We start from the raw sequence: 118,852 nt of genomic DNA, 5'->3' as shown, positions 1-118,852 counted from the left end.
GCTGTTTGTTTTTAGCAGTTACACAGCTTCAACTTACTGTAACATTCTTCCTGTGAGTTTAAAATGGTTGACACACCCTAAAATAGGATAAAAACAATTTGGCATATTGACAGTAGTCAAAATACTTGCTTTTACTACAGTTTTTAGAAGAAACAAAGGGTACATATTACCTGATAAGAGACTGGAAGACCTACCACTGGCATACTCTAGTTTATTCCAGTCTGATGACTTTATTTAAAACTGATGGCACCTCTGAGTGTCAGTAAATCTAACAACTCTTGCAAGCCTCTGAAGAGCAGCTACCTGTATGGTATGGCCAATATTAGAGCAGAGTGACAGCAGCTCAACTGCTGAACCTGAGAGCATGCCTCTTTGGCTCTCAAATTTACAGACTGAATGATAACAGTGTGGCAACTGGATCCTGGACTCAATAGTAAAAACAAAACAAAAACAGAATTTTGGCCTGCATAGCCAGACAGAAAGTACCTTTTCTTACTACGCAGTTCCTTCCACTTTCAAATGAATGTTCCTTTGTATCACCCAGAACAATGACTAATTCATTTGTAAAACAAAGGTCAGGAGGGAAAATTTAATATGCAATGTAGTGTTTCTATACAGCTCCACATAACTATTCTGGCTACAAGTATCCAAGTTATGCACAGATTAAGATAAAGCAGCAATTTTCAAGGTGCGGTCAATAGATTCCTGGTGTTACAGTGAACACTTAAAACCTATGTATAAGGAATGGCTGCACACCAGGTACCTGGTTATGTCCACAAAGTTTAGATCATGTTTTTAAAAACCCATACAGTCTTTTCCTAGTTATTAACATACAAGCAATTGTTGTGGTAACATTACAAATGATACATAATAATGAAAAGGTCCCTGCAAGGCCTTCAGACATTTAAGAACCCTCCCACTAAGATAAACATTACATCTTACAGCTGGATTACTGCCAGAGGCAGAAAGCTGAGCAGTTACAGAAAAGACTATGGTTAAACAGGGTTGCTAAGGAATACTTCTACATCGTGAAATAAGATAAAACATGGAGAGTAAGAGTTAGATTTAATGATTAAGTTATTAAGGAACCCATCTCTTATACTTCTTTCTCCACCCAGCTCTTCTATTCTTTCTCATAATTAAGGGAGTCATCATACTTCAGTAATAGGTAATATATTTAAACAAAAATATATGCATAGCACAAGGGTAAAAGCAACACTGAAAATACAAATAATTTCATGTAGGAAATAAAAATTATGCATTAGTGGATAAGTGTAAATGGGAATATCTTAGTAGTCGAAATAAATATTTAATAAAAACCACACACCCATAACAAAGTATCAAAACAACAGAACTTAGTATTTGGAAGCACACTATCCACATTTCCTTGTGTTAAACGTTTCTAAAATTCAGTGGCTTAATTATTATCACATTGTTCTAAGCAATCACTGCTTAAATCAATGTTGTGAAAAGTCATGAGACTTAAAATAGTGTTCCAACAATGAAGCCGATTTACTATAAACAAAGAAGAATTTCCCAGACAAAAGAGTCAATCCACAGTCATCCATACAAAGTTGACAAGGACTACTGCATAGCATATTGGTTGCTGTACCAAAAGTGCATTTGTCAGCATTCAATGAACTGGGGAAAGAGTGAAAAAACATGTTTTTTGTTTCTTTCCCCCATATATATACTTTAAAAAACAACCAGATGTTTGATAGCTGAAGAAAAAACACGTTTTCTTTAAAAGTAAAGCATAGACTAAAGGTCTTACAAGCACCATAAGATTTCTATTCGGTAAAACAGTACAAACCATTAGCATTGTAAGTAAAGAACAATTAAAAGGTTATCGTATCATTCCTTATTTAGAACACAATTGAAAATTTTAGTGTGCTGCTGCATCATCCTATGGTCTAACACATACATACAACAACCAGTGGCATTTTACTGACTTTGATAAGCTCTCTAAACAAATAGCACAAAGAAAAATGCTTTTCCACGTAGAGCAAACAAAGGTCTAGAAAGATTTAAACTGTTGATGTGTAAAATGGAAATGTAGAAAACATTAACCCAAACAGATTTTTATGTGGAAAAGCAGCAGTGTCTGGCTTATCCTATCAGTTCACCACTCATTTTTTTCAAGGATTCCTTGAAAGTAACCTTCCTGAATATCCCTGACTTACAATGATTTTTGAGTACTATTTTCTCAATTAAGATTCTGCATTTAAGATTATTCTCAACCCGTTACCCTTTAATCCCCATCCATACCCCACATCATATTTAATTTGTAGTTCTCACATAAAGCATTGTAATGACTTTCACTGCTTGCCAAATGATATGAAGTCAACATTTTTTATATGTCCAAAGCACTGAAACCATCTTCCAGTTGGGCCACATTAAACACCTAAAAATAGTACTCCTCCCGTACTCTTCTGTGACATGATAAAGACTATTCACCATTTAATATACGTTCAATCTCTTCTAGTCTTTTCAAAGCAGCAACTCTCTTTTTCTCAATATCTTTGATTTCTTTTGTAGATTTTTTGGGAGTCTCTTCTTCCATATGGTTTTTCTCTGTTCGTTTCTTATTTTTTGATTGCCCTTTTTTGTTATCAGCTGTCGTTTGGGAGGTTTTCTGCTCATTTTTTACTTCTTTCAAATTTTGAAATGATTTTTTTTTTTCTTCTGCAGCAGTAGTTGCAGTCCCATCTGCCAGAAGCGATGACTGTTCTGTAACACTAAGTGATGCAATTTTACTTCTAACTATGTTCAGATGACGTTGAATATACTCCTCATGAGGTGCCAGAGCTAGAGTTTCAACCAAACATTTTTCTGCTTTTATTAAGTCTCGTTCTTCAAAGTAAACTACACAAAGATTATGTTTTCCTTGTACATTGTTGGGATCCAGTTCCAAAATTTTTTCAAAGCACTGTTTTGCTCCAACTATATCTTTCTTCTGGTTCATAAGGATATCTCCTTTCAAAATGAGACCTTTGGTATGATCAGGATAGTATTTCAGTAGGTCTTCCAGGACAGGCAAAGCCATCAATTCTTTTGATGTCTGAGAATAAAGCAATGCCAAATTGAACAAAGCACTTCGGAAGTTTGGCTGTAACCTTATGGCTTTCTTCATCCATGCCTCTGCCTCCGCATCTTTTTTGTCATCCATTGCCAGCATACCCAAATTGAAGTAGCCATTTGCGTCCTGTGGTTCTTCTTTCACATAATTTAACAGTCTTTGTTTAGCTTCAGGTCTAAGCCGAGCATCACCTAAATGAGAAAAAATGCATTTAGATTTATACTGAAGTATTTTTAGGCCAGGCCAGTAAAATGCTAATTCTTACACAAATTAAAATGTAACTTCTGTGAAAGTTAAAAGGGTTTAAAATATTACTTTTTATTTGTGCAGCGTAACAGCAAAAGTAAATGACATTTACATCCTTTACAGGACAAAACTACTTACAGCTGACTTGTCGCCAAAGTTAGCATCATTATCCTATTATCTGTTAAATTATATTTAGATTCGGTACAACAGATACAAAAGGTGTCTCTACAAGTTTAACAGGGGTTATTTTCATGTATGAGTGAGCAACTGGAATGCAGAGAAGTTGTCAGTTCTGACAAATCACCTCTCATAGAAGCAACCAGAAGACTTCATTTTGTTAAAGACATATTGAAAAGAATACTGATAAGAGATTACATAGGGTGATGTCTGATTTAGCCAGGCTATAATACCTTATCATGTCAAAACAAAATCTGCAACTCATTTTGTTTTGCATCAGATTGTTTAAAAAGTATAAAAATAATCTTGTCTGATAATAGCAGGAATCCTAGCTTGTAGTCTGTGCTACTTTAGTTAATATTTCAGTGAATATATTTTAATAAAGAATTCCAGGCATAGACTTACTGAAGGATGGGGGATTAAGGAGCTGATTTTAACCTCCTCCTTCCACCTTCCTGCCTGTACCTTCTTCTAGTATGGGTTACTCAAAACTAGACAACTAACACTTCTGCTCATTTGAAGCCCCTTGTGCTACTTCAGACAAGAAACGAGGTGTTTCTTGTACTACCTAATTTGGAAAGAGATGAAGAACAAGAACAATCCATTTGGATCAGCTCCAATCAACTCTATTATCTCTTGTTGGGATGGTAAATTACCCCTAAGAAAAAGGGAAACAAACCTTACTTGTCACTTCCTAATTACGTTTTGCGACAGCTTTTGTATGGTGACAGCCATATTTACCCATACAGACAGAAGCTAAACATATAAAATCAAACTCATGAAAATTCAGCTTGAATCATACTAATCAGAAATATTTCAGAGGAAACTGAAAACATTTACATTTCCCAAGACTAGACTTAAAACCCACAGAAGTCGATGATTTTTAATCAATGAGGAAAGGACGAAATCAATATACATGCAAAACATTAGTATTATACATACTTCACTATTTCATTTTATAGGTACAATTTTGAAGAAGAGTTTTGTGTAACACTATTTTTTATATATATAAGATGTTCTATTGTAAAATAGTTTTAAAGGTGCTAATCAGCTATGGTATATGTACACTTTGCATAAATTCCAAACACTACCAATAAATGACAAAGACAACTATTACAAAAAACAGTTTCTTTGATGCTACAAATTTTCACTTTTCAAAAATAAACCAGTTCATTAAAAAAAGAGGTGATATGCATCCTGTAAATACATAATATTTATTTAAGGAGTAACTAACATACCAGATTCCTGCATTAGCAGGGCTGAGTTGAACAATGCTAATTTATGTGTTGGGTTGAGTTCTAGTGCTCGGTTAAAATTCTTCAGGGCTTCTGTTGGATCTTTCAGTTCAATGTAAACAATTGCCAAGTTGTACCACAGGTCTGCATTGGTTCTGTCTAGTTCTAGAGCTCTAAGGTAAGCTTCCTTAGCTTTCAGAGGCTTGTTCATTTTTAAAAGTAATTCTCCCCTGTTAAAGAATAAATTTAATCTTCAGCAATTTTTATTCATGTAAGTACAAAAATAATTAACATTTTTTCTGCCTTTTTTTTTTTTTAAAGAAATTAATCTTCCTATAGAAAGTAGATGTGAAATACTAGTAATGGTAGGTTTGTTTTTTTTTTAAAAAACACAAGAAAGCACAAGATTTTGATTGTATACCATTCCCCAAAGCTTTCAGCTCTGAGAAGTTTACATACAGATGATGTATAAGCAGAACAAAAGAACCCACATACAGGACTGTTATCAAGGACTCCTGATATTGGCTGTGTGACACTGCAAAAGCTGGAGTCTATACACCTCTGCACATCCCTAAGTCCCAGGAAGAATCACAATTAACAAAACGGTGGACAGAAGCCTCAAAACCCACAGTCATTTAGCCTCCCGTTTATGTGCTTCCCATTTCTTGCTTTTTCTGAACCATTTTCAACAAAAGAATAAAGAAAAACTCCATGATTCGGAGTAATCAGTAGTTTTTTAGTTCAAAACTAAACAAGGAGATTAGAAATCTGAGTTTGTTATTCATAAAGATGTCTAATGGAGGCATCTTCCTATACAATGTTCAAATACACAGCATATGTGGAAACACTGTTTGAAGTAGGAATGTATAAAAACAAGACTTGTCATAAATAATTTATTATTGCCCCAAATTTTCATCATCTTATTTGAAAGTAAATCAATTCCAGAAGCTAATGCAATTGTATGAACTAAACAGTGTTCACAGCACTGCAAATACCCAAATGTACATTCAAGAATATGTATCTCTAAAATTAGAAAATACCTGCTGATGTAAGCCTGCTTGAAATCTGGCCTCATACTAATTGCTTGTCGATATAATTGATCTGCTTCTTCAAGGCGAGATTCATTTGCTCGAATTAAGTTTGCAAGATTAATATAAACATTCAGGTGGTTAGGAGCAACTCTTGCTGCATACTTTTTACCTGGAATAATCTGCCAGAAAGAATGTATGTACCAAAAAAAAAAAAGAGTAAAAATATGAAAGACAATCAGTACAGAACTACTCTTCAGCCTGCTGCATTTGTTTTAGGGTACTACTGGACAGTCTACAGTCACTTAACAATTATAAACAGCAGCTCTTTCTCCAAGAAAAAAAAACATAACATAATATTTTGTCTTCTTTATTCTATGAACACGTGGAACATTACCTTAAATGGGGTACAAAAGTTACCAATTAAGCTCTGTTAGTACTTAACTTGGCTCATGCAAATGGCCATTAACAACCATCCAGATCTTGTAAAACTTTCCACATTCATACAAAGAGTATTTCTTAAAGCCTAAAATGACATTCTATCAGACAATCCTTTTTTTTTTTTAAACCTTTCAGCTCAGTGTAAGTACAATTTTACCATCCACTTACACAGCAGATGAAAAATTTACATGAAAGATGAAAATATATGGCATTAAAACCAACGTACTGTCTACTAGAATCTTCATGCTGTTTCATGGTGCAAGCTTTTTAATGTTATACTCAAGGGACTACTGATTTTTCTTGTCAGTCTCATTTTGCCCTTAACATTTGTTACCTTGCCCCAAAAATATTCCTCTTCTTTTAAACAGCTGAAGTAATACTTACTATGTATAAATATAATTTTACAAATGGTAAAGGTAACAGAGGACAGTTTTTTAGAAATATTTTCAAAGATTTTTTTTTGTTGCGGCTGCCAACTGCCTTCTCCGACCTCCAACACTGCATTTCAGACCTCCTGTGGCCTCAGAAACTAATCATTATCAATTAGCTGGACATTAAAGTAAACCCACTGTGATTAGAAACTGTAAGTGCACATTTGCAACTTGCTTATTTTGTATCCTCAATATGAGCCATAAAAAAATCTAAAACAATATAAAAAGTAACTTAAAATATTTTTTAACAAAGAAGGTCCAAGTTAGCATTTTTTAAAGTGCTATGATTGTATATCACCTTGTCTTTTAAGACATAGTTTGGGGGTGGGGGAGCATATAGCAACATGCAGCTTCAACAAAAAAATAAGAAAGTTGTATCAAGGATGTAAGGTCTGAAAATGTTCCCTCCTATGGTGGTAGTTTCTAATTACCTGTGGCATCAATGATTTAGCAATCATATATGATTCTTCGGCTTCTTTAGTTTTGTTTAAGTTTTTGTAAGTTCTTCCTACATTCATGTGGGCACCAATATCATCTTAACAAAGAAAAGAGTGAAACTTCAAATACTTCATGCACTGAGTATCACAAAAAATATCTATGTTTGAGAGCAGCATTAAATACAGGTACTGCATAAAGACTAGCAAAAAAAACCCACAAAACAATTTAAATTATTTTTCACCCGAATTATGAAGCTAATAATTTAATCGTAAACCAAAAGATGTGTTATAAAGTTACTTGGGATAAGGTCAAAAATTATAGGTAAATTTTCTATGTATATGTCTTTAAGCTCTTGCTATAGTAGAGGCACATGAATTGAAAGTTGTTTACTAGGTTTCTAAAAAGAAAAAGGAAAGGTTGTCCAGTACTACCAAGAAACTCTTTTGCAACAGTATGCAAAAGAGAATTAATGTGCTCTTGGATACATCCTATATATCTTTTTCGTACTCTTCCGTAGTATTAAATAAGAAAATTAAATAATAATAATAATTATACTTCAAAAGGAATTAGAGGTTGGATGATGTTATTTTTGAATGAACTGAAATAATGGCTTTAAATGAAAAGTATATTCATCTTTCTATAGATACATATAGATATATATAGAATTTCTATACATTTTCTAAATTTCCACTGAGGACTTTTTGGGCGAGGAGCTTATTAACTTGTAATACTAATTCATCAATATCACACTGAAAAACTATGTATCACTTAATTGGCCTTGTTTGCTGTTCAGTTGGTAAAAAACAGGTAATTTTTGTTAAGTAAGCTAAGCATCCTGACGTATTAGGAGCAGTGAGAAGCCATTCAGTGGCAGCTAGTCAAAGGTTTTACCTGGTTGCACTTGGGTGGCTTGTATGAAGAATTGCAAAGCTCTTTCAAAATTCTTTTCATTTTCTAAGGCATGCCCCACATTGTTCCATAGTTTTGCGTTGTTCTTATTCACCTAAAAACAACAACAAAAATATATCAATATATAACATATTCAGCTGCATTTGATTTTCTTGCAACTAAATCTTGAAGTTGGAAAAACACAAAACATATGAAAGATCAAGCTGCTGTGTATAAAGAACAACAAAACAGCACATACAGAATAATTACATAGAACTTCCTGCTCAACATCCATTTATTTTAGTCATTAGTACCTAAAAATTCTAGGGATTTTAAAATGTAATTATTGGAAAATGGATAGATGGTTGTTCAAACTATTATATCATGCCATATGTACATTTAAAGAAACTATTTTATGCAAACCTTTTGTAGATTTTGTATTCAAACATATTGTGTTTACCTCCAGTTAAGAGAATACATTCAACTGTTTTAACACATTAAGAAAAAATTCTTGTTTCTTGTGCATGAATTCCCATGTGTGCATCACACTGCTTTTAAAGCATTCCCAAAAGCTACTAATTAGATACTGTCAACATAGAAATAAAAGTGGCAAAACAAGCATAATTTCTCTTCACTCTTATCATGCTCTAATGCAGTCAACTTTTTTTAGAACAGCAACACAATTTCCATTATCCCTTTCAAATAAGATACAGTACCTTTAAAGCTGACATAAACAATGTGTATTCTGATTCCCAGTCCCAGTTTCTGTGCAGTGTTTTTAAGGCGTGCGTGAATAGTACCACAGCCAAACAAACCCAAGAAATTTTTCTTAGTACACTATTAAATTAAAAAAAAAATAAATAAAAAATAAAGATTTGTTAAAAGCATGCAAACAATTCTTATTTATACTAAATAAAATATCTCCTATCCTAGGAGGTAAAAAAACTGCAAAACATATTTGTGAATGGTATATTCTAATTTGCCTGAACATTAATTGTAGCAGTACAAAATTTAAAAGGAATCTAATGTCTGACTTCAAGTTATTTACCCGCTATTTTTTTTATCACTCTGCAATCTGCTTAATAAAAACAAATGCAATCCACATAATATAATGTGAAACAAAAATGTAGGAAAACTGTACTTTTGGTTTTCAGACCTTATCTGTAATCTTAGACAAAGAACATGATCACTACGTCCAACAGTGAGGTTCTTCAAAACACTGTATAACATGTAATAGCTTACAAAAATGAAACAAGAAAAACTAACATGTCATCCTATCCTTTTATTTAGTATCAGGTGATTCTGCACACGTTCTTTACTAAACACATAACCAACCTTTCCCACACTGTAGCATACCTCTTATCAGAGAGGTCTGCTGTGGAGATCACCCAATGCTCCTAAGTAAACACAATGCAATGGTAGTACCTTAGTAGGAGAAAGGTTCAGTGCCTTATATTTTATATATTTTATTTTATATTTGATATTTTATTTAGCTTATATTTTATTTTAAAAGCTACAAATCAGGAGCACAAATCATGCTCTATGGCCAGCTTGTCAGCAACAACCTTCTAGATTTTTTGCATTTTATTTTCTGGAGTTTGAACATCGCTTGGTTTAACTACACCAGATATAAAACAAACTTTAACAGACTGACCATTTGGTCTCTGAATTCAGATCTATATGTGAAAAAACACACTAAAGACCTAGTAGTCTTCCTGCAATTATGAACATGACTTTGTTAAAAAGCTTTAAAAATATCATTCTGAAGCAGACATAGCTATCCACCTTTGCCAGCTATTTCTTGGTTTAGCTGTTCACACCCTGTGTACTCCAGAGGGGTTTAACAGAAAAAACAGAAACTTTTCCCCTCATATACAAAATGCTGCACATGCAGGACTGTGCTTGTTTTTGTTGGTGGTGGTTCTTGTGTTTTGCTTTAAAATAAATTAAAAAGTAGAGCAGCAGAACTGAGAGGAATTCCAACACCATAAAGCAGCTGGTGAGAACTGAGACATGCAATAATCCATATCCCCACCAGGCTCATGAAAAAGCCCCCCCCCCTTTCAATTTTACTAAAGCAAGCAAGGAGCCTATTCCACATAGTGAGACTTTTTAGAGCACTGACTTGCAATATTTTTGTAGTAAGCCACACTGCTGCCTAATTTTCCTCCCTATCTGTCCTCTCCTAGATCCTTGCTTTCTGTCACACTTCTATTTTTGCCACTTCGTAGTGGGATTTGTGATAATACTTTCTCCTCACTCCCACAGGGTATCACCGATTTCTCCTTTTCCAGTGCTGTCAGCTTTGGCAGCACCAGTTAGCACAAGTTATTCTGCAAGGCCTCACTTCTAATGACAGCAGACAACACAGACTGGGATCAGCTGCCTTTCAGTTTGTCCAGATGAGCAGAAGGATGGCACTAGGGTAAAAAGGGTAGAGCATCCAGCTCAGGGAGAAGCATTTACAACGTACAAGACCCTAGAAAACCTAAGGTCCATGCAAAATATGCATTTAGAGCAGAAATCTCAAAGGAGAAATTCTTATCTACATCATTCTTTACTTAAACAAATACTGAACAGTTCTGATGTACATTCTTAGCACTTAAACTCTGAAAATTTTATCAGTAATGAAGATATTTTCACATGCTGCAGACTGATATACATGCATTACAAAAACCTTAGTCAGTCACCTTTGAATGAAGTTCAAATCATATCTAGACAAGATTCTTTTTTTTGCCGAATACTAAAAAATGATTTAAAACAGAAAATACCATGTTTATTTACATAAGAGAGACTAGGCAGTCCATTTTGTAGTGATGTGTAACAAAAGCTATGTTGCATTCTGAAGTGTTTGGTGTCAAAGGTATTGAAAAATATGTTTTGCAGTGTTTGCATTTAAATGAATCTCCGAATACCCTCAGACTAACAACAACAATTGGAGATGTAGGGGAAGAATCTCAGTATTTAGTATCTTAAGGAGTATTTTTCTTAAGAGGCAAAGGATCAAAGCACTAAGGTATCTCCCCTCTCCATCAGATTTAAAACTCCTCCTGTACTCCTATTCATTCAGTTGCTGTAATAGAAGTCAAAATGCAAAAATATGTAATTTGTGAAACAAAGGTTCTGTAATGTTTACCGTTTTCTTACAATTTGGTTCTCTCTCCAAATACAAGCTCAACCAAATTTTAAACTGATTGCTCCAAAATAATTACAAAAAAAAAAATTCTATTTGGTAAAATGGTTTGACCTAAGATGGCAAACTGCTATCAACTAAAAAATCTTAAGGGCCACGAACTCATGATAAAATTTGATTAATGATGTCACAAAAATTTCAAAGAAATCAGTGATCTTCAGCAAAATATTTTAACCTAAAATACTAGCTTGTATAAATTAAATATATTATCCTTTCACCTCACATCACTGACGCTTCAAAAGACTGTGGCACAGACTGAAAAGATTGAAGTTATCTGTTACAATACTATGGAACTCACTTCACACACAGCACAGCTAAAAGTAACTTCTAGTCTACCTTGTTTGTAGCATTAAGCTAAATCACAACTAATTTTTAAATAATTAAGAGTACTTAATCAGAAGACTAACTCACAATGCTGACCTTCTGACTGCACCCAACATACATATGGGTAAATTTAATTCAAAGTATTTGCTGACATGAAAATGTTTTTTCCTAATAATCTACTTAGTAAATGTCTATCCCCTAAACCAGCACTAAATTCCTGTACAAGAAGAGCAGCCATTGTACTACATTTTCAAAGCAATGCTGCTGATGGTGCATGTCTGTTTATAAATTAAAAAATATCCACTGGTCTCCTAAGTTCCTTGCTGTCATTTGCTCACACCATGGAACTGCCAAACAGTTACTCTTCGTCACCACTCCGCATTCAGTAAGAACTTGATGCAGAACAGGACCTGCAACGTCATACGTTCACACTGGTTAAAGCTCTATTAGGGAAAGCCCGCAGTTATAAATATCCTTGTCTTCTATTAAATTAGGAGAAATGAGTTACAGATAAACTTACTGTACCTTTTATTTGATAATTTCTTCCATCCATGTGCTACTAAAATGCAGAATCCCATGCTAGGAACATATAACACACGTTCTGCTACTACAAATCCAACAGGAAAAAAGAGGTTTGATGCAGGAATGAAGGGTAGCACTATTAAGCAGAGTGCCTAGAAAAGAAACGCAAATTATTTAGTAAGCAAGATTAGGCAGTGACAGACTGTACTCAACAAATTATGAAGCAATTACAAAAGCAAAAAACAAAGTCTGACATACATGGTAGATCTATGTCTTTTTTTTTTTTTTTTTTTATGTATTAAGATCTGTTTTACATTGAGACCACTATGAGTATGGCAAGTTAGACCCTACAAATGACACTTTCTTATGCAGCCTAGTGTAACTGGTTTTCCATACTACAGAAAAGAGCAGCTGTATGACAGAATGCTAGGATCAAAGGTCAAATTCAAACCAGTGTTTTAATAAGAGCTCCACATACAAAAACACGGCAGACCTAAAACCTTGGAGACTGTCTTTCATAATAATTAACAATTATATGATGTAAACAAATTCATTTTACAATTGATTCTATTTTTAATCTCCGTTACAAATCTGAGTAATAAAAATCAGAAGCAACCACTGAATTAACATCCACGTTTAGATACTATACTACAGGCACCCCAAAATACCGAAAATGACAATGAACTTATCAACTGCCTTATTTGGAGCTCTAAGGTTTCTGACAGACATCTTAACAAAAAGGTGCATGCCTGGGGGAGACATTAAAAGACAGAAAGTCATCTGCTACAAACGAATTGGACGTGACCAATAATTACAAATAAACTATTTCTATTATTAAATAATTAAATAATATTAAATAATTAATTCTAAATATATGGTCTCCAAGTTACAAAATAAAAACAAAACAACCCCCCTACAAAAATATAATATTTATTTGAATATAGTAAAAAGGATTTTTTTTTAAATTTGATATACAACAGGTTGTCATCATCTGTCTAGGTAAGGAGAACTGTTTTTCATATGTTAAAACAGTCAACACATCCAGTATGAAAGAATCTAGGATTTCACATATAAAAATGCCACACTGATTAAAGGTTATCTCGTTTTTCATGGAGCCAAGAGTATGCACTTGGCGTATGGATCATTAACATGGATCAAGTGGTCCACAGCAATTCATTAAGCTACAGGAAAAATAAATAATTGAGTCTTAAAGAAATTACAAGCATAATACGTAGAGAATATATTGATTACTTGAGGAGAAAATTGTATTTAATGTCATTTCACATTCCTCTACCTTTATCCTTTACATTTTTATAGTATATGCTCCTTACAGAGCACCTCCCAACCTATCTCATCGAGAAGTAAAAATTCCACCATGAAACTTTAATATAGATTTTTGTAATTCACTCTGAAATGAAGGAATCCATCATGCTATCCCCAAGCCAGTCTTCTGTAACACTCTTTCACCCAGTTACAGGAAATGTCTTCATATTTTTTTGGGGGAAGTGAGGGTTACTGTCATTCTATATTTCACTGTTTCCAGTAGCTAAACACAAGCAATACTACAAAAGTGAATCTACAAAGCAAGTTCCAAGTGTGCTTTACCAAAAAAAGTGCTGTTTTGCAGATCTTTTACTTAAAAGTTATTCACACTAAAGTAAACTTTCAAATGTGTAAGGTTTGTACATATGCTTAAGTGACACCTAATAAAAAGGACTGTCCATGAATCCAAGGTTTTTGGCATGGTTTATTTAGCTCTCTGCACTTTTTTTGATGGCAAAATGTTACACAAGATTTTGCTCAACTTCTTTCGGTCTCTTTGCCTCTCCTGTCTATTGTCCTTCAAATACAATTTCTCAAGTGACAGACTCAAAGTGCCAGTGCAGATAAAAATTTGTTCTCTTCTGTTCATTTGCTCTCTTTATCATGAACTTTCAGCGGGTGCAAAGCTCAGTTGAAAAATAGCCCCGTCAAGGCAACTGAAAAACATAAAAGAGACAGAAACATTCACAGTATGCAGGCAGGAAAAAGCATGTGACAGAACTCTAAAATATGACCGTAAACTATAAAAAGTAAGTGAACTGCTAGATGACCATTCAAAAAGTTCACAAGGAAACACTTGAAAACCTGAGATGCAAGTACAGGACGTACGGAAATAAATACTGAAAAGTTCAGAAGTACTGATGTCTGGGTACTTAAAAATCACTTTAACACTGGTCACTTAAAAATGCAAAAATGCAAAAACTTTCTCTAAGAAGCTTAAGGATACCTGTCTGCTCCTGACATTTGCACAGTAAAAAAACACCAAGTTTAGTGGCTGAGTAGCATGGAGTGCTGTCTCATCATAAACGAGGGCTGAGAAAGGATGGTAAAGCACTCGTTTGGGACACTTAAGTATCAACAGAGATAAAAGGTTTGTATTAAAATTTTGCCAGCCAACAAAGAACTGTCTGACCCAAAAGATTTAATTTAGAAAACAAAAGCCATGATCACAGCCTGATTCGGAAACTTAGGGAAAAGCCAAAGTAATTCTAAATCTGTACTATTCATTGTACTAAACATTTTCAATATTTATATCGTAAATTATTTAAAAAGGTCACTTAGCCTGATAGTCAAGTTTTCTGACTGCTCAAAGGGATAAAGTAAACACAAAATACAAGAGAATTTAATTCTTCATACATTGTTTCTAGGGCACATCCTTCATTAACGTCAAAATAATTGATTATTTCAAGCAGCATAATGACATCAACCTGCCAAAGCATGCATTCTGATTTATAATACACAATCCCATTTTCTGTTAGTTTAATATTGTCAGTTGGTAAAATAAATTGGCTACTTTGAAGAAGCAATTAATCTGTTTTATCCTCTCCCAATTCTGTTATTTCAAAAAGGCAATTTATGAACCTATAGCAAAACTAAAATATGACAAAGTAGAACACAATGTATCCACTTACCTGAGTTATACTTTGTGGAGATGATTTGTATCAAACAGATGCTGGCTGAAAATGGGTCCTTCAACTTTTCCCTCTCTCATTAATGAGTTCACCCTGTGGGATGTCTTGTGGAGAACCGTGGAATGTCCACTGTCACTTGTGGAAGTGGGAGAAGGAATCTATTTTTCTGTCTTGTCCCCCAGCACACACATTCAAATCCACGTCAGCAAATACAGAAAGACATGTTAAGACAAACTTGCAGCCTCCCTTCTCTTTTGCATTTTGGATCCATCTCCTTCGCATTTGATTTGCAAAGTACAAATAAAAATCTTTATTTCTGCAGCAGGTTTGAAGTTGTACTGTTCATGATATCATGAACAAAAATAACTTGAGAGTTTTCCTTTAGTTCAGTCTTCAGCATGAGACCTGAGGGTTTCATGGGGCTAATGTAAGAGCCAAAACATGCTAGAGATTTCTAAAGGCAGAAGCGCTTTACAAAGCCCTTTAAGACTCCTTCAGAGTGATGCTCATTAAGAGTTCAAAATCAGTGTGAACAGTCATGCTCTCAATAATGCTGTGCTGAAAACACAGGTGGCATCTAGGTTTACTAGGCATCTAGGCATACTAGGTGGCATCCATGCAGACAACTAAAATTTGTACCTGGCAGAGAACTAATTTATTTTGACTAGCACAAATTCAGGCTTTTATTGGAAGAACTGAGAACCAAGTGTGGAAAAAAAAAAAAAAAAGTTAAAAAAAAAAAACCAGTATTTCAACATAGTTATCTGGAAAATTGCCATAAACTGTGTAAGTGGGTTTCACTAAACAAAGATTCAATTTCTTCATTTTAAAGATTATACTATGATCTCTCTAACAAGAGAAACTAAGAAGCCCCAGTGAAGAAACTGTTCTCTCCCTCTCTCTCCCATGACACAATATCCTGTCTACATCAAGACATTAATGGTTTACTGGTAGGCAGAAACGGCTTTTGGCCTACAGTGCTGTTGCAAGTTATAACAATTCATTTTCAATATTTTATATTGCATTCTCATCTAACAGATTAGCTTTCAGGCATTTAGATACGTCTGCAAAAAATCCACATCCTACAGAAGGTTATATACACAATAAAGGTATATATGAAACAAAAATAACTTTTGTTCAACAGTGATTACACTGTGTTTAAGCTACACTATAGATCACAGGTTCAGCTGAATGAACTCAAAAGACCCTTGCTATAAAAACCACTTGGAATAATAAGAAAAAAATGCCCTTGAACAAAAACTAATGTTGAAAACATTAACCCTTTTCTCTTCTGAACTTTATGAGTTAGGAAGTAAAGGAAAGGGTTGGGAAATAAAGTTCAAGAGCAGTCATGAAAAAGGGTGTACTGCTCCCCATACACATTTCCACTACTTTCAGTACGCTGGATAAAAAACGTTTCAGCTTCTATAAAAAGGAAGATTAAACTACTTATTTATATTTAAGTACTATAGAACTATTTTTTTTTAAACACAACGTTTAGTTTTGAAATACATATTGTCCAATAGCATTAAACTGCTTTTCTGGGTATGTCATCTTCCACATTTATTATACAAATAAGCTAAGTTTCTTTTGTTCGTATGCTGTTTCCAAATTAAGGACTAGAAGCTTCACCAGATATAATACAGATCATTTATTTTCATGAATTTTCTAGTGAAACAATCTGCCTTACTCCATGACAAGACAAAAAAAATAAAATGTATTAGTCAGAACTGTAATATTAGGTCTCTTTGAAATGTATCCAAGTTGGTCTGCTGATTAGCAAAGAAATTCATAGCTTTAAATTGTGCATAAATATTCCCACCCATCTGAAACTTCCGTTGGCTAGAGTTATATATTTAAAAAAAACGCATGGTATTTCTGAGGCAAGCTCAGATTTATACTTGTAGATTTGTTGCAGGCATAACTGCACCACTGACTTAATGAGAAACATAGTATCAGTTAATCATTCACCTTGTGATTTTTTTTTCAATAGCCACAATCAAAAAGGTCTTTTTGGATGAAAAACACTAGCTCCTTTCCATTTCCTCCAAAATATCCATTTCAATTTTAAAGTTGTATACTAGTAAAAACCAGGAAGTGATTTCATAGCTGACAAAACGTAGTTTTGCCTTAGCATACAGAAGAGACTACAGACAAGTGCCTTCATAAAGGGGAAAAAGGGGGGGAAACTTACATACCTAAATGCCAAAATATGTCCTTTTATATCAGAAAAAAATCAATTTCCTTGCTAAACATGTAAAATAATTACTGACGTTTAAGTAGAGTTTGAAGGATGGAAATGCATTCTTATCCTCAAACTTAAGTTCTACTGAAAACCCCAGTTTGCTGTCCAAGTTCTGAAAACTTGAGATTGGCTACAATGCAGTTGGAAAATAAATAACAATAGCCATACTTATTCTCATCTCATCTCTTTATCTACATCTCATCCCTGACAGAGTAAACATACTTAACTGCAGTTTAACAGGTTTATGGCTACAATGATTTTTCTCTTTTCTTACGTATTCATTTTAGCCCAAGAGAAGATGCATGACTGGGTTACCACGGACTAGGCATGTGATCAAACATCCTGAGACAGTTATATTCTTGGGGAGAGCGGAACAAAAATGAATATGAAACATGCATCATTCATACCATCAGTACAGTCTTGGAGGAATCCCCGGGATATCGGAGACTGAAGACAACCAAAGATCCCAGAAAGCAAAAGAATATAAGGGTGGCAACATTTCTAACATCTAACAAAGACTCCACGAGTGGAATAGTTCCCATTGTCCAGTCACAGCATAACTCTGAGGGGTTGAGAAGAAGCCAAGCATTTACAGGGAGGAGGTAGTTGAAAGTCAGCTGCCTTGCTGGAGATGGACTTACAGCAGCTGGGTTATCAAACCTAAAGCAAAATAAAGGAGAAAAAGGAGCTTTTAATGAAAACAAGTTATGGTCTTCATTGACTGTATGACCAGATGCAAGTAGTTTTTAGATTCATAGCTAGAACTGCCAATTACAGCCATGTACAATATCCTAATTTTCCTGCATTTGTCAGGAACCACACAATTTGGGAACCACACATAATGATGCATTTTAGCCCAGGACAGAATCTCCTCCAAGATTCTTTAAAGAACTTGTTTGAGATATAATCATCATGTTTCAACAGTGATTTACACTACTCTTCCTGGTGTTGGGTTCAATGGTCCTTGTTATGTTTTTAAAAATTTGCCTGATCTTTCAGGGAAAAACATTTGATTGTTGTATTTTTATATTACTTTACTTTTTAGAACATTAAATTGCAGTTTTTCAGTTCTACCAGTACTCATGTACATTTATCCTCAGGCACTGTATCTGAAGTTAAGCATGCTTTCTGCATAATGCATGTCTAAAACCAAAGAAATTATTCATATGTAGACAAGGAAAAACTTGTTAATGTTCTGAAGTACTCAGCCAAGGTTCAAACATACAGCCAATAAAAAAATACTTCCGTAGTAAAACTTAATTTTGGATTATTAGAGTCAATTAACAACCAAAAGTGTTTTTTTTTTTTTAAATGAATGCATACTCAGATACCTTAGTACATTGGATATTTGTGTCAACACGTACTCAAATATACCAGTTAACAATTTGACAAAAATTGTAGAATTGTACAGCAATTCTACAATAGGGAAATAACTTAGACTCTTCAGGTAATGTATCTTTGGCCATTTTATTCAGACATTGTTAAGCCATATCTTATGTATCAGTATCTGTAAATAAGAGACGTTTTCCTATTACCTTGTAAACACTGGAAGTTGAGACTGGATAACCTGGACTCTGACAACAACAAGCAGCAGTGTACTGAACATTAGTACTATGAGCTTCAACAGCGTTTGGAGCATGGAAAAAGGAATACTGCCCTTCCCTTGAAGAATCTGAACAGCTGTGTCCAACAGCACTGGCAAGGTATACTGCAAAGAAAAAGGTGTTTTTAACAAGTGTATTCATTAACTGAGGTAAATATAAGGTATTTTTTTTTAATCTTGTTTTTCTGTAAATGCATGCTCCAAATAGTTTCTTAATTAGGTTTCATATGCCTGTCCCTAAAGTCCACCATTCTAATAAAAATAATTCTATCTAAGTATTATTGCTAACGCATAGTATAGTGCCAAATTTTCAGACAGATGAAAAAACGTGTACCATCTTCAGACAGAGTTCAAATAATTTATTTTTTATTTTTTTAGAATTATCAGTTGCTTTGAAAACCTGTCTCATGAACAAAATATCAAGATACAGTAGAAATACAATTTATTTCTTTATTAGCCCAGGGTTTCTATTTTATGTCTCTACTGCAGTAACCCATCTGTCCTTGCCGCATGAACATTATGATCTTGCACGTTATGTACCCTAATTTATTTCCTGTGTGCTGACTTCTTTTCTTATGTCTTCATGTCTTGTGTTACAGATGACTTACTGCTTCACATATACCGTCTGACTAAAATACAGGGATTGATAGGCTTTTGAAAAACAGTCAAACTCAATTCAAGTCCAAATCTGGATTTTTTCTTTTCAACTCAACTGACTTACATGAACTTTTAAAGGCTTTAATTGAGGATCATATTAAAAGTTACTGGAAGAGAAGTAGTGGTTTGAAGTTCTTCCTTAGAAATCTAGTTTGAAAATTACATTTATTGACTAGGCATATAAGGCCAATAATTACAAACATATTCCTTCAAGCACAGAAATGTGATTTTGACTTTTTAGCCTTTAAGTCTGCCTTGGCATATACTTCAGCTTTTACTGTTGTAGCTTTTACAAAATATTCCCTCAAATAATTAAGGAGTGGTAAATTAGAAAGATGATCTTAGTACATGCAACTATACCCCTTTAAATTGCATATGGTTTGACTATTAAAAAGCTAAAAAATATTTCACTGCAGGAAAATTGTCAAACAAAAGCTAATAGGAACTTCTGAATGCTCGAGATGAACCCTATCAGATTAGAAATTAAAAGTATTCTTAGAGAAACAAGTTTCATCAAAGTATTACTTAAATATGGCTACTCCAGAACATCTGGTTATTCATAAGCAAATAATGAAATGTGATTGTAGATCGTATGTTCTCTATTTTTCCTGAAGGATTTAAAAACAACCAACACCCCCTCTTTCTGCACCTCAGACTTCAGTCAAGACTGTTACATGCTAGTCTTTGCAAACCTAAACCAACTAAAACGTTTGGTTTTCATTAAGAGATGTTGACTCTTCATCAAGTAGATTTGGCAGTATCTCTGCACGGTGTGTAAAAGACAACTTAGAAGACATTTGCTTCCCTCCCCATGATCCATGTATTTTAAACACCAACTGAGTCAAAAGAACACCTCAAAACATTAACAGAACTATAGAATTAGCCTAAATTGACGAAGTCAGTGTTGAAATATCATGCTTTCAAGTATTTGATAGCTCTTTAGAGAAATTCAAGAAGAAATCAAATTTAAATTTCAATGACATCTTACCCCTTGCGCAATAAATACTTCATACACACAGCATATCCCCACCACCGTTATTCCTTGCTCTTTACACAATGTTGCAACAGCTACTAGAAACACAGTCACTGCAATTGGAGTCCACACTGCAAATCAAGAAGACACTATTGAAAATGTTTCATCTTATAACACAAAAGCTTAATAAAGGAATTTTACCTAAGAGGTGAAAATTGACTCTATGTCTGAACACGATCTAGAAATGTGCCATTTGGACACACCCTATAAGCCTACTTAATGTGCCATTTGTTATTACAAATTCTCAGTCTTACTCTACAGACATTAATTCACAAGTTAGGAGTTTTAAAACTGCCTCCTCCTCTTAGGAAAGCAAAACCCAATCTTTCCCAACTCACCAGAATACCTTTTCAAATGTGTCTTTTAAAGGCAGTCAAAAGTCAAACTGCCTTTGAAAAACAGGTCACTTCCTACATCTGTACTGAAATTCTACAGCTTACTGAGGCATCTCAGCATGTTTCCACTTACTTGCATCAATGAGAGTTACTGCAAGAATCCCCTTGTCATTAGCAAACTCTAGGTTTAACAGAACTGAAAACCTGCTTAAGCATTAAAGAAAATAAAAGGCAATTTATGATTGAGAAGTGCAACTATAGGGGCAATCTTGGGGATGAATTTTTTTTTGTACACACTTGTTGAATAATGTGTATCCACATTACCATTTTAGAGCTCTATTATCCCTGATACAGAAATTAAGTTACGTATATTTGTCAGTCATTTACCTATGGTATTATCTGGCCCTTTAGATTTAGTATATGATAAAAAGGCAGCTAGAAAAAAGATGGATGATAGAAGCTCTGCTCTGCCCACAACTCCAGTTACCTGAAAGAAAAAGAAAAAAACACACAATATTATTCCTTTAGTGATTATTCTAACACAAAACGAGCACATGACCAATATACTAACAGGATATGCATAAACAGTCTGTAAACTAGCAAAAAAGTATAATGAGTAAGACTGCTTTCAGTTCAATCAGTGCTGAAAACAAGACTATGATATCCATAGCACCACCATTAATGAGACAACTCAGAAAAGCTGTATTGTCTTATCTCCAGTAACAGCTGAAATTAGTACTTAAGAATTGGGCAGAAAAATAACTTTCTTAATAATACTTCAAAGAAACTAGTTTTCTTCAATAAAAGCTGTAAGTGAATGCGACAAGGTCCGTCTTACATACAGATCCTGAAGACAGTGGCATACAGAAACTATAGTGGTTATTTTTGTTCACACCTAAATGCAGAAGGTTTTTTTCAGAATCCCCAGTGAAACACAGATTAATTTCTGTGTTTCCATTGTAGAACTTGCATGTTTTCCTCATTCTCCCCTGCTTCCTTTTAAATCTATGCTGCAACCAACAGCCATGGATGAAAGACAGGTCACCGTGTTAATACCTACTGCAGTAGTCACTATTCCTACCTGACCATAGCACCATTTAGGACTGTCTTTCCTCCTAATTTGCCCTCTTCTGTAACGTCTCTAATTGCATCCAGTTTTCTTTTTTTTTTTTTTTTTTTTGAGTAAACTGGTTGAAAGCGGCATACTAAACCAAGGTAGACAACCATATTTGGCTAAGAAAACCTTACAGCTCACCATGTAATTGTGCTGATGCTGACGTCTGACTCTCAGCCATCCCGACTGTGCTTAAAATTTTTAGTGCTAGGTACATTCTTAGACAAGCATGATTGATCAAGCACAGCATAAAGGGAAAGTAACTCAATATCCAAGGTCACAGTGTTAAAAAAACTATTTAATTCTGATTTTTAAATCATTCTCTGGTGCCTCTGTTGGGATTAACTTAAGTTTAACAAAGGACTCACTGAAAGAGGCACAGATACAAATCATATTCCACAACTGATATGGCATCAGTGACTGTGTTTGCATTTTGGGTAGTACAGAGGCATTTATTTCAAAAATATCTTAAGATTTCTCAGCGGATTCAAATATTCCTGTATCACAAAATTATCCTGCATTAAAGCAGATATTAAGGAGAACTTAGATCGCAGGTAAAGCAAATGTGCTGGTATGCTTCCACAGTCCTCAGCCCACAAAAGAGAGGCAATTTCTGGATACAAAGATGACTTAAAAAAAAAGAAAATTCCAGCATTTACAAGGTTAGTTGACATCCCATGAGCTGTCTATGTGGTCAGCATGCCTCTGGACAGAACAGTAGCAAACTAGCATAGACTGAGTGGAACTAGAATGACTGAACTGGAATTCCAGAGACAAGGACAAATGAGACTATGATGCTGTTATTCAACCAGTTTCTTCAAATTTTTTCCCCTCATAAAATGATATATTACCTTCTCAGGAGTCTAGTTTCTCTCTGAAGTCGAGCAGAAAATTTGTCCTCTATTTATCCTGCTCTGTTAGTTTTTTCAGCAGAAATCCATTTATCACCAGGCAGGTAAAAGTTTGAAATTTGTATGTATTGTATCTACTATCTCAAACTCTTTTACAGGGGAGTAATAATAAGTAGGACACTAAACTGAAGGTATTCAATTCAGATACATTTCAAATATCAAAAGAAACAAGTGGTATCATCAAATTCTATGAAAACAAAGAATGAGACCTGTTCTGAAGTTCTTATTAAACTCTGAATAAGTTTGTTGGCACCCAAGTCCAAGCTTCTAAAATACAGCTTTTTATTACCTTGTTTCTTTATGAACATGCCAACTTTCAACTATAAGAAACCTTTCTTGGTTGCTTGTTACATGGAATTCTCCATGCAAACACTTGAAAGGATAGTATGTCTCAAAATCAGAAGGCTTACTTTGAAATATATGGGGAGAAGGAAGAAACATATTTTTACATATCTAACTAAAACAGCAGGGGAATTCAGTTACAACTAACTGCATTTAAACCTCAGAGTTTTAAGTACAGAATCAAGTTCTAGTAATTGCGTAGGCTTAAAGTGCCCTCATGCGGCTGATATCAAGGATTGCATACACTACCAAATGCTTTTGCTTCATAACTGTACTTCATAACTTTCTAATACAATGCCTTACATAATAAACTTTCATTGAACAATGTTTCACAGGATTTGTACAAATTCTTGATAACTATTGTACAGTACTAGAAGCAGCCACGTTACTGTTATATGGAAACTGACAGTTTAAGCAAGATAAAGAATACTGAAATTCATAGATCACAGAATGAAAGAAGTTATAAATTTATCACTAAGCCACAAACCAGTAATGTAAGGCATTCCTGCAAAGATGCTGTCACATTTGCTACAAACAGACAAAGCCAAACTTTGAAACTTAAAGCACATGTTTTTAAAGAAACAGAAAAATTAGTGAAATTAACAAATAAAACTCACCCTTCCCCCAATATTTTTTTTTTCTGTTTTTGAGCACAAAAGCAAGCAAAAATTCTTAGGCAATTTTTTAGGCAAAATTGCAAATCTCTTGCAATTTTAAACATTATACTACCTTCTTACATAAAAGAAAGTAGCTCAGACAGCAGCCAATTATAAGCCTTATGAACTTACTACCCATAAAGATTTGCTCAAAATACATAAATTCAGGCTTCTAAATTGCTACTGAGAGGAATTTCTGTCTTAAGAGAACATGAAACAGTGATTAGAACTCTGGGAGTGTTTCATAGCTGAGAAACACCCCTTAAGAATCAATGGAAAGCTGAGAGACATATGTATTTCTTTTTTCTTATATCATATACTTTCAATTACAGGTTCAAACAAAGACACTAAGTCGCTAGATTGAATGTAGTATAGTAATAACAATCCTAGAAAGAGTCCTGCTGGGATAGATAAAATGACAAAAAGGAGGACAGAACAGACTGTGATTAACTAGAAGAAAGTGTTTAGGAAATAAACTGAATTCATGAAAATAAATTAAGAGATGTTCACAGTACTTATGCAATGCTAGATGGAGCATCCATGCAAGATAAGATAGTCATCATAAAAGTGAAATGTCAGTGACAGAGATTAAAGTTATCAAACAACTAAATGAACATTTCCTTACTTTTCATTAGCTGTACGGAACAACAAACAACTCAGCATTAAAGTCAGACACCTTAACCACTCCTTGCAAACGGCAAAGTAAACGGTACACATAAGAAAAAAAATCACACACATTTGGAGTTCCAATACAGAAAGATAAACACAAAATATGACATCTAGGGTTAAAAAACAAACAAACAAACAAAACTTGAACAAGTTTAGCACAACAACTTTACCTACCGCTTCAGTATGTATTGGGTGCACTGCAAAGAGCAAGGATGCAACAACACTACTCCTGTTGTCCAGAAAAAGCTTACAGACCTTGAGGAAGACTACACAAACCACCCCATGAAAGATGAGATTTAGGAAGTGGTAAGAAACTGCATTTAACTCGCTGAACAGGTAGTTTAAACGAAATGTGAGAACTGTGAGTGGCCGGTAAGATTTATGACTCCTCTCCTAAAAGGAAACAGATAAATCAGTCACTACTGTACTATAAAGGTACTTCTACTCCAAAATATCTTTCTAAAGATCTGTGCCTTCAAGATTTCCCTCCACTGTTCTCAGACATACATCTTCAAAATAAAAACCTGAAAATCAGTAATACTAACAAAGCCTAGTGAATTAAATGAAAACTCAATTTCAAGTAAGTTGCTGAAACAAAGAAGTGAGTTATGACTTTTTCCAGCTTACGTGTAGTATTGATGTATTATTCAAGTGTTTTGATCAATTTGACATTTCATGTTTTAGATTAATATTCTTAGAAAAACTTTGTGCACTATTATCTACACATTTGCAACATGTCTACCAGTCAACGTGTCTATGTTGCCAGTTACTCCCTTCATAAGCCTTTTTAAAACCTTAACACTTGGGGATTCTGATGGACAAAAAGGTTGGCGTGAGCCAGCAGTGAGTGCTTGCAGCCCAGAAGGCCAAGTGCAGCCTTGGCTGCATCAACAGAGGAGTGGCCAGCAGGTCAAGGGAGGTGATTGTCCCCCTCTGCTCTGCCCTTGTGAGGCTCCACTTGGAGTGCTGCATCCAGGTCTGGAGCCCCCAGCACAACAAAAATGAGAACTTGTTAGAGCAGATCCAGAGGAGGGCCATGAAGACGATCAGACAGCTGGAGCACCTCTCCTATGAAGAAAGGCTGAGAGAGGTGGGGTTGTTCAGCCTGGAGAAGACAAGGCTCTGGGGTGACCTTATTGCAGCCTTTCAATATCTATAAGAAAAATGGAGAGCAACTTTTTGCTCAGGCAGATAACAGCAGGCCAAGGGGGAAATGGTTTTAAACTGTAAGAGGGAGATTTAGATTAGATGTTATGAGGAAATTCTTCCCTTAGAGGGTGGTGAGGCACTGGTACAGGTTGCCCAGAGAAGCTGTGGATGCCCCATCCCTGTAGGTCTTTGAGGCCAGGTTGGATGGGGCTTTGGGCAACCTGTTCTAGTGGGTGGCATCCCTGCTTATGGAAGGGGGGTTGGAACTAGATGATCTTTGAGGTCCCTTCCAACCCGAGCTGTTCTATGATTTTATTAGTTTAGGAACTCATATACTCTGGATGAGTACTGAACTAGATGGCATCTGAAAGAATCTGTAAGCTTTTCTTATACATAATTTTCATATAACCATATCCAAGTCTATTTATTTGTAGAGCTAACAATTAGTATCCCACAACGAACTAACTCTGTGTATTACAGACATGAAAAAAAATGAAGATTACAAGGTGGTATGCTTTGATAAGCAAAAAACTCATGACATTTTTTTAATTTGTTCATCGATGGCACCATGTGTGACTTTATATAAATTCTGTAGCCACATTGCTGTTGTATGACATTTAATCAACTGCAGCTTTTCAGATAAAAATGTAGTGACTCAACATAAACCAAAAGCTCTGAATTCACATAAAAGATACTTATTGAAATAAATTCAACGGTTTCAATCCCTATCCTCCAACTCTTAGAGTTGTTGTTTAAGTGAATTATCTTTCCTTCCGGACTAAAATTAGAAATAAATACTATTGTATGTCAACGTCTAGTTTTTCAGGAGGAGAAGGGAAAATAGTAGATTTTTCCAATTTCTGTATTGGAACTAGATAACACACAGAGTCTTGAAGCGTGATATATGATTTTCTTACAAGTTCTTTTACTGAACAAAATAATACATCTGTTCCTGATCTGGCAGTATAAAATACTAACATTACCAAATTTCATCAGAAACAAAGTATTCTATTAAAACCACAGTATGGGAAAAAAAAAAAAAAAAAAAAAGCTGACTGTAATTTTTTCCCCATTCCTCCAAGTGTTCTACAGACAGTTTACCTCAGACATTGGAGTACCCCAGAAATCATTCTGAAACAGATTTTTTAATGGAGTAGAAGGATGTAAATCTTTGTTGTCCAAAATTGCTGAAACATCATCAAAAACAAAGCCGCAGAAGAGACTGTTCCAGTAGCAGGCTGCCACCACACCAACTATTAGTGCCACTTCCTTCAGGCTTACGTCAGCCATCTTCCCTATGAGCTTTCATGGGCAACAGCTGAAATAAATAGAAAGAAACTTGAATGGTTTTATTGATTAAAAACTGAACTTGATAAATAAAATCAAATTAAGACTTCTGATATAAGATAATGGCACTATGTATCAGTAACAGAGAAAGCTTTCCTCACATCTTATTCATTTTTTAGACAATTAAGTGGTTAAAAGAATTACTTTCATTAAAGAGTTTCACGCCATAAAAAGCCCTCAAAAAGTGGATACTGTCTATTGCATTTCACATTTTACTAATAAAGAAGTGAAACTGAAGATGACTTGTGATGTGATTTGTAGCAGATAGTCATGCAGTTCAAGTGAATGCTACAAATTGGAGAACTGTGAAAATTAAGAGCTCTAGAATCCTGAGTAAATTAACATGCTGACAACTCAGAGAATGAGGTTTTAAAAAGGACCAAAAATGTGTTAATTATTTTAGGTTGAAAGGTGTTTCTCACAAAACCTTTCAAAATTCATTAACAAAAACAATTTTCAAAACATTCCGAAGAACAAACAGGAAACTTGTAGAGCAAGAACAGGTAAAAAAGGATATTACTGATATTAAAAAGTTAAACTTACCATTGAAGCTCACACTTTGCTCTTTTGCATTCTTTGTAAAAGTTCACAAGAAGGTCATTTTTTCCTCAGCTCTGTCCATTGCACTGATGTCAACAAATGTTCATGAGAGTCCTGTCTCAAGAAAAATAGCATGTCAAGAAAACAGCACAAATAAACCTTATATTATTTTACCCTATCTTGTATGAACTTCCAAATCTCTATAAATTATTAAATAGCAATTTTATGACTATTTCATAAATAATACATAGGTGGCCAGGTCAAAAGTTCATGTTACTATGTATCAGGTTGTTTGGAAACAGTTTTGCCCTGGAAGAATAAGCAAGAAGTCAATTACAGTACAAAGGCATTCTTTCTGACCACTGGTTAACACAACATGGCTTAGTGCCAATTCTTTGGACTAAAGATATTGAAAAACTACAGACAGTTGAACAGTGACTTAGTTTTGAGAAAAAGGAGAGATGACTGAACAAATAATATAGCATTTCCCCCAAAACTAGGAAGGGGGGAAACACCTGTATGGGCACTGAATGGGTAGTATTAGTAAGATAATGTGGATCAATAATATGTAAAAACATCAGCCTTGTATCTAGCAAGGTTCACACATTATAGCTCTCAAATAACTAACCAACTTTAAAGTGTTTGCTTCTCCTAAGTCCTGAAATGCTCCTTTTTTGTTTTTGTTTAACATTATATACTTCTTAATAACAGCGTTCAAATTATACTATGATATCCTGCAAAAATAGGTGAGCAAAGCTATCTTATCCAGACAGGTAATCTCAGTCGTGGTCTGCAGCGTGGCCTGAGAGCATGACAATCACCTATCAGAAGTAGTGGTAAAGGTAAACGAGCAGTGGCACTGCAAGGAACACATGCAACGAGATGCAGGTGTAGTTATACTAACACCAAGACAAGGATCACTTAAAAGAAATCAGAACCAACCCAGTCACTGTTACTCACATAATAGCAAAGGTTTTCTTTTCTATAGTACTCGCAGCTCTGGCTATTGCTGTTATTTCAACCAAGAAAGAGCCTTTTTTTTAGTCGTCACCACCTTTGTAATAAAGAAGATAAAAAGCTATGTTAAATGTCAAAGCATGCATCTTTATACTAGCCTAGGTCAGAGTACTTTAGCCAAGATTAAGTCTGATCACATATTGGCAGAGAAGTCTTATTAAAAACAAACAAAACAAAACAAACAAAAAAAAGCATACTACAGGAATACATGGAAAGATATCCCCTTTTTGAATTTCAACCCATCAGAGGTTTATGTACTTTTTTTTTTTTTTTTATCCCCCTTCCCCAAGAATGCAGACAAGAAGAATCTGCTATTAGCCTGTGAGAAACAGTTTGAATTTCCTTGCTTGAATCAGCTTCTGAACAGTGTACTTCCTGCTTTTTTAAGTTCACTAGCTCTGCTGAAAAGCAGTGGTATTTGAAAAGGACCTACAAGTAGCATGTAATGATTTGTCAACATAGAAACCTACATTTCTGAAATACCATGTTCTAAAAAGTAAAGGATGAGGTAACATTGCCATACAGAACCAAGCTGAAGATTTAAATTCCCTCTTTAAGAAAACGCATCATTAGGTAAAAAGGTTTTTGGTGAGTTGAGACTTCTTTTGTAAGTTTACTGCTCACTTGGAGCAGCAAACCCTTGAAGATACTGCTTTGAGTTTCGGAGTCTAATTCTGAGGTAATTCTTAAACATTCCTATTTCAGAAACAGCTACTGCTGAACAGCTGGGAAAAAAACAAGATAGATCTCTAAGCAGAGACTTCTATCCAAAGGAATGAGTTTATCCAATCTCAATTGCTAGCTCAACTACTTTTTGTAGGTTTGTACTTTGCCCTACACAGAATATACGTTAACACAGCTACTTTACTTACCCTTTAATCCTAGGCAATTCTGATGCTCTTACAAGCCTTTATTTTTATTCCCATCTTCTAGCATTTCTTCAATCCAGAATTCTAATTTTACACAACTGCTAACCACACTGTTCCCTGACAATGCTATATTTACCTGCATGCCACCAGTAGGTAAAGTACTACTGTTTTCTTTTTAATCAAAGGGAACTGTAAAGCACATAAAGATTTTAGCCACATCCAAAGTCTGGTTTAAGTGGTTATTTCACCATCAGAAAAGTCTGTTTTAGATCTCTGAAAAAGCTTTATCATCAAAATTTTCTTATTTGCTCCTTGCCCTTCCCTACACCTGTACATTTCAAATGCCACCAATGCAAATACATGTCTGTAAGTTTTCCTCTTCAGACAAGTATTTGAGCCACAGACATTCCCAAACAATTCTTAACAACTTACTAAATTTAATGTAAGAAGCAAACACATGCAATAAAACGCATTGTTCTGGTTTTAGCAATAAGCCATGCAACACAGTACTTGAACTGCTGCAAGCTTGGTAATCTCAAATGCATCCCAGCAGAGCGCCCTCAAACTTCTGCAGTGTGCAAAAGCTCACTTGGCAACAGAAGGGCATAAAAAATCCAGAAGGGCCCCCATTTTCCAGCAACCTGCTTCTGCAAGCAAGAGAAAAATGGGAAATGCAAGGCCATGTAAAATCTGTAGACTGCACAAAACTGCAGCGTGGATAATTGACTACTACTCACTTGCACTCTGGCCTTCTGAGATCTTATTTTTCTGGAATCTATGCTAAAGTCAGGAAAATCACTTTTTCTATCTGGTCTGACTACAGGGTAGTTTAACATTCTTGCTGAATTAAAGCATACATATGGGAAAGGTGTCTTTGCTGCCCTTTATGACATATAGCATGACAAGGAAAGGAAGACTTATCATCAAAACCAGAACCTCTTATCTGCTGCTACAACTGAGTCCACCAAACTCCATATTCAGAACGGTCAACAATGAAGGAAGCTTATAAAAGCTAATCTGTACTCGCTACGTCAGGCAGCGGTATGTCTGCCATTAATCTCTGAGGAAAATAGCAATTGCCATCTGGCAGCCAACACTCTTCATTCACATCAACTAATTAGTTCTCATTTTGACACTGGAAAGCAAGAAGCCATCTAAGGAGTATGCAAGACAAAGGAAGTCATAGATCACAGATGTCCAAGAGGCTGCTGAAGCTTTGGCATGCGAGTCATGGTGAGTGGATTTCTCCCTTGCTCACTCAACAGGCACATGGAAATTTGGTAGCAACACAAGCATGGGCTTGCAAGTGCCAGTATTCCACCATTCCAAGCGATGGATGTATTGATAAGTATCTGTAAAACATGCTGCTCAACAACTTCTTTTGTTTTTATTTCTTTTTTAAACACAGGCTTGCTGTGATGGAGAACCACATAACTGACTGGTCCAACTCACGTAAACAGGTTGATTGTCCCTCAATATTTTTTTACTTTATTTAAAAAAACTAACTAACTAACAAAAAAAAACCTTTTACTTTCATAACTCCTAAAACTGTACCTCTGATACTTTAATCAGCCCTTGGGCTGTATGACTGTCAATTCATGATCTAAAAACAACCACTGAGACCTAATTTGACTGTATAAAATCAGGACTGACAAGTACTTCATTTCCAAGATTTCTGCCAAACATTTTAATTTACAACAATACTTGAACCTGTCAGGAAGAATATACAGTTCAATATACAAATATTACAGTTTGCCACAAACAATAAGTGGCAAGATACGCCTTGAGAGACATGCTACATGACTGTGAGAGCTGATTGTGGAAAAACAGCATGAGGAAGCCACGTATAACGCCTGCTTGTTAGGCTAGTTTCCTCAAGATGTTTGACATAGAAATCTGCATTCCACAATGCACCATTTCCATGCATGTTCATAGATACAAAGTGAAAAGGATGGAAAAGAATCAGAGCTCTCCAGCAGGTTTGTCTTGTAAGGCATGCAACCTTCCTCCCCCAGCACGCTGGGAATCCCTTACTGGTTCATGCAGTCTTTTTCAAGATTTACAGACAGTAGGAATATATAAGAAAAAAACAAAACACTTTTGGAGAAGTAGGAGAACAAGAAAATGTTTCTCCACAATCACAACCAAATCCAGGACAATACAAACTGATGAGAGCAGCACACCTCAAAATACAGAAGTCTGCACAAATAAATGAACGCAAATACGCACAAAAACCAGAGATGCTCTGCATCCTTGCTTGGGAAATTTGGAAGTATGGATGCCCCCTTTTGCCCATATGAATTTAGGCGAAATTAGGTTGCATTTAGGGAGTACAGTTGCAGTCCTTAAAAAAACAACAGCTATCTACCACTCTACCGTTAGCTATCAGCTAATAAACATGTTATCTGCCACCTTACATCAACATTTAAAGGAGACAATTTATATTCAGATAAACCTTATGACCTAATTTTAGGAACTTGAATAGATTTTAAATTTCTCTTCTTCTGGGTAATGGCACTTGCTTCTTTTACAACTCTGAAGGGTATGAATATTTGTTTTGATAAGGTCTACTTCAAAGAAAACGCTTTAAGTAATACATGTATATTTCTTTTTTAAAAAAATAATACTGGCAGTGATTGAATTATTGAAAAGCATAGCATTTCTGTATGGGAAAACACCTGTACAGTCCACCTACCCCTCCTCAGCATTTGCTCAGCGAAGCTGAGTGGAACAAAAATATTCATTAAAGTTCATCTCAAACAGTTGCCCCAACTGCAAAGTTTTCATCTCTTCCAATTTTTCTATGAGAGCTCCTATTATTTCTGAAAAAAACAGCAAAATTTACATATTAATATTTGCAGCTTTTAACAGTTTTTTAAAATTTAGTTCATGCTCTCAGAAAACTAAAAAAAATCAACTTACTGTCCATAAAACAGAATTGTTAATATATTCTAAAGACTCCTGTCTATTATTCTAAGAATATTTTCATTGATGCTTCATTAAAGACTAAATATTAAAAATACACCTGACATTTTAATCACACAAAGACGTCAGCAACTATTCTGTGGAATTGTCGATGCAAGTATCAATAAGGAATTAGTCTGTAACTCCACACAGTTACAGACTATTTTTTTTTTCATTTTGCATGCATAAAGCATTGTCTGTTAATGTGAAACATAATTATTATGTAAATCTCAAGGAACTTTATTTTGTGTGTATTAATTAGGCAGCTGAAAACAGAAACAAAGCAATTTACAAAGGGATCAGGAAGTTTCTTGAAAAGCTTTGCAAACAAACTAATGATCATTTACGCACATACCTAATCATAAAGCGTGGGTTCTCCGCTCTCTCATTTGGAATTCTAAAACCAGCAAAGAGATACCCATACATGGAAGAGCTGCCAAAAAACAGCTGGGCATCTTATTTGCCTTGGATAAACGGACTTTGATAATAACTGACACCCTAAACTATTTAAAACATATTTAAAGCACACACAATTGACTTAAATTATCAAGTGTAATAAACAACAGTTAAAAACACATTATTTTTTTTTTCACTGGAGCAACAAGTTAATCCAATACTGAAATGAGGAACACCAGCATTGATATATACAACAGACTGCCAAAGCCAGCAGCTTTGTCACTTTAAAATGCTGTTTTAATTCAGTACCTAAGACTCCACTACTGTCCCCACTGGTCTTGCCTACTTACCTCCATTTTATTTTTATTTTTTTTCTTGCTAAACCTAATACTCCTGCCAACTTGTTATCAATGTTTAATAATGGAAAGATATCACTATTTCCTTTCTGTTGTCTCTTTCCAACAAAGCCTTTAAAATTATCATCTCTTTAAAATGTCACTCCAAGGTACAACTCCAGTATGAATCAACTTAGATGCACAGCTGACATTTTAATGATTGGGCTTGCATCATACATGAGAGAAGGCAAGCTGTATTTGGGAAGACAGGAGGAAGAATGTAAAACATGCCTGGACTCCTTTTCTTCTTGCTGAGACCCAGAACAGAACAAATATAACAAGAGAAGTTTCAATGCAGCAACTTTCTTCTGCAAACATGAAGCAATTTTCATTCCCTAGGAAGGGAATAGATACTCATCTTCTGAAGAAGCACAGTTTTGAAGAATTGACTAGATGAAAAATGGCAGCTCTGACATAAGTAAGAACCTGTGCTGAATGCCAGAGGAAAGATTTCCCAGGGGGAAGACTGATAGGAGTTTGCTAGCAACCAAGTATTTTAACTAACACTCAGACATTTTAGGGTATCCTGGTACAGACAAGGATCAAAGCTTAAACATGGCTAAGAGGAAGATACTGGTTTAGCTGGCGGTTTAGCAGCTTCAGCTTGTTTCAACAGTCAGCTGAAATAGAAATACCTGAAATACACAAATACACATGTAGGGTAATATATACCTTAAAATCATTAAGAGGACCAAACACTTCAGTAACACTTTATTTTTTTTTCTTCCTAACAAGCCATATATTCAAAGAAAAACAAAATACATCGTATATTTACACTGAACAACATGATTTGTTTCCTTAACAGGACACTGATGTAGAAACTGTCCCTAAAATAATGCTCAAACAGATTGACACTCAGTGTTCCAGAAAACACAAACAGTAGAAACTGTGTGTTCGTTAACTCCAAAGAGCAGTTGAACTACATGGGTGGCATAAGCTGAAAAGACTCTGCTATTCATGTCCTTATTTAGCATGCTTGGTCTGTATATGATGACTTCTGTTTGTTTTCTTGTTTTGAAATGACATTCCATTTGATCTCTCATAATTCAGTTCTGAATTAGCTCTTTGAAATAGCATAGTGTTATCAAAACTGTGGCTTAACATGGATGCCTCACTCTTCCACCAGGGAGCTCTGCTATGGAACTAAAATGATTCCCGGCTCCAGAACTACAAGCATGTATTCTCACCAAACAACGATCAACTTACATAAGTGTTATATAGACAGAGATGTCAAGGCAGAAAAAAAAAATAAAAAAAAAATATTAACTCACTTGCTCTAAGCCACTCTGCATTTTAAACATTTTGCCACTTTATGTGGGATTTACGTTTCCATTTCACTCTTTTCGTTTTCATTTTTCACGCCTCCCTCAATATCTACTTTAGTTCTGCATCGATCTTCATTTGCTGCACTACAGAATTATAACCAAGATGCAGTTACACTGCCAGTATATGTAATCAGTATTTTATCTTGATTCTGTAACAGAAGACCACAAAAAAAAAAAAAAAGCTAAAACACATTAAACAGTTATATTAGCCTCTACAGCTTATTAAGCTACAGAAGAAGATAAAAAAAGATGTTTCTATTCAGAGGCATCTTAACATAGAACAGTTTGGCTTGGAAGGGACCTTAAAGACCATCTAGTTCCAGGGACACCTCCCACCACACCAGGTTGCCCAAAGCCCCATCCAGCCTGGCCAGTGATGGGGCATCCACAGCTTCTCTGGGCAGCCTGTGCCAGTGCCTCACCATTCTCTGAGTGAAAAATTTCTTCCACATATCTAATCTAAACCTACACTCTTTTAGTTTAAGGCCATTACCCCTTGTCCCATCACTCTACTCCCTGACAAAGACTTCTTCCCCAGCTTTACTGTAGGCCCCCTTTGGGTACCAGATGGCTTCAATGAGGTCTCCAGGGAACCTTCTCTTCTTCAGGCTGAACAATCCCAACTTTCTCAGCTTGTCTTAGTAGGAGAGGTGCTCCAGCCCTCTTATCAGCCTCTTAGATCTCCTCTGGAACTACTCTAACAGGCTGCTACTGCTACAAGGTCTTCCCAGAGCCTTCTCTTTTTCAGGCTGAACAACGCCAGCTCCTTCAGCCGGTCTTCAGAGGAAGATGCTCCAGCTCTCTGATCATCCTTGTGGCCCTCCTCTATGTCCTTGTGCTGGGGGCCCCAGAGCTGAACGCAGGGCTCCAGGTGGGACAAGAGCAGAGCGGAGGGGGACAATCACCTCCCTCACCCTGTTTGCCACACTGCTTTTGATGCAGCCCAGAATACAGTTGGCTTTCTGGGCTGCAAGCACACACTGCCAGCTCATATTGAGCTTTTCATCCATCAACACCCCCAGGTCCTTCTCCTCAGGGCTGCTCTCAATCCATTCTCTGCTCAGCTTGTGCTTGGGACTGCCCTGACCTAGGTGCAAGACCTTGCACTAGGCTTTGTTGAACTTCATGAACGTAACAAATGGGTGATTTTATTTCCTAAATCACAGGGGAATCAAAATCCATTTTCCGAAAGCTCATTTTGCAGCAAGGCAGCATTATTCTCTGTGGGTCCCCTGCTTCACCTATAAAGTCACTTCTGTTAAGAATTCATTGTTTTACACTCAATCATGACCAATTTTATTTTTTGCAATATTTTGAATTTTAGAAATACAATCCAGTCCCTCTTCCTTTTCCTTTCTTTACCGAAAGGGTTGTTAGGTATTGGAATGGGCTGCCCAGGGAAGTGGTTGAGTCACCATCCCTGGAGGTCTTTAAAAGTTGTTTAGATGTAGACCTTAGTGATATGGTTTAGTGGAGCACTTGGTGGTGGTAGGTCAGAGGTTGGACTCGATGATCTTGGAGGTCTCTTCCAACCTAGATGATTCTGTGATTTCTCTCCCCTAACCACGAAGTTTACTCTTTTTACATAGAGAGATGTAACTAACCAACCTCTGGGTCAGATATAAGCCTTTACCTTCAATCAACAGTTAAGGCTTACGACATGACCAGAACAAGTTACGTAATTAGGTGTGTCGAGCATCTTGCATCTTGTCAGCCTTCATTAAATAGCAATGCTGATTAAGCAATCGCAATGAAGAGAAGTATGATTAATCCAGAAGGTAAAAAACAAAAGATTACCACCTTGTCTTTTGATTAAAAAACAACAACAAAAAAAAAGAATTATCTTCAGCTTTTAACACACCCGTTGAATGAACACATAACATCTAAAAACACTTCAAGTAGTTGCTAGTTTTCCGTTTTTATTTAGGATGCGTTCACGCCTAGTTAGCTGTAACAGGGGACCCCGAACCTTTTGGGCCGTCGGACCACTACCAACGCTCAGCCCCCCTCGCCGGCTGGCAGCGCTCACGGGACCCCGGCAGTTTTATGGATGCAGCCCTCCGGGGCCCGACCAGCGGCTACCTGGAGGCCGAGGCCACGCAGACAGGCGCACACACACACCCCGGCACGGCCCGGGAGAGGGCACGCTGCCTCCGGGGCAGCCCCCGTTAGGAAATCCACGGAAAGGCGCGGAGCGGGCCGGGGAAGCTCGGGGGACCGAGGCCGCACCGAAGCGCGACCCCAAGCAGCGGGGAGCACCACCGTGGGCAGCGGCGGCACCGCCGAGCCCTCCCCCGGGACCCTGCGAGCAGAGAGCAGCCCCTGCCTGCCGCCGCCACCGCCCGCCCTACCTGACTGAGACCGTCGCGGAGCCGCCGCCGCCGCCCCCAGCTGGCGCTGCCCAAGCAGAGGATGCCGGGACAGAGCTCCCCTCGGGGCCCCGGGGTGTGCCGGGAGCCGCGCGACATGCTGGGACTCGTAGTCCGCCGCGAGGCCCGCGTCTCCTTCTCTCTCCCCGCCCCTGCGCGTCTCCCGGTTCCAGGCACCGGAGACGCCGGGCGAGGCTGCGGGCATCGCCTGGCAGCGGCCTCCGTTGTCGCCGCCGCCGCCCTGGCGGAGCGGTGAGGCCAAGGGGCGGCCCGAGGGGCTGCGGCCGGGGCCTGCGCTGCCGACGGCCGGGGGGAGGCGGGCGGAAGGCGGCTGGGGCCGGGGGACCAGCAGGGGGGCCCTGCTCCTCTCCCTGCGGAGGTGTCTGGGGGCCGTTGCCGTGAGCGGGTCGGGCAGTCCGTGAGTTCCGCAGGGTCTGAAACGGGGGCAGGGCGGGGACGTCCTGCAGGGACGGCGGTCGGTCTGTCCCTGCGGCATCTCGGGAGGGAGTGTGGCAGTTGGAAGGAAATGGGGGCCCTGCACAAGGAGCTCTGTGGTGGGGATGTGGTGCTCTGTAGAGCTAGTGTATTGGAGCTAGTCTGGGTGACCTAGCTTGGAAATCCTAGGTAGCTTAATCTAGGTGAGCTCCGCTAAACTAACAGAAAGTTAGTGCGTGTCCCACCTGTCTTTGCTGCTTCTTGATATTCAGTCTCGCTCAAGTATCTGTGACTGTGATATGCCTTCTACACACCATTATGGAAGAGGAGCAGGTGTTTGTGTTGATGCCCAGTGTCCCTGGGATGGTGAGGAATCTCTGTGGTGCTTGGGCTGCCTCTGCTTTGCACGGTCTCTTGTAGGCCCTCCTGAATATCCTATCAAGTTCTGATAGTATGTGAATGTGCCCAGCACTCCTATTTTATCAGTACTTACAGAACTTTATAACATCAGGCTATTTTTTGTATGTTTGGTGCCTAAAGAAAGTCAAGAAAATGTTGTGATGGCTACCATTAAAAGCATATATGTTTCACATTTTTTAGAGCCCTGATCTCCTTGTTTCACCTCACAGACCTTCTGTCAAAGGTCTGTACACACATTCTACCAAGCGGAAGGAATCAGCTAAATTTTAGGAAGAATTCACTTCCCTTTTATTGTCCTCCAATATGCATATACTGTAAAACATACTCCACACTTCACACTTGTGCCCCCCCTATATCTTACTGTAGATGGTCTCCCAACAATTTTGATTATTTTGTTTATATCTCTCTTCCTTTTGATACCGTTTCAAGACTGATACTTTCTTAAAGACATTTTATAAGTTAAGGAAAAGGAATTTTAAATGAGAAAGGTAGGGAAAGATCAACAGTTGTAAGGTTGTGCTTTTACTCTCAGAATAGATTTGATAGTCATATATTTATTTTCTACGTCTCATTAAATGTTGAAAACTATATTAGTGTTAAAAATATATTAGTTAATCCAAGTAGCACTGGATGAACTGAAAAACTGAGAATACCAAGACCAGTTATGCACCTGCATGTAATTTTCTTGTATTTTCCTTTGTCATCTACAACAAAACAGAAAAGCAATTACGTATATATAATAATAGAATAGTTTGGGTTGGAAGGGACCTTAAAGAACACCCAGTTCCAATCCCCCTGTCATGTGCAGGGACACCTCCCACCAGACCAGGTTGCCCAAAGCCCCATCCAGCATGGCCTTGAACACTTCCAGGGATGGGGCATCCACAGCTTCTCAGCCTGTGCTTCACCATATTCTGAATAAAGAATTTCCTCCTTATATCTGATCTAAACTTACCTTCTTTTAATTTAAAGCTATATCATCCTTACCAAGTCATGTTTTTTATGGAATGTGAGGTTTCTAAAACATTTAATGAACACTGAAGAAATGATAAATACAGGGGGCTCTGAAGTAATTCGCATATTCAAAGAAGATGAGGAAAGGGTGATTTTTCTCTTCCCTTAGGGGTAAAGGTAGATTTCAGAGTTTTACAGCTCTTCTCTCAGGTTGCTCAGGAATATGTTCTGTGAAAGTAATACCTGTTCAGACTTTCATTAAAGGTGGAAGTTTCAGTTGTTGAATGTTTAAATGATGAACAGTGAATGAGGGAACAGATCTTGAGATACGCTTAGCATAAACCTTTGTTATGGTTATTGATTCAGCTTGATTTTTTCCAGTAAAATATATATCCTTTTTGCATCATCAAGTTTATTGAATATTAATAAATTAAGCATCCTAGTTGGTTTTATTATTGTTTTCTTAATTTTCCTAACCATTTATACTATATTTATAATTTAAGGGCAACATGTAAATAAATTTTTGAAATGTGACAGAATCTGCTTTTTAAGGTTTGGCAATATAGGTCAGAGACAGCTCTGAAAAACATAATAATCCAAGTCTTCCAATCTCTTTTGTCTTTTTCAGGCATTGCATTGACTTCCAGGTACATGACAAGTCACCGTCACCTATAGCATCTGGCTGGTAAGCAGTAGAGTAGAACAAAACTGTGCATTACTTCCAATTTATATATTTGTCAGTTTGCAGTCCTGTCTCAATTCAAGTATTCTAATCAAAAGGAAAGGATGCTTAATGCAAGAGTTTAGTATCTTAGAAATTAATATCAAGAAATGGACGCTTGTAGCATCAGACTGAAGCAGGTGTTGGTTAAATATATAGGAAATAACAATTTTATCAATATAAGGAGATTTTTATCATGCAAGGGCAGATTCAAGAGAAATTGGGAAGAACTGAATAACATTTAGAAGTGAAAATTGAGGTTTCACATGCATCTTGATGTTCAGGGTTTGAATCACAAATTCTTTGATTTTGCATGATCTAATTTTAACTTAAAACATGGTTTCACTGTAGTCTACGTAGACTATAGTCTACTTATTTACAACGGAGCAAAATGTGAACTGAATGTTAATCAGTACATTTATTAAAAAATCCATATGGTTATTAATATCATTTTGTGTTGTTCACTAGCCTCCTTTAAGTCATATGATAAACAACTGATGGGCAGTGCTAATGTCTCATAATTGTTATTTCTATATTTTTTTTCCAAGAAAATACTATAAAATCAATATGGCACCCATTTTAGATTGGAAGAAGCTTATGAGAGTTGATCCAGATGCTTTGCCTAGTCAAGAGGAACTGGCAGACAAATTGCTAGAGACTGTGTCCAAGGTATTCAAGGGGAAAACAGAACATACTAGTTTTGCTATGCATTCTCCTCTATACTCTCTTGTCTGACACATACATAAATGCTTTATTTTCTGAATTTCATCGATATTTGTATAAAAACACTGTTGTCTCTTTAGGTTGATGGGAAAAACTTGAAAAATGAAACTCCTGAACAGTTGATACATCTTTTTAAAATTACTCAGTCACTAATGAAGGTTTGTATTAATCCTCACTTACTACAGTTCCGTAGGTACATCTGCTTATTTTTTATTTCAGTGAAAACGTGATTACTTTTTTTTTTTTTTCTCTCTTTTCCTGAATTAAGTGTACTGGTTACTCTTAACAAGGATTTGTGTACTAAATGTGTGCATGCATCAGAGTAACTGTTTGCAGCAGCTGGGGTTATGGCATGTACCAGTGGGAAGTGAAGTGAATGGGTGAACGTAGTTATGTAGTTAGGGAATCTTAGTTTTACAGGTAATGCAAAGATATTTCACAAATAAGTTAGATGTAGTAAGTAATTTATTATGATTTTAACTTTAATCAAAGTTTTTATGGTAGGGTGATGTTTTGGAGTAACTTTAAAACTGTCACTGCAAATGTAAGAAACTTGTCTACCCTAAAACTGGTCCTGTAAGTCTGTTGCATTTTGTATTTACTCATAAACATACCAAAATCAAGAAATAAAAGCTGCACAGGTTAGCACATTGGTTTTAGTTTTTTTTTTTTAATTATTATTTTTATTTTTTATCACTATTCTCAGCTACATGCTTTTGAATGTTCAGACAGCTGCTTAGAATAAATTACTAAAGAAAATATTTCAACGGTCTGAAGTTCTTAATTGTAGGGAAAATGAGCGGTTTCCTTTGTTTGAAGAGAAAAATGTTCTTTTGTAAATGTTTTCATACTTCTAAATGCATGGTCCATGAAATACTCTTTTAATTTATGTTAGTAAATCTTTTTTCTTTGCTTACTATGCTTTTTTTGCCAGATGAAAGCTCAAGAGGTGGAGCTGGCACTGGAGGAAGTTGAAAAAGCTGGGGAAGAACAAGCCAAATGTGGTAAGTAAACCTTAAGCTATTCATAAATGATTTGTTAAATATAATATATTTGTTTCTTTTTAATTTAACAGAGTGAATAAAACACTGACTGATAAAAAGTCAGTTGCTTCAGAGGGGCCAAATATTTAAAGGCTGCGAAGTTAACATTGTTGCTTTATGTACTTTGCTGGTTAATTCTCTGTGTCTACTCTATTTTAACAGAAAATCTATTTAAAACAAAAATGATGAAGCTGGAAAATGAATTAGAGGTATGTTTTAAAATTTTGTTTATAGAATGCTGCTTTTTATATTTTTTACAATACTGTTTTAAATAGCTAAGGAAACATAATAGCCATAAGCTTTATTTAATTCTTTTTACTAGCTTATGAATATTTACCAGCCTCCTTTTTAAAAAGACTTGTATCTACAATAAAATTGTCTTTATTTGAATAAATCATTTTTTTTTAATTAATTCTTTTTTATCTTTTTTTCAAAAAAGAAGCTAGTGAGACCTTCCTGTTGCTTTTCTTGAACATTAGGCTTAGTATCCCTCCCCTCCCGCTATTTTAAAGAACAGTACTATATTTTTTATATCGTTTTAATGCTCTTAAGATGGCACAAAGATCTGCTGGTGGTCGTGATACTCGTTTTTTGCGTGATGAGATCCGCCAACTGGAGAAACAAGTAGAACAAAAAGAGAGACAGTTAACAGAAATAGAAAAGGAATTGGAAAAAGAGAAGAAAGTGAATGAACAGGTAAGAATGGCTTGAAATCTCTAAACCAGTTCTGGAACTGTGTTTGAAAATTTCATGTTTTGAAAAGAGCCTCTGAAATCAAAAAAAAAAAAAAAAAAAAAAAAAAATAGGACCACTGTGCATTCATTTTCTGTTTTGTTTCTGGGTTCGTTGCTTTCATAGTTTACGTATATAGTATACATATGCATGTATATTGCTAACAATACACACACACAATAAGAATTTTATCATCTTATTCTAGCTTTCTCTTCGAAATGAAGATACAGAAAATGAAAACATCAAATTAAGGAGAGAGGTTAGTAAAGAATTAATACTGATAAACAATATATATTATTAGTTTTCTACATATTTTGGGGGAGTGATATGGTATTTAATTCTGTTCTAGATTATCTCCTAGGTACTGGTACAAATAGATTATTAGATTTTAATCAGATTTCACAAATTTATCATAGATCTGTTCAAGGGAAACTTAGTTCATTGAGGTTAGGAGCTGTCTATGCTTGAATTTACACAGCCCTAAAATACTTGGGCTTTGGACTTTGTCTTCTTGAGCAGTTAGTATTTTTCGTAAATTCTATTGACAAATAGATTTGATGAATAGTGGACAGGATTTGGTTTAAGCTTGCTGCTTTTGCTAAGATAATTTTTTTACAAAAAGTAGCTAATATAAGAACAAATTAAAGATAGAGTTAACATTCTTTAATACTTTTTTCTTAAATCAATCTCTTAAAACATTTTTTCTGGTTGTTTTTATACCTTTATTACCTCTAATCTTGGTCTGTGGCAGAATAAAATGGACAGCAACAATTACAATTAATGTTCTGGTGGAACCTTGAGAATTCCTCAGATGTGCCCATTTACCTACATGCATGTATGTATGCATATACACACATGCACAGGTATATGGAAAATTTTCCTTTGTTTGGACTTTATGTTGATTCCTATTTAGAATTCTAAAACAAAGATAATCTAATATTTTTCATGCTTTATTTTCTTGGTCTTGTTCTCTCCTTTTTAATCTGAAGAAAAAACAAATAAAGAAAAAGGTGAGGCTTCTTAAGTTTTTAAAAGCAGACAGTAGGAATTTGTATGGTGTTTGTCTTAGCTCTTTGTGTTAGCTTATTAGAAAAGCAACAACTTTGTCTTCAGCTCTTCAAAATAGATTTATTTTTTGATTGCTTTCTGTGCAGAATGAACAATTACGTCAGGATGTAATTGACTATCAGAGGCAAATAGATTCTCAAAAAGAAACAGTTCTGTCACAAAGAGGAGATTATTCTGATTACAGATCTCAGTTGTCCAAAAAGAACTATGAGCTTGTCCAGTATTTGGATGAAATTCAGGTAAAATGGATGCTGTTGAGTATGTCTTTCTGACAATAGTATTTTTCATAAAGCTATGCCAATTTACAGACTAAGTGACACGGGGCAAGGGAATATCTAATGCATTTGGGTTCTGTGATTCATAAACTCTCAATCTGTGAATGTCTGAGGTATTGAAGTTACTGACACGGGTCTTTTAGAGTAATTTTTTAGCACTTAGTCATTAGGATTTGTTGAAATTGAGGATCCAGAGGTGAAATGCTCTCTTCTGTGCTAATTTATACTTTCTAGCATTACATTTAAGGTAGCTTTCAATTACTGGTTATTCAGGTATTAAGATGCATACTTTTTAAAAGCAGTTGCTTTAATTCTGCAGAATTTGACTGAAACTAATGAGAAGTTAGACATTCAAAACCAAGAAATGAGAAAGAATCTTGAGGAATCAGTGCAAGAAATGGAGAAGATGACGGATGAATATAATAAAATGAAACTAATTGTGCAACAATCTGATACTGTTATGGATCAGTTAAGAAAGGAGAAAGAACAGTACAAATTTCAAGTAAGAACTAACTTATATTATTGAATATATTTTTTTGCTTTTATATTGTATCATCATATTTTTCTGTAAATTCAAAAATGTTCAACAACTCCAGTTAAAGCACACTGCTGAAATACTTACTAAAAATAATGTGATCTTTAACCTTGATGCAAATTTTAAAACTTCATTGCAGATCACAAAATACTTTCATAAAGAATGTTAGAGTTCACGTGTTCTAGGAACCAGAACTATACCTTGCTGCCATAATGCTTTTCTGCTAAGTTGTATGTGTGCATTTGTTTGTGTGTGTGTATGTGCATGTTGTTTAAGCAAAACACTTTTGTGATACCATATTGATCCAAATTGCATCTCTAGGTCCAGGAGCTTTCAGACCAGCTGAAAGCAAAGAATGAGGAAGATGATCCACTCATGGCAGCTGTAAATGCAAAAGTTGAAGAATGGAAGGTACTTCTAATACTTCTTCGCTAATTTTTAGGAATTGCTTCAAGTATTCTGATGGTATTTTATCTTCCTTTTCAGAAAATCTTAGCTTCAAAAGATGATGAACTCATAGAATATCAGCAAATGTTGTTTAACATGAAAGAGGAAATAAAAATGGCCCGTCTTGATGTAGACAGAAACAGTATACTGGCCCTTCAGCAGGTACAGTCCATGTGATAAATTACACACACAGAAATTACCATTCTTTAGGTAAGCTAGTGACCAAGTAATTTAGTCTTTCCTAGTTTGCAAAGACCAGAGTCTGTGTCATTTGAGAATTACAAGGCAGATTGATTTATTCCACTATGAGGTTAGCTTAATATTGCACAAATGAATGTTCCCTTTCTGTATAAATGGAGCTTTTGGTAGTTGGTTCTGTTACTTTCATATTTATCTTTTCTAACTATTACAAGAATGACTGTTTTAACACCTAAGCATCCAGAATATAATGCTGTTAAATTACAGTAAATTGGTAAGTTAAGGAAAAGTCTTACTTAGAGGTTTTAACTTTTGTGTCCTCTTGTCTTGCTTGGTGCTATACCGTTCAAGTTTGTGGTTCAGCATGTTATAGAGCTAGCTGAATTAAGTGCCTCTTTTATTAATCTCCAATTAGATAATTCTTCATGATCTTATATTTCCCCACTTTATTGAAAAACTATAAAACATTCAAAAAATCTCACAGCCCTTTAGGAGCCCCAATATCAAACAATATGCTTTCCATAATGTATACATATTAGAAGGATTTCCAGCCTTCTTCAAGTGTTTTTTGAATAAATGTATCATTACGTATAGTCTTACAGAAAAAAAAAAAGTATTAAAAACAAACAAAAAAAATTAAGTTCCAATTAGCCTCTGATGATCAGAAGGCAAAAGCATCTGAAAAGATCTTTGATAAGCAGTTATGCAGTCTGTTTTTAGCTGACTAGATTGCTGTAAAAGTTGCTTTTTTGGATGACAGTCATGAGCATGTTATTCTGAACAGTTTTATGGAAATAAGCGTATTTTTAAATAAGGCTTTTAAAAATTAAATCAAGTTACAGCATTGTGTAGTAACACAAAATGGATCAAACTTGTTATGGTTCAATATATATTCACATATGAAAGGGTTATAGTTAGGTCTTTACAATTTTGCTTATTTTTTTTGTAATTATTTTCTGAAACTTTTTTCCAAGTCTATTTTTTCTTTTTATATATGTATTTATTCAGTGTCAGTGTGATAGTGTTGTGTGAATGCTTTATTTTTACTCTTTCTTTTATTTTTCCTGCTTTGCCTTTATCTATCCAACTTCTAGATAATATCTGAACTCTATGTTGTAAGTACAGTATGTTATGTTTGCTTGTTATATAATTTTATTGGGTCTTTTTATTAGCTGCATTTCATTTCTCCATTTTGATTTTGAAGCAATGTGGTGTTCTGTATTGGTAGTTTCCCTGTCAGTAAAAAAATTTATGGAGCTTTTTTTTTTTGTGTGTGTGTGTGTGTGTGTGTAATGTGCCAAAGTGAGATGGTCAGTGAAGAATTTCTTCTTCTTTTTTTTTTTTTTTTTTTTTTTTTAGGGTGTGCAAGAACGAGATGCTCAGATAAGACTTCTTACTGAGCAAGTCGAACAGTATACCAAAGAAATGGAACAAAATGCGTTTCTTATTGAGGAATTAAAAAATGATCTCCAAAAAGATAAAGGTAAGTTTTATTTTAAAGTATATTTAAAAGAAAATAAGAAGCAAAATAATTGCCATATATTCTTTATTCTTTAGAAATACAGAAAAATGTTTGCCATATTTGAGTAATACTACTCCAAAATTTTTGTTCCTTTCCATTTATCAAGTATGCAAAATGGTTTAAATTTATTTACAGTACTCCAGTGGGTTTTAGAGGTAATATAGTGCCTAATAAAACTATACCTGTATAGTTAATTAATGTTACATATATATGTAATAATGTTATATATTACATACTTTATAGGTTAGAGTATAAGATATGTCTCAGCTCAGCTTTGTAATGAGTTGCAAATGATTGCTAACATATAATTCAAAACAAATTCCCTTTTGTGCATACTTGAGGGTTGTTTGATTGAATGATTAAAAAAAAAGCAATAATATATAGTCTTTTTTTAATTACTTAATTGAGAGCAGATAATGAAGATCTTTATAACATCATGTGAAGTGTTTCTTGCTGAGACAGCAAGAATTCTTGGTTGAATTGTTGATCAAGGTTTATCTTTCCAGGTCTCTCAACACTTGCTCAGCAGAATCGTTTAGGAGAAATGCAGGAAAAGTTAAACTTGCTAGAAGAGAGAACAAAGGAGGCTGAGAAGTCTGCAGAACTAGCTGAAGCAGATGCTAAAGAAAAGGACAAAGAACTTGTTGAGGCTCTGAAACGAATGAAAGACTATGAACTGGTAAATAATTTGTCAGAGTGGACAGGCTATTTCATCGTATTTTTAGCAGATTATTTTCTGCTTGCATTTTTATTGACATTGTTCTAATTAGAACTTAAATGAATGACTTCTGATGCTATTTTCTTTTTCTTTCATTATGCCTTTAGAGGTTACTGATTGCATGTTTGTTAACCATACTTAACTTTTGCAAGTTAACAATTTTAGTGTATGAGTAGGGGCTTCTGAAACACGTTGAACATTAATTGAATTAACAAGATAGGATTCTTCAAAGGATCCTGTAATAAGAGGATTCAATATTGAAATATGTGGAGCTTACTGTGTAATCAGAAGATAGGTTTGTAGGAACTGATTTTATTCAGCAGCTCTGTTTGCAATAAGCACAGTGCTTACAGACTGGAAAACTTTTTTTTTCTTATTAAGTAAGGTTTTAGTGATTTGTTAATTTAAATAGTATGTATTAAAAATATTCAGATACCTCAGAAATTGTGTGTACAGTGAGCATAAAAAAGATAACATAAAAAAGATTAGCACTCTTTTGGTGAAATCTGTATTTATGATAAGTGGATTTCAAAGGTATTTTGGAGTTAAGCAAAACTGAAAGCCTTGGTGTCCTGCATTGCAATCATGAAAAATCACAGATAGTATGGCATTTTTTCTAGAAAATGTTGTTTGTGTAAAAAATAGGCATTGCAGTTAGGAATTACTGAATGCCATGGTCAGAAAAATGAATATGCTTTGCTTTAGTGGACATTGAGTCAACTCCTTTGAATCCCTATAATCTTCAGGATTTTTTTCACTTTACTATTGTCTTTCCATAATTTATCAGCGGTCTCCTATGCTTGTTAGTATAAGTTTTCAATCATAATATTTTCTTCTTGTTTTGTTTCCAAATAGTGTCATCAACTTTGTAAGGATGAAACACAGAGTCATAATTTATTTTTCCATGCGATCTGTTTATAATTCCCATTTGGATTTTTACAGGGAATATATGGTTTGGAAGAGGCTGTTGCTGAAATAAAGGATTTAAAAAAGCAAATCAAAATAAGAGATCACGAGATTGAAACGTTAATTAAGGAAGTCAATAAACTTGAACTGAAAATAAATGATTTTCTTGATGAAAATGAAGAGCTTAGAGAGCGCTTAGGTATGGTGTATCTGTTATATTTTCAATTTTTTATTGTGTAAGAATTGAAATAACATTGTGTCATGGACATTTTTACTATACCAAGTAACAACTTGGTATACTTATGTATTATATTAGCAGACTAATACCTATGTATTACTTATACAGACTAATACTTATGTATTAGTCTAATACTTATGTATTAGTCTGCTAATATTTGCAAGTAGTTTCAGTTAGGATAAAAAGAGTGTATGTACATGTCTAAAGTTTAGCTTACAGGTTGTAAGAGTGTAGAAAGCAGGGAAATAGGTTCCATGTTGCTTTTTTTGTTGTTGTTTTTGATTCCTCCTTGATTATAGACTACTTACTTAGCTTCATAATACAGTATTTGGAAATCATACATAACTTATTGAAAGTGTAATGCTAGATTGAAAACAGAGAGAAAAATTCAGAAGCTTATTTTTACATAAAGAAATCTAAACATAAATACAGTTAGTTTTAGGCAGTATTTTATTGTGGTTTGTTTATTTTTTAGTAACTAATGTAAAATGGTGCTTTCTTCTGCTGTTATTATGCAGAGCACGATGTGTAGAAATATGTGTATATTTAACCATCAGCACATTAGGTTTTTTTGTTCTACTTGACTGATTGTGTTGTTACTTAAATGGGCTACCTACTAATGACCATTAACATTAATGTTCCTCACAAATGAGTGATTATGCATCATATACTGTGTTTCAGGTCTTGAACCAAAGGCAATGATTGATTTAAGTGAATTCAGAAACAGCAAAGTACTAAAACAGCAGCAATATAGAGCTGAAAACCATATTCTTTTGAAAGAGGTAAGTGATAAATCATATTTTTGTGTAAGACCTACATAATAAAACTGCATTTGAATGGAGTGAAATACTTGTCTGTTAAATAATATGCAGATTGAAAGGCTAGAAGAAGAAAGAATTGAATTGAAAAAACAGGTTCGTAAGTTGGCTCAGGAGAAAGGAAGAAGAGTTGCAACAAATGGTAACGTATTTTTTTATAAAATATTCTTCAAGAAAATTCTGTCTGTAGTTACTAATATAGCTGTATTTTGTCTATTAATTCGCTTAAATTATAAGACAAAATAATTATCACTGAATCTGTAGGAAGAGGTTTTGTATTTCTGTAGTCTTACAGCCCCGTAGCTTTTTGACTTGTGATGGCTAGTAACGCATCACTGAGAGTCATGCCATTGTCTTGTAGTTCTTAGATATGGAATGATCTCACCATGATTTCCAGTAAATCTTTGTAATGGATTTGTTTCAGAAAACTTAAAAATTTAAATTCTGTGCCACCTAGGCAAACATAATCTACTCCAATGGAAAAGTTTACAGCTTCTTACCTTGCAGGTAGTTGAAAAATAGCACTCATATATAATAGCTTGAATATATTCCTTTGTTTGAAGACCCCCCCAAAAAAAATCATGATAATTTATTGTACATTTACTTGCAATTAGCATTGGACACTGCTGACATGCAGATAACAGATAGCTTTACTGAAGAGAAGTGGATGAATAAGAGGAAGCTTGATTTCTTGGACACCCATGATATTGCTGAAGTAAAGGCACAGGTAGGTTCATAAACCAAGTTCATAAGCATTTATTGTATTTCTGTTTCAAATAAATATAATATTGGTTTGTAAATATATTTTCAATTATTTTTATAAGCTTTTATTAACTGCTGTTAAAAAATCCCAAATTTTTCATTTGTATTTTTTTTTTGAATACTAATGAACATTTTTTATTTCTTGTGAGTACAGGCTAGCAACTCATGTAACACGGAAAGGAGAAACACATTTGCAGATAGAGAAGCACGAGTTAGCCTTTTGAAGTCAGAGAAAGATAGAGCTGAAAAGAGTAAGGCTGTGGGAAATCTACGTAGAAGAACTTGTGGCATACTTGGGAATTTAAATCACTTGGAAAAAAATAGAAATGCTTCTTTGCTTCATTTAGGTTCAAAACATGTGACAGAGTTGCAAGCAGTTAGTGACAACTGTAATTCAGAAACTCTTAGAATAAAAGAACTTTTCATATCACCAGAACTACGATTTACAGTGGCAACAGGGATAACAGATAATGCAGACATTACAGAGGTGTCAAAAGACACAAAATCAGACTGCACAGATTCATTTTCTATGTATCAGAGAATGTGGCAGACTTCAGAAGTAAATGACCAAAGTTACAGAAACAAAGCCTCTTTTCCAAATCAAGTGTCAGTAACTTCTAATTCAGATCAAAGAAGTGAGGAAAATTTTTGTGCATGTCCATCTCTTGGCCAAAGCTCTCCGATTTCTTGTGCATCTGTTCTTGGAAAGCCAGTAACTCTCAAAACACAAAGAATGACATTGAAGGATAAGCCAGATTATTTGCAAATGAAGTTCTCTGATTTAAATACCTTTCAAGAAGATGGAGAAGGAAGGAACTGTATAAAAGAATGTCTGCAGGTGAAAACTTTGGAAAGTGAATTTGAAAATGAACATTCAGAATACTCAGGTCAAGTAGATCCTGTTGAGTATCTCATACAGCAGTCGAAAAGGGAAGTAGCCTTTCTTAGATCACAGGTGAGGCTCCTGTATAATATGTGCGTGCTTATCTGTTGCAGTTATTTAGGAGATAAATTCAAATACCGAAGATATGTTAGTTTAATTTCATCTTTATTTAAATCTATGCGGTGATTCAAATAGAATTGGCACATTTTTTAAATTAGAACAAACAAATGCCCAAGTCATTAGTTTGCAGCTGATTTGTTGACTTAACGTCAAAAAATATAGTGATACATTTTCTTCCTGTCTGGAAAAAAATTGCAAAACACACGTGGACATCCCTATAGACAGGTATGAAGAGGGAATAGTTTTTATTCTATTATCTTACGTGCATTAGTGAAAACAAAATAATTATTTTCCTGCATACCACTTATTAATGCGTAGATCTTTACCTCGCAAATGAATCAATGGTTGCAACTGTGTATTGAGCGACACAATTTGTGGATAATCATCTTAAAATGTTTTTAAGTACACAAACAAATATCACAGTGCTAATTTGCAAGTACTAGTTGAATAAAGTAGGGACTGATTCAGTCCTTCGACGTAAAAGAAGAGATTTCTGTTAAAAGATACAGATGTTATGTGACTAGACTACATCTAAAGAAAACAGATGGTGTAAAGTTAGACTTCTGGAATAAGAAAGGCCTTTCCTTCTGGGAAACTTCTAAAAAATTACTGAGTTTGTTCTTCTATCCTTTTATCTTGGTCAATTGGCAGAGAAATGGATAATATCCATCAGTTCTCAGAAAAACTGAAAATATTTTCAATGAAAAATTTAATTTATTAAAAAGATCCATAATGATAAAATACTTTAGGTTCTTAGTGGGGTTTTTGAAAACTTGCTAGAATCGTAACAAGAACAGATTGATTTCAGGATACTTGCTGTGTTTTATTTATATGATAAATGATATTTAAAAAAAAAAAAATACTCTGGTAGCTTCCAAAATAGTTACTATAAGGTGCTGTGTTACTTTTTATATAGCGCAGATCTTTGTTTTTGGTACCTGAGAGATATCTGGGGCATGAATCAAGTCAGTTCCTGCAGAGTCTCACAGTCCTACCTGTGTTATACACTTGTAGACTGTTGTTCCAACTGCTGGATGACTAAGAGTTTGTGTTTTCCTGGACAGTATTGTATGGGGTATACCTTGTGTAATTCTTCTAGTAAATCTGTCTCTGTTGCACTTGCATTTCAGTCAGGAGATTCATATATGGGCTAGGAAGTTTTCATGACGGCATAGTCCCAATTTGAGAAAAAGCTGGGACTAGTACACTAGATGACTAAAATTATATTTTGAATGGATCTAGAAAACATGTTTGTTATTTGTCTCGGTTTTGATGAGGAAACATCATGGTTACCATAGATGAGATCAGAAAATAGGTTTTTCCTACCTTGAACTGAAATATTTTGGAACTGATTGAATTTCCGTTGAGCCCTGCTGAGCTATGGTCAGCATGTAAGTAACCGATTGAATAATAAATCTGTGTATGTCATGCATTTTTCTACTATACATCATTTTTTCCATGCTATGGGAGTATGCTTTTCTACTTTGGTTTCTCTTAAAATACTCTTAACCAAGCTACAGCATGAATAAAGCCTGTTAATTGCATTTTTAGTAGAAAAGAATAAGTGTTTTTTGATAATTTAGCAGATAGGTCTTGGAAATATAAACATTTATATAAAAATGGAGATAGAATCATATACTAATAACTTTTTTATTTTAAGAATGAGCAGATATACAGAGATTTGTTGATCAAGAATATGCTGAATAGTTATCCAGAATTACAGCTTGAAAAATGGAGAAGCCAGGCAGTGCAGGTAGTACAAGGTGTTTAAAAAAAAAAAAAAAAAAAAAAAAAAAGGATATTTATATAAAGCTTATCTATGCTTTAAATACTTTTTTCCTGATGATTTTGTTGCTATAAATAATGATTTTGTTGCTATAAATTACCTTGATTGTTCCCATCATAGTAACACATTATTTCGGTTTGTATACTGCATCAGTGACTATGTCACTACCAAATATAATTAATTAGTAATATTTTTAAGTGTTTATTTTCATTTAACATTTCTTAACCATAGAGTCTTAATGAGAATTCTAATATTCCTAAATTACAATTGTTATTTTTCTTTTATTTTCTTTAGAATGAGTACCTTGCAAAAGAACTAAGTGAAAGAGAGAGAGATTTGGAAAAGAACAGGACTGTAATAGTCACATTTCAATCTAAATGTAAGTTGGAACATGTTTTAAAGCCAGGGAATGCTATCAGGTTCCTGCAGATTGTTTGATTATTTGTACTTTTTTTTCTTTGTGACTATGACCACAGCTATCCATCTGTACAGTTTCTTTTAAATGCAGTTTATTTTGGTATCTTTCACAATGATTGAATTTGCCTTGTACATGGAATGTTTTTATACAATTGTTCTGATAACCTTATGAATTGTGGAATTTTTGGTTGTGAATTGATTTAAATTGGTAACACAATGATTACAAAATAATATAAATAGCATTTGCAAACTGGAATTTCCTTGAATTCTCTTTAATGATGTTTTGTAAAAATATGTGTTTATATTTGTGTGTGTGTATAAAAACATGTTTAGTTTTGCTAATTTTAAACTTAAATTAATGGTAGTAGTACAAGAAACATAGTTTATTCATACTAAATGCATTAAACTAGGATCTTTCCTAGTTTCCTTAAAACTCCATTTTTACACAGAAGCATTTCCAAGATCACCATATTTCTGGATCTGTGAAAGCTGATCAGACAAGCTACTAAAAAAGTGAAAACAGTGGCAGGAAATATTGAAGAATGGAAGGTTCAGTAAAGTCAAATGTTCCCATAAAGGATTTATCTGTTATTTTACTGATATTTCTCCAGCAAAATACACTGTTGGGAAGTACCTAGCAGATCTACTTTAAAATTCATAGTTATGTCTGTATATAATATGAACACTCTTCTTATATATCAAATCAAGAGGTATTATGATGAAATGTCTAACTCATTTAACAAAAAAACTAACTCATATTTTACTGCTTTTAGACACATTAACAATATTTATTACAGTAAAAGAATTATCAGAAGAGAATAAGCAACTTGAACAAGGAATGAAAGAAATATTGCAAGCTGTCAAGGAAATGCAGAATGATCCAAGTGTGAAGGGAGGAGAAACAGCCTTAACAATCCCTAGTTTGGACCGTTTAGTTAATGTAAGCTTGCTTGCTTATTTGACCTTATAGGATTTTTAGGTTATATAGATATATATATTTTATATTATTGGGTTATAGTATAATTAAATAGTAACTGGTATATACTTCCTTGCTTACAAGTGGGAGTACATAACATGATTCCTCTGTAAAAAGGCAAATGAAAAATATACAACAAGAAGAAATTGCCAACAGAAAAAAAAAATGAAAAAAATCTTCTATCCCTTCAGCTGGATGGTATAAAACTGTCCTGGTCAAGTTTATTGTCTTATACGTAAAGTTTAAGATTAATGCTCATTTACATGCCTTGTTGTTGTCTGTGTTCTTTGCATATCTGTACAGGACCTGAAGGAAATGTTGAAGAAAAATTACTTATTCAAACATCTTCCTGAAAAATTAGTATTTTCACAGGCAAATGCAATTATTTATATTATGGTATATGATATAAATTATGTGTCATCAGCAAACAAATTAGTAGATTTGAAAAAACTTAAAATGTCTTGCTTTTTTGGCTATATTTATGTAGCTTAAAACCGGTTCCAGTTTATTATGGAAAAACAAAGCTTTTCTCTGTTTTTTCTCTGTTTTGTTAATTTAATATTTACTGTGTTAGGCAATTGAATCAAAAAACACAGAGGGAATCTTTGATGCTAGTGTGCACTTGAAAGCTCAGGTTGACCAACTTACAGGACGAAATGAAGAATTAAGACAGGAACTGAAAGAGAGTCAGAAGGAGGCAACAAGTTTCTCTAATCAACTGGCAAATGCAAATGAAAAGGTATACAATTTATCTTTCATAAGTTAATTTGTACTTAAAAGTTTCTGCTATGATAATTTAGAACAAAAACACACACTATGATAATTTAGAACAAAAACACACAATGCATAAGATACTGGATTTAGCTTAAGTGAGCAGTGTGATTATAAATATATATATATATTTATAAACTGGTAAATAAATACATATATATTCAATATATATATATATAATATATATAAAATCAATATATATATCATATATATATTGATTTACCAGTTTGCTCTTTTTAAGTTCAAATCTTACTCTTCTTAATGTTACTTCATCCTGTGAGTATCATATGATGTTGTACACCAAGCATGGCTGTCTTCTGGGGAGAGTTGTGCCAAAAAAAGGTTACAGGTTTCTATCTTCAGAAAGCCAGTAGTCTTGTATTTGTTTTTAATTTAAATAAATAACAGATTAAGTGTTCTAAAAGTGATGAATGATTCTGTAAAATCCTGTATCTTTTTTAGAATTTTATACTGGATTATTTTGAATGCTCCTTCCAAGGCAGGAATTAAGAGTGGAATTTTATTTTACAACAAGCAAAATTTAAATTTTCCCTTTAGAATATCTTTGGTAATACATAAAAGATTTGCCAGTAACTAATACTCTAGTAGACTCATAGAAAGGGACCTTAAAGATCATCTAGTTCCAACCCCCTGCTGTGGGCAAGGATGTCATCCAGTAGATCAGGTTGCTCAGGGTCCCGTCCAGCCTGGCCTTGAACACCTTCAGGGATGGGGAATCCACAGCTTCTCTGGGCAGCCTGTGCTGGTGCCTCACCACCCTCCTATTTCTTAGATAGGAGGAATATAACACTACTTTTTTAGTTTAAAATGGTTTCCCCATGTTATATCGCTACACTACCTGGCAAAGAGCTCACCCCACACCCCACATCTTTTCTGTAGGCTGTCTTTAGATATTAGAAGCCTACTATGAGGAATCTCCAGAGCATTCTCTTCTGCAGGCTGAACAAACCCAGCTCTCTCAGCCTGTGTTCATCCCTCTGATCATCCTCGTGGTCCTCCTCTGGACCTGCTCTTCATGTCTTAGAGACCCTAGAGCTGAATGCAATTCTGTAGAATACATTCTCTAGTAATATTCTGGAATAGTGTTTTTTGTACTGTTACACTAGAGAACTAGAAAGCTTTTAAGAAGTTAAAGGGCAAAGATTTATTTAGAATAAACCGTCAAATAACCACTGCAATAGTTCTATCCAAACTTTATCTTTTTAGAAGTTATATAAGTGCACTGTATAAACAGTTCAGAATAAAAGTAACAAGTAATGTGAATCTGCCCTGATTGCTGTAGTGGTTTGATCAATTTGGCTCAAGCTACTGTGCATTTAATTATTCACATAATCAGTTTTTTTTAAAAGGTTATTTTCTAAGAGTGTTTGAATTCTTTAGAATATAAGTGGAACTGAATTAGATTGTTAATAGCAACTGATTTAACTTAAGAAAACTAATATATTTTCCATCAGATGCATTTTAATTAAATAACAGGAGTTACTTTGTTTATTAGATTACACAACTGAAAAATGAAATTTACATATTACGTCAATCAGAAGGTGCTAATATTGTCTTCAAAACAGTGAATCTTCCAGAAGGGATGGCTCCTTCAAGTGTTAACATGATTAATTCTCTGAATGAATACTTAGTACGTCTTATACAGGTAAATCATTTATTCTTTTTTTATCAAGAATATTTGTAACATAGAGCAGCTTTCTCCAAAATCTACTGTCATGCCATATATGGACATGGAAGAACTTTCCAAAATAATTTTGAAGTTTTAACATCTGTAAATTTTTGGGGCTATTTTCTTGTTGTTTTGTTTGTTTGTTTGTTTAAAGCTGTAAATGTTTTGAAGTGCTGTAAGCCTGGAAACTAAAAAATGTTTATTTGACAACAATTTGGTTTTGTCTGTTTAAAATGGGAATTTTGATCTAAAAATCTTCCTTAAATTTCTCCAGTTTTACACTTTTTACAAGAAATTCTGTCACTACTGTCTGAATTTCACACCTGGGCCTGAATGTGCAAATCCTACTTTGATCTCTTTTTCTCTGTATAGTAAAGGTCTTTATTTACTGTATGAATTTTCATTCCGTTATGTCAAAAATATGTCAGCATACATATAAGTGTGAATAAGTACATTGAAACTGAAACTTGTGTTTTCCATGGGAAGCATAGAGACCAAACATACATGTATAGTAAAGAACAACTATTTATTTAAGAAATGCAGGAGAAATAAATTGTGTTATTAGTATATTATTTTTTCTGTCTTTGATTACTTTTGTTTATTAGATAATACTTTTAGTTGCATATGATGATAATATAGAAAGCTACTTAGGAATGTGAAAAGAAAGCATGACTTCCTAGATAGATGTTCAATTAGTATTCTTTGTAGACTAAATACGTGGGCTAAGAACATGCCTTGGTGTTGTAAACTTTTGGGGCTGTAATCCATAGAGCATTTTTGCACTATTTCACACCTAGTAATATGAATGCCAGTGTTTATTGGACTTTTTTTTTTCATTTGTTGCTTCTACAGAAAAAGATATTTCATATATTCAGTTCACAAAATTGATACAGATGAATTGACAGAAGTATCTATCATGAAAAACAAAAGAGAAAACTGTAATTTAAACTAATGCTTTCACACTTAAAACCTATATTAAAGACTTCAATATTTTTATTTGGAAAATTAGGAACTGGAAAATAAAGAACAGTTACTTAAACAATTAGAAGACTCAGTGAAGGACTATAAGCGAAAATTTGCAGTAATTCGTCATCAACAAGGCTTGCTTTATAAAGAGTATCAAAGGTATTGTTCTCTGAATTCTGAAAGTTCAGGTATCTAAAAGTTTAATAATTTTGAGTACGAGATTCATTACTATGTTGAAGTGTTCTTTGGTTAGTGTCATAAATACTGCTACTCTTGGATACTCTTCATGCACTTCTTTAGTCCTGTAAAGGCTCAGAAAGCTTAAAAACTACTTTTTTCTACCAGATCTTTTTCATAGTGCATACTTTATAATGAGGACTGCAAGATTTCATATCTTCAGTCCCTCGTGCTTGTTTCTCTTTCAGACTCTCAGTTCTTTGTATGTGTCATTGAATCCAATTTCTATAAAGTTCTTCTTATGGTCAAAGGATCTTTATTTGGTAAAAGCATAGAAGTCAATCTGTTGATTTGGGTTCTTAACAGACTATTAGTTATATCCTTTCTATGTTTGGTCTGAAAATAGCAGTCACGGGATGGCTTTTTGAATAAGAGTGTTTCATCTTGTAGGAACTTCTGTGTGTTCTTTGAATCAGTTAAGACTTTCCAGACATCAGTCAAAGACATTATTTTTGTTTGACACATGAAAGTTACAGCTTTTTGAAAATATTAAAGACTATTGTATGCTGCCTCGTTAATAAGATTAGGTACCTCAGTCAGAGGGATAAGACGATAACTCAAGGCTTCAGTAATTTCTTGAAAATCTTCAAAGGGGTTACAGGTTTAAGTAAGGGGAGGAGATTCTTTGATGTGACGTCCCATAAAGACTCACTTCAGAGCACCTTCCTCCTTTTCCTCCATTTTCCTCCATTATAGAGGAGATACCCTTTGAAGAGAAAATATTACTTAGAGATCAGGGACTGAGAAAGGGAAACTCTTTAAGATGTCCTATTCTCTAAGATATTCTGAAACACCCTTGATTATTTGTTTAGACTAACCTAAACTATCTTATATGGTCTATAGGAACTTCCTCATTAGATGTGTATAGACAGTTAACAATTTTTTGTTTCCAAATAAATAAATAAAAGTGGGTAGAGGAGAGTAGTTTGGGCCACAACAAGGCTTAGTGTTGTTATGTTTGTTTGTTTGTTTGATTTTCTTTTCAGTAAAATAGAAAAAAATAGAGTGGGAAATCAGGTTGTTTAGGCACTTGAAATAAAATGAATGCAATGGAAAGAAAGACTTGCAAGACCATTGAAACTTTGAGTTAATATTATAGCCATTGCCTGCCATTATATTTAGAAAGCTGACCTCTAATGTTGATTTTGAATATGGGAAACCTAAGTTTTATTTTGAGGGAAAATCATTAATCTAGCAGCAACCTGAACAGAGGAGATCAGCTTTCAGTTATCCACCCACAATTTATAATGTCTTTTCCAAATTGCATTTTGAAATTCACCAAGCACTTCGTGATTGTAAATGAAAATGTGTAATTGCTGTTTTAGTGAAAAGGAAAGCTGGCAGAAAGAATCAGAAAAAATGAAAGAGGAAAAGAAAAAGCTAGAAGAGCAAAAAGAACAGGATGCTACAAAAATAAAGGAGTATTCTGTAAGTAACTTTGTTGCTTCCAAAGTAGAAGTGGAAAAACATATTAAGAAGAAGAAGAAATGTTTTAAAACAATTCTATAATTTGTTAGAAGGTGAAAATGTTGCAGAGGAAAACTGCTCAATTAAAACGAAATCGGTCAGTGAACTGTACATTCAGAATCAGTATCAACAATACAAAAGGTAAATCATGTTATTGATACACCTACAAAGTGTTACTGTAAGCTTAAAAAGTGGAATCCCTGCCAGCTGTCACGGCATTTTTTAATGGCTTCAGGCTTCCAGGGTTCTGGTGTTTTTTTCTAGCCACATGCGTACTCTTCATAAAATGACAGAACAGCTTGCACTGGAAGGGACCTTAAAGATCATCCAGTGCCAACTCCACACCATGGGCAGAGATACTGCCCACTAGATCAGGTTGCCCCAGCCTGCCTGGCCTTGAACACCTCCAGGGATGGGGCATCCACAGCTTCTCTGGGCATCCTGTTTTCAGTGCTTCATCACCCTATGAGTAAAAAACTTCCACCTAATACCTGATCTAAATCTCCCCTCTTTTAGTTTAAAACCGTTCCCCCTTGTCCTATTACTATCTGCCTGAGCAAAGAGTCACTCTCAGTCTTTTTTAAAGTATTGCAAGGCTGCAGTGAAGTCTCCCTGGAGCCTTCTCTTCTCCAGACTAAATATCCCCAGCTTTCTTTATAGGATAGGTGCACCAGCCCTCTGATCATCTTCATGGCCATCCTCTGGGCTTACTCTAAAAGGCGTTCCTTGTGCTCTAACATGGGCCCCAGACCTGGATACAGCACTCCAAGTGGGGCATCACAAAGGCAGAGTAGAGGTGGACAATCACCTCCCTTGGCTTCCTGGTCACACTTCTGTTGATGCAGGCCGGAATACACTGGGCTGCCTGGTCTGCAAATGCACACTTCTGGCTGTTGTCATGGTTTTGTTGACCATAACCCCAAAGTCCTTCTCCAAAAGGCTGCTCTTAATGTGTTCTTCTCCCAGCCTGTTCTCATGTCTGGGACTGCTTTGACCCAGGTTCAGCACCCTGCACTTGTCCTTATTGAACCTCATTAGGTTTACATGGGCTTACTTACCTAGTTTGTGCAGGTCCCTTTGGATAGCGTCCCTTACTTCTTTTGTGTCAGCTGCACCACTCAGCTTGGTGATGTCTACAAACTTGCTCAGGGTACACTTGTCCACCCTTCAAAACTGTCTCTCTCCAATTTAGAGATAAAGATGTCCTGTGGGACATAAGGCTTGTTGAAAACTGGAAGTTTACGGCTTGAATTCTTGCTCCTTGCCTGCTTGCTGAGATGATGGCAAAGCTAAAGCTCACGTGCCTTCTGTTACCTGAGTCACCATGGTTTCCTCTTCCAGTGCCCCCCAGGTTTTGCATTTGTATCCATAGGATCATAGTAGTCATGTGATTACTTCACAAATATTAGCTTGAGCCTCAAAGTAAGAAATTATTAGTTCTTTTTAGGTACTACAGTAATTCTGTTTGGTTTAGAAAATGATTCAAATACATTTGTTTTGATTCTAAATGCTATATTAGACTAGTAAAAGGGGAAAAATTAAGATTATGTAGAGAATTACTTTGTTTCTAAGTTAAAATTGTCAGCATTAGCTAAAATTCCTACTAGCCCAGTGTATTTACCTTCTATTCCTCAGAAACAAGTAACTTTGAAGATTAAAAATTTTTAAATTATATATTAAAATGTTAAGATTAAAATGTGTGTGTTGAGCATGTATGTGTTTTAATAGAAGAAATAAATTATTTCAGATTAATAGAGCTTTTACAGTGAGCTTAGAAAATGTATTTCAACAAGGCAAGCTTGTCAATATAGTTGAGTTTTACCATATTTCGGTACGAGGTTCTTTTTAAAATGTTTTTACAGAATTTACTCAGTGCACTTCAGCTGGATCCTGATGAAACAAAAAAATTACTTGCAGAAAATAATAGAAAAATAACTGTTTTACGAGTTAATGAAAGGTCATTAACAAGGCAGTATACCACTTTACTTGAAATGGAACAGCATCTTAGAAAAGAAAATGAGAAACTGAAGAGTGAAATGACACATATGGAGACTGCAGTTATAGGGAAAATTGGACACTTGCAGCGATTCAAGGTATAGTTAATAGTAGTAATAGTCTACTTTTTTATTTTAAAAGTTTGGCAATAAATATACTATTATTTTTTTTATGGACCAATTCTAGTTTGTTAAATGCCTTACACAGGTGCTTGCTAAATGCTGTGTTGTCAAAACATTTTTTGTATTTAAATGAACATCATAGTACAAAATCCGTCAGTTTTCTGCTTCTGAGGTTGTTAACACAAGTCCTTTTTATTGGAATTGTCCTATGAAAACCAATCTCGCTTTTTGGCCTTTCAATTTGATAGGGCCAAAGGGCTAGGATCATAATAATAAGGATTAACTCATCTTTATAAAATATGGTTTTGACAGTGCTTTGTGACAGGGCATTGTTGAGGCTATTAATGATAAAATTGCCTAGACAGTTCAATACCAGTGAAATTTTGTCAATGTTTATTGCAAGCAATGCATAAAGTTGTATATTAATTTAGTAAAGTAAACCAGTATCATATGTTAAAACATTGTATTAACTGGTATTCTTTTTTCTGTGGAGTAAATTTTATTTTCCTATTTAAAAATTTAGGAAACTATGGTAACTCATTGTATTGATTGTTTTCATAGGAAATGGCTAGCTTTAAGATTGCAGCTCTACAAAAAGTATTGGATGGTAGTGTGCCATTATCTGAGTTAGAACTGGCTAATAAGCAGTATAATGCATTAACTGCTAAATACAGAGATATGTTACAAAAAGATAACTTGCTCGTCCAACGGACAACAAACATGGAGCATATGGAGGTAATGTCTGTGTTACATTTAAACCTTAAGGGAAGAAAAAAACAGACCTCATTATACATTCATTCTGCATTGTTTTTTCCTCTCAGTTAATAGAAAGATGGAATAGAAGTTCCAACACTAGTTGGGACAGTTATAACTAGTTGCTAGTTTATAACAGTTACATAGCGGGTATGAGCTGTTGGAGCAAGTCTTGCTGTTGCTATCAAATTTTAATTTGCTTACATGGTACTTTGTCAGTGTACTAAGAAACTTATGAAAAGTCCCAGATTTCGTTCCAATGGGCATATATAAAAATTTTTTTTGGTGTGTGTGTTTTTTTTTTGTTTGTTTGTTTTTTGTTTTTTGTTTTTTTTGCTTTTTTGCATTAAGTTAAGCTGTGGGCATATTTCTTCACAAAATATTTTTAGTGCTTTGATTACCAAAACCAGGCTGGCAGAGGGACTACTTATTATAATCTTAGGTGTTGGAGGTCATAAGGAAAGGAGAATGAGTGTAGATGCTTTCAAAGCTTCCTGCCAAAGTAAGCACTTTTACTCATTCCTGAGTTACAGTAATGAAAGGTTCACTTCCAAAAGGCACTAAGTGTGAAATGAACAAATAAATCACCAAATGTTCATGATGTGTTTGCAGTACACATCATGTTAGGATCATGTTTTCAGTTAGGAGCTGAAAATCTGTGAATTTCTATTCTCAAGTAGAATGGATTTTCATAGAGGTCTGTGAAGCTGATTTGAAAGATGTGTTGCTACCTTCCACCTTACGTTCATGTCAGAAGTAAGTTCATGTCAAGTCCAAGCAGGCTTGAGTAGTTAGAGTTCTTGTAACATTCTTGTCTATTGGGTTGTCTGTGGTTGACAAGGGCTAAATTCATGTGATGGGTAAACTTGCTGTATTTTGTCTCTTTGGAATCAGATTGGTGCATTTCACCTAAAAAAGGAATGATTCCTTCTCTATTTTAAGGATTTTTTTGTATGTATGAAAACTTGCAACCCCAATTCAGTAATTTCACAGAGCTAAATAATAATTCATCAATAGCAAACTAAAAATGTGTTCAAAAAAAATTCAAAATTGAAAATTAATATTAAGAATTCCTTTTTTTTTTTTTTTTTTTTGTTAACGTGGAAATTTGTGTTTCTATCTGAAGGAGAGGGGGAACATTTACAAAACTAATGTTTGGCATCGTATTAGATGCCTACAAGAAGCATGTGATCTGTCTCAAACGTACTTATGAGCAAAATGAAATACCTTTCTTCCCTTCCCATTGGTAATCATAGGCTTAGTATGACAACCTTAGAGTATAAATTAGATGAAGAAATTTAGGAACCATAGTCAACTGTGACAGTAAATATTCGTGGTAATAGTAGTTGACAGTAAGATACAGCAAAAAGAACTTAGTGCATCATAAAATCATTCAGAATGGATTATGAGGCAGCTGAAGCTACTCTGTTCCAATGCATTTTAATTAATGGGTTGTGCATAGGTAAAATCTGTTTATTTAAAAGACTTTATGGGTACTAAACATTAAACATGCTAGAATTAGTTTTCAACTTTTCTGTCATACAGCGTGAAAATGAATCCTTGAAAGCACAGATAAATTTATTGAGTAAGGAACTGGAAATCACAAAAGAGAAACTTCATACTATAGAACAGGCTTGGGAACAAATGACTAAACTGGGTAAGTATGAAAGTTGTATTGCAACACTAAAAAACAAACGGTATGTCCTGTGTAAAAGTAATATTCTATAACATTTTAAAATTCATGTGTCTGTTTAAAATAAAAATGAAAAATTCAAAATTATTGTGTATCTTTTGTTAACAGTCTTAGTTTTTTTCAAATAATTTGTTGTGTGTGGTTTTTTTTTTTTTATTTATTATTATTATTATTTTTTCTCTCGTATTGTTTCATTTTACTTACCTATTCTACCAAAACGGAGTTTGGTATTTTTCTCCTCAAAATATTTTTGAATATAGGGGATGACAATGCCATGGACAAGGCCTCAAAAGCAATAACCAACAGTGAAATTTTGTCCATTTCTAAGAAAATTGCAATGCTGGAAATGAAGGAACTAAATGAAAGACAGAGAGCAGAACATTCACAACGAATGTATGAACATTTAAGGAATACACTAAAGCAAGTAGAAGAACGCAATTTTGAATTGGAAACAAAGTTTGCCGAGGTAAATCTGCTTTGACATGTCTTAGAAGCATATTTTTGAATTTTTCAAGAAGAATGAGTTATATATCATTACGGCTCTGACAAATTTATGATGCAAAATATAGTTAATGTAGTTGGCTTTGAGAGCTGCAATTTTGCATGGACTGGACATATGTTTAAAAAAAAAAGTTTATTTCAAGCAGTAGTTATTCTCTGTAAAACGCATGATGAGCGACTTTACAGATAGTTTCTTAGTTCTTCAGCAGATCCCTAGAAAAGAGCCTGTTTGCGACCTATTTCTTGTCTAATTTATATGATCCCTGTTTTTCAAATTTTCCCATAATTATCAATGACATGCTAGAACTTTGCAGCCCTTTTGCCAGTGGCATGATTCTTTTTCAGACTGTGTTCTTCTTTCATGTGTCAAGCATTTTCTGTAATACAGGAATAAAAGTCGTGCTGTTGCAGGTTATGATCCTTATGTCTGCAAGTTTGTGGGGCCAGATGAGACTAGAGAAATGGTTGTCCCCCCTGTACTTGGCTCTGGTGAAGCCATACCTCGAGTACTGTGTTCAGTTTTGGGCCCCTCACTACAAGAAGGACATCAAGGTGCTGGAGTGTTTCCGAAGAAGAACAAGGAAGCTGGTGAAGGGTTTAGAGAAAAAAAGGCTTACAAGGAGCAGCTGAGGGAGCTAGGATTGTTTAGCTTGGTGAAGAGGAGGCTCAAGGGAGACCTTATTGTACTTCACAATTACATTAAAGGAATTTGTAACGAGGTGGGGATTGGTCCCTTCTCCCACACACCAACTGATAAAACAAGTGGAATGGCTTCAAGCTGTGACAGGGGAGGTTTAGCTTGAATATTAGGAGAAATTTATTTACTGAATGTGTTGTGTGGCATTGGAACAGGCTGCCCGGGGAGTAGTCGAGTCACCATCCCTGGAAGTGTTCAAGAAATGTGTAGATCTAGAACTTAGTACAGTACTAAGTTAAAGGTTAGAAAAGATGATCTTAGAGGTCTTTTCCAACCTGTATGATTCCATGATTATAATTCCTCTTATATCCATCTTAATCTTGCTATTTTTTCCCCTCAATATTCCTATTTGAAAGTTGTTCAATGAATAAATTATGTAGTAGGAGGAGACTTCATTCTAATTCCAGTCTAAATTTGTTTTTAATCAGTTGTGTGCCAGTACTGGCCTATAACCTAAAAAAAATGAAGAATAGTTCTGTTAATAGCTATTGATAGACTGTATTCATTCCCCTTTCTCATGCTTTACCAGACTACAGTGTAGTCTATTTTAATCTGCTGTGGACTCTCCATTTCTCTGTCATTTTAGTAGTGTTTGTTACACTGGTCCGACTTGAATTAATCGAGAAAATGGAGTATCTGAAAGAGCATAAAGCTTTTCAGCAGCAGTATTGTTAAAGCCCATTATGATGGAATGACTTATTTCATTAAGAAATATCTCAAGTACTGCACACAAAGATAACATTTCCCTTTTTCTGTTTTGAATATGTTACCTGTCTTGTGATATACTTAGGTATGCTGGTCTTCCTTCATTTTTATTTGACGAACTCCTAATACCATAATTTTTTCTTAGTGGTTCCTCTGCATATTCCTTTTTAACCTGATTTCTGTAGCTCTAAAACGTCCATTTTCTATTTCGTATATTCTTGTTGCCAAGAATTCCTAAATGAGCATGATTCCTTTCTTTTTTCCTATGTAACAAGATTGTGTTAAACTTGATTAATGAAAATTGTGAGATCACTTTCACTTTAAGAGTTGAAAGGAAATCCTCGCCTTTTGAGCTCATAAATCTATTTCAACATGACTGTTTTCATACCCTTTTTACAGTTCCCACAATAACCTCTATTTGAATAGTTTATTTTTCCAGATTTAAAAAAAAAGCCTGAAATATATGAACTCCAGACAATAAGATATACCACATGCTTTTGTTTGTTTAGTAAATCAGTTATTTTATTTACGAGTGGTATCAGATTAATCTGCCACAACTATATTTGGTAAATTAATTTCTGAGGATTCTCTGTGTCACCTAATGCTTTTCAGAAGTTCGTCTTTTCCTAATGCTCTTTGAAGTGAAACACTGGTTGGTCAGTGTTTGATAATCAACTTCAAAAAGGCTGCTTGATTGAGAAAGTTCTTTTTAAAAAGAACAAAAGAACAATGGTGTTAGGGTCTGGGCAGTTATTGCCAGTATTTGTATTACCAATCCCAACATGCTGGACAGTATATTAAATGGTTACATTAAAATTAATTTCCTAAAGAGTAAAATCTTCCCTTCCCCTTTCCCCTTTCCCCTTTCCCCTTTCCCTTTCCCCTTTCCCTTTCCCCTTTCCCTTTCCCCTTTCCCTTTCCCCTTTCCCTTTCCCCTTTCCCTTTCCCCTTTCCTTTCCCCTTTCCTTTCCCCTTTCCTTTCCCCTTTCCTGGTTTTAAGCAAATTCACCAATTGAAGTAGGGTTTAATTTAGAATCCTGTTCCGTGCTGATCTGTGTATCTATGTGTATATAATGCTGTGAGAGGAAGGGAAACTACTTTTCAAACCCAGACGAACAATGTTTTGTCATGACTTAAAAAAAAAAATACTTCGGGCACTTCTTTTTCTTTGCAAATTTGGGAGCAGTTGTGTTCTTATGATACCATTTTTTTTAATTTTATTTTTTAAGCTCACCAAAATCAACCTTGAGGCACAGAAAGTAGAACAGGAATTAAGAGATGAACTCTCAAATAGTGTAAGTAAGGCAGTAAGTGATGCAGACAGACGACAAATCATGGACTTAGAGAAGAGTGAGATGGAGCTCAAGATTGAAGTATCAAAGTAAGTGGTAGGTTTTTTTTTTGTTTTTTTTTTTTCTTTTTCCATTTACTTAAGAGATTAACTTTGTATGCATACATCTTTAAAAAAGAAACAAACTTTTCTTTTTGATGAGATTGTTGTCATGGATATTTGTCTTTGAGTAAATTATGTAATGCTGTTATATTCCTAAATCAGCAAAGTCTGTGGGGATATTTGCAGTGATTTTGATGCTGAAAATGAGGGATTAGACTTGGGGAAAGAGAGAATGGAATAGAAAATGAACCTCAGTACACGTATGATTTATGCCCAGAAATGGGAGAGATATAGAGAAGGAGGGAAGTTCAGGTAAAAAACATTGGCTTTGTTTTCCTTGAGAAGATTGCTGCTAGCAAATTTACAGGAAAATAACCAACAATAAAGGTGAGATACTATACAGAAGAATTTTTATAACAAGGATGCTGAGTAGCGTTTTTATGCTAAAAAGAAAAAAGTCTTTAAATGTTTTGATACAAGGAAACATATATTTTCTTAGCATGTTCTTTGTAGAAAAACATAAGTTGTTCAGTGGTTTCAAGTGACACAATGCTGTTGTTTCTCCTGCAAGGTTAAGAGAACTGTCTGATGTTGCAAACATGCAAGTTGAAGCTCTAGAGGCTCGCCAACAATGTAGAGAGAAGGAAGTAGAATCTCTTAGAATGCAAGTTTTAGACTGTCAGGTATGGTAAAATTCAACCTTGATTATGCGGTTTGGATTTTTTTTTTCTTTAAATATATATTTTTCCCCAGGGAAGGGAACAGGGAAGAAATGAAGTAATTGTACAATGAATTAGGAAACTGCAAAAGACTTTCAGAAGGACCAAGCCAATCTATTGTCCATGCCTTTTCAAGAAATCTACATTACTTTAATAGTTGCTTTTTCTTCTTTCATTTTTAGTTGCATAGCTAAAAAAAAAAAAAAAAAAAAAAAAAAAGATCCTGAGCTTTTCTCCATGTTATCTAGGTGTATTGGTATATTTATATATAATTAATGATCTTTGGTCCTGTGGTGAGTCTTTATATATAAAACCAGGAAAGTTTGATAATGGTGTTTTGTTTGTTTGTTTGTTCTTTACAAGACAGTCAGTGACTTGTGAATCTTGAAGATTAGGCTATATTAACAAAACATAATTTTGTTGTTAGCTAAAACAATTTCTTCGGATTGTTTCCATGTTCTGGAATGGTTTTAGTCCCTAAACACAACACTTCTACCAGCTTTTATGGCATTATATTTCCTAAGTTTGGGTATGCTTTTCTTTCCCGATTCCTGGTATTTTGGAAAGAGATGATTTTTACAATCAGTATGTGAAAATCTCTGTTTATAACGTGGATGTAGAAACAAGAGTGGAAAAATAAAAACCTGTGTTTAAAGGCTAATTCTTTTTCTTATCTGTAGGAAAAAATACATGCAATATTTAAAATACAGAAAAAATAATAGCTTTTTTATAAGTACACTTCATTCACATATTTACAATGAAAAATAATTTTGCTCTATATTTTGATTCTTAGGCACAGTCAGATGAAAAAACAGTTATTGCAAAACTGCATCAGCATATCATAGCCCTTCAAAGCAGTGAATCCATTGCTGTAGGCAAGATAGAGACACTAAAATTGAAACTACAGAAGATGGAGATCCATAATCTACGTTTAGAGCAGAAACTTGATGAGAAAGAACAAGCCCTGTATTTTGCCCGACTGGAAGGAAGAAATAGAGCCAAACATCTACGACAGACAGTTCAGTCTTTGCGGCGACAGTTTAGCGGTGCTCTGCCTTTAATACAACAAGAAAAATTCTCTAAAACAATGATTCAGCTACAGAATGACAAACTAAAGATCCTGGAAGAAGTTCAGCATGCCCAGCAGGAGCGTCGAAATGCAGAAAACAGAGCACTGGAGGTGGAGTTAAAGATGAAAAGTTTAGAAGAATTATTAATTGCATTGAAGGATACAAGAGGAGCTCAAAAGGTTCTCTGTCTTAAAACTTTCAATAGCTTTGTTAATCTCATGTGCGTTTAAACCAAATTTCATTTCAGTGTGTTTTCTAAATCTCTGTTTTAATGGAGAAATTAATGATTTCAGAATACATGGTGACAGGTATCATTTTTTGCCTTTCCTATTTTAAAAAAGTAATAACATCTTTAGTTATTTGCCATGTAAAAGTCAGTACAGTGAGATTTACTAATTTTCTTCTGTGCCTATGTAAGTGGCATAGGAAGTAGGGGCTTACTGTGAATTAAATAAAATTGAATTAAATTATGAGTTAAATTATGAGTTAAATTATGCACTAAATTAAATTAAACACAGAGTAATACTCTGAAGTTCTGTTCCAAGAGCTTGCATTTAAATCTTTACAAATCCATGTCTTTTAAATAAATTCCAGGGAAGCATGGTCAGAAACGTTATTATACCCATGTAATTCTGCTTAATTTTATTTTGCTGTTGTAGGCAATGTTGTCTTGCAATTTGAATAAGGCTATCTAACTTCTCTTCCAGATCCCTGCATAGTATATAAAGTGGGTTTGTTTTTTTTTTTTTCTGTCACAATTAAGGATGTCTGCATGTAAGCAATTGCTTTAGTGGCATGTTTTAAGACAGTCTTCAAAGTTATTTTGGGTGCAGTCCGACATAAATATGTCTGTTATTCTTAGTACATGTGTGTTTTTGAATACTTTCTTCTTTTCTACAGTTTTGTAATGGTTTCAAAAAACTTCTGCTGTTTTATAAAATATATACAGATTTCTTGCATTTTTATTTTTTTTTAATTGTTCAGTCTGGACAGATGCATAGACTATAACTTGGTTAGGTCATGTGAAAATTATTTGCGATGAGAGAGAGTTCTTTTGATAGTGTAGGGAAAATAGTTTGCCTCTCCAACTGTCTGCTACACTTTCCAGTCATTCCTTTTGCAGTTTAATAGACTTGTAATGCCTCATCACTCAAGGGAAGTGAAGAAACTTAAAAAGGAAGAACCTCTTCCTTTCTCTTGGTAGGATAGGTGCTCTCCTGCATCAAAATCAGAGTGTAGCTGCAACTAGGCAGCCTGTGAGCTTGGTAAATTATAATACTATGTATGTATCATTTGTTATTAGGTAATAGAATGGCATTTGAAGATGGAGGAACTCCATCTGCAGGAACTTAAACTCAATCGAGAGTTACTCAAGCAAAAGGAAGAGATAAAGTATTTGCATAATATAATTTCAGAATACGAATGTACAATCAGTAATCTGGAAGAAGAAATTGTGCAGCAGAACAAGGTATGTATTTCTGCATGCTATTAGAAAAAACAGCATATTCCTTATTTTATTAAGTGATTTAAAAAAAAAAATCTGTAATAAGATTTGTAACATAGATGTTTGTTTCTTGGTTCATTAATTCTTTCTAATATCACAAAGTATTTTCACTTTGATATCTCTTCTTTCTTTTCAAGTTGGTTATAAAATCCCCGTTGACTTAACAAATGTTTGATAATGACATTTTATTTGTTTATAGCTTCATGAAGAAAGGCAAATGGCTTGGGACCAGAGGGAAGTAGAATTGCAGCGCCAATTAGATGTATATGATCATCAGCAAAATGAAATCCTTAGTACAGCTCTAAAGGTACACAAACACTGAGTTAACTAAAAATAAACTGAGAAGCACGTTTCAGAGCTGTCAGATAACAGGAATATGAATCTTTCTGTACAGTTAGAAGAAGCCACAGGATCAGTTCCAGACCCTAATTTGCCTCTTCCACAACAACTTGAGCTGGCTTTGAGAAAGATTCGGGAGCATATTCGAATAATCGTAGAAACAAGGGCAACCTGCAAATCGCTAGAGGAGGTAATTAAATGAATAAATTATCATATAAAGGAGAAAGGTTGTATTTATTTTTTTTTATGTAACAAATATCCTTTTATAAATGTCCATCAAATATGTCAATTCCCTTATAAGTACTTTAACTCAGAGAGAATGTAGATAACAGATTTATTTTTAGTCCTGTGTTATTTTTTCCATTGGAACAACCTACTGGGGAACATTTAGATCGGTCCTTTAGTAAGGTAGGATGCTCTTGCTGTACAAAATTCAGTTGACTGTATCTAGTTAAATTTACTTTAAATACTTCGTGGTTCTTAAGCAATCTTAAAAACACCACCTTCTTAATTTTGATAGCACAAACTGGGGTTGCATAAGTGCGTAAGCAAAAGACACCATGGGACTTTTTTCATGTAGTAGTAATTCCATACAGCCAAAACTGAATGCAAAAAGCCCTCTGATGATGTCCATTTAGACAAATCTTTCTGCTACATTTTTTTAAAAAGTAAGATCTTTTTTCAGCATTTGAAGTCTGTAAATGCAATAACTGCCTTTTGTTCTAGAAATTAAAAGAAAAGGAAACTGCTTTGTGGAAAGCTGAACAAAATATCTTATCAAGAGACAAAGTTATAAATGAACTAAGACTTCGTTTACCTGCAACATCAGAAAGAGAGAAAATAATAGCTGAATTAGGAAAAAAAGAAGATGATCCAGAGTACCATCATGCAATAAAAATTGCTCATCAAACCATTGCAAATATGCAAGCAAGATTAAATCAGAAGGAGGAAGTGCTAAAAAAATACCAACATTTGCTGGCTAAAGCAAGAGAGGTAGTTATGTTTTGCATAAATTTATTTCATTTTTAAGACTTTAATGATTCTTTGTTAATCTCATTGCTAGTGAAATCTTAAAAAAAAAAAAAAAAAAAAAAAAAAAAAAAAGAAAAAAAACTCAGAGAGAATAGAACTATTTTTGTTTTCTGTAGAAAGTTCATGTAGAATATTTTAACTTCTTTAAAGAAGGAGACTTGCTCAGTCAAGAGGTTTATGTATGTGTTATTGGTCTAGGAATTAAACTGGTGTGACAGGAAGAATATTAGAAGTTTGCTGTGAAAAGTGGACTCCATATATTATACATTCATAGAATTTTCAAGTATTTACAACCGGGATTGGTGGATTGCATGTTGTAGTGAATATGAAAAATATATGAAAGATATGCATTTATGGAAAATATACTTCTTAAATATACTGTAATTTAAAATAAGTTTTTAAAATATAAACCTTGTGTTAGAGCATCTTTTTTATATTCTTACTATGTGTAGTCATAGTTGGTGAGGAGCAACTACTTTGCTTTTCAGCTTTTATCCTGTTGCACCACACTGCTTGCAATATAGCTTAAAACTGCAATGGTGGATTTTTTTTTTTCCAAGAGTAAGTATTAAAAAGAGAAAGGGAAAAAAAACAAAGTATAATCATTGAGTTTAACAAGAAGAAGAAAAGAATTTTAAAAAACAGAAGAGTTAGAGGAAAATTTGGGGAGTAAGGCTGATCAATAATTGAGCAATTGATGGGTACTGCAGTTTCATGAATTGCTGGATTAATGTGCATCAGTAGAGTTGCATATTTATTTTGAACTAACAGGAACAAGAGGAAATAGCAAAGAAACATGAAGAAGACCTTAGAGTTCTACACCAGAAGTTAGAGTTATGTACAGACAATTCCCTTAATAAATTCAAACAGACTGCTTTGGTGAGTTGTGTATATTTATGGCATTAGTGAAATTGTTTCCAAATTTTGAAAATTGTTACTCAAAAGAACAGTTTTGTAGTCACAAGTAAATAATGACAAGAAGAAAAAATGGATGGTTGATATAGAGAGAACTGAGGAATTGATGAAAGAATTTAAGATAGGTGGATTAGAGGACAAGTATAAAAAAACAAAGTTTTTTTATACTGCCTTAGTATATAGTATCATTCTTTATATTCTAATGTATAGACTTCTAGGGGAGAGAGGGGGGTGTACTTTTTCTATATTCTTTTTATTAACTCGTTGGTTGCAATAAACCCATTTTTAATACATGTTTTCTCTTGACACTTTATGATAAGGTGACACCTACATTTATTCTGTAATTTTTTCCATGTAGGACGTTCATTTCCAAGTAGCATTACTGTTTTTTCTGTGGACTAAGAATTGCATCTCAGGAGATAAACATGATAAATATTAATGCTTGTTTATGTTTAGGATTGAGTTTATAATGTATCACTAACACTTACCTTTGATTTAAAGCTTAAAGTGTTTATCATGCACATTTGTTCTGTTTTACAGGAGTTAATGGAAAAGCCTTCATCACTTCCCAGCAGCAACCATTTCCTCCGTTTAGCTGAAATGGAGCAAACTGTAGTAGAACAGGACAATTCTCTTGCTTCACTTGTTGGCAAATTGAAGAAAACATCATCTGAGTTAGAGAAGCAAAAACAGATTACTTTAATGAAAATCAAAGAGTTTGAGACTATCAGAGACCAGTAAGTTTTTAGGCTGTTAACATAAGTCACTGTTGGTCAGCTATGTATTGATGTTACTGATGTGTTCTGTTGAAGTGAGCATGTCTTTGCTGAATTTCATGTTTGGCTGAAAAAACTAACTCAAGATTGTTACCATGGTTGGTAAATATTTATATGAACTATTTTGTTTTTGTGGCCCTGCATTATGGCTAATACTAAAAATATTGAAAAATCATTCTGTTATTGTGTGCTATCCAGTGAAAAAATATTCAGTGAGTTGGTATATGAGTTGTCTTTAAGCTGTCATGATTGCCCCCATCCACTTGAGCTTGCTGCCTTATGGGTTTAAACTCATTAAAATTTAACCCCTGTTTAAAAGGGAAAAAAAGGACGATTCTTTCTTTGCAGTTAGGGATAGGAATTAGAATGACAATGTTCTTGTCTCATTATATTGATACTCTTGTATAATTTTCATATTAAGTGGAGGCATTCTTGTAGAGGCAAGGAGTTTTTTGTTTATTATTTGCTTTTACAGTAAAAAATACAACACTGTGCCTTCTGTTATTTATTTGGAGTTTGCTGGCTTAATTATTGCAATGTACACTATCAATATATTAATTCTTATTTTATATTAGGCTTCAAAAAAAGCACACAGTTGATGTGGAACAATTGAAAGATGAAGCAAATGGATTGAAGAACTTGGTAGCTCAGATGGAGAAGGAATTAGCCAACGTAAAAGCTGAACTAGAAGTTCAAAAAGAAGCAAATAATAGAGCACCCACAGCAACACTGAAAAACCTGGTGGAACAGTTAAAGAGCCAGTTAGGCATGAAAGAGAAGCAGCAAAAAGTTAGTCATCAAAAATTACATACTTATGTCACTAATGAACATAAATTTTTAATGTGGCTTAATACTTAAGTATTCTATGTATAAGTACAGCGGGAGGTAGAATATAGTTTCATAATTTGACATAGTAAAATACAATTGCATTTTGTTGTTTTTTAATGTTCATATTTGCAGCTTCTTTGCTTATAAGAACTTGTATTGGTTATTTTTAGGCTCTGAGTAAAGCACTTTTGGAACTCCGAGCAGAAATGACCGCTAATGCTGAACAGCAGATTATTTCTGCAGCATCACAAAAAGAGGCATATATGAATGTCCAGGAGATTGTTGACAGGGAAACAAAGGGTCTCATGGTGAGTACTAGGTAATGTCTTTCTATTGCATTGTTATATTGCTGTTAATCCTGATTTATTTATTTTTACTGTTTTTTCCCTCTAGGCACAGATAGAGGAATTAAATAATCAAATTTCAAAACTTACAGATAACCTTAAAATAAGTAAAAACAGGGAGAGTGCTTTGTTAGATGAAAAGGAAGAGTTGAACCAAGAACTTCAGAAGAAACAAAAAACATTCACTAAAGTAATGAGAGAAAAAAATGAAATCGAAAAGGAGAATGAAGAACTGAAAAAGCGGATTAGGAGACTTACCAGTAGCATTCAGGTAGAAGTGATTTTTAAAAAATGTTTGATCTTGGTCAAGTTTCTGCATTAGATAGGCTGGTTTTGGGGGGAAAGAGTAAGTACCTTTGACAGGCATTAAAACTGATACTTGATCTAAAAATCTTGGCATGCTCATCAACTGGGTTACATGTGAGCTATTACCTTTTGCTGTTGGAATTATGTCTCAAATAGAATGAAGAGGCTGAAAAATATTTTTTTCCTTGAAATAACGTGAAAGCCTGAAGAGTAGAATTTCTACCTTTAAAGCTTCTTTGAAAAATGGTTGGTTTGAATTTTTTGATCTTCCTGGTTGCCCTTATTTCTCCATTCAGAAGAGAAGTGAAGGGTGTACAGTATAATTGTCTAAACTTTATTTTTTAATTTAACTACTTGCTGATTATTTAGTTTAGAATGCAAAGTTAAATTCTTGACATATTGTAATGTAAAGATAATTTTAAAAAGGTCATTTATGTTGTAAGCTAATTCCACCAACTGGAATTAAAGTCCTTATTTTTTGAGAGGAGAAAAATACTTAAGTAGTAGTCATTAAACTTTAAGTTGGTGAAAGTTTATAATTTTTCAGAATAAAGCTGATGAGCAAAATCTGACAGATGTACTTCAGAAAAAAGTTAAAAAGTTGGAAAATGAACTTGAGAAGAAATATGAAGAAACGGAAAGAAAAAGTGTAAGAAGACAAGAAGACAAGGTATGTGATGAATACTGAGATTGTGGCTTTGAAAGACATCATCAGCTTAAGTACAGGCAGTTCAGTTCTCCCCACTGCTTCTAAAAACAACAGATAACCAGCCAAACTTTATCAGGTCAGAAGCAGTTTTGAGACACTTTTTCAAGTTTCCAGTGGTCTTTGTTGCAGCTCCTGCTGAAACAGTAGTCTAAGTGCTGGTATATTTTCCTGCCCTTTTTGTAGAATTAAAGATCCGTTATAGAAAACTAAGATTTTACAGGTATCAGTGAAATTAATTATGCAAGAGATGTCAAATGCACATTTGTGACATCAGTGCAATGATGAAAATATGAAGTACCTGGGAGCAAGAGCTGTGAAGGGATGATGTCTGCATAAGTGATTATTCTTCACAATAGCAGTTTCCACTTAGAGGTGGTTCTGATCTGCTGGAGATGAGTTCATTTTACCTCTTTTGTTGTTGTTGTTGTTGTTGTTGTTTTTGTTGGGTGTTTTTTTGGTCTTTTGGTATTTCAGTAACAAATTACTGGCTTGTCATGGTAACCATAGGGTATACTAGAACATTATAGCATGCTTGCATGACATTCAGACTCTTTATAATATTAAATATGATTTTAAGACTGAACTTCCAGATAGTTTGAGAATTTTTATATACCTGTGGCTTAGTGTCTAAAGATATTTTTCACAAACTTTTTTTTTTTCCTTTTTGCAATAATTTACTTTCTGTCCATTTTTTTAGTAGCAGTAACTGTTTAGAGTGAAGACAGAAAAGATAGTACAGGGACTAACTGAAGGAAGGGAAAAGTTCAGCAAACAAATGAAAAAATTGCTTACAGGTGATTTTTTAGTAGTCATTTGTGATCATGTAGGTACAGGTTTTAATTGATACATCATTTTATAGCTACATGATTGTAATTGTTAGCAGAAATTCTATTTCTTCTAGAAAAAAATCAAATGAACAGTGGTACAGCTTCGCAGCAAGGGCATATAGACTCCTGTTGAGCTGTAAGAAAAAAGATGTGCTGTAAATTGGCATAGGAAAGCTGTCTTTTTTACTCGCCTGTAGTTCAAACTAAAAGGATATATTTCATAAGCAACCCTAATTTCCAAAAATGCATCGCTCCTTTTCTGTAAAATGAATATTAAAAGGTGAGGATGAATTTCGTAATAACATTAAACTTCATCAGCTTTATATGCCAGTCACTGCAGCAAGTTTAAAGTATCCAAGTTGGACTGCTCTTTACCGAACTACTGCTTATTGTTTTAAATTTAGAAATGAAAAATATATCGTGTATGGTTTTCTAATGTGTTCGTTCACTTAAAAAAAATAAATCAAAAAGTACATAATTTGTTTTTATGCTTTGCAGACTTCCAAGGAGGAAATAATTAGATGGGAAGAAAGCAAAAAATGGCAAATCAGAATGGAAGGGATGCGGAACAAACTAAAAGAAAAGGAAAAAGAAATGGATACTTTGTTAAAACAGTTCAGTACATTGAAGGAACTTTATACTAAGTAAGTTGTTTTTAATGCATTCAGCTACAAACTGATGGCATAAGAGAAATACAGGTGTTTGCCACACAATTATAACAGCTTGTTATGTTTGTAAGATTGATGCCTAGATTTGACCTTGCTATTGAGATTAAAAGAATAAATTAATTTTCAAGTAGCAAGTTACTCCTTTAGTATATACTTGTAGAAGCTGAAAACCATATTTAGAAGAAACAGCCTCTGAATAAAACTAATTTAAGATCTTTATTATGCTTCTCGTATATACTGTTCTGTTATTTCCATGAAAAAAATAACAGTTTCATGAAGACAGGCTGTTTCTTACGTTGTGTTATTTCATCAGACTGCTAGGACTGAATGCGCTGCTACTGTCATGTGCTGTGTTACTGCAGTACTAACAGTTCTAGCATTATGAGATAGAAAACTTCAAAACAACAACAACGACAAAAATAAAAAATAACAAATAAAGCCAACCACCACATATATGCATGGCCTCCATGAAAGTTAAGTTTACTTCAATACAGTAATGGCAGGATTTTACAAATAGAATATGTAGTAATGATGGTTGGTGATCACGACCAAATGATGGTAGTCATAGCCATTGTTAGATTGTGGTTTGAAACAGCTTCAAATTGGCATTCTTACCAAATCTTTCAGGAATTTCACATAAAACACAGGTGAGACCAAGTGATTTATGATATGCATGCTGCTAACTTCACGTTTGCTATTTTTTCTAATATTTGTAATTTCTTTATTTTTATTTATTTATTTATTTGTTTGTAAAGCTGTGTCTATCTGTATGGTAACCATAATAAACAAGAAAAAGGGGTGTAGTATAGTGAGCAAATAATTGGCAGGTGTGGATTCTTTAAGATGGAAAATATTTTCTTCTAAAGAAAGCAAGTCAGCAAATAAAGTTTTAGATGCACATTTACTGGATGTTGCAGGGCTGAAAAAGAGAAAATTACTCTACAGAAGAAACTGAAAACTACTGGTGTCACTGTTGACCGTGTTGTTGGAGTAAGAGCCTCAGAGACTGAAAAAGAGCTGGAAGAACTAAGAAAACGGAATCTAGATTTAGAAAATGAAGTTGCTCATATGAGGTGAGAGGCATTTCAAAAGAATCTATAAAAAATAAGAAATCTAAATGAGAAAAAAATCTAAGGAAAGAGATCAACTGATACAACTAGAAAAAAACAGACCAAGTTGCAAAAGCCCTTCTTTGAGTCTGTGATGAGAAAACTTAAAGCTGGTAGGGATCAGTTATGCATGTTCAGAGAATATGCAGCAATGGTTTGTTATTCCAAACGTTAAATATGAAAAACATAGTTCTTTTTATGTAAAATTGTAGTTCTAATTTCAAGTTGGGGAAAGATACTGGAGCTGAGAAATTGCAATTGTGGAGTGTATTCATAATCACTGTATCTGTTATAACAGTGGATGTTGTGCCACGGTAATAGAAGCTGTACACATCTCAAGAGAGCAGATTGCTTTTCCCAAAATAGATACTCTCGATTTATGGGGATTAGTTGAAATTGTGTATGTGGCTGATTTAGTATAACTAGTCCATCAATACCAGAAAATTCTGTCCATTAATATTAGAAAATTCTGTCCAGCAATCGAGAAGTTCATGTTTGTTTTACATAAAGGGATGGTTTTCTGCATAGAAATAGCCATGTGTTTATTCTGGCTTGATTCATTTTTATATGTAGAACACAGCAAGCAATCCCGCGAGATTCTGTTGTAGAAGAGTTACATTTAAAAAATCAATACCTCCAGGAAAAGCTTCATGCATTACAGAGACAGTATTCAAGAGAGACATATTCTAGGCCCTCGGTAAGTTAATATACAATCATATTACCTCGAAATATTACACCTATTTAACCAAAAAAAAATTGGTACTTATTTACTATTCTGTATCACTTGGCAGATTTTATTTCAGATTATAGCATTCTAGACCAGGATATGAAATACTCCATTTATGGATTTATGGTGTTAAAAAAAAAAAAAAAAAAAAAGAATTTCTAGATTCTGTGTTCTGCAGGTAGAAGATGAAATACTCAACTTCCTAATGTGAAGAAATAAAGGATATATATTGTCATATACACAAGTCTGCAACTGAGAGACTACTTTTATATGCTATATTAATCGAAAATTTAGCATACGCAGTTTGAGAAAATTCTAAGCTGGATTTTAGTTACATTGGTTACATTAGATGTTTTTGTTTGGTTGGTTGTTGTTTGTTTTGCTTTATAAAGTTTACTGTATTAGGAATATTGAATTACTAGGTTATCTTAATCCTTCAAGACACAGATTTAAAAATTCAGCCTATGTTTCTTTATTTCCTGTTTTGTTTTACCGTCTTTTGCTTTCCTTTCATGCTTCATTCTATCTTCAACTTGAATCAGAGTTGTTACCAAACTGAACTGACCAACTCTGTTCCTGTCAGTATCAGTAAACAAGAGTATCTGAATTACCTTCAAAAGAAACCTATTTCAAATAGGGATGAAATCAAACATCAGACTAATCTTAGAATTACTGGTGGCAATGAAATAGATGAGGAAGCAGGCATACAAACATGCATCGTGCGTAATGAAGGCTGTGAGGCTACAAAGGATGCAAGTGCTGAAGTGTTTTCTGAACAGCATCCTGAAGATAATGAACAATGCAAGGACACAGATATTTGTTGGGAACAATTGAAAGCTGAAGAGAATCACAGTGATAAAGAAGAAAATATAACCCAACCTGAAAATGGAAAAAATAATGAGGAATTTGAAGAGCAGGAGAGGAAGCAAGAAACATGCAAACAATCAAATGTTGATGAAGAAAAAAGTGTAGAAGAGCCTTGCACTGACAGAATGAGCTGCAATCAGTCTGATTCAGGAGAGCCTTCTAATCAAGCTAACAACTATGAAGTAGGAAAAATAAATGTCAATAATGAAATGAATCAACACACTCCAGAGAATAAATGTGAAACTTACCGAAGTGGTACAGAGGGAGTTGTAATAACCCCAGAACTCTGTGAAATGCCTGAGGTTTGATACTATGGTAGTCCTCTAGCATTTCTTCTGTAGAAACGACATAGAATTAGAATAGTTTGATCTTCATAATGCAGTGGTCTTGAAAGCTCTGCAGGGATATTAAAGTGGTCCATAAAGCAAATCCTAGCCTTTCACAATTTACATGTATGTCAGCTCACAAATAGATCAAAATTATAGAATTGACAGAAGCTTAGAAAGTTTACAATCACAATGATGCATGCAGCTAATTGATGACCTTTGCTCTTTGAAACTTATAATGTGTTATACTTAGAAAAAGTGCTATATTGAAGCAAGTACTTGATTTCTGTCATAGTGTAGAGTAATGGCTTATATGGTTAATTACATAAACAAAAACTGATTATTATCAAAAGATGTTACCTGTGTTGGATAATAATTTTCCATATACCTACAACTGCAATAAGGCATATAAAGTACCCTTTATGTAATAGAAATGACTAGTCTCCATGGTTAAAGACCTAAAACATAGGAACTAACTCACTCTGTGATCTGTTTGACTTCAGTGAAATTTGTACGCCATATGTAGTATTTAATAAACAGAATGCGCCCTGAAAATCAGATTCTGTTCCTAGGTACAGTGTCACAGCTTACCATACTCAGTAGCTTTTTTTGTCTGTAGACTTTGAGCTTTATTTCTAGGCAATAGATTGAGACTTAGTTCTAGTTTGACACTTTTTTTTTTATGGGTTTATACTAATTAGTATGCTTTCTATAGCGGTTAAGCAAGTAGATCTTGTTAGTTGGTGATACAATTATGATCAATTATGTTTCACAAAATTTCAGTGGTGAATAAATTCCAGAAAGATAGTATCCTGTTCTTTGAGTATTTTGTTTTGATCTTTTTTTCTGTGAAAAGTAGTAAATTTCTCTTGCTCTTTATGAGCTACAAACAGGTACAACAAATATAATGTCTTATTATTTAATAATAATTTACTTCTCTCTCTGTTTTCTGAAGACATCAGGAGTAGGATCAAATGATCAATATCGAAGAGAAGATGTTCTAAAGGAAAATTTAAGATTATCATCTGAAAATGTTGAGCTAAGATTCCAGCTAGAGCAGGCCAATAGAGATTTGCCAAGACTAAAGGTAACATCCCTACCTTTTGTCCACTTTAAACTGGCACAGGTTAGGGGGTCTCTTAAAAATAAGCTGATTTTTTGTTTTTTGTTTTTTGTACATACTATTAGTGTTTTTACACAAGATGAGAAAGCTTGGTAGAAACGTTGAAAAATGTCATTGCAATGTGAAATTAATTTATTATTATTTTTTTCAAAGTAAGCCAATAGTAACTTTGTTACTGTTCATTTCAGTTTGAAATCTAAATAAATAAGGTGCTTATCAATTTGTTTTTTTGAGGACCAAGTGGGTGACTTAAAAGAAATGTGTGAACTTCTCAAAAAGGAGAAAGCAGATCTTGAAGGAAAACTGGGCAATGTTAGAGGGGTAAGTATCATAACAGCATTTTTCATCAATATTATATTAAACAAAAATATGAAAAATATAAACATTTTATTAAAGCTAAATTACCTGGAATCATCTGAAAGAAAAAAGGCATTGTTCTTACTTGTATTGTTAAAGTGTTATAATAAATTAATGAAATTCAGTCAGAGGGAACAGAGCTACAATATTTGAACTATTGTGGCCTAGTTTTGTCATTTGCATTAAAGCTATCTTCAGAAATGTATTTCTACCAAAAATAGGAGTTTACAGCTGTGGTAATAAAAATTATATTAATGTATTTATGTAAATATGTAATACAGATTTATGATTTAAAAAGGTAGGAGTTTGATTTGATGCAGCTGTTAGAAAGTGTAAGTTATTGTTAGTGAAGTTGTTTCTTTTACTATACAAGATGACACTTCAATTTTACTCAAATATTTTAATAGAGCAAATATTTTAAAAGTTAATGGAAAAATGCTTCAGGTATGCTGAGTGCCTCTCCTGTCACTGACCTGTCAAACTATTTGTGTGGCCTGTGCTTCCTAAAGTAAGCAGACTTAAGGAAGAGTCTTTGTAGCTTTTGAAGTATACAAGGAGAATGAGTTTTGTTTCTGTAAAAAACAGTGTATTTCCCATTCTTTTTCTTGTACATTGCAGGGACTGCTTGTGTATTTGGCTCACTATTATGCAGTGGTATTTTTTGGATAAGGCATTTTATAAAATTGCTTCATTCAGAGGTTCTGAGGAGGCAGCAAACTTTAAATCTTCCTTCTTTTCCAGACACAAACTAAAGATTTTTCTTTAGTTCTGCAAGGTACTATGAAAAACCTCCAAATTCCTTCAGTGCTTCTAGAGAAGTAATGTAATTCTCACTTTCAAAATGTGCTCACTATGTAGCTTTATGTAGAGTTCCTAGTACTAAATTCATCCCTATTTTCTGCTATACTGTGGTTTTTATCTCTGTGGAAAGAACAGGAGGTACTTCATGGCCCCAGAACTGGAAACAGTGGCATTGTTAAATCATTATTGCTGAGGGAGTCCATTGCCACAAAGAATATAAGAAAATAAAAGCTTTTGAACACCCTTTAACAGTTTATCTACATTATAAATGAATGCAGTGGAAGAAGAAAAATAGAGAATTTTATTGTTAATTAATTAATTTTAATTAATTACTATTATTATTATTTATTTACTTGTGCTTTAAGCTGTAGTTCTGTCACTCTAATCCAGTAGAAATATGGTTGCTAAAAAAAAGGGCCACCTTACTCTGTCAAGCTCCCATACAGTCATTATTTTTTCTTTATTCTTTAGACAGTGTTAGCATTCAAGCATGGTCAGTTGGATCAGGATACTGCTCTACGATAAAAACTTGAGTACTTTGATTTATTTTCATAGTGTTTCACTTTATTTCATAAAATACAGCAAATTTTTGGACTTAACTGCAGTTTTTTTAGGTAACAGGAAATGAGAGAGCTGATATGTTTACCTTGGGAGTAAATATATCACTAGACTTTTCGGGGAAGTAAGTATGCAAGAATCTTTATGTTTCAAGACACAAACTATGACAACTTTTCAACAAATAGAAAGCAGTGGAAAAACATGCTGTAAAACATGATTTGGAGCATCTCAGAATGTTAACTTGAAGTATTTACCTCACTATGTTTTTCCCCTCTGCACAGGCTGGTAGAAGTGGAAAGACAATTCCAGAACTGGAAAAAACAATTGGTTTGATGAAAAAGGTTGTAGAGAGAGTCCAAAGGGAAAATGAAGATCTGAAAAAAACTCCAGCTGTGGTTTCTAATGTGAAATTACTTGGTCTTGAACAGGAAAATGAGAAGTTAAAGGTACCGATTCATATTAAATAACTATATTTAGATAGCAGCTTATATACTATAGTAGGAAACGTTAACAGCAGGCCTATTATTGACATGGATTAGTACAGAAGTGTTGCCAATATATCAAATATGAAACTTGTAGAACACAAAATCAAAACTTCATTTTAGAATAATATACTGCATGATTTATGTAATGGTAATTTTTATGTTAAGAATATATTTAAACATGATGAAATATAGTGTGCTACATAGGTGTAACTCTGATGTGGTTTAAAAATGGAAATTGGAAATTTTCTACTAAGTAATATATATGTGTTTTAACAAACTGTTTACTATTTAGTCTGAAATGGAAAAAATGAAACTTCATCTGGGGGAACAGCTGAGCATGCATTACGAATCTAAAACAAAAGGAATGGAAAAAGTCATTACTGAAAATGAGAGGCTACGAAAAGAGCTGAAGAAGGTATGATCATTGTAACGTATCCCTTTATTTCCAGTAGTTACTGGATGTGGTAATTGTCTTACTTTTTAAAAAATGGTTGAAATGAAATAGATGCTTTTCTTAGTATTAGTATTGCCATGACCAAATTCTTAATTATATGTGGAGAGGAGACATCCAAGAAACAGGACATTAGAGTATGTGTAAGTTTTAGTGCTGGTGATCTGAGATACCATCTATCTAGGATACACCATCAGTGCTTAATCTCTCTCACCATCTGTTTAGATAACCCAGTGCTTCGTAGGAGGTTATTTATTTTATAAAACTTTGTTTTTATTGAACAATAGGAAGCTGACAGTGGAGAGAAGCTACGAATAGCAAAGAATAACTTGGAGATATTAAATGAGAAGTTAACCGTACAGCTGGAGGAAGCCATTAAGAGGCTAAATTTGGCTGAGAACACAGGCCCTCAGCTTGATGAAGCTGACAGGAAAAGCTGCAAATCAGTTGTTGTAACAAGGTAGGAATTGTGAATTAAGTTCTTTTTCATTCCTCTTTAAGTATTAGCAAAAAAAATAAAGGCTTTCATTTTCGTAATTTTTCTTTCCTCTTTTGAAGATACTTTTAATATTATTTTCTGGTTCTATATTAGTATGTAGATTCAGTATATGGATCTCTGATATGAATCCAGCAGAGTGCTACCATCCTTAAGTACTGGCCTTCTTCTTTCTTCCGATCAGCTGTAGACTCCTGGATAGTTTTGGTAGAGGACGTATTTTGTGTTCCTTGCTACTCAAATGTAGTGTCTTTGTGCTTTGTGGAGTAATATCAGCATTTTTGCTGAATATAAAAAGCATATATTTCAGTACCTTACCACAAAGATAGCAACCTGGGGAAGAAAAAAAAAATGGAGTCCCACAGACTGCATTTTCCAGCATGGCTGCATTTATTTGTCTACATTTAACCACGTAAACATGCAGAGGTTGTTAGGAAGCCCACTGGGATTTCCGTGCTCCTTGGGACCTGTGCTAAAGATCCCTCATATGTGTTCTGGAGGCCCTGAAAGCAAGTTGCAGTCAGCCAGGTGGTCCTGTTAATTGTAGTAGAAGGGAGAAAAATTCAGAGACTAGCATTGGATCATCTTTTACAGTATATATAAAAAGAATTGTGGGAATTGCCAACTCCTAAATTTGTAGTTAGAATTCAGACTTTGAAATCAGAATCAAAAGTCACTTTTGCTTTGGTAATAATAGCAAATGTTTACAAACCTTTACCAGTCAGTTACCTGAAAGTCAGTTGTTCTAAAATTCAGGCACCACTTGCATCACTGAGGGTAGAACACACTAAAGAAAATAGTTTTATGATACCAGTTTCTACATTTCAACTTAGGCATGCTGTATTATTTTGTCAGTACTTCTGCACTTAGTTCAGATGCTTTTTCTATGACAACCTGCTTTTAAAGGCTGGACATCTTAACTCGACAGCCTGAACTACTTTAATTGCATTTTTTTTATTTCATAGAAACAAACTGTTCAGTACTGTTTTGTGTTTTGTTTACAGAAAGTGTTTTGGGGAACAGTCAGCCCAAAACCATTGCCAAAATGCTTTACTGTTTATACCTGTTTTCAAAAATGAGCTACAGCCAAGGAGGCTAGTCAGGTCTCTCACTGGCATGTTTAACAATGAGCACATTGATACAGAATATGAAGTTTGATATAATATACATTCACGTGAAAACAGAGAATAAAGGAGAATTTTATCCCTCCTTGAGGCAAGAATTTTAAATTGGGTGTTATCTCTTGTACTGGCATGTCTAAAAGGACAAGAAACTGAAACACTGCTTATGCTATTAAGAAACACCCTCTGTCCTGCATAGGAATGGAAGAGAGCAAATTTTTGCAGAAAAATACTACTATCCAGGGATGACCTCAGGACAAAGTAAGCTCATATGCTGCAAAACAGAAAGAAACTTGTCTGATTGCAGGCGAGGTCAGATAGCTGTTGAGCTTTAGTCTCTCTGCTGCTGTCCATGATTTTACCCGCTTCTTAGTTTTGCACTCCCACAGGATCTGTTGGCAGAGTTTGGGTGGCTTCTCTGATATGTTGGCTGAGGTATTTCACTTCACTGAGACTTCAGAAAGCTGTTCTTTTTTTCCCCTTTCCTCCTAACTCTGCAGTGATGTAGAATGTCTTCATACAAGCTCAGGTGACAGCCATATTACTGGGGGAAATTGGCTGCCAGCCACAGGAAGAAGAACAGGATCATGCAGTAAAGATGGTAGTCCCTTAACAGCTTGCATTAGCATTATGTGAGAAACAATCTGCAGCCAGAAACACAGGCTCAGGCAAGGATCTCAGTGAACTAACATTTTTATTCACGATTGCAAGGGCGGGCGTCCTGCAAGTAGGAGCACACAGCAGACGTGTATCATAACCTTCTATTCCCTGTTACCCAGTGCTTGATTTTTCCTCATGGGCTCCGTACTACAGGTTCACAAGCTACTTGACGCTTGTTACTATACCATATGTTCATTTTTATTTCACCAAGTTTACCTTGTTAATTTCTCCTCTTCCTCCCCCTCCCTTTTTTTTCCTTGTGACTGGAGGGGCCCATGATTTTTTTTTTTTTTTCCCCTGATTCTGCAACTGCTTGTCTTGTTTTTCTTAGCCATCCTCCGTACTTTGGGACAGTGAGACCTTCATTGTCCCCTTACCTGCTTAACATACCCCCCAGTGTTATGCCTGCACAACCACTTTTGAATATGCAAGGTTAGTGGAATTTTCCACTGCAAAAACACAACTTCAACTCTTACAATTATCAACCCAATATATAGTTTGAATATAGTTTTTCTTTTAGCTTATATCTTTGAAAAACATTTGTGCTAATTCTTTTTGGTTAATATAGGTAGGTGTGAGTATGTATTAATTAATTCTACTTGACTATTTCAAGTGGTGTGAGTAAAAATTTTTATTTGCTTTAACATGCTTTGAGATTAACATGATTTTAAAGTAAATGAATAACATCAACCTAGAAAAGCTAACCGAGAGAATCTCATTGGTGCGTTTCATCATGCAGTCTACCTCACACGCATGTTTTCCAAAGCACTTACATGGTAATAAAAAGTCTTTGACAGAGCATCATCCAAAAGTTTCATCCAGGGAAAACAGTTTCATCCTTGGCATTCTACTGTTTGGCAGATAGCAAGGTACTGGGGACTATTACTACCTGAAAAGCCTCTTCAGAGTTGGATTAGGTAATCTCCAGAGGTGCTTACCAACTGACATTTCAGTGATTCTACAAAACCATTTTTGTAGTCTTGTATGTCTCAAAGAAAATGGAATCTTTCTCAGACTACAGTTACTCCAGGGCAAACATCATTTACTGTAGAACTTTTTTTTTTTCTGTTGGAGTCCTCATTTCCTGTATGTGTATTAAACTTTTTCTCAGTACATAATTTCCATAAATTTTTAAACTATAATACTATAAACATATGACACCGAATTGAGACGTGACCCATGCACACCACTGCATCAGCTGAGTGCAGTAAAAGACATGCATGTTTTTAGTAGGAGGTAGGCTGGGATGTATGTGCAGTACAATAGAAAGATTCCAGGCCGTTATTGGTAAAGAAACAAAGTAAGGTCAGCAACATTGGAACATGTGGAAGAGCCTTTTTATTCAAAAATCATGAAAAAGCGTTTCTTGTTATGGTCATTCAGCTTGCTTATAAACAGGACCAGTAATTATTTCTAGGCCTCTGCTCCGAACATTTAGAATGCATTTTACAGCATTTCATCTATGTGAGAATATTTTCATCTCTATTTCTGCAAATGCAATAGCTTTTGCTCTTATCTCTCTCTTAATATATATATATATATGTATGTATGTATATATTTATTTATTTATTTTTTACCAGGATGCAGGATACAAAGTTGAAGGAATTGGAAATGGATATTGCTAAAAAAAATGAAAGCATTACTAACCTTAAACAGCTGCTTCAGGAGGCAATAGAACGTGAACATAATGCTGATAAAAACTTAAAAGATCTGAAAGAACAAGTGAGTAAACTCTAGCCAGTTGACTCTGAGAACAGATTAATTTCATTCTAATGTCTATAGTGGCAGAGTATATTATTTATTCTCTAGCCCATGAGGTTTTTTTCAGTCTAAAATGCCGTAATTGTACATTTAGATACTTCAGGATTAATAAGGTTTACTACATATTACCAGTATATATTTATGACTTGCACTTACTGGGGAAATAATATTTCTCTGTAGTTTTATTTTAGTTGCATTGATCATTTGAAGCCTGTAAGTATAGAGGGTTCGTGTTGTCTTAAAATCATTCTAGCTTGGTCAGCACATTGAATTTGCCACCGGAACATTCCTCTTTCTTCCAGGTCATTTTGGGGGGACTGAGTCCCTAAAAGGGATTTTCATATCTCTTTCCAATATGGCATCTTACACACAGACCTTAGTAAGTTCTACAAATATATTTCGCACATGGAAGAATTCTTGAATTTTAAACTAAAATAATTTTAAACTAATCTTTGAAAAGATCTGTAAGATTTTGAACTTCAAGTATGTCAGACATTTAGTCCTAGCACTATCCACCTAGATTAGCTTCTATCTTGCACTGGCCATTTTCAGAGTAAAGTATTGAATACAAGGAATTTTCAATATAAAGTCATATATATTATCGAAGCAGGTGAGCTTGTTCAATAAGCAGAACTTAGAGTGGAGTTCTGTAAAATAATTATTTTGTAAAGCTTTGCTTGGTTTCACTTTTCAGTTTAAAATCAGAATTATTAACATAAAGCATATACCAACAGCAAAAAAAAAAAAAAAAAGACTATTTTATTATGTAGTATGACTCTGGGGCATCACACTTCAAGGTTTGTTTTGTGTCTCAAATGTAGATGATGGCCTGTGGTCAAGGTTAACTCCGTTTCAAAATGGAGACTGTCAAAGAATTTTAGACAGTAGAATAAAGTCTGTTGGTAACAGTAGCCTTATGGGAGTTCATAAATTGTCATTGTATTTAAAAAAAACAACATCCAGTTTCACATTTGAAAGACTTTAACTTTTTCCTCCTGTAACTTCTACTGAAAGGCACTTCCACAGGCTAACTCCTTCTCTGTTTAGAAACCTGTTTCTAATTTACGACTGTGGGTCATTTCTAGTCAACGTCACATATATTTGCTTTTTAATTTAAAAATCACTTTTTGTATCACGCTTAAAAAGGAACTCAGACAATACATTCAAATAAGCATGTTGGTAGTATTTTTATGCACCTTTATGTGTATCACTTTCTTAAGCACATCTATAAATTATCCTCATGTCTTAATCCATGTGTATAACTTTTTTTTTTTTTTTTAAATCTGGCTTGTGAATACTTACTTCTTTCTTTACTTTTCATGAAATATACAGCACTAACCTGTACTAGCTTTAAGAGTACTGTAAATAACTAGAAGCTTTGCAGAAAATGATAGTAAGTAAACATTTTTTTCCCCCTTTGTACTCAAGTAGTACTAAGGGGAAAAAGTATTTATAATAGACATGTATATGTCTATATAGACATGTATATAATAACATATTTATATAATAGACCATTGTACCATTGTTTAATATTTTATATAATAATCTATAATATATATTTAAAATTCACTGTTAGTAGTATTTTCATTTATTTTATTAAGCTATGCCAAAGAGAAGTAATTCCGTGATCCCATGTGAACTGCAGTATCTGTGGATACTGTTTTCAAGACTAAGACTTTTTTTTTTTTTTTTTTTTTTTAACTTGTCTTAAGATTGAGCTTCTCAAACAATTTTCTGAAGATGCAAGGACAGAACAAGGCCTCATCAGGGAGCTTCAGCTTTTAAGGTACTGTATTCCTCAGCCAATATAGATGAAATAAGAATGATCAAGAAACAGAAGGAATTTTTATTTATATTACTAGATATTCTGAAACGTTATGATGATTTTTTAAAATTCTAAAATTATTTTATATTCCAGATCAACTAATAATCAATTAGAGAAAGAAAAAGCAGAACTAGCTCACCAGGTGGAAAACTATAAACACCACATACATACGTATACAAGTGAAGGCCCTGCAGCTGGTAATCTCTTTTAGTATCTCTAATAAAGATCTTCATGTATTTTGGGCCTATAACTATTTTTACTTAATTTGTGCGAGATGGTAATAAATCCACAGAATTATCTGGATTCTATTAATGCTAAAGTACCATAAACTGGAGCAGATTAAGGTCTTTGATCTTTGAGTACACGGCCTTTTTATAGGAAGTATTAGTAAAAATTTTCTATAATGAAAGATCCAGCCTAACAAGAGGATGGAATCTTTGCAAGATTTCCTATCCCAAGAAAGTGGGTATTTCACGCTACCATTTACTTCATAAACCTCAGAAGACTGTTTGTAAGGTTTGTCGTTCATTGAAACCCTCCTCCCTACTTCTCTTGCCTAAGGCTCCAAGCTGCCAGAGAAGTGGCCATTTCCAGATATGTGGAATGATTTGAGTTAGCAGGCATCAGTCCCATAGGGAAAACAAAGGAGGACATGGAGAGCACTGCAGAGCAGTGCACTGCCATAACACTGGGGGTGGAGGAGGGACAAAAACAAAAAAGCACTCTTAAAATCATGAATATATTTTAAGATCCTTAAACTGTGTAATTTCCAAAAATTCCTGCATTTAATTCAGAGAAACTGAATATTGTATTTCTCAGAAGTGTGCTACTACACTGACTAAGGCAGTATTGCATTTAGTCCCATATTCCATAATATATATTATGTATTTCGGTGGTTGTTGATCACAGTTGCGTTTACACACTTCTACTGTTTCAACTTTCAAGAAAAGCAAACCTACTGTAACAAAATTGTTCATGTGATTGATTATCATTACTTTAATTTCCTATCAAGTCCACATTTTTTGCAGGACATAATGAAATTGTTGAGAAGGATAAAAACGACAAGGGAATGACGGATGTAGCTGACCTCCGGGCACAGTTAAAAGCCTCAGAATTAGAAAAACAGCAATTAAAGGTGAGTTGCTAAGATTATCCTTGGCAAAAGCATCCTTTGAAAAATTATGGGTGGCTAGAAAGAGCTATTTGATATCCAAACTAACACTAAAACAACACCTCAATTTCTAAGCATTACATTTATAAAGCAGATTGTGTTCATTAATTTGCTGTTTCTGAGTAGATTTTTGTGTCTCTGTAGTGAAGCGAGAACTCTGAAGAAAAAGGCAAAAAAGCTGTTTTTGACGTGTATTTCTTAAGTTCTGTATATTGATGGTACTCCTTTGTTCTTTTTAATAGGAAGAAACAAAAAAGTTGAGAAGAGAACTGGAAAACTCCAACCCTTCCTTTTTTGAAGAAATTGAGGATCTGAAATATAACTATAATGAAGAAGTAAAAAAAAATATTATTTTAGAAGAAAGATTAAAGCAGCTTTCTGAAGAGTTTGGCATTCACATGGATAGTCCAGCCAATGTTTCCATTGATTAGGCTAATGTTTAGTATCCTCAATATTGATATAGAAAATAAATTCTGGGGCAGTTATATAATACTGATTTATTTGTCTATTTTCTTTCTGGAATGATACAAATTATTAAAGTTACAATGGCTTGGCACATACCACAGCATGCAGAATTGGATTAGGCAGTGGATTGTGGTATACACCAGTCAAAATGAAAAACAGCTTTACCTCCCTCAGACACATAGCAATATTAATTCAGAACAGTAATTGTGGTTATGTGTATTTTTCAGGAGAAGTCCAAGCTTCCAACTCCACTTAGAAGTTCAGAAACTCTGAATGCATACTGTGTATGCTGAATTCCTGATCAATAGTACTATATAATTTATTCTTGCTGTCTTGTGCTGTAATACATCTTGACTATGGTTGTCTCTCTTATAACAAGATCATTTATATTTACTGCAATTTTACAAAATTCAAGAATGAACAATTGTAAATAAACAGTATTCTTCTATATAAATAAATGTGCAGCTATGTGAAATGTTACATTTTATATACTTTATATAGATGTGTACGTTATAGTGCAAATAAACAAAGCCCACTCATCACGCATTCTCACTTTTATTTATGTCATCTTTTTTCAAATACTTAATATATCCTTGATAAATTTAGTTGCAGTCTCAGATTGCCTATTACTAAACCAAGTCACATCTTTTTCTAGTTACTAAGGATCCTGAAAATAGAATGAGTATAATTCCTATTACTTACTTTGATCTTTGTCCCAAATTATGAAATAGCTTAATTAGGTTTTCAGGTACTAGCATAATGCTGCAGCTTATCAGCTAAATAATACAGTGAATGCCTTCCCCACGAAGAACTCGAACCTTTAAAAAATTATTACATTTCAGGCCTAATTCTAGTCCCACCAGAAATCTATCTTGTGCTGATAAGAAAAAGCAATCTGAATTCTACATGTTACAGTAATTATATTTAGAAAAGGGCAATTTATGGAACTTTTACAGTTGTTGGCATTCGTTAACTAAACTACTCCGATCAGCCAGTGTTGGACAACATACTATTTGACCATAACAGTTCCAAGAATGGGTACACAAATTAAGGATTTTTTCAGAAGTGATAAAAAAAACATGCTGAAAGCTAGATCTCTGTTCTGAATGTCACATTTCCTATTACATACAACTAGTCATTTAGGAAGAACTTCAAACTGCAGAGTATTGTGCCCACTGCCTAATCAGCAAGATTCCTTTTTGTAAGGAGTTCTATGATAGGCAGAAACAAGAAGAATGCAGGACATACAGCAATTAAAATAAATAAAAAAAAAACTTCAACCATCAAACTTGATATCTTTGAGTCTGTCGAATCTTTGACCATCTAGGTTTGAAAAATGGTGAAACAAACTCTTTGGTCCAAAGTCACAGTCATAATCATTTCTATTAAAAGAGACGACAACAGGCTGAGAATTCAGGTATGTCTCTGCAAGTGGCCAGCATAAACCAAGATGATGGCGATGGAGCTAAAAGAAGAAGAAACAGATCCATTTAGAGATTTGAATATGGTAGCCCAGCAGCGCCTATTTTGAAAGAAAGAGCGAGGTCTTAATTCTAGGATCCCCTGCAGTAGATCTGTTCTTATAAACATTCATTAGTTACCTGTTACTTGAATAACGTGACTAAGTGAATCACAAAAGGCAAACCAGAACCACAGCTTCAGAAATAAAAGTTAACTTGCTAATTAAACAGAGAACACATTCTTATTAACAATCCCTATTCTACATGACATTACAGGAAATGAATGTTTAAAATAAACTTTAAAATACTGAGTGATTTGTATAGAGATAGGAAAAACATTATTTTATGTTCTCAATAACTATTATCTATAACGTAGGTAATGGAAAAGTTTAATAAGCTGTCATTTGTAGTGATTACTTTTTCAGTGGCTTGACTAATTCTACTGTAACCTAATTTGCTAGGAGAATGTTTACTATTGAGAATTTGGACAAGGCAGAATAAACAGTAATTCACAATATATCAGATAGTACAAACTACATGTATTATAGCGATTTCCACATGTCTATCGATATATTTACCTTGATTAAACACCCATCACGGCAGTGCCACACAATTCCTTCAACTTTACCCTCATTGCAGCCTTCAAACCAAGACAGTATGTCATTTTGATTCAAAGTAGGTGGATTCTTTATTTCAAATGCTCCATGTGGTACAAGAAGATGTACAGGTTGCTTTCTGCTTCCCAATCCTTTGTTAAAAGGAACAAAAATCATCCTTCTAGTTATGTGTTTAAATTTAACATTTTCCCCATTTTTGTTATTACAGCTATCTTAAAAGCACCCTATAAAGGCAGATTTCTGTTAGATACTACAAAAATGTCCTGCCTTTAGAAGACCAGTTAAGTGTAAGTATCAAATGTAGCCATCTCTTCCTCGTGTAACTTTTATTTATATAAAATAAATCAACATGATATACAGGTTATACTATCTTCTGTTCGGTCCTCATGCTCACCTCCTCAGTAACCATAAAATCACTGATGAAATTCTTCATGCTTTTAATCACAATCCATATCACAAACAAGCATCTTTCTGAAAGTCTGGCATATTTTCTTACACACGGGGATTGATTGATAGGCCAGGCTGTTAATAAATGCATTGCCTCTTCACTGACTGAAGATTTATATTGAATAACTAAGAAAAAAGCTGTTAAAGGAACTGTAAAAAAGAAAAAAAAAAAAGAAAAAATCTAAATTCTAACAAAGCACTTAGACTATGTACTACTTTTCCTATCCATCCTTGCAGATTACTATAGCAGCCAAGCTAAGAAATTAAAATGCACTTGAGCTTATACATAATTGTGGTTTTTGTTAATAAACTTTAAGGGGAGAGGTCACAGCCAAAATTTAGCTGAAATTACACTTCCTCAAAGAGATACTCGTAATATTTCACAATTTTAGAAAATTACAACTTTTTTTTTATAGGCACTAAAAATTATAGTTGAATAAAGTGTCTTATTTTAATGGACTAATAGTATCAAGAAAGAAAGTAAAAAAGACATGAAAAGGCACCATCAAACAATCTTAAAATATTTCAAAGACTAACAATTAAGACATTTTTTCCAATCAGAGTATTTATTCCTGAGGGGGAAAGAAAAAAAGCTAACTGGTCTAGAAACTGCAATAAGCATCAGATAAAACCTACTTCTCGATTGCTTCAACAGAATAGCCATTTTTCCCTGTCAGGTGTCAGACACAGCTCAGCATCAATATAGCTGAAACCTCAATTTTAGGTTTGGTGTAAATGATTTCCTCTACATAGGTATATGCAAAGCCAAGGTATACCCAGTTTTTGTTTTGTTTTAAATCACAGTTATTTTAATGCTTATTAATTCATGCTTCTTTTGTTGAACAAAACTGCTGCTCTTTTTTGAAAGGCAATAGCAAAGCATTTTGATGTTAAATCCTGAAGAATGTGAAGGCAGAAAGAGCTTCGATAGACAAGCAGATTCAGGACAACTCAGCTTTCTGAGGTGATTATTTTTTGGTGCCAACCTGCGAATGTTCATTGAGCTAGCTCTTTCTTTCCTTTCTAGAAGATCACAGAATGGGCAGGGTTGGAAGGGACCTCTGAAGATCATCTAGTCCAAACCCCCTGCCAAGCAGGATCACCTAGAGCACATTGCACAGGATGGCACCCAGGCAGGTTTTGAAAATCTCCAGAGAAGGAGACTCCACAACCTCTCTGGGTAGCCTGTTCCAGTGCTCTGTCACCCACACAGGAAAGAAGTGCCCCCTCATATTCACATGGAATTTCCTGTGCTTCAGTTTGCGCACATTACCTCTTGTGCTGTCACTGGGCACAACTGAAAAGAGACTAGCTCCATCCTCTCGACACCCTCCCCTCAGATATTTATACACATTGATGAGCTCTCCCCTCTTTCAGCCTGTCCTCATACAGCAGGTGCTCCAGCCCTCTAATCATCCTCTGAACTCGCTCCGGTAGTTCTATGCCCCTCTTGTACTGGGGAGCCCAGAACTGGACACAATACTCCAGGTAAGGCCTCACCAGGGCTGAGTAGCGGAGGAGTATCACCTCCCTTGGCCTGCTGGCAACACTCTTCTGAATGTAGCCCAGGATACCATTGGCCTTCTTGGCCCCAAGGGCACAATGCTGGTTCATGGTCAGCCTGCTGTCCACCAGGACTCCCAGGTCTCTGCAGAGCTGCTCTCCAGCAGGTCAGTCCTCAGCCTGTACTGGACTTGGGGTTATGCCTCCCTAGGTGCAGGACCCTGCACTTGCCATTGTTGAACTAAGATGTTATATTTCTAATTTAGAACACATTTTATTATTATCATTACAGGAAAAAACATTTTACAAAGAAAATTACTATTTTCCACCTAAAATATCACTCAGTAAAAGACTATTTAAGAACGGAACATACAAACTTACCATATGGATTTGCATTAATATTTGTCCCAATAAGCTCCAATGTTTGTTCTAGAAGTTCTGCCAGTGGTACTGGACTGATTTCCAAAAGCCCAGGGTCAGCATGGTGTTTCAATACCAGTGCTATTTCAGCCTCATAATTTACAACAGATGAGTGCCAGCAATACTGCTTACTATTTTTCTCCACAGGCACCCAACCTATGAGAAAACAGTGCGTTTTACCAAAGTATCTAAATGTATCGAATACATATTAGAACTGTAGATGCATTGAAAAAAAAAAAATAAAATCATCTACCTTAGCTACACACAGAGTTACTAGAAAAGCTGTCACATCTCAAAGAAATGTCAGAGGAACACAAACTTGTCAATTTTGCTGTACAGAGTTTCAGCTTAAGACAAACTATTTTCATTACATCAGAACAAAGCCCTTCTGGATAATGAATGCACAACAGTCCAATTGTTTTCTGAATGTTAACTACTATTTTTTAGCTCTGGAACTAATTCTAATTCACTTCAAAAATTATTTTTTCCCACATTTTGCCATATTTACCCGGCATATGTCCATTTTCATCGGGCAAAGGATTGCCATTAGAGAACTCTACTTCCTTTGCTGGAATCCAGGTATCTGGAACAGGCTTGAAATCTTCTTCAAAGTTCCAAATAAATTCTAGACATATAAATGTGGCATTTAGATTTGCACAAACTGTTAGCCAATTCTACATTTTGATCTTCTATCAATGCAAGTTTAAAACCTTGTTTTAAAGACAGTAGTCTGCATTACTTTGCACAAACCCCAACACTTGTCATACTCATACAGTCTAGAGTTAGGGCGGTTTACAGCCTTTAAGTAGTTTAAAATTTCAAACTGACTACAATTAAGAAATAGCTAATAGCCAAGAAATAGCTAACATTATATTTAAACTAGAGCAAGAGAAATAAAGTTGAGTGACATGAAAAAAAGAGTAGGATCACTGACATTTCCTGTGTTAGACCAGAGGTGTTATTCCAGTGGATAACTTACATTACCAAAGCAGGCAAAAATTGTCACTAACCTTTGCAATCTTCCAATGAATATAAGAATTGTTTAAACCTTTTTTCAGCTTGTTTGTTGGGTCTTCTGTCCAGCCTTGCCCATAGATATGGTCGCCCTAGAGATGCCAGAGGTATAAAACCAGCAGTTTACCTCAGTAACTATACCCCACAGAGTACTAAAATCAACTGCATAAAAGGTAAAATATGAATTCTCACTTGTCACCACAGAAATTTCACATCCAAAAGAATATTTAAATTAATAAATTAACTACTGTATATAAATATAAAAAATCTACTTGTAGAATCTTGTCTAGTTTAATAGAAAGTTTTCTTACAATTTCAGGTAAAGATAAGAATCCTAGTGATGCAATAAACCATAATCTTCTCATTTCCCCCCAACCTCCATACTTCTTTTAATCCTTCTCAGGGAAATTAAACATCCTCTATATAAATTCTAGTGTGCAAGGAAGATTTACTAGTAAGAAGTTTTAAAATTGGAGTATTAACTTAAACTATATTTCATGTACGTTGGAAAGTAAAATCTCTAACAACTTCATGGACTTCTACCATATTTATGGTAACTATTACTTTGTAGTCACGTAAAACAAACTGCTAGTCAACATGAAAATATGCATATGGATCTTTCTTATTACCTTTATAAGTAGTTACATAACAGCAGGTCCCATCCACCTTTTCAGTAGGAATTGCATTGTATATATCTGCCTCTAATGCCTTTTCATTTAGAGTTTCAGTTGCCAAAACTTTAAATGGCTGAAAAGAAGACAGGTACTTTAAATTCTAATCGCTGCTATGTTACGGCCTTGTTTTCATATAGATTCTTGCTTCACATGGCTGGGCTCTACAAATCCAGTATTATACATTTTATTGCTGCTTTCTAATACTATCAAAGTATACCATTGTTTCTTCAAAACAAGTTTGCAGAATACCATAAGGCAAAAGAACAAAGGCAACCTATCTGCCTTTCCTTCTTTTCCATTTTTGATTTATAGACTGTTCTGCATTCCACTTTAAACGGTGCACATAATACAAATGGGTTCCAGTCCAACATTACAAAATTTTGAAATATACCTTCCTGTATTACTATGGTTATATAAGCTCATCATGACTACCTGCCCCTACCTTTTGGTTTGGAACTGAACAGCAATGGCACCATAATCAATACAACAGAGACCACTGGTATGCAAGGTCGCAAAGCATTCTATTGTAAAATACTCAGTGTTAACTAAACATTTTCATCTCAAAAAAAAAAAAAAAAAAAAAAAAGAAATAAGTGATCCAGGGATCTTAAACAAATATCCAAGCACAACTAGTCCAAGTTTCCAAGGTTTTCCTTAGTAGAATTTCTGTAATGGTTTCTATGAAAACATGTTAACATTTATGTTTGGATTAAAATATCTTCCTGTATAACCAACCATCCCTCATCTCTCCCTTGTCAGCTCTGAATTGTAAACTGGTCACTAACTCCTGCTATCAAAACACAAATAAGTCCTTGACTTGAAAAACACAATACATAAAATGAAAAGCTCCTACATAGTTCCTTTACATTGCATGACTTTTATAGTTCAGTGATTGTATCTGTAACCATAACAAAGTATTTATGAAGACAACATTTTTAGGATAATGAGAAGATACCTGTCGGTTTACCTATCACCACCGTTGCCTTTCTCTCCTAGTGGTCAAAGCCCATGTAATATCCTTGCCTGCACTTGGAACAAGAAAACAGAGCATACCAGTTCCAGATCTAATCACATCTGCTTGTTGTATATGCAGGAACACCAAGTTAGGGAAGGAGCCTGACATGACCAATTATCAATATGGTGCTGGTACTGACAGTTTAACAACAGCTATGGATCCACTGGTGTTATTTTGTTCCTTCCACCCATAAACCAACCATCACTGAAAGGATGTCACACAGATGGATTCCTGTTCACCATGCAGTCGACAAGCTGCAGGAGGTGCTCTTACTAAAACTGGAAACCTGACGTTGGAGCTCTACAGGTGAAAGCCACTTTTATCTGCCCACAGCTGCCTTTTACATTTCAGTGGAGACATTAGTCTCCATTGCTTTCACCTTGATGAGTATTATGCATCTTAAGAGCCTCATACACCTTCGATCAAAGAAAACAGTGACAATAATGATGAAAAATGCGTATTTTCCCCCAGTCAGGGGCTGCAGGCCGGCTTTACACACACCCGAGCGCTCCCGCTGGAGCGGCCTGGTTCCTTGCCATGTTGCCTACACTTGGAAAAAGTAGAGTCAGGGCGGGCCCCGGGACACCCCCGTCAGGAGAAGCAGAGCTGAAGGGCCCCCATGCGGGCCGGGCAGCCCTCGGGGGGGTCCCGCAGGGCGAGAGGCCTCCCGCCGCGGTGGTGTGCTGGTGCTGGTGCTGGTGCTGCTGCGCGCCCCCCCGCGCCGCCCCGGGCACCTGCCGCTGCCGCTTGGCCGAGGGCTCCTCCTTCACCTCGGTGACGAACAGGCATGGCACCTTGCGCTGCACCGCGCCCCGCCGCCGCATCGCCCCTCCGCACCGCACCACGCCGACAGCCGCCGCCGGACCGGCCGCCAAGTGCGCCCGCGCAGCCCTCCCGCTCCACCCCTCCCTCCTTGCGGTGAGCCACGGGAAATGTAGTCCCGGCTGCCGTCGCTTCTCCCCGTCGGTTTGCGGGGACGCTGAGGCTCGCGCGGCGGCGGCCGTTGGCGGAACTGTTGCTGCCGCCGCCCGGCCGGGCTTCGGGACGTGGTGCGGCCCCCGAGGTGCGGACACCTCCTGCCTGCCTTCACCGCCCCCGGATGTGTGTTTTTTTGTTGTTGTTGTTTTGTTTGTTTGTTTGTTTCCTTCTCCCTAAAGAACGCCAAATTGCATATACTTCTGGTGTTGCTAGTGCTCTTGCTTGAATTCTATCGTGTATCTACCTTCTTTTTCTTTATTTGTATTCTTACTGCTTTATAAGCTTTGGCATTGTTTGCCTTTGAGGTTGATTTCCTTTTCCTTTTGCTCTTCCTTTTATATTTTACTTCTAAAGTGTCACTTTTTGATCTAGCAGTGCTCCACAATGTTCATCTTGAAATCAGAGATGCCACTCAGCGTTGTGAGTTTGATCCCATGTAGTCGGAATAAATGCATTCCTTACCATTTTCTAGGATTAACACTTTATTTTCATCGCTAAATGTATTATTATTATTTTTTCAGAGGCAGCCCAGGACCTGAACGTGAATAGTGAGAGAGGTGTTAATTAGTAACAAAAGTGTATCTGGTGGTGGACATCATGGGAGCAAGAAAAAGCAATTAGCGGCAACAAGATAAGCAGTTAACACCTAACAGTGTACTCACAGGAAGCACCGTCTCAGTCCAAACAAGGATACGGTAAGAAAACCATTGAGTGCAAGAATTTGGATTAAAAATTACTCAAAGGATAAATGTTGTATTCGTTATATCAAAGTTTTATTTTGAAGATCACAGCTTCTGTAGTTAGAAGTTGGGTATCATTTAAACTGTGCAAAATGGGTTTGTTCCATTTTGTGTGGAAATCTTTGAAAGAAGAAACTTTGAAGGACAAATACAAGAAACTCTTGGAAATGGTCCAATTTTCCATACTTTATTCTGAAGCAATGGATCTAAGGAAGATGTTCAAGCCCAAAAGGTCACATGATGTCATCATGATGATGTCACAAGATCTGGAGGAACAATGGGTGACCGTGGATGTGTAACATTCTGTCCTGGCTAGCAACCATCTTCAACAGATAGCAAACCTGGAGAAGGTACCACCTCTGTAGCTCAAGTGTACTTAGTTTTAGCTACGCTGTCAGCTGGAGTTTTGTTTCAAAAAAGAAGCAGAATTGAAGTTCCGAAGCCCCCTTTTTTAAAAGAAAACTACAATTTTCAAGATAAAATTAATATTTGCCTATGCGTTGATAGCTTTTATGTTTTCATGTATGCTCTGCCTGCATAAAGAGAGTGGAGTAGAAGCATAAGAGGTGAAAATGGCTGAAGTTGGGAATGACAGCTATTTCTATTTTTATTCTCCCTACGCACAGGTAAATGCTGTAGATTTTAGAGTAGTCAGCATCCCTGAATTTCTTGATATATGTACATATTTAGAGGGAGGTTTATTATCTAAATTTAGAAGTTGATATGCCTTGATCATGGCAGCATATTTAAATCAAATGTCTAATTTTCAGAATGAGAAGAGCTAATTGTCCTAAGTACCCAATGTGAATTGGGCTCAGATACTTAGGGACCACATAAGTTAGAACTCCATATAAAAATCACTGATCAGTCATCTTTCTTTATTGAATCAAAATTATATTAATTCTGAGTAAACAGACCAAGTATATTTTCTGCTTGTAGCGACAATGTGAATTTCTTTACATCCTGTTACATGCAATGAAGCCATTCAAAATGGGGTTCTTCAAAGAAATGTTTCTATTCCAAATGGTAACAATTTTCAAGTGCAATTTTTTTTTTTCCTTTAAAAATTAGACAGAAACTCAGTAAAAAGTAGCTGGTAGACTGGCATTTACATATCCCAGCTGGCTTGTAGTCCATATCCCAGATATGAACCTGAGTTTCCCATATTCAGGGTAATGGTCATCAGTGTGTGCCTTTTTGGAATTAGGAGTTTCCTTATCACATGCTTGTGGAAGATACCTCAGGTTATAGGGATAAGTGAATTGTATAATCATAGGTGGTGCTAGAATCTAAAAACTGTTAGTAAGGAAGAGATAGAGAAAAATAATTTTGTTTGACTAATGAAAGGGATTTGCATCGGAAGAGTACTAATCGTGCAATATCATGCAGACTTTTAAACTGGAAGAATATTAATATAGGGAGAACTGAAGTGTGATCGTATGTAGGAGTAAAGCAACAATTTTTTTTTAAAGCTGTCGATACTTTTTTTTTTTCATTAGGCTTTTGTTTGTCATATGTAAAAACAGCTGGGAGATGGTATGAGCAGTGAAATGACAGTAGTCTCAGAACATCATATCCTGAATATTTTTGTAAACTTGTAAGCATTTGTCACCATATTATGTTTATTCTTGGCTGCCATATTGCCTCCCTCATTAATTAAAAATAGTTTATATAAGAGGAGACTGACATTTAAGGAAGGAACTAATACACGGGAATCTAATATGTCTTAGCCTCAAAGTCATTCTCCTCATTAGGATTTCAAGTGCAGATTCTGTCACTGTGAAAAACCTCTCAGCTGTGATACTGTGTGCTCATTATGAAGGCAAGGGGAATGTTCACATCTGTTTTGCAGATTTAGACATATGGAAATAAGGTACAAAAGAGCAAGTTCCTTCAAGCACATTTTTTTAGTCTGAAATCAAAAGTGACTTTCTCCTTCCAAAGTGATGTTTTGAATGTGAAATGAAAAAAAAAAGACTTTTTTTTTTTTTTCTCTTGTTTTGTAATCCAAGTCTGATAAGTCTGTACAAGGATTACAAGTTCCCAAATTTTTACTTTTTCATTTTTTGTTAGGCATCTTTGTGGGTTTTGTTTTATTTTCCCATGGGCCTGTATCTTTTAATATTAAGAGAGTACAGTATTGCACTTGTGCAGCAGATTTCATTTGAGATAGGTCTGATTATCCCATTAAGTAGAAAAGGAAACTCAAAATTTATGTGTATAAATTAAATAAAAATGTTGTATATTAAAAATAATAGATTTTCTCTTCCCAGCATCTCATAAAAAGTCTGCAGTACAGTGCACATAAACAGCTTTACTCTGATTCTTGTCTGGTAACAGTTCTACCTCATTAAAACTCCTTGACTTAACTGTAGACAATTTTAAATGTTCTAACATACCAGAATATGGTCTTCAAAAGTGTTATTTATCTATTCACTGCAGTACACCAGGTATTAGTCAATGTAGTCTCTTTTTATTGTTATATTTACAATATCTGAAAACTACTCTGTCCTGCAGCAGAAGTACAGCAACATCTCATGTTTCTGGGAAACACAGCCATTAGGCTGTGTGAGGATCAGTTGTGTCTTCCATCACAGCAAACCCCGTAATATAAATGGACTTTTTCTGCCACCTAGTAACAGTGAGTAAAAATATTTTCTCAACAATTTGTTTGTTAAAGTAAATATACAAAAGCATCCTTAAACTTCCACTGCTTATGTAATATGTATTAAGATCAAGAAATGTACTCCTGCAAATAAATCAGGTATGACCTGATCCAAGACAAGTTCAAGGCAAATAAAGGAATTGTATTGGTATTTGAATGGGTTGATCTATTAATTTATTTAAGTGTCATGTTACAAATCTTTGTAATAACATGCAAGATGAATTAATAAATGGCAATTTAGGTTGCTAAGATCCATTGAGTAAAAATTTTACATTAACTCACCATTTACCGTCACAGGCAAAACAGACTCAGCATAGGGAGATTAATATAATTTATTGTGAACTATTAACAGACTAGTACAGTAAGAAATAAAAGACCTGCAGGGGAACAGGGAACAGGGGCTGTGGTCAGTCCCTAATGCTTCATCTCTGATGCTTCTTCACGGTCACTCTCTGCCCCTGCTGCCCGTGGGGTCCCTCCCACAGGATGCCGTCCTTCCCAAATTGAGCCTGCGGGGGCTGCACACAGGCAGCAGCTCCTCAAGCACTGCTCCCACATGGCTTCGTACCACAGGGTCCACCCGTCAGTAGTAAACTGCTCCAGCATGAGTCCCCCCAGGCCCCTGCTCCTGCGTGGGCTCCTCTCCATGGGCTGCAGCTCTGGCCTGGGGCCTACTCCTGTGGGGTTCTCCATGGGCCGCAGCCTCCTCCAGGCCACATCCACCTGCTCCACTGCTCCCATGGTCAGATCAGTACTCAGAGACACAATTAAAATATTCACAACAATTAACACCTTCAGAAATTTTTTTTTTTTTTTTTTTTTTTTCACATTCTTCTGTACTTAGGTATTTACTAGATAATATAGAGTAATGAAAATGGTCTGTAGGAAGGTAATAAGACAAGTAGTGTCTGTGTTGGAGGGGAGAGGTGGTTAGGATCACTATTAGCATAATGTGCTTAGGGCCATTAGTAGCATTATCTGTTGACAAAGTACAACATGTTATAAGAATGAGACACCCCATTGGTAGGCAACATAAGATTCCAGTGCTGTGTGTGTAAATGCATTTACCATCCAGTATTTCAAATAGATTTTTCAGGCTTGGCATTGGATGCATGTTATTTAAGTACAGTAATATTTTGTAAGGCAGTATACTTTCTCTTTTAACTTCTGAAAATCAGATTATTAAAAACAAAACAAACAAAAAACCACACCGTTACAGCCTTTTTTTGTTGTTGTTTTCCTTTGCTTCCCCCCCTTCCCTCCTCAGTTCTTTCTAAGTGGAGCTCTTATCTACCAGCAGTCCTGGTAGACAGCTGGACTAGGTTAAGAGACCAGAGCAGGGAACCAAGACAAATGTCAAAAATCAGGCAGAAGCAGGAGTGAGAAATTGGCAGACTTGTCATAGCCAAGTGAACGAGTGAACTGAAATACAGTTGTTCACTGGCCTTATCTTCAAAGCTGTAGACAGACGTCATAAGAAATGTCTATAATGACCTCTATTAAGAAACAAGCACCTTGTGTTTCTGAAATTCTTTCAGGAAAGGATAGGCTGTTGTATCTTGTAATGTAGAGCTTAACTAATCACACAGGACCAAGGCAAGTGATGTTTCTATGAGCATCCATACTGTACAGTTCGTACATCCACAACATCAGCCTCTGCCAACTAGCACTTAGAAACTTAGGCATGCTTTTGTATATGGTGTAAGCCAGAGACCGTGCTGAGTAGGCACTATTGACAAGGGCACCCTCTGTAAGGGTTGCCCAAAAATCAGAACTAGAAGATGGACCCTTCTTTTTACAGGAATATATGTAACTTCAAAGTCTGTGTGTTCCACAATAACATTGCTAATGCTAAAATTGCATTTATTTATATCAAGACTTAATGTTCTTGTTAAACTAGGTTTGTTTTGGCTTACAGTATCCAAAGATAATAATACACTTTGGGACTGAAAAAATCTCCACCAAATTAAAGGGTTGTATCTTACTTGCTCTTGCATGTGATACATGCAATAAATCTGATCTGCAATAGTGTTTTTAATTGATTTAAAATATACATATGCTGCTCTTTTGCAAGCACAAAATGCACAAGGCTAACAACAACTGGAATAAAAAAAAGATGCCCATGCTTCATGTTATTTCTATTTTTCATCATTTTTATTTTCAATCAGTTGCGTTTCCTGGTTCTCAGAAACTGCTGTTCTAGTACTGAAATAATTTCGCTGCAAAACTTTGTGGGTGGACATAGGTTTATAAGAAAAATCATAGTTTTTATGATTTTCTTTTAATTTACTGTAAACTATTTTTATTAACTTAATATACTTTCACAAAATCTGTGATTTGTACATAGTGTTTGTACATAGCATTTATACAAATGTTATGTACATTTGTATAATCTTATACATTTGTACAAGAGAGTTGTGATTTAGAAAATTCTGATGGAAAAAAAAGAAGTCTACAAGATAAAAATGGGTAATCTAGTGATTAGCACTGCTGCATTCTTCAAAATTGATGCCATGAAGACCAATACAGGCCTGCCTTCAGCAGATTTAATACAATTCCACAGGTGGGATCCTAGACTCATTCCACAGGTGGGATCCTAGACTCACTTCAGCCAAGGTATTACTAATCACATGTTTCCCTATGTTATGAACAAAGGGATTGAAGGAAAGAAAGAAAATTACTCAGATTGATCTATCCACTAGTAGGAAGAGATATGCAACCTTTTTTGAACAGCGTAGGATGATCAAAGTGTTTCGGTTGTCAAAAGACTATATTCAGCTGTGCTTTATCTTTCCATTCAAAGGAGCTAGTGCACATTAATTTTTGTACTTTCTGTGGTTGGAAGAGGCTCTTTTGCCAGCCTCTGCACAATTGATCTTTTTGATGATTCTTTAAATATAGTGATTTCAAAAGTTTACCTGTTGGTCCAAACCTAGTTCCTTCTTAAAAAAAAAAAAAAAATGTTATTTTTTGCAGATGTTGCATTGCAGGAGGAGGTCCAAGAAGGGATTCTGAATCCAGCCTGTGGTCAAGAATCATTCAGAAATCAGGAGAATATTTTAAGACCAATTCACCCTCCACTAATTATTAACATCAACCACCAAGAGGACGAAGAGGAAGATGAAGAGGATGTTGAAGACAAAGAGAACAGTAAACAAGTTTTGTTGTTTTTTTTTTTGTTTGTTTGTTTTACAAGGAAGTACAGTGGATGTTTTTCAGCTCTTAAAATATAGTTCATAAATGATTTATTCTAATAACCATTACATTTTTAGGAAAAAGTTATTGACAAAATTTTGAAATTGTTTCTGTATAATTCCTGAAGTATTCCCAGTTGGTAGTCACCAGATACATGAATAAGCCACCATTTTCTAACTTCTGTAAAATGTCTGGCTTTATATTTCGATATTGATATAATTTACATTCCCTTTTTCATCAAATAGAGTTTAAAATATTCAGATGACCATCAAATATTATTCAAAGTTCTCAGTTCAGGGATGATCCGAGCTATTGACACTTGCATTTAAAAAGACATTTTTAATGTCTTCCCCTTCTGATCAAGATTTTCAATAGCTAATACTATATGTTGACTGAGGACTTACCGTGTGCCTTTGCCTTAGCCGTCTCTGTAACAGTTACTACTGGGGAATGTTTAACAAGGGATTTACAGTAGCACTGCAGGAACCATTTTTTTTTTGTGCCAAACAAAAATGTTTCTGTTCTATACAGCTGCAAATACTTTCTGTTCTTTGGCACTGTCTAATGTTATGGGTAAAATGCTATCAAAATTGCAAGTTTAGGAAGCACATCTTTTAATGGAAACAGGTTTTTGAAAAGAGGTTGGGGTTGTACACGCTAATCAATGAAGGTGAAGCCATAGGTTTCTGTGCAAAATATTGTTTGTTTTCAATTTAAATAATTTGTTCAACTAATTTATAAGCTGTTCAACTAATTTATTAAACCCTCTTTAGGCAGTCACATTTTATTACTAAAAGTTATTCTTAAATCTAATAAAAGAAGTCCATGCAAAACTGAATACATATACAAATATACTAAAACAAAACAAACAACACAAAAACTGTAATTAAACATTTGGATATATCTCACTTAGAGATTAGAGATTCATAAGAAGTGAATGAATTGTGCGTCCCCAGAGAGTGAAAATGAGAAAACACTCTCCTGGGCATTCTGCAAACCACTTTGCTAGTAGTTAGGGAGCCCCAAGCTGCTTTTCACTTTCCCACTGCCTTTCAGGTTGGAAGGGCTGCTTATTGTTAGTGCTTCCTAACTCTCTTTCGGTCTGAATAAAATAAATTAATATTCAGTATCAAAACAAGACAGTATCAAAAGTGGGTCTTTGCTAGCCTTACTAACCTTAACTGAGACAGATAAGGAATGCTCACTTCACTAGCTCTGCCAGCAGACATTACAGGATAGTAACTTTGAGCAGAGGCTTAGTGACAAGAAGTTCTTGGTGATAGGTTTAATCAGATTTCCTTGTGAATGTAAATAAACGGTCATTTTGTGAGTGAGTACTGAAAATGGTTTTAAGTCATTTTAAATCAACAGACATTAGCTTTTTAATAGGTGTTGTTGCAATTCCATTGTACTTGGAAATACCTAACATTCAAGAGTCATTGTATTACCCAGAGCAGAGGTTGCAGTCAGAAAAAAAGTCATGACCAAAATGAAATTCATTATGGTGTTTGATCATTAAGAAACATTGAAGGTCTTTGTATAGATATCTAGTAATCTTTTAAAAAATATTTCCTACAGATGATTTTAATTTGTTGGCTAAGACTGCTTCAGACCTTGAAGAGGAAAGAGCAATAAAGGAAATGTGCTATAAATCTGGTAAATATGAAATTAGCGACTCTTTCATAAACAGCAATGCTGCCAATATAATAAAAGTATTTTTTCCCATTTTGGATTGTGTTTAGGAGAGTATTATAGGATTCATTACCCTCATGAACACCAATCAACAAAAATCGTATCTTCGTCTCTAGAAAATGAGTTATTACCTTTGGAAGCTATCAAGCAGGATTTGCAGAAAGGCAAGTATTTTTGTATTGCTGTACTGCTTTTTGTATTACTATTCCAGGGAGGAAATTTTGCAGTTTGCACCTCTTCCCCCCCTTCTTAATTTAGTGAAAATAAAATACAGCACATAAAAAGAGCATAAAAATACATTGTTATTTTTTCCCCATGTATATGTTTAGTCACTTGCATGGCAACTACCAGTATTGATTGTAGGTGGAAAAGATAGAAACTGGCTAACATTAAACCTGCATATAATTTCCAGAGGTACACAACATAGGCCTTTCATATTTTTCTTTAAGATCAAGATTTATGTGGTCTAATTTTAAACATCCCAAGTTTAGTTTATATTTCTCATACAGGCTGTCTGTTCTAAATGGACTAAGATAGGCACTCTTAATGGGCTGTTTATTCCTGATAAGGTCTGCCAAAGATTAAATGAATCACTTTTTCAGAGGTGCTCTGCTCTTTCTGCTGGCTATATTGGATGTCAAGATGACAATTTGGCTATACACCAAATTTTCATCTAACTCAATTTCAATGAAAAATATAACAAAAAACTTTAAACTCTTATGAAAGATAGTTACAAAATAGCTACATTTTGTTTTGAATGTTTCACATTTTCTAACATAAATATGGTCAAAGAAATATGAATTAATAAATCTTTATTTCCTTTGTTATTCTTCTCTTTCATTCATGAGCAAGTGGTGTGACTGAAAAAAATATGTATTAGTTTTGGCTTTATTGAATAAGTAATAGAATGTTCCATTTTAGGAGAGAGAATTATGTTATCAGTAAGACACTAGAGTATTTAGTAGGTCAGCTATTAAAAATTGCTGGACAGAAAAATGACCTGCTACTTTTAATTTAAAAAATGTTTATTTTTATGGTAGTATAAATTTTAGGGATTAAATCTTGATAATACTGCTTTATGTAAAATAAATATTTGTAAGATGTGCCAGTGAAAAAATAGAGTGGAAAAATATTCTCCATTTTGAGTTATACTGCATTTGAAGTCATGCTGTTTTGACTGATGATTTTTGCCAACCTAAATTGTTTGACAGAATTGGGCAAAAATATTTCCTTGTTATTTCTACCTTTAAAATGTTCATTATTTGAATAGCTTTGATAAACTTTTTCTGGCAAGTATTTAAATATATTTAGACTGTACACAAAGAATTCAGTGACAAATATATGATTACTTATAACTTTTAATATTTATATTTATAATTACATACATTCAGAAAAAATCAGATAGATGCATTTTCCCAAAGCATTTCTTCAACTGAGTTTCTGAGGTTTTAGATATTATGATGGCATGTATCTTAAAAATACCACATATCCACAGGATAGGATAGGATTCGTAAGTATCATTCATGAAAAGTGAGAAGCTAAAGAACTAGATAATTTGTAGCTGGTTCTTTACCTTGCAGTTGTAGTCTTCTGTAACCTGAGTATTGTGTCACTTCCCTAAAAAACTTAAAAGTTGTACATCAGTGTTTGAGTTACATTACACACTACCCAAATTACTAATAAAAGAGAAATAACAATATAAAACAAGAGGTTAAAGAAAATTGCTCTGAGCTAATTACTAACTCACAAAGGTGGGAGGAAAAAAATGACAGTTTGATTTAATGTGCTTACACAAAAGCAGCTAAAATATCCTTTCTGTTGCCTTTCCAGGTGATGGTAATACAAATCCTACAAAACTTAATAATATAAAAAGAGAGGGGGAGACTTCAGGAAGGAGAGTGTCAGTAGAGGGTATTAACAGAACAGATCATAGATCCTTTGAAAATGGAGGTAATATACTTTAAGATTGTCTTCTCATTGCTGGACATCGTGTGGTAAATACATTTACCATAAATGAATATGTGTATATGAAACTTCACTATTTAAATAGAAAAGATTAAGTCAAATACAGAGTTTTTTGTCTGTTATATGCACTTCTTATCATAACGCACCATTAATTATAACAATTAAAAGTATCATTTACGATTCCACTTGCTTTAAGTTCCTAGTAAAAAAACAAACAAACAAACAAACAAACTGACTTTTTCCTGCTTAATTTTGGAAAATAAATGTCTCTCTGAAGTTATAAAAAATGTGTAGGAATGACAAGTTAGTATGCTTTAAAAACCTGTTATGTGAAACTATCCTTAGTTAAGATGAATAGGCTTTGTATTTTTCAGTTATTGTACAGTGAAATACTAAAGCTTCAATCCTGCATCTTTTCTGATGGGAGCTGATTTCTCTGAACAGAATTGAACTTGTGATGTAGTGTCTTGCCATGTTGAGTTTAGTACAGAATCATGTAATTAAGGTTAAAGAATGCCCTATTATCCTTGAATTTGCGTTTACTTAACAGTACTTACTCATTTTCTTCTTCAATACTTATTAGTATTAAAAATAATAATTACTGTATTATTCTTTTTTTTTCTTCCCTTAGTTTGTCAATGCAAAATAATGCAGTACCATGCTAGGGATGCTTGGTCTAGCTTTGAGCAAACTGGTATGCATATTCTAGCTCTAGAACTGTATGGAACAGTACTAATGTATCTTAAATATTAATTCTTTTACTACAACTTTTATGTACAGTATGTGTTTCTCTTTTAGGTGTTCTTCACTGTCATTAGTAAAAAGTTACCACTGAGAAGCAATCCTATAATTAAATCTCTGCTCATACCCATGTTGATTTAAAGTTTTTAAATGTTAGATGTTTATCTTCTTTGTTTGTCTTTTCTGGGCCTTAATGAATCATGTTTGGTTTCTTTTTTTTTTCTTTTTTTCTTTTCTTCACATTTTGTTTTTTATTTCTAAATTCATTTCAGTGAAAATGTAATTCTAAAAATAGCAAATAATGTGTGTTGTCCACATTTGATTTTTAATTGTTTTTCTTTGGTGTAGATGATTTTTTGATACTCATTTTCTGTAGGAGGTGATTGTTTTGCGGCACAGAGAAATATATTTGTTGAAGGGAAAAGAAACGAGGCACTACCTTTAGAAAAAGCACCAATTGCATCAAAGTATTCAAGTGTAAAAGGTATTTAATTATTACATATTTTCTGATTTTTAGATGAGATTTCTTTTACAGTACTAATGAAGATTTTCTCATTCTTAATGGGAAACGTTCTGAGCCAGAACCAATTAAAGTAATTGTACTAGTTCAAAGTACTGTGTTTTTAGCCAAATTTTGAGTTTTCTGACAAGATTTTGAGACCCTGGAATCTGCTAGAGGAAATGTAGCAGTTTTTGCTTTCCTTTTGTGGGATGATACTTTAAAAATAATTAAGGTGAGAAAGAACATTCCTCACCCAAGGAGACCTGTGTATGAAGTGGGAGATGAGTTTTTCAGAACACTGTAGCATTTCTTGATAAGAAAATGTTGTGTGCTTTTTGAAAAAGTAAATCTGTGCTATTTTAACTCCTTAGCAACAAGCCGCTCTGAATTGGTAAAGAAGCATCATTTTAAGGGAGTAAAGAAAAAAAAATGGATTTCTGAGGAACCAAGAAACTTATCTAATACAGTAACAGGCAAAGGTATTTTAGAAAATGGTTGTTTTTTTCATTTTTATTTACTAAACTATTAGATGATTTAATAGTGCCTAGCTCTGTTCCTAGTGTTAGATATGGACAATTTGTATTTTGGTTGGACTTTTTTAAGGAACTTTTTTTTTTTTAATCTTGTCTTCCAGGTTCCAGTCTTCTCTAATATGTCAAATTTTGAATAATGCCACAACGTTTCTTTTTAAATTTGTTCTTCCACTTTTAGAAAATCACACTTCAAACCCAAAAGTTAAACCAAGTTACCAACAAAGTGATAAAAGAAAGGATGATGAAACTGCTTCTTCTATTATTTCTGTGAGACAAGCTGGAAGAAACACTTACTTCAATTCTTCAGAACCCCGAAGATCAGCATATGTGTTCTACCGTAATGTTACAGATGTCCAAGAACCAAAGTTTAATGGATCTATGGGTGAGTTCCTGCTTTCACAGAATTCTTAAAATGTTGCTAAATATCTGTTTAGGTATTCTTAAATATGGGCAAGAGTAAATTTAATCCAGCATAATTTTCATAATTTGATTGCAGTAGTATCCATAAACAGAAATGTAAATACTTTTATGCTTTATAAACATTTAAAATTAATCAGAATATTAATGAAAAGTAATTCAGTCACCTTCACAGAAAGGATTAATTTCCCTGCCTAACAAAGAGGGATGAATCCATTGATGTGCTGATGTGCTCAAATATACTGATTCCCACTTTTCACAGCTCCTTTTATGTGATTTATTCTTTTGAAATAAATAAACCTTGTAATAGTCCCCTTTAACTTCTCATACTACTGGAAGCATTGAAAGCAAAAGTAGTAGAAGTAGTTTTGTAGTAGAATTTCAGTTTCCTTTCAAGAAATACTTATTGTTCAACTTTTTGCTACCATCAGCGGATGAAGGAATGATCTTTCTTTGTGTATTTTTTTTTTCAACAACTAGTATTCCACTCTGGTTTTGCCTATGATTTATGATTATTTTCATTATTTACAATTATTTTTCTTCTTGCATAAACAAGGGCTTTACTCAAACTTCTATTATCAATTTAAATATATTCCAAACTTTGGTGATAAACACTCTTCATAATATATTATGTTCTCACGTTATTTATACTGGAGAGAGGATCAAATTAATTATTTCTGCCATTCTTTCAGGATGATATTTTTCTTCATTGTTTTGCCATCTTTGACATACTCTACGATCTTCTTCGTAGTATACAATATGTCATAATTTAACAAGAAGCTTACAGTGGGATTCTGAGTTTTATATCTTACGTTTTGGCAATCTGTTTCAGATATAACCATAATTTTGCATCTTTCACTTTATTCTGAACTTGCTAATACAGCTTTACACAATATGGTGTCTTAGTTTGCGTTTTATTTGTCTTTCTATTTCCAGTCTCCATGGTTTATTTGGATAACTGTTTTTTTTTATCTGTCACTTCAGCAGCAAATTAAGTGGTAAATAATTTAAATAATCATAAGATAGGAAAGTGATTCATCTTGCCAGTTTTATTCATCTGTCTTAAACTGGAATGAGGTCTTGATGTACCTCCCTATCTTCATTTCCAATAAAAGGAACCTCCTTTAGACAAAGTATTGGTTTTAGATGAATAAAGTTAAATGAAATGAAATCTGACATCAGTGTTTAGTCTGCAGGATGAATATTTATTTATTTATTTATTTATTTTCTTTTAATATTTGTTTTGATTAAATCTTGACAGGTTATATAGAAATAACAGAAAGAATGTTCTTAATGCAAAGGATACTTCTTATAAAATTTCCAGGCTAAAAAAAAGATAAAGTATTTCAAAGAAAATATGACCAGAATTTTTGTCATATGTCAAAATGTACCATTTTTGATACTTTTCTTTTCAAGAGCACCTGAGCCATTTGGTCTGAAATGATCCAAAACAAAAATTATACTTGACACATATGAAAGATTTTAGACCCAAACTGAAAACTGTGATACTTAGATGTTACATATAAACTGAAAAGCTTAGAATTATTATGTAATTATTCACTGGAATTACTGGATTTAATCTGGAGCTAAGAGAAAATAAGAATATTGATAATACTCATTTCAGCCAAATTTTATACAAAATGATTATTCATTAGGCAACATACCTTGATGCAAAACCAACCGTCTTGCACAAGAATGTTGTATTGCCTTGCATCTAATGCTTTCACAAGCAGAGATAAAAGAGTATGTTGGATTATTTTGTTCTGTTTTGTTTTAAACTAAAAGCAATTGGTCCCATTAGGAAGATTTTCAACACTGGACATTCATTCTGATTACCTCAAGGATGTCCTTGGAAGAATAACCTTGGAAGACCTTGTGAGCCTCATAGAAATTCTAAAAGATTATAAGTGTTTTTTAATGTACTGGGCATAAAGTCTATATTTAATAATACCTTGCATTTTAGGGGTGATTGACATGATCCATCAATTGATATTTCAGCAAATGTTTCTTTTAAATCACATATCAGACTAAGATAGTCTCTCCTGAAATTACAGCTGAAATTTAGGAACAATTTATATATTTCTTCTATAGACAAATATACTTCAGGATCTTGTAATGCACCAACTTGGAGGAAAAGGAATCCACATGCAAAGACATTCTCTAAGTTTAAAACAACCATTCAGGTACCTGTTTTATAGAAATATTTATAATTGAGTCGTTTTAATAAAGGTGATGTCTCTCCTTGCCAAGAAAACGTATAACTGCTCTTCAAACTTGCTGAACCAAAGATTGCAAGATTCTAAGCAATGCCGAGTAGTCTGAATGAGTTTTGTTTGTAGACATACAATTTTGCCAAAATAGCTAACCTATGATTTCTAATTTTCTATAATATCACTGATATGAATACAAAATATGTACCTGCTTTTAAAGTGAAGAGATAAATGAAGTTGGTTTTGTCTTGTAGCACTGGACAAAGCAGAAGAGACTCTAGATACGTGCAATCTATTTGTCTCTCTGTTTGTTTGCTCATGAAGTATCTGCAATAGCTGAACTATGATCAGTCTAGGTCCAAATTCATAAAAGGATTCAAGCTACCAAAAGCCTCAGAATACACCCGAAGAACCATTAATGTATTTTGCAGCTGTCTTGAAAGCAGAGATTAGAACCTTTATCTCCTTTCCCATGGATGAGTAGCCAAACCATTAGTCATCAGTCTGTGCTTCATTCAGGGAAGACATTTCCTTCTTATCTCCTATCTCCTTATCTATCCTCCACTGATATTTCACTCTGCAGTTGCATAGTTCAAAAGGTGGAAGAGCAGAGCATCCTCTCAGTTCTTTCAAACTTAACCTAGCTTGCTGTGAAAGTGCATCCCTGAAAGTAGGAAGAAATAAGTTGAAATCCTGCTGAACAGTGCCCTTTCTTGGGTGAATCCGTTTACCATGACTTTATTTTATAGAAGATGATCATTTTGTTTGTTTTTATTTTTTTTTTTATTTTTTATTGTTATTTTTATTTTTCTAAGCAGCTTCTTTGGTTTGTGGAAACCAAAGAATTCTCTCAGATTAGTGCAAAGTGGATGGGTCACAAATACGCAACTTTGTGGCCCTGTGTTTCAGAGCCCTCTAAGTGGCCCAGTTATCGGTATTCAGATGAGTTCACACAGGGGAGCGCTATGCCATTTTGATTCCAGTCTGAGATGCAAAATTCTGTTGAGGCAGCAGATAGATGCAAAGCACCTAAAACCACCTACTGCAATCCATCACTAGGCTTACTAAGAAGTCTGATCACTTTGTGCAAGTACCACATGGTTCTCAAACAACTGCTTGGAAAAGTTTTGGAGTGAAAATACTTTAATGAAACATTTTGAAAATAAATTAATTATATTAATATGAAATATTTTTATTTCTATCGCTTCTGTAAGTGTTGAAGGTTTAATTCTTAAAACATCTCTGAAAGAACATACAGTTTTACTCAGATTATGCACAAAATATTCAGTATATCTATTTTGACCACAGAGCCAAGAAGAAATGGAAATGAATATAAAAGGAGAAAGATTTGTAGAAAGGAGAAAGCTATGAAACCAATACTTCAACTTACAAGAAAAATTTAAATTAAAAGAAGGAAATTAACAAGTACTGCCCAACTGGACATCAAAAGATGATAAAATTGCAAATCTCAAAAATAATCTGCAGGAAGTACACTTTAACATTTTATCAAAAGTGATAAAAATGCAAATTAAAAAGTATGTTCCATATGTGCACATATACAGGTCTTCAATCTATTCACAAAGTTTAATCTGTTGTTAAAATTTGACGGTTCAAATGATTTATTACAGGCTATGGCTGTACACTTCAAGACTGATAGCAAAAGATGTCTGTAGGGGGGGGGAGGACTCCTTAAACAGAGTATTCCCCCATTTTGTTTGACAGATATTTTAATGAAAAATTACTAATATGAATTAATATTATTAGTTACACTTGGCAGTTTCAGAAGACTTTGAATGTAAACAGCAATATTAATGCATTCTAGAAAATGTCTGTTCTGGTGTGAAAGACAGATTTGTAGACGATGTAATTGTTTGCTAGATGTTTGAGGGCTCATTCTGAGTTTGATCTTAATATTTTGCCATTTTAGTGGGGCAGCAGAACTGTTATGAACTAAATGAACTTCACAACAAAACAAGAATTAACAGAAATATGTTTTTCCACACATTTTAAACAAAAGTATAAAAGATTGGATAAAGACAGAGAGAAAGACTGACAAGAAGACTACAATATCGCTTCCTGAAAAAATAAACTATATAAATGGTTTTAAAGTGAACAGTGAAAATGTACTACTATTTCTCTAGAGAGCACAGATTTGTTTTTAAGTCTTTTCTGCATTTCCATATTTATTTATTTTTTTCTTCTATGAGACAGACTGATTTAGTTTCTTTCCTGTAATTGGAGAGAATGGGTTTTGATCACCTTTATTCTAGGATTGGATCAATATATCAAACAGTAAACAGCACCGTGTAAAAATAGAAAAACTGACACACCAGAAGGCAGGTGTAAGCAGGAAATGGAGCCTGAAGGAGGAACTTTGGAAGATGAAACAAATGCACTCAAAAGTTAAAAATAGCTTTCTGGAAAACTGAAAATTATGTAATTGTGGACCATGTAACTGAAAGAAACATGTTTCAAAGATTCCCTCCAGAGAGTTAAGAAAAAGAGGGGCAAGGCAAAGGATTCTGTCTTTCATGAAATACTGGTCAGTAGCCAATGTGTGCAACTATTGTACCTAACACTAAATTACAACATACTTACATGTTGTAATTTATATATAATTTATATATATAAATATGAATGTATATCTTTGTCTCAAACCTTTTTCATTTTTTTTGCATTTACTTACCCTTTGGTCATTCTTAGAACATACTCAGTTTTGGAGGAGAGCCCTTCAAACATTTTTTTAGAGCTCTGTGATCCAGTAATTACCTCAGTGGCACCCATGGCTATGAACATAAAAGCACTTTGCTTCTTTGTGACTGTTTAAAATTGTATCAGATGCTTTCCAGGGTGCCTTCTAGATGAAATTATTCTATCATTCTATGAGAAATATCATCATATATTTCTCAGTCCTACTTTACTGAGAATATCTTGCAAAAAAATAGGCGAGTAATGCTTTAAATATTATTACTTTTAATTTTAGAAATTGATTATAACGGTGTAGGCAGTTGGGCATTACTTTCTTAGCTGCGAAAATAATAGATTATCTGTTTTAGCTGAGAGGTAGAAAATGTTAAAAAACAAAGCAAAACAAAATAATTGGTAACATCTTTTTAAAATCAATGATTAAGTGTACTGAAAAGTCTCCCTCCCTCTAATTAAACATTGGATTCTCAACTTGTATCACACAATGCCTTGCAGCAACATTTTGTATCTTGTCTGCCTGAGGCAGCTTAAAATCTTGATTTGGAGGGTTGTTCTACCCAGTTATTTTTTAACATCTAGAAAAATACTTTTATTCTCAGTTTCAAATAAACATAAATTTTACATATACTGATTGTTCAATCTCTGTAATTTAGAGGATTGAATTTGGCAGGGCCATAAATTGAGCAGGGCCAAACATTATTTTGGTCTGTTTTTTAGTATTTAATTAAAAAGGGTTTCAGTATTTAAATTTTGGAATTTATTTGGTTTGAGAGTAGCAGTGCAAAGATCCCACTCTGCCTTAGTAATTTTGTTTCAGAGTACAGCTGATACTCTTTGCTTGCTTGGGTGTTAACCTGTTGGTTTTACTTATCAGTGTACTGTACAAAGAAATGGAAGTTTGAGAGTTCATTACAATTACTAACAGTGTGTTTGCCAGAAACTTACTTAAAATTACTAAAAAGAACAGATGGGCATAAAATTTGAATGTTGCTGAGTGTTCCAGCATCAGATAATGACAGAGTAGGTGGTGCTACAGTTTTAGACTTTCCTGGTGAATCCATCTTTGATCAAATATGTTCTGAACCCTGAATGGTGTGAAGAAAAAAAAAAAAAAACACAAAACAAACAAACAAAAATAAATAAATGGGTGACATGGTTTGGATTAGAAACAGTAACAAAGTGAACTTCTAGCCTCCAAATTTATGAACTTAACAGTGAACTAGAAGTAAGCTGAAGTTCATTACTGTATGTATTTTCTAAGTATATATTGTGAAATCTGAGAAGGCATTATGACATCTGAAAATATAAATATTACATTTGATTCTTTCCCTTAATTGTATTTAAACTCAAAGAGCTTTGTTAATCTATGTATTTATTATAGTTCTGAGCTAATATAAAAAGGAAATAAGTCTTAGCACTGTTTTCCTGTACTGGATAGATAAAAAACGAGTGACCAAAAGGTGAACAAATGTCTAATGTGAGTCTAATGTGAGCCACCTGAAGGAGAGACTGTGCTTTATTGTATGGTATTGTTACTATACTGTGTTTAAAAAATGGTGTTTGTATATTAATAAACATACAATAAATGCACCTAGTAAAAGTAAATAATGTATGGAATTTTATTTATATTATTTACCTTGCTTGTAACAGGACTGTAATTAATTAGATAAAAATAATTTTTACTGAGCTTTGACTACAGTGAACTGACAAGCATAAAAGTATACCTTCATGAACTCATCTTTCAACTGTAAAGTTGCAAATTTTGCAGCAATCTCTGCACCTGAAATCAATAAAGCACCTTCATCTCTCCAATAACTACCTCACATTCCATAACAAGCAGTCTCTTGCACATCAAGGGTTGAGTGATTCGCAGTGCAGCAAACCTGAGTGGGCACAGGTCTGTGCTACTCTGTGCTGTTACCCTTAAGAGTGTGGCCTTTGTGCCTGTGCTGTGCCACACAAATGCCTTTGCTCAAAGGAAACTGAGGGCATTCAGTACTTCACGCTGTGAGGCTTAAGTAGTGGATTTCTGTGTCTTCACATACTCACTGCACGACAAAACCCCCACACTGGTTTAAACTAACAGTACTTGAAAATCAGTGCTTAGATAATGTGTCAAAGATCAGAGGCAAAGGGCTTCTGAAGCATAGTTGAACTTGGTGTATCATTTATGCATATACACAATCCACTGCTGAGTTGAAAAGCCCAGGGGAAAGGAATGATCTGTTGTTTTCACCTTATGCATGTAAAAATACGCTAATGTTTTTCCAGATGGTATGTCTAAAAGCACATCAGATACCTAGTGTAGGTGAACCATATTAGATAGTAAACAGATTAACAGTGGTACCATCTGTATTTTATTAAAAGTTGCAGAGCTTCCAGCTTGAAAGCCTGCATTCCTGAACAAACTTTTACAGCTAAATTAAAAACACCACCTCC

The 118,852-nt window shown here is 34.6% G+C and overlaps 4 protein-coding genes across 10 annotated transcripts; 2 read left to right on the top strand and 2 right to left on the bottom strand.

Moving 5' to 3' along the window:
• Positions 1 to 595: 595 nt before the first annotated feature.
• On the bottom strand, positions 596 to 36,920 carry TMTC3 (transmembrane O-mannosyltransferase targeting cadherins 3). Of its 4 annotated transcripts, XM_082770743.1 has the most exons (18): positions 36,875 to 36,920; positions 34,470 to 34,672; positions 32,139 to 32,265; positions 28,518 to 28,611; positions 27,561 to 27,671; positions 26,772 to 26,988; positions 24,696 to 24,914; positions 21,217 to 21,316; positions 20,450 to 20,565; positions 18,737 to 18,909; positions 17,609 to 17,861; positions 12,006 to 12,154; positions 8,680 to 8,800; positions 7,967 to 8,078; positions 7,069 to 7,172; positions 5,778 to 5,947; positions 4,741 to 4,967; positions 596 to 3,270 (listed from the first exon to the last, which is right to left on the bottom strand). In XM_082770743.1, exons 6-18 carry the CDS (start codon positions 26,958 to 26,960, stop codon positions 2,450 to 2,452), a joined length of 2,754 nt encoding a protein of 917 aa, XP_082626869.1. In that variant the 5' UTR covers positions 26,961 to 26,988; positions 27,561 to 27,671; positions 28,518 to 28,611; positions 32,139 to 32,265; positions 34,470 to 34,672; positions 36,875 to 36,920; the 3' UTR covers positions 596 to 2,449. The 4 variants fall into 4 exon arrangements, with proteins under 4 accessions (XP_082626869.1, XP_082626871.1, XP_082626870.1 ...); XM_082770745.1 differs by lacking the exon at positions 32,139 to 32,265; XM_082770744.1 differs by lacking the exon at positions 34,470 to 34,672 and having other exon boundaries at positions 36,875 to 36,900.
• Positions 36,921 to 36,995: 75 nt separating this feature from the next.
• Positions 36,996 to 91,312, top strand: CEP290 (centrosomal protein 290). Of its 3 annotated transcripts, XM_082770701.1 has the most exons (55): positions 36,996 to 37,144; positions 39,330 to 39,386; positions 39,971 to 40,091; positions 40,226 to 40,303; positions 41,080 to 41,149; positions 41,351 to 41,397; positions 41,741 to 41,884; positions 42,126 to 42,179; positions 42,910 to 42,930; positions 43,075 to 43,227; positions 43,583 to 43,765; positions 44,120 to 44,209; positions 44,285 to 44,407; positions 45,803 to 45,926; positions 46,472 to 46,644; positions 47,626 to 47,788; positions 48,509 to 48,609; positions 48,700 to 48,787; positions 49,260 to 49,372; positions 52,491 to 52,575; positions 53,411 to 53,553; positions 54,164 to 54,328; positions 55,877 to 56,026; positions 57,060 to 57,175; positions 58,579 to 58,681; positions 60,583 to 60,813; positions 61,399 to 61,572; positions 63,136 to 63,247; positions 63,544 to 63,749; positions 66,416 to 66,567; positions 67,151 to 67,262; positions 68,092 to 68,547; positions 69,672 to 69,836; positions 70,072 to 70,179; positions 70,267 to 70,401; positions 70,938 to 71,204; positions 72,015 to 72,122; positions 72,699 to 72,895; positions 73,510 to 73,723; positions 73,933 to 74,070; positions 74,156 to 74,377; positions 74,960 to 75,082; positions 76,447 to 76,592; positions 77,534 to 77,689; positions 78,299 to 78,422; positions 80,601 to 80,732; positions 81,003 to 81,089; positions 82,766 to 82,930; positions 83,262 to 83,384; positions 83,708 to 83,880; positions 87,278 to 87,419; positions 89,171 to 89,244; positions 89,377 to 89,480; positions 90,312 to 90,418; positions 90,697 to 91,312. In XM_082770701.1, exons 3-55 carry the CDS (start codon positions 39,990 to 39,992, stop codon positions 90,883 to 90,885), a joined length of 7,431 nt encoding a protein of 2,476 aa, XP_082626827.1. In that variant the 5' UTR covers positions 36,996 to 37,144; positions 39,330 to 39,386; positions 39,971 to 39,989; the 3' UTR covers positions 90,886 to 91,312. The 3 variants fall into 3 exon arrangements, with proteins under 3 accessions (XP_082626827.1, XP_082626826.1, XP_082626828.1); XM_082770700.1 differs by lacking the exons at positions 36,996 to 37,144; positions 39,330 to 39,386; positions 42,910 to 42,930 and having other exon boundaries at positions 39,916 to 40,091; XM_082770702.1 differs by lacking the exons at positions 36,996 to 37,144; positions 39,330 to 39,386; positions 42,910 to 42,930; ... (8 more) ...; positions 90,312 to 90,418; positions 90,697 to 91,312 and adding an exon at positions 78,995 to 80,486 and having other exon boundaries at positions 39,916 to 40,091.
• A 143-nt stretch (positions 91,313 to 91,455) lies between these two features.
• RLIG1 (RNA 5'-phosphate and 3'-OH ligase 1) lies at positions 91,456 to 98,944 on the bottom strand. Of its 2 annotated transcripts, XR_014318399.1 has the most exons (8): positions 98,804 to 98,944; positions 97,010 to 97,127; positions 96,377 to 96,472; positions 95,875 to 95,991; positions 95,328 to 95,522; positions 93,391 to 93,593; positions 92,958 to 93,127; positions 92,249 to 92,384 (listed from the first exon to the last, which is right to left on the bottom strand). XR_014318399.1 is itself a non-coding variant. In XM_082770775.1 (7 exons), the coding sequence occupies exons 1-7, from the start codon at positions 98,891 to 98,893 to the stop codon at positions 92,196 to 92,198; spliced, it is 975 nt and encodes a 324-aa protein (XP_082626901.1). In that variant the 5' UTR covers positions 98,894 to 98,944; the 3' UTR covers positions 91,456 to 92,195. The 2 variants fall into 2 exon arrangements, 1 of the variants encoding a protein (XP_082626901.1); XM_082770775.1 differs by lacking the exon at positions 93,391 to 93,593 and having other exon boundaries at positions 91,456 to 92,384.
• Positions 98,945 to 100,359: 1,415 nt separating this feature from the next.
• LOC309874103 (uncharacterized protein C12orf50 homolog) lies at positions 100,360 to 118,003 on the top strand (the record flags this gene model as incomplete). Its single annotated transcript, XM_082752027.1, is given in 15 exon segments — positions 100,360 to 100,413; positions 101,542 to 101,604; positions 101,608 to 101,656; positions 101,659 to 101,660; positions 102,305 to 102,428; positions 105,429 to 105,602; positions 107,226 to 107,303; positions 107,390 to 107,503; positions 109,170 to 109,289; positions 109,936 to 109,998; positions 110,422 to 110,529; positions 110,919 to 111,026; positions 111,259 to 111,462; positions 113,589 to 113,680; positions 115,016 to 118,003. Coding segments are annotated over 15 exon segments (1,416 nt in total). The 3' UTR covers positions 115,079 to 118,003.
• Between the last annotated feature and the right edge of the window lie 849 nt (positions 118,004 to 118,852).

Source organism: Aythya marila, assembly GCF_965140915.1.
Source record: "Aythya marila genome assembly, chromosome: 1".
Classification (NCBI taxonomy): Eukaryota; Metazoa; Chordata; class Aves; order Anseriformes; family Anatidae; genus Aythya; species Aythya marila.
This window is presented reverse-complemented; position numbering and strand designations above follow the sequence as displayed.

Bases quoted from the DNA above. Each gene is read 5' to 3' on its own strand.
- RLIG1 (XM_082770775.1), bottom strand. From the start codon at position 98,893: ATGCGGCGGCGGGGCGCGGTGCAGCGCAAGGTGCCATGCCTGTTCGTC. The intron at 95,992-96,376 runs GTTAGTGACAAT...TTATATGTCTAG, and splicing joins TTCATTGGAAGATTGCAAAG to AATTTATTTGGAACTTTGAA. The intron at 95,523-95,874 runs GTAAATATGGCA...GTTTTCTCATAG, and splicing joins TGAAAATGGACATATGCCGG to GTTGGGTGCCTGTGGAGAAA.
- TMTC3 (XM_082770743.1), bottom strand. From the start codon at position 26,960: ATGGCTGACGTAAGCCTGAAGGAAGTGGCACTAATAGTTGGTGTGGTG. The intron at 17,862-18,736 runs GTAATAGGAAAA...ATTTTGCTTTAG, and splicing joins CAACTTCCAGTGTTTACAAG to GTTTGATAACCCAGCTGCTG. The intron at 5,948-7,068 runs GTAATTAGAAAC...TCTTTCTGGCAG, and splicing joins CTAAATCATTGATGCCACAG to ATTATTCCAGGTAAAAAGTA.
- CEP290 (XM_082770700.1), top strand. From the start codon at position 39,933: ATGTCTCATAATTGTTATTTCTATATTTTTTTTCCAAGAAAATACTAT. The intron at 47,789-48,508 runs GTATGGTGTATC...ACTGTGTTTCAG, and splicing joins AGAGCTTAGAGAGCGCTTAG to GTCTTGAACCAAAGGCAATG. The intron at 61,573-63,135 runs GTAATGTCTGTG...TCTGTCATACAG, and splicing joins CAAACATGGAGCATATGGAG to CGTGAAAATGAATCCTTGAA.